The sequence below is a fragment of the Ornithodoros turicata genome, chromosome 3 (genome assembly GCF_037126465.1).
Source record: "Ornithodoros turicata isolate Travis chromosome 3, ASM3712646v1, whole genome shotgun sequence".
NCBI classification, from domain to species: Eukaryota; Metazoa; Arthropoda; class Arachnida; order Ixodida; family Argasidae; genus Ornithodoros; species Ornithodoros turicata.
Window position 1 is genome coordinate 83,138,887 of NC_088203.1, and position 122,902 is coordinate 83,261,788.

A 122,902-nucleotide genomic window follows, 5' to 3' on the forward strand; every position below is an offset into this window, starting at 1 on the left:
TGAGGAATCTCCTCAATGTTCGTGCACGCGGGCCCAGGTCGGTACCGTGTGACCGAAGCACTACCAAAGCTACTGAGAACTTCCCCGAGGATTCTCCTTAAGGTTCGTGCACGCGGACCCAGGACGGTTGCGTGTGCACGAAGCATTACGGAAGCTACTGAGGACACCCTTGAGGAATATCGTCAATGTTCGTGCACGATGGCCCAGGACGGTACCGTGTGACCAAGGCACTACCGAAGCTACTGAGTACACCACTGAGGAATCTCCTCAACGTTCGTGTATGCGGGCCCAGGACTGTACCGTGTGACCGAAACACTACCGAAGCTACTGAGAACACCACTGGCGAATATCCTCAACGTTCGTGTACGCGGTCACGGGACGGTAGCGTGTGCCCGAAGCACAAAGCTACTGAGGACGCCCCTGAGGAATCTCTTCAGCATTCGTGCACGTGGGCCCCGGACGGCACAGTGTGACCGAAGCAATACCGAAGCTACTGAGAACACCACTGAGGAATTTCCTGAACGTTCGTGCACGCGGGCCCAGGACTGTAGCATGTGCCCGAAGCACTACGGAAGCTACTGAGGACACCCCTGAAGAATCTCTTCAACGTATAGAGATAGGAAACAAAGACTAGAGGACGGGCTTGGCTCTCCTCCCACGTGACTCGTCTATCCCCGTGTGTGACCTTCATTACGCAGCCATTCGTATGGCATGTTTGCAGCCGAGTTTCTCCCGCCAAGCTACAGAGAAGCTGCGCAGTTTGCGAACAACGCTGAGATGTCACGTGGCATAACAGTAGGGCGCCGTCCAGTCTCGACCGGCGCCGGTCGTGCACGCGCGAGGAATGGTGGCTGGCGTATACAATGGGCGAGCATTCCTGTGCGTTTCGATGCGTATGTACGGCGCTCCTCGATGCTTGTATATCTAAGGGCTGCTTCAAGCATTACCGTTTTTTTGTCCGGCGCAGCCTCTGGGACGACAACACCAGTGCAAAAAAGACCACTTGGATATGTCAAGGTGAGACTGCACACCACCGCATACGATTGTGTACATGAGGAGGCTTGCACATCGTACTCACAGATGCGTGAGAAGAGCGACCGTCTTCCTTAATCAAAGAAATGTTCCACGATATAAGACAGTAAAGGATCGTTTGCTTCAAAGTTACTTAGTTGTATCCACTTTCTTTGGGACAGCATCCTCCCTCGCGTTTCTCGCAACGCAACGTAGATTGGCCAACGAAAGCGGCTACTTACTTATTTCTCTCCATAAGATAATGCGCGAATATTTACGAGTGAAGTGACACGCCACAGGATTTACTGTACCGGATTTTACATTTCGCACAGCTCATCGGCATCTTCACACTTCTTGGCGAAACAACTGGAAGCAGCCGGTCGCGAAACCGAACGCACACGCAATCGCTGGCTCCGGTTTCGTTTCGCATAATAATAAAACGAGGTAAATGATGAATGGCGAGTTTCGTCGCCAGGGTCGATACTCTACCTCATTACAGAAACAGATAGAAGAAATAACAGAACACAGCCAAATAATGATGCAGGAAATCGTTATTTTTCATTAATGGAATAAAAAGGTATCAGATATATCCACCGCTTTTTTCTTTAAATTTGAGCAGTTTGAACAACGCGCCACGAGAAACGACCACGCCAGATTTAGCGGATTGTGTCAGTCCGTACAGGCAACCCCCTCCATGCCATGCGGATGTCGGCTTCCGTGCTGTCACGCTCCAGGGACGGAGTCCGACCCTCCTGCTTCAACGTTCGTGCACGCGGGCCCAGGACGGTAGCGTGTGCCCGAAACACTACGAAAGCTACTGAGGACACCCCTGAGGAATCTCTTAAACATTCGTGCACGCGGGCCCAGGACGGTACCGTGTGACCGAAGCACTACCGAAGCTACTCAGGACACCACAGGGGAATCTCCTCAACGTTCGGTGCGGACCAAGGCCGGTGCCGTTTGCTCGAAACTTTACCAAAGCTACTGAGGACACCGCTGAGGAATCTCCTCAACGGTCGCAAAAGCGCCGCAAGGACGGTACCGTGTGCTTGAAACTCTACCAAAGCTACTCAGGACACCGCTGAGGAATCTCCTCAACGTTCGCAAAAGCGGGCCAAGTACGGTACCGCGTGCTTGAAACTCTACCAAAGCTACTGAGGACACCGCTAAAGAATCTCTTCAATGTTCGTGCTCCCGGGCCCAGGACGGCGCCACATAACACGCTCCTAGGCAACCGTCATTCAGAGTGGTATCGTTTCCCCTCCCCGTTTCTTGAAAATGGGAGCCGTAAGCCTTCTTTGGGACCCTTTGCACTGATGTTTATTGTTACAGAAAGTCGACCGTCCGGCTGCTTCCTCAAATCGGAAGTGATAGCGGAATCAGTCTGTGCAGTGACCTGCCCTGAGCACCTTAGGGCCGGGTCCCATAGCTTTATGCGAGCAGCAGCAGCAAAGCAGCAGCGGTGCGGCAGCAGCAACACGGAAACATGGCAGCAGAGCAGCTTTCTGCTGCCGCTGCTCTGCTGCTGAGGCGTCCCATAGCTTCGTTTTGAATTAGCGGCAGCAGCGGCTTAGGAAACACAAAACGTGTTGGCAACTGTGGCATTGTTTACATTTCGCACATTCCGAAGGCGTACGCAGCGGCTAAGCCTTTTAGTGCACACACCTAGGAACGCAATCCTAGGTGAAAGGCGTTTGTGTGAGAGATATATTGTGGATTTGGAGCTCATAAGTTAACTTTGAGATGAGTGTGGTGGTGGTCTGAGCCTCGTATTACCTGACTCTTCGTTGATGTGTAGTCAGTTTCATGACATATTCAACGTAGGTTCGTCCTACTGTTGTGCAGAACAGTTCTTGCTGTGTGGTGTGGAGATTCTTCTACGGGATTTTGTCGTATAAATATTGCCTCGTTACAATAGTATTCGATATTTTGATTTACGGTGACTGTCAAATGCGTACGTTGCTCTTAGTGAAATAAAACTGTCTAACGAAAACAAAGGCCCCTTCTGCTAGTACTGACTGCTTTCTGCCTGTTTTCACAAGGAATGGGTTCATTATCTATCTCTATCGAACCTTTTTTTGTTGTCTGAACGTTGTCTATCTCCATATAACCCTTTTCAAGGGTCAGTTTCATTTACAACCACCTAGCAAGGTCTTGGAATACCGACCACAAGAAATTTGTTCGGTTTGGTTTTCACACGGCATGGACGTGAAAGTAATTTGCTTGTACGTTATCAGGTCACGGGATTTGAAGTACTTTCCAGAAAACAAGCGAACATGTAGCTACAACTGGTACGCAACATATGTATCACGTAGGTTCGGTCGAACACTTTATTGAACTTTATGAACTGAATTATGTCCTGAAAGCGCACTTCACGCAGTCCCGATGATTGAACACTCGCTCCAAACTACTGGCAATCACAAGCGTATCCAGGTCTTCAGAATCAAATCACAGAACAACCAGAAACAAACCTTCTGCCGTCACTCACCGCCCTGCTAACCCTAAACACCGTCGAACGAAAACAATACCAACCAGCCTCCTGATTGGCCTTCGAGACCGGCTGCTCAGGCTGCAGAGCAACAGGGCAGCACAGCAACCAAAAATTCGGATACGAGAGCAGCAGGGAATTTCTGCAGCTCGGCAGCGCTGCTGCTCTCGCCCAGTGCTATGGGACCGCTCGTGTCGCTGCAGCTCTGGGGTCGGATTCACAAACGCGATCGTAAGTTACGCTAAGATGCGCTAAGACGTCGTAGCTTCGACGCGCGTACGACGGCGTCGTAAGCGCGATTCACAAAGCTATCGTAGTGGAGAGGGTACCCCCTTTGACGAGGAAGAGGAAGTTGCTCGCTTCCTGTCACGTGCAGCTCGGAGAGAAACAGCCAAAGGGTGCGAGACTATGTTTTCGCTATGGTAACGATGACGAAAATTTGTAATCGCACTAATAGGAGTCGTCCCATTAGAAGAAGACGAATTTGTTCGTCCCCAAATGTTTTGTTACTGCACGTGCTCTCGGTCTTTCGGTAGCCATAATGGATGCCATGCAATCACAGGCGAAACGCGTTCGATGATACAGCAAATATATTCCCAGTATGTTCATCTCGGGAATGGGGTGGGTGAGGGTGTTTTGTAAGCGGTGGGTGTTTTGTAAGCGATATGTGGCACTCCGTTTTGCAGCTTTTATGGCTTCTTTTGCCTTTCTTGCGGACAATTTGGAGGGGTGTCTTAGTGGGGTGTAGGGGATGCTTGAAAAATCACTGCGACCCGATTTTACGAAGCACAAAGTTGAAGCATTTGTTGAAGGTTACCAAGCAAAAAAGTGCCTCAATGTCACTTCGGGGATGGTCTCGAAGGTTCTGTGGCAAAGTGCAATGCGTTGGCGCGTATTACGGAGTCTTTGTTTCCCGTCACCAAATCCACCGCTGCCAAATAACGCCGCCATCTTTCTTCGTAAGACTGCTCGGAAGCTCTCGCAGGATTCCGCCGTAAGCTGCGAAGATTTTGCGACGCGCGCCCTTCGTGAATCTACACTTCGTCGTAACTTTCCCGTACGACGGAGTTACGACAGATTCCGTCGCACGAGCTCTTTGTGAATCCGGCCCCTGCTGCTGCTGCTCAAATCGAGGCTATGGGACCCCGCCTTTATGTGATTATGTCCAGTTCTTAGAGCGGAATATCGATTGAACAAACACATGGAACGTAACGTTTACGTAATGTATTGACTACAACAACAACATTTGATTTTGATGACGATGATTGGGAGCAGGGTTGCGGAATGGGATCACCCATTCCATTCCAATTCCATTCCGAGGAATGAAGATTTGTGATAATTCCATTCCTTTCAATTCATCGGAATGAAAAGGTATGGTCAATTCCCACTCCTATAGAATGGCTTGGCAATCCCATTCCATTCGTTTAATTCCACCAATAAAATAATTAGGACCGGTGACCGTACTAGCTAGCCCAGCAGGGCTATAGAGGAGACTGACATTACCCAGCACGGAAAAAGCAGAAAGAAAAGGTTATTTCGCCCTCCTCCTTTCCTCCTCCTCCTCTTCATTGGCATCATCATTACAGGAGTTTTCCACTAAAGTAACTGGTGCAAGTGATGTGGTGTTGCGGGCCTCATACTAGTGAAGCCAAAATCTCCATTTTATTTGTTCTTAAAACCATACCAAACCATCGCCCTTGACCGTGTGGCACCCAGACCATTACATTCCAATTCCATTCCGGGCTCTGATAAATCTGGAATGATTCCGCAATCATTCCAACCCCGGAGTGGCAACTCCGCAACCCTGATTGGGAGAGTCTCATCGCGACAGACGATATTCTACGCCATTGAGAGAAGGGACAGGACCTCTGACAGAAGGCAAGGAGACAGAAGAGACAGAGACCGCGCCTCTGGTTTTCACTCTACATCACTGCCCGCGGATTACGCTATGCAAGCAGGTCACCTGTCAGCACAGCTCCTCAGTTTCCCCCTCTACCCTAGTACCCGTGGAGTGACCTCATTGGTCCTTCTCTCAAATAGGTGATGTGCTCGTGGTTTCTTCTGTGGCCCCACGCCAGTCTTCGAATACCCCTTTATTGCTGCCTTGTGAGTGGACAGACACTTTGTCACGTGGTTTCCCCAACCTTGCATCTAATAAGACAGCACGTCTCTCCAGCTTCCTCCTTTACCCGTGTGAAGGTCGTGCCCTGCGTGAAAGCTGTAACAAACTGTGCACGTTAGAACTTCTCCTGGCTGCATGTCGCGGGTTTCTGGCTTGTGTCGGCTACGCCTTGGACTTCAGCGTCTTATTCCCGAAAAGGAAGAGCAGGGAAAAAGTGGAAAGGCGGGGCAATGGGGAAAAAATTATCTTTTCTGCTCGTTGGAGGCGCCATCATCACTCCATGAGGAATGTTCACCGCACAGGACGAGGTGCGTGTGTGCACGAAATTTGTGCACGGGGGTGTTGTATGTTAGAAAGGAACACAACGTTTTTCACTTCTGTCACTAAAATGGTGCACAATCACGTAAAACATGCAAGCTATGAAACAAATTATAGTTGCGCTGAATTATTTACGAGTGGTAGCTTCAAGGTTCGGCTATGTCGTCAAGACCTAACGGCAAGAATTTCCACTTTTGCAATCAAACATGGAGTACTTTTCATTGATAGAAAACTTGTGAGGGGCAAAGGGAAAAAGGGTTAAGTGGAAAGTGGCCTGTGACCTGCAAGAGCTCAACATTTTACGGCTCCGTGCTTTTCAACAGAAGTTTTTATTCTCTCTGTAAGAGTGTACACTTTGCTCCTCAATATTTTCTACTTTGCCCTTCGGGCAAAGCGAGAAAATTTGGTTACTTTGCAACATTAAAAAAAATATATATATGTAATAACGAACACCATGGCACACTAATGGTGTTTTGCCAAAATATCAGTCTCTTTTGAGTGTAGAATTTTGCATACCCGTGCGCATTAACATGCAAAAAAAAAATATTGAACATTAATATTACCACTTTGCTCCACCTTCCCCTATATTGAAAGCTTTTTATAAATTCCGTGTTAACCCCCATGAAGCAACTGTGGCTATGAACGGCTGGGGCTACAGACGTGGACAGCAGGAAGGAGTGGGGACAGGGGGGCTAGTATGCGTCCTGGGCCGACTTCAGGGGGAACTGTGCCGACATTCGGCTGGAAAGTCTCCGGAAAACCCAGGGAAAACCTCAGACAGCACAGCCGGTGACAGGATTCGAACCCGTGTCACCTCCCAGTCTCGGCGTGGAAAGCGATCATCTTAACCACTATGCCACGGGAGCTGGTATACAGGAAATACATGTAAATTTTTGCGAACTGAACTCGGGAATTTGCCACGTAAAGGTCACTTTTTTACCCCACCAATGTGAAGAGCATGTTTAATTTACTCAAATTAATGATAACTGACAGGGATATTCAGGAGCTAACCCATCGGAAAAAATCGCCGAACATCATGCTCTACGGAGCTCCCAAAGGATAGCGCGACGAATTTTTCAGCGCAATCGTTGTCACTCCGACGAAAGGAGGTTGAAAACCTAGCCCATACCGGCATCGCAGAAAGAGATAACACAGGCATGGCTTATCGCGTCCGGCTTTCGCTGGGTTCATGCTTTCCCTCTCCCAATTTCGGGAACTGTCACTTTTTCTACTATCACTCTGTGGGCTGGGTCTGGAACCTCCTTCGTCGGACTGACAGCGATTGCGCTCAAAAAGTCGTAGCGCATTATGGTCTGGTGGTCCGAAAAGCATGATGTTCGGCTATTTTTTCCGACAGGATGACTCGTGAATATCACACTCAATTATCATGACGTTGAGTGAATTCGGCACACAGTTCAGTTCGGAGATATTTACATAATTAAACTTATACGATACATGACATTCACATCAGAAAGTGGCAAAAACCTAGTAAGAACAAATGCCGTTGACTGCATGATTCTAGGTAGCATGTTTTTTTTTTTATTATACGTAGTTCAATGACACGTTTTCTGGGACACCCTGTATATTGAATGTACAACCCATGTAAACCCATTGCTGACTGCTATTACACTTCGGCCATCTAAGTCGTGCGACTTCGGCTGTAAAATGACAGCTTGCTGGCTCTTGCGTCGGAAGCGTTCGCAGAAAGAAATTGCGGGCGGTAGCGGGCATACTCAAACGTGATTCTGCTTTGTCTTGCGTTGAATACAACTTATTGTAGCGCACGAGAAACGACAGCGTACGATCGACTCACACGCTCTGGTAATAGTCTGTGCAATGAGCGGTGCTATATGCGAAGTACTCGCGGACGCGGAGAACCTCATACGCTACGCACATATGATACGAAAGTAAGGAACACCAACAGATAAATGTACAAAGTGCCCGCTGGTATTTCTAATGTCTACCGCGTAGGGCTACGCGAAGCCCCTTTGAAGCGTGCTTTGCCTGCAATGATCTAGTGCTACGAAGGGAAATACATGCATGGGACGTCTTGCTTCCTATCCTGTTCTCCTTTGAAAGCACTGGTACGGCGCCATTTTCTTTTCTCTCAAGCATGGCAAATGCCTTCCGTTTCTCTCAAAGGCCTCTCAACATGGCAATGGCAAGAAAGCGATATGGAGTGGATGCATATGCCAAACAACGAATAAGTTTGTAAAGGTAGCGTCCATATCAGGTTACGTATTCTAAAAATAGACACGTATTATTAAGGTCAGTAAGATCTTAAAAAAATAACCTGTCATATTCCTTCTTCTTTTCTCTCTTTCCATTCATGTACATCGGACATCTTCTGTGCACACTGCAAGAACAAGGAAACAAAGGTCATATTACAACCAACGAAACTATTGGAATCCTTTGAAGATGGTCCTGGGACAAAATCAACAAAGAAAATCTGCACTTTGCACCCTGGGGTGCTTTCTGAAAAACATAAGAGCTGCACCCATCTTTTGCTCACAATATCTCACAAGTTCTCACAATATCTGAGTAAAGTAACTAGTGTATTTGTTTAACAAGACACCAAGTGTTCTGGAGCAGCTGGATGCGCAGACGTCTCCATGTTCTTTTTTTTTTTTTTTTAACACACTCCTCTCCGTTTCTCTTTTCTATCGCTGCACCGGTTATTGTTGAGTTATTTCTCCGGTATGATAGGTGTGGCGTTATATAACTTTCTTGGATATGAAGGTGCGGCTTCGAAGCCGCAGCTGCATCAACGGCAATAATTTAATTTCTGAGATACGATTAAGGCTGTAACAGTGATCAGCGTAATAGCCGAACGTTTTCCATGTCAGCTGTATCTGGAAATGCGACACTAGAAGTTGATCGATTGATTTGAAACTTACGGGCGCAAGCACGCGACAGCACAAGTGAGGCGCCAATTGAGACAATGATATAAGAACAACAGAAATAAGAAAGAAAAAAATTCCTACGTCGCATGCAGGTGCTTGCTTTCTTCGCAGGCGTAATGCATGAGTTTGTTTGTCCTACTTAATGCCAGGCAATATTTAAGCCACCTTTACGTTGCGGTCACGAACAATACGCAACCTTTTTCCAGAGTTCCCAACGCGAAGCCGTTGTGTCAAACAGCAAAGTTTTTTTTTCTTCTTTCTTTCTTTCTTTCTGCTTGTTGACGCATGATATATAGAATCCTCCCCCCCAATTCAAATTGATTTCATCTTTTTCACTTCTGCTGCTAATAGAATTCATTACCCGCTTCCATGCGCGGCTTCCCTCTCCACTCCCCGGCCCGGGAATAGAGGGAGGGAGAGCGTCGTCGCGCTCCGCCAACGCCTCTGGTGGCCAACCGCTGCGCATTATGGCGTCGGTGGGTTACGACAATAGCGGCGGTATTGCAGATATTGCGCTGAGCCCGAGTAATTCTGTAAGCTGGGCATGTCTCGTCATGCTTTTTCCGTGCTATGTAGCAAAAAGACTGCGTGACATGATGTAGAATCATGCAGAGCGACGCCAGCAACAGCATAACTTCTGTCGTCTGCAACGGTGCCGGTGTACGAAGCGCACTCTACGGTTGGTGGAATTGTGGAAAAAGCTAATTTAAATGGGTGCTTCCGGTTGAGCGACGGGCCCCAACTTTCGATTTCTAGTAGCTTGCTTACCGCGCGAATAAAAATCTATGTGTCTGTGTGTGTGTTTTAATGTGAACTACATCAGCGCGGACAATGTATTGTGTAGGAGGGAGTAACATATTTCTAATAATAAACTCGAGCTAGTGCAACCATGAAGAAAGTAATGAACAAAGAGTGACAAAACTAGCGAAAGGCAAGCTGCAGATAGAAGGGGAACGAAAAAGAAAAGGTCCGCGAAGTCAACCCTGATTTCCAAGTAGCAGGAATTACATATACGGAATTCGTAACGTTCGTTAATCACGCTAAAAGTAATTACGACAGTAAAGGATAACAAGTATGATGAGAGCTATCAAAAAAGTTACACGGCGCACTGCATTTATAGGAACATAAATTTCACGCAGTGTGCAGCTTAAGTACACACCTATTTAATGAGAAAAAATTAAAAGTTTATTTCGGTTTCCCGAACAGCATATATTAAAGAACACCATGTCATACGAAAATTTACAGCAACCCGAAGAAAAAAAAAACAGTTGGTTTGGCGCAAGCACCAATATTTAGAACTGTATATCATCCCCCACCCCTCACCGGAACGACAACAGCGAGCAAAGCGTCAGGACTCCTGGACTGACGTCATTTCCCCCCTGCTGCTAACAGCGGCAGCAGTAGCGGCTCCTAGCGGCTCCGGGCGACGCTGCCAGTTGCGCTGCGGGAGGACATTGGATTGGCACGAACGATTTTGTGGCGCTCATCCTCTGAAAGCGAGAACTCCGCCGCTGTGTGTTGTGTGTTTGTGGGGAAGCCGCAGCAGCAGCAGTATGGTGGTAGTGAGCATGAAGGTGGCTGCTGCTGTCTGGCGGCTGCCTGTCAGGGTCCGCGGGGCCCGGGGCTCGCTACGCCGGACCTGCTCACGACGCTGACGTTGCACTGACGTGACGCTGTTTACGTCGTGACATGCTGCGCGTGTGCTGAGGGGGTACATGGAAGGTGTCGGGCGAAGGTGAGTGAGGAGATTTTGGTTCCCGGTCTCGGCAGTGCTGCGCAAATTATTTAAGTATTTGCATTTATTTGCAACCGAGAGAGCTAGATAAATGCCGGCCAGAAAGATGGTTTTTTAGACCCGCCGTGGTGCAACACTGTTTCGAGCATTAATTGCAGTGTCGAGTGCAACGAAATATATGCAAAACAATGAAATTCTGTGGCAAAGAGCTTGCAACAGAAGTCGGAGCTAAAAGCGTGTTCTTCAGTAACGTGGGGACCACGGTATGGTGTGAAGTCATGAGGGAGGCAGGGACCACGTGAAATACAGCTAGCACTGCATACTGAATCCTCAGAGTATTGGCTTATTCGAGCACCGTGGAAGACCCTATTAATATTGCAGGCAACCCCCGCTCAGGTCAAAAGGGTCTGTTTGTACATATAAGCCATTAAAAGTTACCTGAGATGTCCCCAGAGATTTTCCCGGCAACCCACCAATATCCTCTCGAAAGATCTTGCAGCCCCCTTTCCCCCGAAATATACCAGTCGGAATGGCAAACAAAGAAGAAGAAAAAAGTCAGAAAAGAAGCGGATATGGGTGGTGTCACCCTCCCCTCCTCCTACGGGACACCTGGGACGGGTGCTCACCAATCTCACCAACCATCCCGTCTAGGTCGCATATGTTCCCCTTTACGTCAGCTCAATGCACGTAGTTACCTCTAAGAAAGAAAAAAAAAAGGAGTAAAATGCACTCTAGAAACAGAACTTCACCACATAGCACGCTGCGCGCCAACCACTGCCGCCACTGATATGGTTATCCCTTCTGATTCGGAGGGGGGGGGGGGGGGCGTATACCTTTTTGTGTCAATTTGGGTATATTATAATTGACACAAAAAGGCGTATCCCCTTCTCTCTCTTCGAATCGGAAGCGATAACCCTATCATTCGTGGCAATGGCTGGCGCACGGCGGGCAATGCGGTGAAGTTCTGTTCTTAGAGTGTGCGGTGTAATTGCAGCTTCTAGTCCCCTAGGCTGCAGTTACTCCCCATATTACTCCCCTAACCCTGAAATTTACTCCCCAGGACTGCAAATAGCCACTGAACTTCGCAAATGGTCACCTCAATGCAACAGTCTATACGTAAATATGTGCTCTTCGTGAATTTGATGGCATAAGGCTGCATAACGTAGCACACTTAGCAGTTTTCCACCCACACAGAGGAAAAAATAGTTCGAGGTTCTTTGTCGCGAAATTGTGCCCTATACACGTCGCAAGGCCTTATATCACTCGACATACCACGCTTGACGGCTTAATTCAAAGTATTTTCGTTCATGCGCATGACACACACACACACACATACATGGGATGATGATGAGGTGGGCGATTCACCGCCGCTGAGGCGCATGAATTATGTACCTGGGACTCTTAAAACAGAGCGTGAAATGCAGTGCCCACTCAGTAACATTCATTTACTCCCGTGCATTTACTCTCGAAAGGGACACATTTTTGTGGCAACGCATTTAGTCCCCAAAACGACTAAAATTATTATTTTCTTATAGTGTGCTAAAAGGAGGCGAGGAGCACAATATGATGCAAGGCTGATAATATCGTGCGAAAGACGACAACTCGCTTTTTTTTTTTTTTTTTGCAAGTAGATCGTACTCTTGCTCAGCACCTAGCGACCGTTGCCGAAAGCATCAGCACCCGTTCAGCAGCCGAGTAACTAGGCCTCATAGGAACGTACTGTGTCTTGGGAGTCTTCTCCTGTTAACTCATAAATCAATTTTCGCAATTGCACGAAGAGTTGAGCACCACGGAGGCGAAAATACCAGAGCTGTCTCTACATCGCTGTTAGCGTGTTAGTGTCCATAGTGTCCGTGCATCGACTACGAGTACTTTTCTATTGCGTCTATCGCGGACTCAATGTTGACTCGAAGCCATTAAACCGCGGTCCGACAAAGTCGATCCCGTAGTATAGACTTTGGACTCATATAGTCCACTACTATTACTGTATATACTATGGACTACTGGACTATATAGCCCACAGTACTACTCCCGTAGTATATAGACTTTCGGTTTGTTTCATATACTGCTTCCTAACAACGCCAGCCTTCTCAAATGAACAGAGAGCAGTCTTTGATTTTTCTTCCGCTAGAATATTCTGCGAGGATGGCGCTCGTGTACCTACACGGGTTAGACGAACGATTTGCGACTGTACACTTAAAGGGGCACTAAAATGAAAAAAACGAATTTACTTCAAATTACGTTACACGCTACGTTAATTTCGTACTTGTTGTCATAATTCAAAACACTGATTCCGGTACGAAGCTACAATCAAAATTGTACCGGACTCATTCTTGCTTCGTCGCTAAGCAGAGAACGTCGCTTCAGCTCGTGAATCGGTGTTTTTAGTCAAACCGACAACCGATGTTGCAGCAATACTGCTAGTTAGTAAACTCGCCACTTAGCCACATGTCAGTTTGTAATTTTCAAGTACGAACTCATTAAGATTCATCATCAAGTTTGATCGTTGCGAAGGAATTTATTAAGTGTAATTTAGCCCAGGAAGGTTTCGAGAGAGCCTTTGTTATCGTTGCACACCATTCTGTAATGGCAAAAAGAAAAAAGACAGCGATAGGGCTAATAAACGATACGCGAATAACCAGTATTAGTACGCGAGCTGCAGACTCTTAAAAATGAACTTCACGACATAGCACGCTCCTATAGCCAACCATCATCTCGAATGACATCGTTCTTCCTCCTGATTTGTTGAAAACGGGAGGCGTACGCCTTTTTTATGACACTTATGCAGTTCATAATTGTCACAAAAATGGCATACGCCTTCAGTTTCCAGCAAATCCGGGGTTGAGAACGATATGCAGTGCTCTCCCCGACGAACTCATGCACCCTCTACGCATCTCCACCCTTCATCCTCTATCCTCTATCCGTCGTTTTTTCTTTGTTTTTTTTTTTGTTTGTTTTTTTGCTATAGTCGTGAGGACGCCCACTTCTGTGTGACCAACAAAGGCGAGCCGGTCCTGCCGTTACCCCCCTCCCCCCCCCCCTCAGTTTTTAGAGTGCATTTGAATATCGCTCAATTGAAAGGCAGCGGGTCAATATAACTGAACGTCCCTAGCAACGACTTTATGACTTTCAGTCTTATGGGTGTAGGGTGTCAACATAAACGAAAAAGAAATAAGATAACGGTAAGGAACGTCAGTAGGAATTCCAGTAGGCTGAGCTCGAAAGTTGAAAACATAAAAGATCGCTAAGATGCAGTGCGTTCCTAAAACAAAGAAAGGACTGTGTTCTGACGAGAGATAAAAATGAGATGAAGAATACATAAAAATACGCGTGGGTAACTTGGATATCTGCCATAAGCATGAAAAAGAAAACAACACGAGACGGGCGATTCTGCACATTATGAAGGCCACCGTATTGTGTGTAATCCACGTAAAAGGTGTTTCATCTCCTGTGCTCGTGGATGCCCTTTAGAGATTTGCGGAATGCACTCGCAGTTACGTGCACAACGCCTACACGAATTCGTAGCACCGGCAAACACTGATGTACTTATACAGTGCCCAGCAAAGGAAAGAATGTCTCAGGCACTTCAAATACAGGACAAAAGACCACTCTCTTATAGCAAAATAATGGGAAGATGACCCACAAAGGAACAAGACACGAAGGCACTGAAGGCACTGTGTGTCTACCTAGAAGAAAGTGGTATATACAGCCGCTACTATAGCAGCCACATATCATATAAACCTGAAAACCACCTAAATGAGATGGAGCTGCAGGCGCCCTTAGGGCAGCCACCCTACTCCAAGTCCTTCCCACTTTTTTTCTTTTATAGCAGTTAATTACTACTACTACTACTACTGATGTTGAGCGGTCGCTCTATTAAGTGGTGACCTGCTAACCTTTTCGGGCGCAATACAGGATGTATATATTTACTTTTATCTCGTACTGTCGTTGCTCTGATGTCCATGACGACGGTCAGTTAATTTCCGTTTTGTGCTATTTTTAGTCGGCAGCAATGATGGGACCCAGAAAAGACGACAATTCTATGTAGTGAAACTAATATGTTGACCGTATATAAGAAGGTAGAAAAGCCAGCAAACCGGTGAAGAGATGCCGAGGGAAGAGCGGCGACACGAAAGCGGCCGATGTTTCGAACAGAGACGGGGGACGTAATATATGCAATAATAATGGACCGCAATAATGTAATAATGTGCTCACCGTACGGCATGCTCTGGACAGGGTTGTGATGGCTACCTTAAGCACCGTAATCCGCACCTTTAAAGCTGCGGGTGCGAAAAAGGGGCATACACATGCTTTACATATATGTAGAAAAGGCTTTGAGAGTGTGTACCACTAATGGCTGTGTGCTCGTGCCCTTTGCTCTTCAAGAATATGCCTCACACGAGCGATATTTCCCAAAGTATTCCAGCGGAAGATGCGGAAAACGTCATAGCTTTCTACTCTCACGTGAACGCGAGAGCTCAACGTCGTGTCTTCATGTGCACTGCTAACTGTGGGGCACGACCTACTAGATTATAACGACCATGTCATGAGCACCCCTTGCAAGCGTTGCATTTGGAAGCTAGCGGTGGCGCTGCTCATCGACCCGGTTATTCCTTCCTCAATTTCTACAGTACTTTGTACTTTAGCTTACCTTAGGATTTTTGTACAAGCGGTGGATATCCCACGGGAGATGCTTCTTTCAAAAGTTGATTATCATCATCATTCTACGCGTTTTCAAAGGAACTGTTGCTGTCGTCTGCTACAGGATCAGGGGTCGGATTCACAAACGCGATCGTAAGTTACGCTAGATGCGCTAAGACGTCGTAGCCTGCGACGCGCGTACGACGGCGTGCGTAAGCGCGATTCACAAAGCTATCGCAGTGGAGAGGGTACCTTTGACGAGAAAGGGGAAATTGTCACATGCAACCAGGAGAGAAACACGCAACGGGTGCGAGACTATGTTTTCACTATGGTAACGATGACGAAAATTTGTAGTCGCACCAATAAGAGTCGTCCCGTTAGAAGACGACGAAGTTGTTCGCCCCCAAATGTTTTGTTACTGCACGTGCTCTCGATTCTTCGGTAGCCATAATGGATGCCATGCAATCACAGGCGAAACGCGTTCGATGACACAGCAAATATATTCCCTGTATGTTCGCCTCGGTGACGGGGTTGGTGAAGGTGTTTTGTAAGCGGTGTGTGGCACACACAGTTTTGCAGCTTTTATGGCTTCTTCTGCCTTTCTTGCAGACAATTTGGAGTGGTGTTGGGGGTTTCTTAGCGGGGTGTAGGGGATGCTTGAAAAATCCCTGCGACCTGATTTGACGGAGCACAAAGTTGAAGCATTTGTTGAAGGTTACCAAGCACAAAAGTGCCTCAATGTCACTTCGGGGATGGTCTCGAAGGTTCTGTGGCAAAGTGCAATGCGTTTGCGCGTATTACGGCGTCTTGGTTTGCCGTCTCCAAATCCACCGCTGCCAAATAACGCCGCCATCTTTCTTCGTAAGACTGCTCGGGAGCGCTCGCAGGATTCCGCCGTAAGCTGCGAAGATTTTGCGACACGCGCCCTTCGTGAATCTACACTTCGTCGTAACTTTCCCGTACGACGGAGATACGACATCATCATTAGTTTTTCTTTCCTTTTTCTTTTTTTTGTTCTCTGCTACGGTCAGGGGGTCGGACTCGCCCAAGGAAGCGTGACCACAAGGGAGCTGCCATCCGTTGGTCATGGAAGACGTTGCCTTCCGTTGGCTGCTTCAATCCACTAAACTTGACGTGCTCGTTTTCCTAAATTCATCAGTTGCTATCTAAATTCGGCGTACTATGTGCGTATCTCATATGTATACTTGTTAAACAAATAAGCAGTGAATATTTTCCCACTACATCACTTGCTTGTGTGCTGTCGTTCGTTCGTCACTTCATTATCACGAAACTCGACAGATCAGAGCATGGAATGGCGGGTGGTTTCGTTTTTGCCATTTCCGGTTCCCGTTGAAGATGACGGTTTACTGTGTGTATTCATCTTTGGATTACTGTTGTCTTCGGAAACACATGCCTGCATTCGTTACGATGGGTAACGATTTATTGATTTCGCTCGCAAAGCGCCACTTCAACACATCATAGGCGGTAAACATCTTCATCCGTGTCGGTGGAAAGCAAAGGGATGGTGGTGTCGCAGGCAATCTCACAGATAAAATATGATTCACGTTTGATATCACAACGTTTACCTTGCGTGATTCCGATAGCACTACTCAATTCTGCACGTATCCAAAAGGTTCGTACGTACTTAACGCAATTACACGGCTTGCCTCGCTTCCTTACGATGGACGTCGTTCCCTCCATCAGCCAGTTTCCCCGTTTGTTATCCCACGTGACTACACAGGACTGGCAACAAACGGAGCCAACGGAGTAGCTCCGCTGTAGTTAGGGGGCAGAAATTCGTCCACAAACACTGTCCACGGCCAACGGATGGCTACGCACGGGCGGTCATGCTCAGGGATAGGAGAATCCCATTGACGGCGCGCCAAGTACGTTCTCTAGAGTCTTCCTATATTAACTCTATGGCTATGGTAGTCGTACGTCCGCTTCTGCGCGTTCAAATTTCCATTGTCCAATCATGATGTAGACCTCGCGGGCCGATGAGTAGCGCCCCTAGCGGATCGTGCGGATGGGCTCCTCATAGGGGTTGCCGTTTACGACATGGTCGTTACAATCTAGTAGGTCGTGCTGTGGGGAATATCCTGCAACACAGCCACAAGATATTCCGTAGCAGACGACAGGAAAAGACGCTGACGGTGTCATCTGCTAAGTGTCGTCTGCTAAGTGCGCAGTACGCCGCTCCCTATATTCCGGTACCGTTTGAACGCTTAATATAACACGAGGCGGAGCTGGGGATCCGTGAGCAGTTTTTGCTTTTTCTTCCACTAGAATCTTCCGGTGGGGACGCGGTGGCAAGATCAGCTTGCCGTGTTTTGGCCTCACTCATGTCGGCAGCGTCACGACTGTAGCCGAGATGAGGTGAGATATGAGATGAGGTGTTGATATGATGACGATCGAAAGTTAAGATGGAGGTCGGTCACTGCCAGGCCTGGTCAGGGGTCTCGTGAGCAAAAAGAGACTCTACCTCATAGTCTATGGGCGAGTCCAGATTCCCGGAGGAAGCAGACTACAGGCTGCGAGTTCTGGGGTATCTTTCCGCGAAAAACCCTCTGGGATGAAGGACATCGCCCAGCGTGCAACTCCTGCAATGCCCAAGGTATTCATCCCGCACCACGTCATAGGCACTGCAATGAAGCAGGATGTGCTCGATGGTTTCGGGTTGCTGGCAGCGTCTGCGATTTGCGTTATCCGCAGAGCAAGTCTCTCTTAAAACAGAACCTCACCACATAACACACTGAAGACCAACCATTGCACAGAATGACACCGTTATCACTCCTGAGTTCTGATTTGTGGAAGGCGCGGGGCGTACGCCTTTTTGTGACAACTATCATTATTAGTTGGCGTGGCTAAGTGGTTTTGGCGGTTCGGTGGCCTGGATTTTCCTCAGACGGCTGTCAGACATATGTCGGCACAGTTCAATCAAAAGTCGGCCCAGGACGCACACTCCCCCAGAGCGTTAGTCGTGATGTTGCCCACCTCTGTGGGACCGACAACGGAGAGCTCTTTCAGCACTACCACCACCTTGTGACAATTAACTGCATAAGTGTCACAAAAAGGCGTACACCTCCCGTTTTTAATCAATCAGGGGGCAGAGCGATGTCATTCGGGATGGTGACTGGCTGGGAGCGTATTGTGCGGTGTCTGTGGATATCACCACCTATACCACTTACAAGAAATGGAGCTACAGGCCACATATGAAGCCACCACATAGCTCCAGCAAACACCCAGTTAAGAGAAGAAGAAGAAGAAATGGTTGCCTGATCAGAGTGTGCAAAGTACCCGGACACTTGAACTGGAATTTCCTGCAACAACCTCGCTGTGCGAAAAACATTTATTACGTTTAACTAATAGGAGGCACGATGACGGAAAGGCGTGTAAGATGGCCAGTATAAATAGCAAAGAAGAAATGCGCAAGTAGGGGCACTAAAGTGCAAACATTTCTCCTAGCCGAATGAAGGATGTGGTTACCTTGACAGCAATACAAAAGGAACGGGATTCATCCGTTGCTTCGCTCGTGATTTATGCGCGAGCGAAACTGCAATTTACGCTTTCCCTCTGATGGCCTTCTCAATGCAGCGCGCCAATGCAGAGCGGCCTGCCATTGGTCTCCTCAAATGATCTCCCGCCATGACTCCCGGCAAATCCGTTCAGGAGACCGGAGGAGGGAGGAGGAGGAGTGTCGTTGGGAGGAACCCAGGAGGTCTGCCTGCCTGATTAGGCGGCATGTTTCTCGGGAAGGGAAAGGTGGTGGAGAGGAGGAGAGGAAAGGGTGAAGTGGAAGACCGAGCGGAATCCGCTCGGGGGGAGGATAGCTGCGTCCATGGGCCGACTTCAGGGGAACTGTGCCGGCATACGCCTATTACACATCTGAGGGAAACCCAGGAAAAACCTCAGACGGCACAGCCGGCCCGCGGATTCGAACCGCGGACCAAGCGCACGCGTTACCGCTGCGCCACCGGAGCTGGAGACCAATGGAGACCACAGGAGACCAATGACAGGTCGCACTGCATTGGCGCGCTTCTTGAGAAAGAGAGGGAGAGGGTAAGCGTAAATCACGAACGACGTAACGGGTGAATCCCGTTCCTTTTGTATTGGTGTCAAGGTAACGGCATCCTTCATTCGGCTAGGAGACCTTTTTGCACTGTAGCGCCGCTTTCGATTTCGATAGATGTATTGACTGATCGCATCGCGCCCATAACAGATGAATCACAACAAATGGCGTCATTCTAAAGTGTATCTATTAGCTCTGTCATGACTTCTTTTGTTGCTTTCTTTATCTCTGCTGTAAGATGCGTTCTTCTTGAAGAAAAAAGTGCTGCACTGGTGTTGCACGGGTACTTAAATACACGCCAGGTGTAGACACAGTTCTGAGCCCGTTGCACTGACGCGACAACACCGGCTCCTAAAGCTTTGAATGAGGAGTGGAGACCTTGTCGTCTGCTACAGAGGGCGGTGTTGTAGCCCGTTTTCTTCCGCTTGTTGGCACTTTGTCTTAGACCTTCCCCTGTTTGTAAACGAATGACGTCATAGTGTTCTACAGCGCCACCGGTTTGGTAGAGTTGAACTACACTCGAAGCTAGATGCGAACAAGGACGCGCCCGAAAGCCACGGTCTCGAGTGGATTACGATAGTCCCTGAAAGGGCGGACGCAACCTTCGGTCCTACTGTCCTACACCGAACTAGTGTCCATTCGTGGAACCCAGTCCTCCCCTTCCGATCTGTGTCGGTTTCAGTCTGTTTACCAACGTCATGATGACGTTTCTCGGGTAGAGGTCCATTCGTAAGCGGGTATTGGGAAATTCTCGTTCCTTATAGCGTCCTCTTTCAACAGCGCGAATGCTCACAATAATGCTCAAATAATTGTTTCCGCACATTAAATGTTCTGCTTTGGACAGACAGGTGATAAATCAAGTACTAGTGATCGCGTTTCCGCAATGTGCAACAATGTTGTTCATCCGGATCACGTCATGCTAGCTTTTGGAGACAATACCAATTTTGCGACAGAGATGGAGATGGAATGGTACGAAAATGCCAAGTGACGAGCGTATACGTATCTGTATAGTTTACCTCTGCGTTAACTGTGCGAAGAAGAAGCATGACAGATATTCAAGACGAAGCGCACATAAATATCGCCCGATGTCGCAAGTAAATACTCCCACCTTGACAACACCGCTGTCCGACAACAGCGGGCCGCAAACGAAGTGCTCTCCGCCATCTTGTCGTCCGCTCCTCTGCACCCTTCCGTTCCAAAACCGAGATGCGTCGTGCAAGGAAATCGAGAACTATAGTGCAGAGCTAGGTCGCAGCACTTCCCCAAACAGAACGGGGACGCGCTAGTGCAGTGGGAGTGCATGGCAAAAGGAATGGTAGAGTGTCGCCACCCTTGTACAAGTTCAGGAGGTGCAGGTAAAGAGAACGCAACTGTAGTTTCATGGCAGGCAAATACAACAACAACAATAAATGATGGAGAAATGATGATGACAAGGGATGTTTCCCCGTGGTAGCCACAGGACCCTACCCCATTCACAGAGGCTAATATGAGAGAATGAATTAATGGTGAGCGCGAAGGCGACGACGGGTCGGAGTTCTGTTTACAGCTCTTCGAGGACGCCAGTAGCTTGCACAAAAAGCAAAACACAGGCAAAATACGTAACAACAGAGGTTTCTGCTTAGTAATACAGATAACAAAAGTAATTGATTTCATCAAATTGTTTTCATCAAATGTATAGTGGAGAAGGAGAAGTTGATAACTGAGTTGATTAAATTGAGTTGATAAATATGATAATAATAAGTTGAAAATTTGTGGCTTTATGTCGCGAGATAACTATGATCCTGAGCGACGCCCCCCCCCCCCCCCCCCCTGTCGGTCTGTAGATAAATTCTGCCCACCTAACAACAACAACAACTTTATTTTTAAGATGGTGAATGGGGAGTCGAACAAGCAAAACTTTAACCAGTGCCGACATCTCAGCTCAAGGCACACCGTATGTAACGTCCCTCGCGGAGTACGGCGTTTAAGCATCTTGTCCCTTGACAACAAAGTTGCTGGCGTAGCCGGCCTGATTCAAATGCGCAACCTTGCGATTATTCGTTTATTTATCTGCCTATTTATTTATTGCCTACGCCTATGAGTAGGCGTAAACGCTATATCCCACTGATCTACCGTCGTGGAGAAGTTGCATGTTGCATAAATATGAATTTATTAATATACTGCATGCAAGTAGGATAGATAACGAACACAGCTAGCTGTGACATATCACGAGCGTCTGCAATAAGAGGAACTCCACCTGGTGGAGGTGGTTTTTGGTTTACCGATTATTGGCCTAGAGCTCATGCCGGCGCCCAAGCAGCACAACATCTTTTTGTCCAATATTGGCCCAGTATTGGGCCGGCATTGCCAGTATTGGTCCAATGTTGGGCGAAGATGTGGTGCTGCTTGGGCGCCCACAACGTAGGAAGATTTGTAAGAGCCTGAAGGGTATGTGCACATTCCAATGTTGCCAAGGCGTCTATAGAATAGAATAGAAATACAAAGAAAAAAATGGAAACGTAGGTCCCACTGGTGCGCCAAGGCCTCTAATCTGACATCATCTGCATTCGCTTAGATGAGTCAAAAGTCACCATTCCAGCAGTGCGCAGCTGTTTCGGAATCGTAGGGACATCAGCGTACGTTGGTGGGCAACTTTTTAGGAAGTGGTGTCAAAAGGTGACATGAAACGTGGTGCCTCCCGTCAAGGTGAGGTGCTTGTAGCGGCCGCTGGACAACGACGAGGATATGCCACGCGCCTGGAGCTCCCGCTTCTCAGTTCCACCGGCGCGGCCATGGAGATAGGCCACCGACATCGCCTCTCCGTGGCATACCATCACCGCCAGTCGGGACTCATGTAGAGGGACACCACCTCCTCTACATTTGGTGACCCGAACTACGAACACGTCAGTTCGGTAAACAATTAGGCCTTTTATCATCCCAAGTTTTGCAACAGCTTCAACGGCATGGTGCTGAGCATCCCATCCTGGAAGCCTTCCTGCCCAACGACACCCTGCGTTCTGGCAACTGCCGACCATTCAACTGCGACTCGTCTCTTTCAGACCGTCTGATCCACACGTACGCCATGACCTGGTCACATTTCCAAAGGCTTCCTCTGCTCGCTAAGACCACAGGTGTACTGCAGACGCCATATTGCAAAGCATGTTCTTCCGGCACACACGCGCTTCACAGATGGAGCCGCCTTCACTCCTGCCCAATCTCGGCACTCTTCACCGCACCCAACGCTTTTCACTGCCGGCCGCGACACTCGAGCCTTGCGCTCACCTGCCGGTCGCGGCAGTCGCGGCAGCCGATGCCACGGCACGCTCCAGCCGGCGTCTCACCACGGCTCGCATAGCCTCGCCTCACTCACTTAACCTGGGACTCCCGAGCTTCAGCTCCCGTGCTGGTCGCGGCACCCCATTACCACGACACCGAGCGCCTCACTCTTTCCCGCTCGTCTCTACCTGACGGATCGTTGTTCCCGCCCTCACCACCTGTGACATGTCGCCAACGTGTGCCGTGCACCTGTTCAACCATGCACGTCTACCACGGTCGCCCTCAACTGCAGCCTTTCCCAGGCGCGTTACCTGGACTCCAGCTCTTGCGATGCGTCCACAACGCATCTGACTGCAGGGGGACCCCTGTAGCGGCCGCTGGACAACGACGAGGATGGCTACGCGCCTGGAGCACCCGCTTCTCAGTTCCACCGGCTCGGCCATGGAGATAGGCCACCGACATCGCCTCTCTGTAGCATACCATCATCGCCGGTCGGGACTCGTGTAGGGGGACACCACCTCCTCGACAGTCCTCACCAATGGAGAGCCTCTGAGCCAAAACTGAGGCTTGTTACATGGTGAGGCTGTCACCCGGACGGCAGGAACCACGTTCTGCCTCCCCTTCTGATGTCCTTACTAAACGCTGCTTAGCCTATACGTGCTCCTCCTGATCTCCTGGCGATTCAGAAACGGCTGCCCAGTGGTATAGTATGACGACGTCCGACTTATAAGCACAGACAGATGACGGAAGATGAGACGCATTGGCAATATGCTGAGGTGACGACGACGTTTGAGGAGACTAGAGATGCAAAACTTTCGGAAATTTTGAACTGTGGAAAAAAAAAAAACGCACGCACACACAAAAAGAACGGTTCTTCGTGTTGTTATCTATCTTTTTTTTTTTTTGAAACATTAAAAAGAAACGAAGTTTTCACTCTAGCACGACTTTGATTGACTAGCCAGCATTAAAGAAGAAATCACGATGTAATATCAATTATAAAGTAGATATCATTTGTTCAGGCCACAAATACGAAATATAACGAATAGTATACGAATTATAATATAAATATACGTTTAGGTCAATGTAATAATCAGCGCGGGGCTTAACTACAATTAGCGACGCTTAAAGTTCCTATCTGGAGATCGGGAGGATTTCCGGTAATTTTGACTTACTGAAATGGAAGAAAGGCGTTCTCAGATATACTAACGTTTCATTCTTCAGTGACTACAATTCATAAACTTTCGATCGGTCACCATATAAGTCAAAGGTGGAATTATTTTTATTTGGTCTAGCCTCAAAAATGCAAAATTAGGGTACAACAAACCAAAAAACTCAAGTCAAAAGAAGCAGTGCAACAGTTGACTACAGCGTCTAAACCTCCGGTGCAGAACTTGCTAGAGAACACTTTTTATTGCGCGTTAAATCAAGACGCCAAAAACGCTTCTCGATACCTCATGATGAGCGCTGGGTCTAAGATGATCAATCGCAGCAGTTACATTATATTAGAACGACTTAGTTGCTTCTTTCCTATTATCTGTCAACGCTCGACCCTCCTATACATGAAATGCACGAAAGCATATCCACGTACACGGAATTCCGTTATGCAGCTCACTATTCGAACGCGTGTTCTCAACCAGCCACGACCACTTGTTCCGCAGTGCAGGGAACGTCGTGTTCTTTGGTTCCACACAGTTTCGAAACGACCCAACGCGCTGAAAGGACATCGCTCTCTCACTGCGGATCCGGGCAGCGCCGAGAACAGCATCGGAGAAGCGCCGTTCCACTTTGACCTTTTCAGGTCCCGGGCCTTCTTTAGCTTCTTTCCTGCAGCCCGGACACCGGTGTGCGCACTGCGACTGCGTTCTCTTTCGCAGGCGACGCTAACAGCACACCTTGGATATTCATAAGCGTGCGATAGGACTGCGTGTGTGGGAGCAACAGGTAGTTTACGAACACGATGAGACGAGCACTTGTGAGGTATCGCCTTTATGCGAGAGAGGAGCGCAGCGCATTGCATGCGGCGACGGTAATTATTGTAGCGTTGGTACGATTTTCGACGCTTCTCGTCGATACTTGCAGAGGCGCACACGCACAGGCGCACATGCAGTGGGAAGATTAGAAGCGAATAATGCGAAGAAAGATACAGAATATTGTAGTGGAAAGGAGGCTTCAGGGACGTTGGGACTGCAGACGGCGTATCAGGTTTTTTTATAGACTTCGGAATCGACGAATGAGGGGACTTCGACGCGACTCCCGCGTTGGCTGCGCTTTCGGGAATCCCTGTGAATTTTCCGGCACCTGTTTGGGGTGTCAAATTTCTCCCGTGCAGATGCAAAATTGAGCCTCCGCTGTCGAGCATTCTGTGAAGAGTAATTTGCAGCATGCTCTTCAAAACTGCCATTTGAAACTGAACTTTCAGATGGCTGCATTTTGCGAGGTGCGGCATTATTAGATGCATCATCATGCCTGGCCTATATTCGTGAACTTTAACGCGAGTTCAGCTGCTGTGTATAGGTCCTGCTCGTAGGGGCGGTGGTAGTGATGGTTTCAGCTCAAAAGGCGAGACAGCATGCAGCGACAGGTACGGGTTACCAGTAAGAGCCGAGCACACTTCGCCTTCTACGCCGAAGACTCCGAAGCCTTGACTTCAAGGTTGTCTGTATATACTATCGACGTGAACTGCATTTGTCTTTAGAGGTATTCACGAAGTGCAGTTCACATGTGTACAAGGTAGCAGCCTTCAAAAATATTGTACGATAAATGATGCAGTTTTATTGTACACCTCGCACATCTGCCATACATGACAACGTCCTTGGTCTCTGCGAACACAGCTGCCTAACTCGAAATACAAGTATAAAAGGTGCTCATGAATGTGGGAAGTGAAAAGTAGAAGACAAAAAATCACTGTTCCACTGGGCAGGCACCCGAGTTCGCAATCGCTGCAAACGCATAATTCCCTTTAAACGTTCGAAAATAAATGAAAACAGCGTGTTCTCTCTGTTTATCATTTTCGTACGATGAAGCAAAGAGTATTACGTTCAACAATTCACATTTCTCACTGCTTTGCGAGAGTTCCAACACGCATGTCGTTACGTTTAAAGTGCTTGCCTGTTTCTAGTCCTGGAAGTATTGTTGTGAACACAACAGAGTTCTGAGGTGTGAGATGTGAGGTACGTGCACATGCTACCTGAGCAAAAATAGCCGTCCCACTGAAGTATAATTACAATGCAGAGTCCTATAGCTGCTGGTGCTGATGTGACTGGCTTTCTGCCTTGAGGGTGCACTCGCGGAATACCTACATGTAATAGCCCTGCAAATTCACACAGGCTTTCTGACGGATTTAGTGCAGTAATGGACGTCGTCGTCATCATCACTTGGTATAACACACTTGCAGTTGACGTTCTCCTATACGCGTCATTTATATCTTTTTTTTTCTTTTTTTCATGCAGCATACCGCATCATATTTCACACCACTTCCAATCATCCGGCTGTGCACGTTGACTGTGCTTTCATATAATATCTTCAGTTGCTGCTTGCCCTTCCAGTATCCTCTTCTTGGTACATCTTAGTAGCTCCGCTGCAGAACTCAAGATACCACATCAGACAAGGCACGTTTAGCGACACTTTACTCTCTGTAATTCATGCATTCGTTATAACAAATGCGCCATAACACATTCACACTGTTCTAAACTGTCTGCCTAAAATTGACAGTACAATAAAAGGGCAAACTAACGAAACAATAATACGCAGCAGTCCGGTGGCGTGTGATATCGTTTTCGTTGCATTTTTTTGTTGTTGTTGGTGGTGGTGTTGTTGTTAACTGCAACGCTGTCTTTCTCAGTTTTATGTAAAGAACAGAGGTAAAAGAAGCGGTGCTTACATGTCCGCGAAGTTCGTACCCCCAATGCCAACTGAACAAACAGATTTGTGTCCAGCAAAGTAGACAAACACACCAAAACCCAGCAGACGCAGCGGAGCAGGGGGGTCGGACTCGCTCAAGGAAGCGTGACCGCAAGGGAGCTGCCATCCGTTGGGCATGGAAGGCGTTGCCTTCCGTTGGCTGCTTCATTCCGCTAAACTTGACGTGCTCGTTTTCCTAAATTCATCACTTGTTATCGAAATTCTGGACACTGTGCGCGTATCTCACATATATCAGTTAAACCAATAAGCAGGTAATATTTTCCGGCTACATCACTTGCTTGTGTGCTGTAATTCATTCGTCACTTTATTATCACGAAATTCGACGGACCAGAGCATGGAATGTCGGGAAGTTTCGGTTTTGCCCCTTCCGGTTCCCGTTGGTTCGCGGAACAGTATGAAGATGACGGTTAACTATGCGTATTCATCTTGGGATTACTGTTGTCTTCGGAAATGCATGCCTACATTCGTTACGGTTTATTGATTTCGCTCGTGAAGCACACAAACGCCGCTTCAACACGTCATAGGCGGTAAACATATGTTCATCCGTGTCGCTGGAAAGCAATGGGTTGGCGGTGTCGCAGACGATCTCACAGATAAGATATGCTTCACGCTTGATCTGACAACGTTTACCTTGCAATACCGATAGCACTATTCAATTCTGCACGCATCCAAAAGGATCGCACGTACTCAACGCAATTACACGGCTTGCCTCGCTTCCTTCGCTGGACGTCGTTCCCTCCATCGGCCCGTTTCGCCGTTTGTTGTCCCACGTGTCTATACAGGGTTGGTAACAAACGGAGCAGTTCCGCTGTTGTTAGGGGGCAGAAATTCGTCCACTAACACTGTCCATGACCAACGGATGGCTGCGCCTGGGCGGTCACACTCGGGGGTAGGAGAATCCCATTGACGGCGCGCCAAATCCGTTCTCTAGAGTCTTCCTATATTAACTCTATGCAGCGGAGAATTCCAACCGGAAGTTCGACTTCCCAGCGTCCCTAGCTGCGGCTTTCCACTTGAACAGCACCTATCGCGGCGTCGACAGCAGTCGACAGCGAGCGGCGGCGCTGCAATCGACGACCATGCACCCTTAACTCGGTACCCTTTATTGTAACTTTTAGCAATGTGTAACCTTTATATAGACGTAGATTTCCAAATATCGTAGAGGTTACACGACCGATACCTCTATTTAGAGGATAAACATGACTTGTAACGAGACACTGGAGGAGCAATAGAGGTTACTTCGGTGTTCAACGGAAATTCAATCGTCGTAATTTGTAAATGTACCCTTTATAGGAACGTTGTAATTTCTAAACGAATTTCTAAACACGGTTGAACGGTTCATCACAGTGTGTACGTGTGTGTCTTACGTCCGTTATTTGCTTAGTCATTTGTCATTCTTGTGTTCTACTTCTCCATGTGCTTCTGATTCACCATAGCCGCGTCGCTGATGTGTCATTCTGACATATCAGAAAGGAATAGAAATGTTTTCGGCGTACTGGAGAGGAAGTTGCAAGAACGTGAGGACTGCAAAGATTATACCTCCTTGAAACTGAATGTCGTTCACCACAGCTGACGTGTTGGTATTGCGACGTCCTCGTGCTCTTGCCTCAACTGTAGTTCCAGGTTTGCCAATTAAATAATACATATGCTCCAGTTGCAATTATTTCTTTCTTTCCTTTGTTGTGCACGTGAATCTGTACATGTAGTGATCATTCACTTTTCGCCGCTGGATGCCCTTAGATGAATTACGGATATTATAGCCATATGTTCCGAATAACAGTATGCGTTCTGCACTGATGAGAGCTCATTTTGAGCACCATTTGTTCTGTAGCGTCTGTGAACAGGCGAGCGTCTTAAGAGACACCCATGCCTGGCGAAATTGTAACTTTTACGTCGGTGTGGCGGTTAGGAGACAGTAACCTCTATTTATAGGTGATCTGTGTAACGTTTATAGAGGGTATTCCCCATAGATTACAAGGTAACTTCTGGAATAGAGGGTAAACATTTTGAAAAATTTTAACTTTTACTAGAAGGTACCAGGTTGAGAGTGTGGGGAGTCCAGGGTTGCGGAGTTGCTATACTCCGGGGTTGGAATGATTCCGGAATCATTCCAGATTTATCAGAGCCTGGAATGGAATTGGAATGGAATGGTGGTGACTTTCCTTTGAATGGAATTAGGCATTTTTTTTTCGCAGGCGGAATGGAATTGGAATGTAATGGTCTGGGTGCCACACGGTCAAGGGCGATGGTTTGGTTTGGTTTTAAGAAAAAAATAAAATGGAGATTTTGGCTTCACTAGTGTGAGGTCCGCAACCCCACATCACTTGCACCAGTTACTTTAGTGGAAAACTCCTGTAATGATGATGCCAATGAAGAGGAGGAGGAGGAGGGCGGTTGGTTGGTTGGTTGGTTGATGGTTGGTAAAATAACAAGGGGAGGTTGAATTCGCGCAAGCGAATTCTGCTACCCCCCAAAAAGAGAGGAAACGGTACGATTGCACCACAGAAGGTGCGAGCGCACCGCAAAAGTTCACGGGGGCGAGCGTCTCGACCGCGACCACGCAGGACCGAGCGCGCCGATCACATCAAGGATCATAGTAATGTCCACGCACCGTCTAGTATAGGGTTTCTAGTCCAGATTTCACAATGAAAGAGCATTGAAGCTTTCACAAGAGCTTTCACAAGAGCATTGAAGGCCGCGTCCCTGTGCTTAGCGTCCCATACGCCTGAGACTTTCTCTATGCTGAAGTCCCTGCTGTCGAGATGGCCAAGGGTCTGCCTCAAGATGCCTCTTTGTGCAGCATGTTTTAGACGATGCATGATGATATGCTCAGTGTTTTCCACTGTCCCGCACAGTAGACAGTTGGGCGAGTCCACCTTGCCCACTTTATGAAGAAACTGGCGACCATAGGGCACATTCAGGCGTATATATAGACGATGCAAGAGAGTTCTATGGTCTGGGCGTTTTTGAAGGTATGGTAAAATTCAGGTCCGGGTCTAGCGTGCGCAGCAGCGACGGACCACTGTCGGCTTGGTGCCATTTTGTCCTGCGGATGTCATCAGTCATAGATTTTAGGGGAGATTTGATGTCCTGCGAGGGCGAAATAACCTTGTCTTTGTGCTTTTTCCGTGAATCTCCTCTATAGCACTGCTGGGCTAGCCAGTACGGTTACTGGTCCTAATTCTTTTATTTGTGGAATTAAAGGAATGGAATGGGGTTGCCATGCCATTCTAGGAGTGGGAATTGACCATACCTTTCATTCCGAAGAATTTAAAGGAATGGAATTACAAATCTTCATTCCTCGGAATGGAATTGGAATGGAATGAGTGATCCCTTTCCGCAACCCTGATGGAGACGCCACAGAGGTAGTAAGGAGTGGTAAGGAGGAAGCGCAGCATAATAATATAATTATTGTTGCAATTACCATTATTTACAATTTTTATCAATTGTTTTCAACAGGATAGAAGAGAACAAAAATATCAGTTCGCAAAATTGTTGAGAGCTGAGACGCAGACGACACGCTTTGCAAAGCATGCCCGCGATCAGGCCGCGTGTGGATGGATGGATGGATAGATGGATCTGCGGTTTTACCGTTTAGAACGGGCGGTAGGTTGCGCTACCTAGCCTAGAACTAGAGTATTACAGTTTGAATATCCATGTATGTGAATGAATCATGTACCATGCAGCGCTTGTGCACGTAGTAATCTGTAGCTGGCGATGGCAGCACCGCCGCAACTTTCGCCACTTGCTCTGACAGCCGTCCCACGGCGCGGCCCCCTGCGTTCTCTGCACTATGCCTCTTATTGTTCACTGTAACGTAAGAGGGCACCAGCTATCGAACAGATACATTTCCGGACATTGCGTATAGCTACCGCCTTTACGGTGCCTTCCAAACCTGCAACAACTGCGTGCAGAAGAAACATCTCACAAGCAGATACGCAGAAAGTGTTTGCGAATGACATTAAACTGGTCGATGCAACACCATTTATAGATAGAGTGCCCGCCGAACACCTCCAACTAATCGCCGCAGAGCACTTGACAGCTTCTTTTTTTTTTTTTTTTTTAAGCTCTGCATCTGTATTGTCTTGGGGAGATTAAATAAGTATATTTTGATTGATTTGATTGATTGATTTCAAAAACAAGTTTTCTATGGCTCACTAGCGTATGCCCATGTGGCTGGCGGTAACTCGTTTCCATATCTACGGCAGTAGAAAACATGTCGTGAGTAGAGTCACGTCGATGATTACGCCACGATTACGTGTGAACGATTACGTCGCGTCGTTTAAGCGGTCAGGTTGTCTTTATCTAAGCGGCGTTCGTTCAGGCGAAACGCTCGTGGATATCATTTCGAACGCTCTTTATAAGAGCACGGCGGCTTTCTGAACGCGCCGTATAACCAGGCCTTATAAATATGCGATATGATAGCACTTGCCGCGATCCGAACAACAGCCAAAAGCTAACCATATCAGATACCACCCACAGATAATCAAGTAACGATACTATATCAAATCCACCACCTTCACTCATGTCGCCCTTATGTGAATAACGCACCCGCCTACTCATCCCCAAAGCGGGGTCGCAACCGCCCACGTCGTCTTATCCGCCTGGGACGTTAAATACAGCGTGCCGGCCGTGTGCTCGAATCTCGTTAGAGAACCCTCGCGCACATTACCGTGATTACGATTATGCTATTAATATTATCAACATCATAACTCACAGTTATGTGATGACGGTTGTATGTTGGTACAATGTAACACGAAAGTTAAAACATTGTCTCGACAGCGCTCAGGCGCTACTCTTTCTGCACAATGTAGTTTCCGACGGGTCTCTGACACCTCTGTGGCATCGCACCAATAAACAATGAACTCCAGCCCTCGACGCAATTTATTGTCCTTTGTTTGAAAAGGGGAAGACACTCAACTGTCACGACACTGTGACGGCGATTAGACAACTTTTTATACTTATTATTTTTTATACCCAGGCGTGCATATGCGCCGAATGTCACAGCCCTCTTCCATCATATAGTAGGCGTCGGGTGACCGACCTTTTTGATGTTCCAGTCGCTTTTTTTTTCTCACACAATTACACAAACGAAAATAAAAATAAAAATAGTAACCCAACCAGATATGTTTATTTCTCATTGTGTTATTGTGACAGAAGTGCAAAATGTATAAACTTATAAAGTGACGGCCTTCTTCTTCATTACCTTTTTTTTTTTTTTCGTTGTGTGTGTGTGGGGGGGGGGGGGGTATATATATATATTTATTAGACGAGAGGGGGAAAAACGGGGGAAACGGGGGGGGGGGCGTTGCGGGTGTATTACTGTTGTACCGTTGCAACCGCAGGATAAGTCATCCTAACGCAGATCTAGCTATCTTAGGGCCTGTATCTCTGGCGCAGTTCCCGCAAGTCCCTATAGGACCCCTCCGTTTGAAATACCTGTACAAATAACGAATCATTGATTAAGTGGAAAAATTCGATAAGAAAATGAGGTGACAGAAACAAAAAGGAGTCACAACAGCATCATATGTGCAGCGGTCGGCCCCCAACAACGACAAAGTAATGATGATGTAGCGGGATGTTTCGCCGCTGAGGCTGCACCCTATCCCATTGCTTGAGGGGGAGAAGATGGTGAATGATGATGAATGTTCAGAGTTCACTCATGAGCCCTGTTGCTACTAAGAAGGTCACGAGGGCTTGAATAGCTCGTAGCTGATGGGCTGGGATCGCCGGAGGCCCAAGCAGTTGAGGAAGGGCAAGTGAGGGTGTGGCTTCAAGTTGGCGCTGGAGGACGCGTCGCTCAGTGGAATACTGGTGACAAACGACGAGAATGTGATGGACGGTACTTGGAGTACACTCTTAAAAATGAACTTCACCACATAGCACGCTCCTAGCCAACCATCATCCCGAATGACAACGTTCTCGCACCTGATTTGTTGAAAACGTTGTCATTCGGGATGATGGTTGGCTAGGAGCGTGCTATGTGGTGAAGTTCATTTTTAAGAAAGTAGTACAGCAAGGGCTGTGTTACTGTACCCCAGCCCCCAGCGTGTTATGGTGAAGCTCTGTTTTGAATGATTCCAACACTATGTCAAATGCGAGTACGGTCCTTAATAACTTCGCTAACAGTTTTTATTTCTAACAATATTTCTAATAACTAATCTGATTCACATTTCCCTTACAAACGTGCGGTGGGGGGGGGGGGCAGCAAGCTAACGTAAGTCGATGAGGTTAGGGAACAAACCTTCACTCTACAAACTGAACCTCCCCGCATAGCACGCTGTGCGCCAACCATTGCCACGAATGATAGGGTTATCGCTTCTGATTCGTTGAGAGACAGGGGCGTAAGCCTTTTTGTGTCAATTTGGATATATGATAATTGACATAAAAAGGCATAAGCCCCCCTCTCTCTTCGTTAGCCCACAGCGTGCTATGCAGTCAAGTCTTGTTTTTAGAGTGTTCGGACCTTGTCAACGCCTTACGGTTGTGTGACCGTGTGTGTGATTTCTCGGTTTTCTTTTTCTTTTTTCTTTCCTTCCTTCTCTTCTTCTTCTTCTTTTTTTTTTTTTTTTTGAATAGCAAGCCGATCTCTGTCTGGCTGACCTTTCCTTTTTTTCGTTAATAAATCTTGAATAATCTTGAAATCTTGAATAATGCCTCACCTCTACTCCTAGGAATTTGCCTGTTTTGTATTTCTTCCCTGTTCTACGTCTAGTTTTCCACTTTAAAAACCTAAAGAAGTGTAACTTACGTGTCCGACGCGGGTACACTCTTAAAAATGAGTTTCACCACATAGCACGCTCCTAGCCAACCATCATCCCGAATGACAACGTTCTTGTCCCTGATTTGTTGAAAACGGGAGGTGGAGCCTACTTTGTAGCCATTATGCTCGTGCATAGCACGCTCCATAGCACGCTACCAGCTCCGGTGGCGCAGCGGTAACGCGTGCGCTTGGAGACTGGGAGGTCCGCGGTTCGAATCCGCGCGCCGGCTGTGCCGTCTGGGGTTTTTCCTGGGTTTCCCTCAGATGTGTAATAGGCGTATGCCGGCACAGTTCCCCTGAAGTCGGCCCATGGACGCAGCTATCCTCCCCCCGAGCGGATTCCGCTCGGTCTTCCACTTCACCCTTTCCTCTCCTCCTCTCCACCACCTTTCCCTTCCCGAGAAACATGCCGCCTATTCAGGCAGGCAGACCTCTCGGGTTCCTCCCAACGACACTCCTCCTCCCTCCTCCTCCTCCATAGCACGCTCCGAGCCTATAGAAGGGGGGGGGGGGGAGTACGCTTTTTTGTGGCAATTTTCATATATCCGAACTGCCACAAAAAGGCCTGCACTCTTAAAAATGAACTTCACCGCATAGCACGCTCCTATCCAACCATAACCTCGAATGATATCGTTGTCTGATCTGCTGAAAACGGGAGGCGTACGCCTTTTGTGACAATTATGACGTGTCACAAAAAAGGCGTACGCCTTGCGAAGCACGAGAAAAAAAAACAAGAAAAAAAAAACACAATAACTTTTTTTTTAACGAATGACAAGCGGGGAGTTTCATTGCCAGGAGCGATACTGACCCCATAGCTGGCGGTAATGCCGTGAAATGGGATAGTTAGTCGCCTCACAGTAAGGGAGGACCGAAGTCCTACGGTGTCCAAAACCTTTAGAAGTGCTTTTAGGGCAGAGCTTAAAAAAGAAAAGAAAGAAAGGCGATCGCAAATCGTCGAATTTTGAAGGGTCTCCTTCAAACACATCTTTGACACTTTATCATCCATAATCAATAATCAATCTGCCTCCGAGATTGTGAGCATCTATGCTCACAAGTTCGGAGGTTTCTGTCATAGTGATGGAACTGTTTGCCGTAGTCGGCCACGCTCAGGGGGAGATCGTGCGTCCTTGGCCGACTTCACAGGGAACTGTGCCGACATTTGTCTTAAAGCATGTGAGGAAAACCCAGGGAATAAAACACCCGGACAGCATAGCATAGCATCCAATCGTTATTTTCAGTTTATTTCTTATACCTGACCCTTATTTACTTGATGCCACCGTTTTGGGGTGCGGCCAGAACTAATCCTCGAGTTGGAGTTGGTCACGTGACAGAGTTGTACCACGTGACCATGGGGGTAGGGTAACCCTCGGGTAGGTTGTGAACGGGCGCGAGTACGATTCTCAACATGGCGACAGGTTGCAGAGTTGCAGAGTTGCAGATGCCACGTAACGATAACGACGTCAAACTTGATTTCAAGGACGTCCTCCTCAGACCAAAGCGGAGCACGTTGAAAAAGCAGGGCTGAGGTAACGGGTCCCTGTTATCGCTGCAGCGGCTAGACTGCATGCATTGTCCTTAGTCGTGACAGTATAAATATCTCTACCAAGTGTTCAATGTATCGCATCTGATGAAGGATGGACTCCGTCCGAAAGCTTGTTTTTCAGTAAAATAAATGTTTCAATCTCTTCAAATACTTATTTTACATTCCAGCACCTTTGAGATACTGAAAGCGTCTGAGGAAAACCCAGGAAAAACCCCAGACAGCACAGCCGGCACCGGGGTTTGAACCCGGGTACCTCCCAGTCTCGACGTGACATGGCCAGCACGCTAACCACTGAGTCACGGAAGCTGGTGCACGTTTGTTGCAATATCCATCGCCGAATGTTGTGACGCAAATTAGCTGAAGCCAATACAGCCAGTACTTTTTGACGAGTAACTTTTCTGTCTATAATCTTTGTGGCTTTGAGACCCTGTATTTTGAACGATGGGACTTCGCGGCTTACCAGTCGCGTCTTCCTATGGACACAGCTTTCTGGTAGATAATGACGCTCTGTCGTTTTAATTTGTATTTCATATTCGTATTAAGCCGTGGGCGTAACCATTTCACATAACATAAGCATACCCCCAGTTACTACATACTGTAAAATGAGCCATTTTTTGCAAAATATCATAGTATCGATGACAGGGAAATACTCGCATTTGCAATTTCCAAGAAACAAGATCCACCAATCTGAAGTGTCCAATTGATTGCAGCATTCTGACTTTTCGAACACACCTGGACACCATTTTTAACTGCATAGTTTCGACCGTACACTCATCATTTCAATCGCACGCGGTTAACATTCTAAAAACAGATGGTGGCCGTGGTGGTGAATGGGCTCGCCGTTGTCGGCCTCACAGAGGTGGGCAACGTCACGACTGACGCCCTGGGGGAATGTGCGTCATGGGCCGACTTCTGAGGTAACTGTGCCGACATATGTCTGAAGGAGTCTGACGAAAACCTAGGAAAAACCCCAGACAGAACAGCCGGTACCGGGATTCGAACCCGGGTACCTCACAGTCTCGACGTGACATGAACAGAACTAAACAGAGTGTGTGTGGGGGGGGGGGAGGTAATGGCAGGATCGGCTCGCAGTTGTTGGCCACACAGAAGTGGGCGTCGTCACGACTATAGCAAAAAAAGAAAAAGAAAAGAAAGACGGATGGAGGATTGAGGATGAAGGGTGGAGATGCGTAGAGGGTGCATGAGTTCGTCGGGGAGAGCAAAGTGTTAGAGGGGTCGTTGAGCAAGACCCGCCTTCTGCAGAAAGAGAATAAGGTTTCTTGCTTTAGCGGAACGTTCGGCAGAAGAACCAACGGGGTAGAGGATGTCCGCTAGCGTGCCCGAGCTGGACTAAGGGAGATGGGCTTCGCGCGCAGAATGGTATGCTCGGCAGTCTCGCCGGATGTGCTCGAATGTTTCAGGTTGTTGACAGTGGCCACAGCAGGCGTCACCCCTAGAGCCGATCTCGAATAGTTGAGAGTTGGTGAACGCAGATCCAGTGCGGAGCCTATGGAGCATGGTCTGGATGCCTCGAGGAATGTTTTTCATGGGAAGAAGGGGGGGCGATGATGGTGCATGATGTCCCGTATCCCAGGGTGGCGCAGTTCAACAAGTTGCTGAACGGCCATTTGCCTGTCAGTTGGTCTATCAGCGGGGGGGGGGGGGGTCGAGGTAGCTTGCCGTTGTTGGCCGCACTCAAGTGGGCATCGTCACGACTATAGCCAAAAAAAAGGAAAAGAAGGTGGGAGAAAGGGGAGTTGAGGACTTCAAAGTGATGTAGAAGCAGGATGACCGGTACTGATGGTATCAGCACTTCACCACATAGCACGCTCTTAGCCAATCACCATCCCGAACGACGACGTGCTGCCCCCTGATTGGTTAAAAAAGGGATGCGTACGCCTTTTTGGAACAGATATACAGTTCCAAAAAAGGCGTACGCCCCGCTCTTTCCATAAACCGGGAGTGATAAAAGCCTCATTCTGTGCAGTGGTTGGCCTTCACCATCTGGTGAAATTCTGTTTTCACTACGTCGAGACTGGGAGGTACCCGGGTTCGAATCCCAGTGCCGGCTGTGCTGTCAGCACCATCTGTTTCACCACCATCTGTTTTCACGCACCCTCTACGCATCTCCACCCTTCAACCTCCATCCGTTTATTTATTTACTTATTTATTTATTTATTTTTGCTATACTCATGACGACACCCATGGCCAACAGCGGCGAGCCGATTCTGTCATCAACCCCTCCCTCCCTCCCCGTTTTTAGAGTGATTGTTCCATTCCTGCACGTTGGTATACCGGAGATGCCTGCGACTCCAGCACCGATGTCACTGTCTCGGGCTTGGAATTTTGCGTAGGCCTGTATGAGCCAGCCGCCATGTATGGGTACGTACATGTAGATCACACTGCCGCGACAGTCAGCTTTCAGAAGAGCTCCGCGGTACATCAGCAACCGACACGTCGTGCGAAATTAACTGGCGGCGAAAGATTCTACAAACGTGCCTCCATCCCAATTCGCCGAATTATGGAGCTTTACCAGATCGTAAGCACTCTGCAAAGCCGATACAACAAAGGAAGCTGTCAAATCAATGATCAGCAACGTGATGCCGTTCACTTCACAGGGGGGGCGTACGCTTTTTTGAGGAAATTGTCATATATCCAAATTGCCACAAAAAGGCGTACGCCCCCCCCCCCTCCACTCTCTTCGAATCAGAAGCGATAACTTTATCATTCGTGGCAATGGTTGGCGTACCGCGTGCTATGCGGTGAAGTTCTCTTTTTAGAGTGTACCATCATCCCGAATGACAACGTTCTCTCCCTTGATTTGAAATGTGAACTGCATAACGCCACAAAAAAAGGGGGGTAATGCCGTTGTTGGCCACACAGAAGTGGGCATAATGATAATGCCACAAAAATGGCGTACGCCCCCCTTTTTAGCAAATCAGGGGAAAGAACGATGTCACTATAGGGATGATGGTTGGCTATACACTCTTAAAAATGAACTTCCCCGCATAGCACGCTCCTAGCAAACCATCATCTCGAATGATATCGTTCCCTGCCTTGATTTGTTGAAAACGAGAGGCGTACGCCTTTTCTGTGACACTTATGCTGTTCATAATTGTCACAGAAAAGGCGTACGCCTCGCGTTTTCAACAAATCACAGCAGATAACGATATCATTTGAGATGGTGGTTGGCTAGGAGCGTGCTATGCGGGAAAGTTCATTTTTAAGAGTGTAGGAGCGGCTATGTGGTGAAGTTCATTCAGGTGGTCGAAATTATCCGCAGTCCTACCCTGCTGCACGTGCAGCATTTCCCCACAATAGGCTGACTACTCCAATTGCCTATTGTACCAGCCGGTACTAAAACTCGTCGTTAAGACCGCGAATTAACCACTTTTACCATTAACCAAATTAACCACGACAGCGAATTAGCCAATTAACCACTTTAATGCTTACAGTTAGTGCTGGTAATTACTGCCACATGAAGAGCAGCATGGAATGCCGTTCTTGGGGAGGTCGTATCGGGCCGAAAGAAGTGCTCAACTCAGGGCATGGCACGTGTAGAGAAAGGCTTCCCTATCCCTCCATTGCGTAATGTGCGCTCAAGGTGATGCAAGAGCACGGAGAGGATCGTGTTGTCACTTGGTAACACTGGACAGGTATCGATCAGCACCGACGCAGTGAAGAAGGAACACAAACAGAACTCTCTGTGCTCGCTCGAGATGCACACTCATCTGGGCACGAGCAGTCGTACCGAGACGATATACTTTTCTGTACGGTCGCGTTGTGTTGTACGTCGCCTAGCTGTAACGCACAATGACGTTATCATATTGGTTAAAGTGTCCCAGCATGTATAGTGTCGTCGTTACGGAGCACTTGTTCTTGAGCATCGGAGGGTTTATGTTATGTTTGCCTGTTTATTTAAATAGTCTGATTAAAAGGCAGCAGTACTGGCGTTCGCACCCACAGCTTCCCGTCAACACAGAGAACTAAGCCGAGTCAATGTAATGCAATATGATGTTTTGTTTTTTTAACTACACTCTACACCATTTCTGTGGCATTATGCAGTTGATAATTGCTGCAAAAATGGCGTACGCCCCCGTTTTCATCAAATCAAGGGAGAGAACGTTGTTGTAGGGCAAGAACGGAGGCGACTCGGCTCTACAACGAAGATAGTTTCAATAAATTGTTCTAGAGAATTGTTCATGAAAACGAAACCCCGGCACGCGGGCCGAGGCGTTGACGAGGATGTCACTGAGACTGGATGCAGCGGTGTGTGCTACATTGTCATTCGGGATTTGGTTGGCTACGCTCAAAGACTGAGCCTCACGGCTAGCCAACCATCGTCCCGAAGGACAACGTTCTCTCCCTTGATTTGATGAAAACGGGAGGCGTACGCCGTTTTTGTGGCAATTATGATACTGCATAATGCCACAAAAATGGCGTACGCCCCCAGTTTTGAGCAAATCGGGGGGGGGGGGGGCAAGTGATGTCACTCGGGCTAGGAGCATGCTATGTGGTGAAGCTCATTTCTAAGAGTGTGTTCTCTCCTCAAATCTGAAGAGATAACACCTAATGGAAAGCGAAAGTGGGAGGTGCACGCCTTTTTGTGACACATGTACAGTTGTGTAAAATTGTCACCGGTGGGCCTACGCCCCCTCTCTCCTCAAATCGGAAGCGATTTGTCGCAATCGTTGGCGTACGGCGTGTTATGCGGTGAACTCTGTCTTAAGAGTATGGAGCAGAACGTCACCCGATCGGCATACAAACAGCTAGGTACGGAACGGATAGAACAGGTAGATAAGGACGCCCCCAACTTCACTGCTAAAACAGAACTTCACCACGTATACTCTGAGGGCCATCTATTTCACAGAATGACACCGTTATCACTCCCAGTTTGCGGAAACGCAGGGCGTACTCCTTTGTACTCCTCGTGACACCTAACATAACTGTAATAGTATCACAAAGAGGCGTACGTCAATTGTACGCAATAATATCACGGAATAAGAAGATACCATTCGGGATGATGACTGACTATAGGAGTACCGTCCCGTGCACGGTATAAATACAACTTCACCGCATAGCACGTTGTGGAGTTGTATTTTAATAGTATACGTTACATGCCTTTTTGCGCCCCTTCCTGTTTGGTGCCAAAACGACATCCGGTTCCATAGCAGACACGCTCTGCGCCAACCAGTGTGCTGACTGATACCGTTATCACTTCTGATTTGAGGAGAGAGAGGGTCGTATACGCCTTTTTACGACATTTTAAATTGTCACGAGGAGGCGTACGCCTCCCATTTTCAACAAATCAGGAAAGTGAAAGATATCATTCTGCATGTCGGTTGGTTCCGAGCGTCCTTAGTGGCGGAACCGCAGGAAGTCTTCGTGGCACCGGAAGTTGTGGCGGGGGCTTATTTATATGTTTACCCGAGAATGTCATGTATAGCTTCTTATGCAATATGAATAACGGAGGAGGAGGAAATAGACGCTTGATCACAGAAAACTGCTCACACCCATCGAGGACCTGCTGTTCCACGACGAAAACCCAATGCAAAACATAATTCGGTGCACGCAAATGAGGAGCTAAATGGACATTCAGCCTATCTCCTTCCTACAGTCTTAAAAATGATCTTCACCGCATAGCACGCTCCTAGCCAACCATCATCTCGAATGATATTGTTATCTGCCCTGATTTGTTGAAAACGGGAGGCGTACGTCTTTTTCTGACAATTACGAACAACATAAGTGTCACAAAAAAGGCGAACGCCTCCCGTTTTCAGCAAATCAGGGCAGATAACGATATCATTTGGGATGATGATTGGCTAGGAGCGTGCTATGCGGTGAAGTTCATTTTTAAGAGTGTATCCCTGCGTATACTGTCACTTTAACGCATGTAACGGATATGGAGAAATGTCAGGTGCCGAACTCCATTGTGCACGTCGCGAAAATGTCATCGAGTCTCCTTTCAACTAGCCTCAGCACGCATGGCACGTGCAGCGAGGGGAAGTGACGAGATGATGAAAAAAAAAGAATACTTTGAACCTGGGCGACGAAACCGCTGTGAGGACAGCTAAAATGCGTCTGTCTCCATAAAAAGACAAGAGCTCCGTTTCAACTGTTGCTCGGTCGGCGACGCGAGGATGGAAGACGGGAGGGTCGTCGATGACGTCAGCAAGGTCGACGGAACGTTGCCATGGGGATGCTGGGTAGAAAGACGCGCTCTGCTCGCATGAATTCGGAAGGCTTACAGATTCCGTCAGATGAGAGCTAGACGGCGCCAAGTTACATTACCACCGAAGAAGCAGACAGGAACTTTTGCACATTACGTGTGCGGTATTTTCAATGCGCGTCCCACAGATGGGTTAACCGCTGGTGGTAATAGTAGCCAATCAGTCTTAGAAAAAAGAGTGGAGCAGTTACACCTTCTAGGGAGTAATAGTTGTCGCATATGTTGCGCCTAAAAGGATGCAAAGTTCTACCTGCTACCTACGAATGATAGAGTTACCGCTTCATAATAATAATATTTTCTTTTATGAATTTAGTTTTTGGAATTGTACAGCGATCAGCACATCGATTACGTGTTTGTTACTTATATATGTGTTGCTATACTGTGTTACTGTGTCATACGTTTGTTTTGCTGTTGCTGCTGTATGGGACCAGTGGCCTTGTCAAGTCACATAAAGTGACTTTTGTCGCCCGTTCTAGCCACTATGGCGGTTAAACAAACAAGTGAAATGAAATGAAATAATAGTTTGTTTGAACCTACTGAAACTTCTACAAAATGAGAATGATGAACAAATTTGGTTAATTGGCTTCATTGGAATTTGGCTTAATTAAAAATTTTGCTTTTTGAAAAAATTGGAAAAGGAAAAAAGATACACACACAGATTATTACCCGAAAACAGGGGAAAAAAGGAGGCGTGAATAGGTTGGCTGAACGGCTGCTGCAGTGCATTTACGAAGAGCTTCACCGCACGTAACACGTTTCTAGTCAACCATCATCCTGGACGACACCGTTTCTTTTCCCTTTGTTGAAAACGGGAGACGTACGCCTTTTCGGGACACTTATGCATGGCATAGTCACGTAATTATCAGGACTCATAACAGTGTCATTCTGTGCAATTGTGTGCATCCGGCGTGTTACGTGGTGAAGTTCTGTGTTAAGAGTGTGGCGCATGTGTTGGATTTGGGCCAGGAATAAGACTGCTAGCAAAAAGGAAACGACCTAGTACGGCTGATTACGTAATATCATTGTTTGCAACGTCTAAAAAATGACAATACTAATAATAGTGTCAATAGAGAGAGAGAGAGAGAGAAAGAAAGAATGACTATCAAACACCCATCCCAGTATAAAGAATCCCGGCATTCATCATCAAGAAGCAAATTTAGCAATTATACTCATAGCGGACACTTGTGAAGTGGAATAGATGAACATGACCCGGAAAGAGAGAGAGAGAGACAACAACAACAACAAAAAAAAAAAAAAAAAAAAGAGGGTGTGGGGTGAGGTAGGTTGGATGAAAGGCTGCACCAATGCATTTTTGCGAGGAACTTGAGGAACTTGGTGCATGGTGTTGTGAGCCATATGTGAGTGTATGAGAAGGAGGCTTGGCCATGCACGCGAAGACGGCGACGAAGAAGGCGCTGTCGTCCGCTCAGACAACCTTTGGACGTGGAGGTCGCGGATGATCAATAGGTGATTTCCGGGTACGCGCTGCCTTCTCTCGCCTTTCGGGAATTTTCTCGGAAGCGCCCAGCCGAATAATGTCAGAGGGAACATCCTCAAAAATCAATGCTTCCCATATCCACAACATATTTAGGCTAGAACAACATCCGGTACCGCTTTTAAAGTGGTATTTTTGTATCGCCTCTTATCTGTTTGAACAGCGCTCTCTCTCTGGAAGTGGCCTCACTTTCAAACATTGTTCTTCTCTTTCGGCTTTCGGGAACGTGGGAGGAGCGTGCAGTAAGGAATGAATTCGCTGTGCTCACTGCGTACTGTATCGCGAAGGAAATGTATATTGTAAAAAAAAAAAGCGTTGGAGTACCCTGGTGTAACGGGGTACAGCTTGATGTTAACAGGGTACATTCGGCTTCGTAAAATGTAAGAGAACTGAGAACTGTTTATTGTGAATGTTCAACGAACGAGTCTTTCGTTTCGCTTCTTGGGAGTACTACACTCTTAAAAATGAACTTCACCACATAGCACGCTCCTAGCCAACCATCACCCCGAATGACAACGTTCTTGCCCTAGATTTGTTGAAAACGGGAGGAGGAGCCTATTTTGTGCCATTATGCACGGCATAAAATAGACTCCTCCTCCCGTTTTCAACAAATCAGGGGCGAGAACGTTGTCATTCGGGATGGTGGTTGGCTAGGAGCGTGCTATGTGGTGAAGTTCATTTTTAAGAGTGTACCCTCTGAACCGCTTCAAGACCCTTCTACTGGGAAAGAACATTGTCGGCACAATAAAGCAACACAATTTGTAGTAAGAAGGCGATTAAATGAGGTACCATATATCGTTTGCAGTACTGATCCTGGAACGATTTTTTTTCTTCTAATCTTTAATGTTATCAAATCCTACTGCACTTTACATGTACGCTTCTTGTCGTACATATCGGAAGTTATCGCAAAGCAAGTTGCTGACTCTGTTGGGCAAAATAAGGGCAATCGGTAAGTTAAGAATATTGGACATAGTGGGCTGAAACGTTAAAAAAAAAAAAAAGATTTTTCTCGCTTGTTTCTTGACTCATCTAATCAGTGAACAACACACATACACCACATATTCATACCTGACCAAATTGTTGACACCGCGGGAAGTACTTTTTTTTTTTTTTCTATAGTGGTTAACTGATTCATTCATCTATTCCTCAAAAGTGCATAGAAACGCTACTAGTAGAACACATCTGTACCACACTTGCAGATGACACCTCACATATGTCCTTGTGAATAGTCGCCCAGAACTGTCTGTTGCTAAGGGCTTTGCGCCCTTCCCTTTTGTTTTCACGCAAGTGGCAGTCATCCACAGAAGAAAGAAAAAAAAAGAAAGAAAGAAAGGAAAAAAGCTGTCCCTATTCTCGAATAACACATAACCCGCGGATTGGGAGGCGATATCATGAGATAACAATGGGATGCGATATCAGGTATGCCTCAGAGGGGGGAAAAAAAGCTCGCCGGCTCCGACATACCTCAATACACGTGTGCAAGATTTTAACAAACCTTTGGGAGTAGCCCGTCTCGAGCGACCTGGGACTAACATCTCCATTTTTTTTCTTTTACCAATCAATCAGTCAATCAAACGTTTATTTCTAAACGGTTATCAATTGTACCTGAAGATACAAACACTTAACCGAAAGACGAATATTCGAACAAAGTGATGACGGTGACCATAATTGCGGGAAAAAAATTGGGAAGGTGAGTCAGGACTAAGTTCGGGACTGGGGGGGGGGATATGTTTATTAAGAAAAAAAGAAAGGAAAGGTTAGCCAGGCAAAGAGCCGGCTTGCTATTCCGAAAAAAAAAGGGGGAAGGGGCAAACGAAAAAGAAAAGGAGGGAAAAAGAAAAAGGGGGATCGAAACAGAGGAAAGAAAGAAAAACAAAAAGCAACAGAAAGAAAGGAAAGGGAAAGAAAACAAGAAACAGAACGAAAGGGAAGGAAAAGAAAAGAAACAAAAAGAAAGGAAAGGGAAAGAAAAGAGAAACACAAAGAAAGAAAAGAGAAACAGAAAGAAAGAAGAGAGAAACAGGAAGAAAGAAAAGAGAAACAAAAAGAAAGAAGAGAAGAAACACTAGCACAACGTTACAGGCAGTTCACTAGTCCTGAGACTCGGAGAAAACCGAGGAGAGCGGGACTGGCTACTCCAGCACACCTGCGTAGAACAAAAAAGGGGAACAAAGTGGTCAACCGCGTACCTCCTTTACCGACGCGAGTGCTTCTTTTTCGGAATATGCAAGAAACAAACTGTGCCTCTGTATACAAATTACAGAGCAGATTGGCCATGCACAGCAGGTAGAGGAATCGTTGAGGACACTGTAAACGGTGCGAAGAAACGGTGAACTGGCCTGCACTTTGCACTGAAGAAAGTGTAATAACCCAGCACAAGACCGAGAAGCATTTAAAGCAGCCTTGGGAAAAGTTACTTGAGAAAGTAACTGAGTCAGAGGAACTTCAGGAAGAACAAAAGGAGGTCAGTGAACTTCACAGCATAGCACGCTCCTAACCAACCATCATCTGAAGTGACATCGTTCTCCCCCTGATTTGTTGAAAACAGGAGGCGTACGCCTTTTTTGTGACAATTAAGCGGAACATAATTTATTTATTTATTTATTTATTTATTTACATACGTTGAGGACCCCCAAGGGGGTAAAGTCAGTAAATTGTAACAGAAAAGGCGTACGCCCCCTGTTTAGAACAAACCAGGGGAGAGAACGATGTCATTCGAGATAATGGTTGGTTAGGAGGCGAAGTTGCTGCCATTCCGTTTAATGCATCAAGTTTGCCGTGTGGCTACACGCTTAGAAATGAACTTCACCGCATACCACGCTCCTAGCCAACCATAATCTCGAGTGATACCGTTATCTGCTCGGATTTGTTGAACACGGGAGGCGTACGCCTTTTTTTGTGACAATTATGAACCGCGTAAGTGTCACAAAAAAGGCGTACGCCCCCTATTTTCAACAAATCAGGGCAGATAACGATATCATTCGAGATTATGGTTGGCTAGGAGCGTGCCATGAGGTGAAGTTCATTTTTAAGAGTGTAGGGTATTAGCCTGCCCAACTTTATTCTAAAGCATCGCTACGAATTCTAAACTGGAGCTCAACTGGGGCACTAGATGGGACAAGGGCTTCTTCCATATTGCGCTTAGGAGCGCTGACAACAGCACTGTTTTCTTGCCGTCCATGTGTGCTATCCTAGCAGTGCGATGTCACAACGCCGGGTAGGTTGGTGTCGTGGGCCAGCTGTCACGCGCTTATTTCTGTTGTTCCTGAGTACGGTGATAGTTGCACCCTTTTCACATCTCGGGTCTTTCGGAGCCACGAGCATGCGCCAACGGGTAGGGAAAGAGTCAGTCCTGACTGGATCGGGACTAACCTATCCCTATTTTTCTTTCATATCCAATCCAATTCAATCTAATCCAAAGAAAATGCGAGCGCGCTTTCCCAAATTATTGAGAAAAACTTGCGATTCTGAAAGTAACTAGCTAGCGTAACTAGTTCCTGAAAGAGGTAACTATAGTTGCATATGAAAGTTACTTTCTTTGGAGGAGTAATTACTTACTGTTACTATAGTTACTTTTCCAGTATCCAGTTACTTCTAACTGGGTTACTTTCCAAGACTGATTTCAAGTGGAGGTCATGTCGGACAGCGAGAGTATTACATCTTCACTATGTATATGGCTCATGTAGTATTTTACAGTTTTTATACTTGAAAGGAACAGTTCGTTTCTTTTCTTTTCTTTGTCTGAGGCTTTCCCTGAGTTTTCCGAATACTTTCCAGACGAATGTCGGCACAGCTCCCCCTGAAGTCGGCCCAGGACGCATACTAACCACCCTGTCACCCCACTCCTTCCTGCTGTCCTCTCTCCATCTGTCCACATCTGTACGCCGCTCATAGTCACAGTTGCTTCGCGGCGCTAACACGAAAGTTAAAAAAAAACTTTGTTTTCTTTCACATTTTATATCACCTTGTAAACGGGGGTTACGAGTCGCCCATCGTTTTGCACACGTTTCTTCCAGTTAATTCAACCTGTTAGACTCGGGAACTTTGGAAGGAGCTGCTTCGTGCATATCGTGTTTGTGTTAATTTTGTATCAACGAGACAATTCAGTGAAGGCGTCGATTAGTGACGTATTTGTGACACTATATGAACCTGAGCAAATGGTGGCACGGTGTCGCCGAGTGATCCGCCTGCTGGTGTGGCAGCATATGCAGAGTGATTGTAACAGATTAAGCAGGCGGGTGATAAGACACCGGAGGTGTGATATAGCTCTGCTTCGAGAGTGTACCCGTGTGTCCTCGCGAAGCGAAGTGCGCCGCACCGGAAAGCGTGCTCCTCCGCAACGTTAATCGTGATGAGGGGAAGCCTAACCACACAGGGTGTACCCCGCGAATCTTCCGTGCATCAGGGCACTGACGGTTGGATATTACGTTTATTCTTTGCACCGCTTATCGGTCGGTCGCATCTTATAGGACGAAAAAGAATGGCACCGGATGTGATGATAAGAAACAGTGCATGACCAGCAAATTATTCTTTTGTTATAGATAGTAATAATAATAATAATAGTAGTAATGTTTATTCTTACCAACGATTTGGCAGGAGGGACAGGCAAAGGGCTGCGACACCGTAACCTGTCGGGCCTTGACCCCGTCAAAGTTCACATGTTTATTGGGTATGTTTATTGAAGTTTATTGAAGTAGGGAATTAAAATGACTAAATACAAAGCTTAGGGATGAAATTATGGGTGTCATTAGCACAGGCTAGTATTGACTCCCACAGCTCATCCTCAATAACATTAATTCACAGTCAGATAGAAAGACACTGAGACATGCAACGAATGATTATGTTCAGTTATTAATACATCAACAAAGACATTACAAATGGAAAATTTAGCACACTTCAATTTGTCCCGAACAATAGCATACATTAAGATAACGGTTAACTAATTGACTTTAATATGGCACTAAAGTATGAGACAAATGAAACAGTAATAAACACAATGAAATAGAGAAATGTACATAATGAAATACACACAGATCTCAGTCCACGTAAAATAACATTATTAACCGGTGCGAAAGTGATTATTGCCAACCAATCTTACTTCGCACGCAGAAACCATTTACAATTTTTGGCATGGCATATATGGGAGAGAATGATAAAAGGCGGAGCTTTCGGGAGCAGCAAACAAGAACGAACTATTGGGAAGGCCTACAATGCGGAACATGCTGTCATTGGCCTCCTCAAGCGACTTGTCGCGGGAGATTGTTTGAGGTGGCCAATCCGAGGCCTCTCTGCAGAGGGAGAGGGAACGTGTAAATCACGAACGAAGGCAACCGGTGAATGTCGTTCCTTTTGTGTTGGGGTTAAGGTAACGACATCCTTCATTCCGCGCGGAGGAATTTTTCCACTTTAGAGCCCCTTTAGGAAGAGAAGTGCGTGGTCAGGCACAAGTCAGGTACATGAAAAAGAAGAAGCTCCGTCGCCGAATAGCATGGCAGAAGATATCGTCGCACATTTTTCTCTTTATTTTCGATACGCGTTCGCCATAACATCGTAGAACTCTTGTGTCGCGCATGAAGTGTATACTACCGTGTTATCAGGACAGAAAGTTCAACGTACGCTATGCGCAAACAAACGGAGCGTGTGAATGGAGACATATAACGTGCGTGGATAATCAATTACTGGGAAAGTGATCTTTATGCAGCTTTTATTCGAATATCCTGCCCCTCACACAACGGGCACAGTATATAGATACGTACTTCAGAGAACCAATTTGGATGAGAACAGTTCAGAAGACAGTGATTGACTGGTTCTTTCATTTCATGTTCCTTATTGTCTCTTCCGTTATACGTTCCGAGAAGCTGACTTTACAGGCTTCGTTTCAGACAAACATCAACACAATGATGTGGAGTAAAGGACAAGGTCTACCCTTTCTCGCTTCTAGGACAGGCGAAGGGCATTTCTCCAGAAATTCTCTCCTCCTCCACGAACATCTGAGTAGCTGGAATCGAGTCATCAGTAACGCCCCAGAAAGAGGAGTTTCCGTGAAATGCTTTTTTTTTCTCTCTCTCTCCCCCCTGTAGTCGTTCGATCGAAACGCTTGGCTCAGTAGCGCCACACACACGCGACAGGGAAGTCCAGACAAACTGGCACGTAGGATTCTACGGGACCATCGAAGTTCCAGCAGCGGTCTTTTAAAACCGCGCTGATGATTGCCCCTCGGGGTAACATAGTTGCTTCTGCATTGCGACGAGTCAAGATAACCGTTCGCTTGTATCTCAGGTAAGCCTCATTGACATGCATAGCGACGAAATGGAATAGGAGCAATTCTCTGTTGACTGTGACTCTCAAAAGTTATCTTTGGATGGAGGAGAGGGGCTTCATGCTATATAGCTGCTTATACCCTACACTCTTAAAAATTAATTTCACCGCATAGCACGCTCCTACCCAACTATTATCTCGAATGACATCGCTCTTTCCTCTGATTTGTTGAAAACAGGAGGCGTACACTCTTTTTGGGACACTTATGCAGTTCATAATTGTCACAAGAATGGCGTACGGCTCCGGTTTCCAGCAAATCAGGAGAGAAAACGATGTCATTCGAGATGATGGTTGGTGAGGAGGTGAAGTTACTGCCATTCCGTTTAATGCATTAAATTTGCCGTTTGGCCAGGGTATTACTCTGTCACGTGTTTAATGTTTTATAGCGGACACCGTACGTCGATGAGAAGTTACGGGTATTGTGATTCGTCAGATTCTTTCAAAGAGAATTTCGCAGTGTAGTGTCGTGTCAGTAAAGGTCAACTCTACATCTTAACCCACACCTCCTTGACTCTCAGACCGGACCGCACTCTTACAACAGAAGTTCATCGCATAACACGCTAACATTACCATGAATGATAGGGTTATCATTCTGATTCAAAGAGAGAGGGAGCATTTATATGATGATCATCATATATCCAAATTGACAACAACACTAAAAGAAGGCGTACGCCCCCCCCCCTTCCTTATGCGGTGAAGTTCCCCCTACGGGGTCTTGCGCAAAGGACCCTCTAGCGTACACTCTTAGAAATGAGCTTCACCGCATAGCACGCTCCTAGCCAGCCATCATCTCGAATGATATCGTTGTGAGGCCTGATTTATGGAAAACGGGAGGCATACGCCTTTTTGCTTTGATTACCGGACCCCTTATCATATCCATCATCATCTCTCATCACGTACACTCTTAAAAATGAACTTCACCACATAGCACGGTCCTAGCCAACCATCATCTCGAATGACAACGTTCTCGCCCTAGATTTGTTGAAAACGGGAGGCGGAGCCTATTTTGTGCTCATTATGCACGGCACAGAATAGGCTCCGCCTCCAGTTTTCAACAAATCAGGGGCGAGAACGTTGTCATTCGGGATGATGGTTGGCTAGGAGCGTGCTATGCGGTGAAGTTCATTTTTAAGAGTGTACAAGTGGCACTGGGGCAGCGCCCAGCCTGCTGGCCGACATCAGCCCCATCTCATCATCGTATCTCTATTTGTGTGTGTGTGTGTGTGTGTGTGACAATTATGAACAGCATAACTGTCACAAAAAAAGGCGTATGCCTCCCGTTATCAACAAATCAGGGCAGAGAACGATATCGTTCGAGATGAAGGTTGGCTAGGAGCGTGCTATGCGGTGAAGTTCATTTCTAAGAGTGTACCTTCCATCCACAGTGCATACTTCGGTCTCAGTCATCCCGTACATACCACACCTTCACCCCTCCATCCTTTTCTTTCTTCTGTATTTGGCTATAGTCGTCGTGACGATGCCCACAAGCGTGCGGCCAGCAACGGCAAGTCTATCTCGACATTACCCCCCCCCCCCTTTTCCCTTTTAAGAGTGCACGTGAACAGCGTCACGACTGTAGCCGAGACATCGTTTGTTAGTTTATCGTTTATTACCTAATTCTTTTTATTTATTTCTTATTTCTTAATTTTATTTATTTATTTATTATTCCTTTCTTTAATTCTTTTCTTTTTATTTTTTATTATTTTCTTAGTTTTATTTATTTAATTATTTCTGGAATAGCAAGCCGACGTCTCGTTTGGCTGACCTTTCCCCCGTTTTTTTTTTTTTTTTTCCTTTTCGCCTAATAAATATATCCCCGCCCCCCAGGGGAAGGAACGATGTCAAACGGGATGATGGTGGGCTAGGAGCGTGCTATGTGGTGACGTTCACTTTTAAGGGTGAGGGTTGCCACCTGTCCGGATCTCACCCGGACAGTCCCTAAATTTTCGTTTTGTGTCCGTTGTACAGGTGAGAGTGTGATCCGGACGCGAAATATTCGGAAACAGGGCGGGCAAGAAGCACATGTGATGATAGCTCACGTCAATATCCGGTCGTAAAACTTACACAAAAATATAAAGAGAACACAAGAAAACCACATGCAAACCGACATGTACAAGACAAGATAAGATGTATTTAAAGGACAATACGAAACACTGCAGCGAGAACGTGCTTAAGATGCAGTGCGGTAATTTGGAACATACGGCTTCAAAAAGTGCTTCATTTAAGCTGCCGTATATAATAATAATAATAAATATATAAGATACGGTATATTACCGAAATTAGATATGGTAACGATACCAGAAACGGGAACGCATACCACGGTACTCCGGCCATGACCCGAAACAGAAACAGAAACGAAAATGATAGTCCGGTATTGAATTCGGAGTAACGGCTATCCCTGTTGTGCAATGACAGGAGTGACTTTTCATTTCATTTTGTATTTTTTATTTTCTCTATTCACGGTAATATATGATCTCAATACCACACAAGAGCAATGGAAGCGATATATGGGATCTTCAAAAATGCATCCGTGGCTTACTCGACACAGTTCGCATAACCCATGACGTCAACACATGTGACCTACACAACAGATTCCACGACATACTAGATAGAGAAAGCCTGCTTACTCGTCGACGTGACGTAACAACTGAGAACCAGCCAATCAGGATAATGTTTTCAACACAGGCAGCCATGGAGATGAACCGCCGTCGTCTGCTAGTAGTACTGATTTAACTACTGAATACTAAATGGGAAAACTTTAAAAGATAGCGCAAAGCGGTCCCGTCGTGTCTTTCTCAAGACTGATTTTCTGGAAAGCGTCTTGCGCTTTTTGTCTACAGATTCAGGTCTACAGGTTCCAAGTTAGCTGCAATCATTAGTGAGTTCTTGAATTCGAAGAACGGCGAATCGCGGGAGCAGACGAATTCTGACTTCATATGTCCACGTAGCGAATGAGGGAGAGGAGGAATTAAGCAGAGCTTCTGTGTCTATGTAGATGGGTAGAAATCCAGCGAACCGGTAGAGATGTAGGAAGGGAGTTGCCTCAGGACAGAAGCCGCCGATATTTCGAACAGAGACTGTTCTTCTTCTGGGCACCGTCCTCATCATTGGCATGGTATTTAAAGGGTTAGGTGTGACGTGTTTAAAGGTTCATGCGAATTGTGGGTCAACAGCCCGGAGGGAAGAAAGGTCCGTAAAGGTCCTGTGTCTATGTGGCGTTTACATAGCACGTGGAGCCTGCTTTCTTTTTCTTTTTTTTTCACCGTGGCTGTGGCAGCATTCTTTACTAGTCTACATATGTCAGGCGCTTTCAGACATAGTATGTCGGCACAGTTCCCTTAGAACAGCGTTTCCCAAACTTTTGGCGGTGACGGACCCCCGGAAGCGATGAGAACCAATTCACGCCCCCCCCCCCTCCCACACACACACACAAATATACCGGGATACGCGCTGTGTACACTGCATTGCAGACCGCGTTTAATATGCGCGGCAGGGTATAACAAGGAACGAAATTACATTTGTGCAAGCATAAACATGGTCAAATGACTGTCTAGACAGAAGCGAAGTTGACTTCCGACGCCGCGTTCAGTGTGAAGGATGGTGCTGCTTGCTGGATGCTACAAGGGCACTGATGTCAGGTTCGATTGAAGACAGCAATTTTGGAAGTTCTGGGTGTTTGGAAATCGGGCAGCATGTACGAGCGCGTGTTTGTGGGGACGAAAATCCTCACTGAAATGTGAGAGACGGTCGCGGACCCCCACGGACACTCTCGCGGACCCCCAGGGGTCCGCGGACCACACTTTGGGAAACACTGCCTTAGAAGTCGGGCCTGGACGCACATTCCCCATGGCGTCAGTCGTGACGTTGCCCACATCACCACCACCACCTTTACTAGTGAGAGCGTCTGCTATGCATGCGACATTGGAAGTATAGGTCTGGGCACGCTCAGCTTGGGTTATGGAACACGAAGTTTGAGCACGACATTCCACGGGATGAAGACATGTTTCTGTAGGTTAAAAAAAGAAAAAAAAACGTGAGACGTACGCCACCGATGCGGAATTACTTGTGTGGCGTGTACGCGTGATACCGTATACCTGCTCTTAGGCAAAATGGTATGCTGATAGAGGTGAAAAGGGTGCCCTCCAGCATCCAATCGTTCCATTACCAGAAACAGTACCAGAAGTGTAACAGAAACGAGAGCGAGAGAGAAATACATGATGACTTCCGCTCATTGAGCAGAATGCTACCCCATTGCTATTGGGGGAAAACGAAACGAAATTGAAAGGCTAGTACCAGAAACAGATAACGTAAACGAAAATATTGCGGTAACGAAAATGGCAACGGTAACGAAATATGCCCGTTGCCCTTCTCTGCTCGAAATAGCGTACAAATATACATTTACGAACGAATACTGAGTAAAATACAGTATCTTCAGTATGGTACTCAACATACGTACAAATCTCCATGAAATTGCAGAGTGAACTTCACCATGACCTGCCAAGCATTTATACGAAAGCAAACCGTCTGTCTCTTGGAGGCAGCAAAGTTGAACAAAAAAAATACATAAATTACTCTAAGTGATAGAGACACTCTGCATGCTAATGTGTTGCGCCGTGTGAGCACATTGCATATGTGTCGATCAAAAATTTTGCTCTCAAAATAATTTGCTTTCTCCGTTAACACTGCGAATCTACGGACTACCTATACAGTTTATGTACTTAAAAAAATGGGTGTGTTACTTTGAGCAAGGGCAGGGTAACGCTGTTTACCACCGACACATTCCAGAAACGGCGTAATGCATATCCCCGCAGTTCGGTAATTGCAGCAGAAATAGGTGGCAACCCTAATCCTCCTGCGTGTCCCAAGCAACGCGGGTCGAAGCCCGTGCGCCAATCCGCATTGGTCTAACACTATCCTCTCCCTGTCACTTGTAATCTCGGAATATTGCTAAATCCAGCAGCGATAAATTGTCGCGCGTCTGGCTCCTGGTTCTATGCTCGAAAAAAGAGAAGCAGGCACGAGCCAAGGACGAGTCTGACGCGTGCCAGGTGTTTAGAGAGGGGGGGACTTCTCCGGCCATAACGGATCGGCTGCCCTGTCGGCATCTGCCGTCTGCCACCTGCCCAGTCCCCTTCACGGGGAGAGACGCAGGCCGAAACACCGTTAAAAAGAACTTTGCACCCGCTTACTTTCGTTCACCTTAGTCTTTTTTACATTGACCTGCCGTTTTGTTTTCGTGATGCAGTCGAAAATAGCGCGAGCAGCCTTGCACGGGATTTTGTGCAAGATGCGTTTGGCACTGTCAGCCGGGAAGAATGCGGCGGTGCAAAATATGTGGGCTGTCGCCATTTGCGCGTTATGAGAAGTGCTTAAAGGGACACCGAAGCGCAAAAATTTATCATCCAGGAATGAAAGATTCCGTTACGTTGACACCAACGCCAACTGAACGAGATTACGATTTCCTTCTTCCCAGACTTGTACGTAACGCGTTACCAGTAATTGCGTTACTTGTAATCAATTACTTTTTGGAGTAATTTTTCGAGTAATCAATTACATTCTTGAACAAGTAATTTTTCAAGTAATTCGATTACAATATTGAGTAATCAATTACCGAATAATCAATTACTTTTGAAGTAGAGTCTGACTCAAAATAACAATTTTCTGTGACAACTACTGTACTTTACTGTAGTAAGCGGAAAAAATATTATTGCTACTTCTCACGTGCGAGTCTTCCGCGCTATTTCAGCCGTCCCAATCACTTGGGAGTTTTTTTTTTTTTTTTTTGCGAAGTACACAGGGGCGGAAATTTTTGCATGAATTGAAAGTAACGGCCCGAGTAACGCGTTACTTTTATACTCGTTACTCAATTACATTTCTAGTCGACTAACTTGTAACGGTAATCAATTACTTTTTTTTTAATTATCATTCGTTTCCTGCATCAGTCTGTACGTGACCATTGGCTAGTAAAAGGAAAGATATTGAAGACAGATGATACGCCCCTGTTTATCACAGAGAATTTAACTCAGTCAAACCGAGAGTTACTGTTCCTGAGCAAAAGATGGGCTAGAGAAAATTGTTTCAAATACGTCTGGCACAAAAATGGCAAAATTCTTATTCGTAAGATGGATGGCGCACCGGTAACCATGATCACAAAGCCGGAAGACCTTGCAAGGCTGATGTGAGTTGAACGTGTTACTTTGTACACTTTAGGCATAGGATCAATGGAATCTACACTAGGCTATGTGAATGCAAGTGAACTATCCTCTCACGTTGTTGAGAATTTCTCGTCTCCCATCTCTATCTTGCACCTAAATATGCAGTCAGCGCGAGCGAAGGAGGATGAGTTCTGTGCTTTTATTAATACTTTTAACTTCGAATTTACTGTGATTATGATGACTGAGACTTGGTACTGTAGCGATGTTGACGTCATGCATATTGATAAATACAACCCCATCTTCTTGAATCGAATATCAAAACGAGGTGGCGGTGTTTGCCTATTTCTGAAGGAAGGGATTGCATACGACGTCATTAGTGATTTCACTCGATGTTCAGATAACTACGAATCAGTTTGCTTGAGGTGTGAAAGAATTTTGTTTGCGGTAATTTATAGGCCCCCAAGTGGAAACTTGGGCGACTTTTTTAATTTTTTAGATGCATTGCTCCGTTTCACAAACGAATACAATTATATTTTGGTCCTCGGAGGCGACCTAAATATAGACATGCTATCAAGAACGACTCAGCAGCTTGAGCTATCAGCTATGCTTGAATCACACTTTGTCTATAATGCTGTATCCACGCCAACTCGTGTTACCGATACCAGCGCGACGCTCATCGACCTATTCATAACTAACTTCTCACAGGACAGCCTAGTCGCCGGCACCCTCGATGCCGCAATCAGCGATCATCTACCTACGTTTCTTGTCGCCGATAGGTACCTTAGGGTAAGGGCAGCCCCATCCATGATAACGTATCAAGATATCTCGCAAAGAACCCTCCAATGCTTTCGCAACGAGATTCTTTTGATGAACTGGGGCGAGGTACTGTCGGAAAGTTTGCCTGATGAAGCGTACGACCGCTTTATTTCAAAATTCTGCCTCTTATACAAAAAACATTTTCCATATAAGGCTGTGAAAAAACCAAAACGGGCACGCAAAGACTGGATGAACTTGAAACTGATGAACACTGAAATACTTGGTATGATAAAACAAAAAAATAAGTTGTATCATGTATTTCTAAAGACCCGTGATCCAAGTGCACTTAAAACCTTCAAGAAATTTAGGAATAATCTGAACAAAACGGTCAAGAATGTCAAACGTGATTACTATGCTCGTATCTTCAGTGACACTGTAGATCCTAAGCAAATCTGGAAAAAAATAAACTCAATCGTGTCTCCCTCAAGGCAGGCAAATAGGACCATCGAGATGAGTATTGACGGTCATACACTTAGAGGAAAATCATTGGCCGAAAATTTCAACAAATATTTCGTATCACTCGACCGACGTTCAAATAACGCTGAGGCTCTAAACTATATACCCCATTCACTGTGTCCCTCTATATTCCTTACTCCCACCGACGAAATTGAAGTACTTGCAACGTTTGGAGGGCTGAAAAAAAGTAAAAGTGAAGACATTGACGGATTAAAGATGCATCCCGTCCTTTATGTCATTGATCTCCTCGCGCCGTATCTCGTACATATCTATAATCTAGTTATATCTACGGGGATATTTCCACGACGGCTAAAGGCTGCGAAAGTTACAGTACTGCATAAGGGCGGTGACAAAAATAGATATGATAACTACCGACCCATTTCAATATTGCCAGTATTTTCTAAAGCTATAGAAAAAATTATTTTTAAAAGGCTTTCTTGTTTTTTTAGTATGCACTCTATTATTACGGACTTGCAGTTTGGTTTTAGGTCGGGCCAATCCACGGAGACAGCCCTATTATACCAGAAAGAAATTATATTAAAAAACTTTGAGTTAAAAAAACTAACGCTGGGCATTTTCGTAGACTTTTCCAAGGCATTCGACAGAATTAACCATGAAACGTTGATACAAAAATTATCGTATAGTGGAGTGAGTGGTGTTCCACTGGAACTAATAAAAAGCTACCTGACAGACCGGTCCCAGCAGGTGTCTATTGACAAAGAACTCGCTTCACCTCAGTATATTCTCCAGGGTGTGCCTCAGGGTAGCATTTTGGGGCCACTATTATTTAACATTTTCATCAATGACATAGTTCACATCGACGATACTACACAATACGTGCTCTACGCGGACGACACCAGCCTGTTCTTGACCGGAACAAACGTTGATACCCTAATAGCGCAAGGAAACAGTGTCTTAAGCAAGCTCCATAACTGGTCGTCTACAAACTGCCTGGAAATCAACAGCTCTAAAACTAAGGCCATCCTATTTCGTCCTAAATATGCGATACACCATCCACCGCTCCCGTTGTGTTTAGGAAATACAGAAATAAAATTAACGTCGGTGGTAAAAACACTGGGTGTCTTCTTCCACGAGCACATGTTGTGGAACTATCAATGTGAAAGCGTACGTGTCAAATTATGTAGAGCCTTGGGGATACTGAGAAAATGCAACTTCTTCCCCACGCAGCAAAAGCTTATGTTGTACAACGCACTATTTGATTCACATTTACGCTATTGCTATTTAGTTTGGGGAAACGGCGGCAAGACAACCACTCGGAAGCTAATTACACTACAGAAAAACGCCTTGCGCGCTGTCGGTGGTCTCCAGTATACAGATCATTGTTCTCACCTCTTTCACAAATTCGAGGTTCCGACTCTTCCGTCGCTTTATGACTATCTGATTTTAGTCTCTGCAAGATCTCAGTCGCGTAAAAAAACAAGTACCCTCGCTGGCTGTGCTAGATTAAGGAGAAATAATATAACCCGGGCCACTCGGCATCCCGAGTATTGGTATGTTCCGCGGCCACGAACAAATTATGGGTTCCAGTCACTCGAGTATTCACTCCCGAGTACATTAAACAGGTATGGTCTTACTGAAGAACTTATACATAGCCTAAAAAGAAATGACATCTACATCATGACAAATTAAACTGTTTTATCGGCTATTATATATTGTTGTCTAATATTGTAAAATATTGTATATTATATATATATTGTAGTCAGCAGTATGTTCATATTCCTAGGTTGGTGGGGACGTCCACCTTATTTTCAGTAATATATATCCTTGTAATGTTTTGTATGTGTTTCCTTGTTTCCTTTTCTCTACCGCTTATGCTGCTGGTATGTGGGGCTTGTCAAGCTGTTTCTAGCAGCTTTTTCCCCACAAACCAATGTATGTATTTCACATATTTGTACAAATAAAGCTCTCTCTCTCTCTCTCTCTCTCTCTTTTGGAGTAACGGGCACAAGTGTGCTTCTTCCTTTCGTTCTAAAGATGGCCGACCATGCGGGGGCAGGCTCTCATTGGTTTCCTCGCACGATTTGTCCAATCATCGCGTGAGATCGCTTGAGGTGACCAATCCGAGGCCTGTCCGCATTGTCGCGCTTCTGTAAGAAGGAGAGGGAGAGGGAAAACGTAAATTGCTGTTTCTTTCGCTCATAAATCACGAACTCCGCAAGGTATGAATTCCGTTCTTTTTGTGTTGATATCAAACTAACAGCACCTTTCATTCTACGAGGAGAAATTTTTGCACTTTCGGGTGCCCCCAATAAGAAATAATGGAAAGGAAAGTGTAAGGACGTAAGCTCCACCAACATGTTACGCCGGCTACTCCATAGCACATCCAAGGCTGCTTTTTCTATGACATGACATAACATCGTCCGGAATCGATACACCACGCTTCAGAATAATTTAAAAGTACAAAAGCGCAACCGCTGTAATTTCATTACGCGTCCTTTCCGCCTAAGGAGAATGAGGGAAGACAACAAAACATGGGAGTCGATGCATTGGCACTGAATCCCAATGTAGAGTTGGAGCCAAAGTAAATCCCAATGTCCGAACTGAATGTCAACTAAATCATAACGTAGAGTTTACAGGTAGAGTTCTTTAAACGAGCCAACCAACCCACATTGTTCACGTGACCCACGTGTTCAACCCACGTGTTCAAAGTGACGACTGGAGAACACTGGTGCGCATGGAACAACAACAACAACTTAAGCGCAGAAGAATTCCCCAAAAAGCAGCAGAATAAATGTGATAACCTGACAGTAAAACATTGCTTCCGCGAGAAAGCATAATGACAATGTTCATATACTCTTCTCGGTATTTTTACCGCATGCCACCATAACCACCACCACCACTTAATCTATTTCTACATATCGCTTGGAGTTGAGTGAAGCTCTAGCAGTAATACGCGTACATTATGTGAGAAGCCCTTCAAGCCGCCGTAGCGGTGGCTAACCTTACCCTCCTATTTTTTTTATATATGATAAACCTATCCCCCTCTTCAAGGCAAGTTTCATTGCGAAATCAAGGGCATTGTTCCACTGAGCAATCATACGTGGAAATAAAAATAATATATCAATACGTACACGAAGAGGAGGAATGATTAGAGGTTGCATTGTTTGCAATGAAGAAGCCTCTACATTTGATTCTGAGCTATTGAACACAGTACTTCCGTCTTTGAAGAGGATCTCTCAGACAAGGTGGAGTAAAATTAACAGAACGCAGAGCAGAACTCACCGCAACTTCACCGCATAGCACGCCCCTAGCGAGCATCACTCCGAATGATGCCTTTTTCTCTTCTGGGTTGTCGAGAATGAGAGGCGCGCGCCTTGTTTAGACAATTTCCATTGCGCATTGTATTTGTCAAAAAAGAAAACAGGCGTACAACTCCTATTTTCAACGAGTCGGGACACAGAACGATGTCATTCGGGTTGGTGCTTCGGGCTCCGGTTGGTCTTTTTGCGGTGATATTCTGTTTTAACAGCGTCGAAAAAAAAAAAAAGTCCGGGATCTCAGTATGGTCTAAATAACGTTACGGCATACAACTGCATCAAATAGAACATGACTTTGCGAACTTGGGCTCCACTTGTCATTTCTTACGTCAGTTTAGAAAACGTCAAGATTTTGCTCAGACTTCACTTTATCCTGCGAAACTCGCTCACCGGAGTGCATGATCCTATAACTCCGCAACTATTTACAGTAAGTAGTTGCAGCTGGCAGACGGTCGAAATCGCTCGACACACGTTATTTATTTACGTTGCAAGCTCAGACGTCCGATAATGCATCGACAAAAAATCGGTCGCGCGACACAAAACGGACAAAGCAGGCGCACATCTGTCGCTTTGACGAAAGCCATCTCCCTCCTCTTCCCTCATTGCACCCTATCGGTACCGCCACTCACTCTTCCTGCCTCCTCTCTTTCTCCAACCATACCCCCTCCCCCTCCCTCCACCTTCCGCGTGTTCTTTTTTTTTTTTTTTTTCCTCGAGCGTCCGGGGGAACGCGTGCGTGCCACGTGCGGCGCGTGCCTTTAAAAGACGCGAAAAGGAGGGGACACCGGTGCATGACCTTGGAAGCTCTTTGTACGCCGCCAAAGAGGGCAGGCAACCCAAAGAAGAGCCAGGTGGTGTCTCTGCGGCTTCTCACCTTGGCGCCTCGTCGTCTGTGCGTGTGCGCACCACAACGCCTGCACTTGCGCAACGGGAGCGCGTGCACCGTAATAAGGACGAGGGTTGAAAGACACGGGTATAGAAAGGGCAACCGAGTTTGGTGCGCTTTTCTGACGAAGCGCTCTGTTGAGCGGTTGAGAGGCGTAAAGCGTACGGGTTGGGTTCGCTGTGGAAAAAGTCTTCCATTTCAGATGTTTCCGAGATTATTTCGAAGGACGTCGCAGGTGTCCCTCGATTGTATTCAATTTGCATATGCTTTCAAAACGGAACTTCACTGCATAGCACGCTCTGAGCCAACCACCATCCTGAATGGCATCGTTCTGTCCTGATTGGTTGAAAACAGGAGGCGTACGCCTTCTTGTGACACTTATGCAGTTATGTTAAGTGTCAGAAAAAGGCGAATGTCCCGCGCTTTCCACAAATCGAGAGTAATAACGGCATCATTCTGTGCAATGACTGGCCTTCACCGTGCTATGCGGCGAAGCTCAGCTTTAAGAGTGCAGGTGTTGCTCCATTGTTGCCATCCAGCTTCTTCTGCGCGGAGGATCGCAAATTTGCCTCGTAATGTATGCCATTACGTGTATACACAAAAGGTGAGCTGCATTTCATCGCTTCTGGAGCAGGCAATCCAGTAACAGACAATCGAGACCCTTAAAACAGGGCTTCACCATATAACACGCTGAGTGCGATTCACTGCACAGAACGATACCGTTGCCACTCCTGATCTGCACTCTTAAAAATGAGTTTCACCACATAGCACGCTCCTAGCCAACCATCATCCCGAATGAGAACGCTCTCGCCCCTGATTTGTTGAAAAAAAACGGGAGGCGTAGCCTATTTTGTCCCATTATACACGTGCATAATGTACACAAAATAGGCTCCGCCTCCCGTTTGCAACAAATCAGGGGCGAGAACGTTGTCATTCGGGATGATGGTTGGCTAGGAGCGTGCTATGTGGTGAAACTCGTTTTTAAGAACGTGTGGAAAGCTACACTCTTAAAAATGAACTTCACCGCATAGCACGCTCCTAGCCAACCATCATTTCGAATAATATAGTTATCTGCCCTGATTTGTTGAAAACGGGAGGCGTATGCCTTTTTTGTGACAATTATGAACCGCATAAGTGTCACAAAAAGACGCACGCCTACCGTTTTCAACAAATCAGGGCAGATAACGATATCATTCGAAATGATGGTCGGCCAGGAGCCTGCTAAGCGGTGAAGTTCGTTTCTAAGAGTGTATGCAAAAGCCCCCATTACATGCACACCCTACAAAAAAGCCCCCTGCACACCTTAAAACATACTTCACCGCACAACAGGCTCAGGGCTAACCAATGCACATTGCAGTGTCCTGAGGCCAGCTCCCTGGGGTCAGCACAATTCCTTTGTGAAGTCGGCCCACGATGCATGATCCCCACACCGTGACGCCATACCAGACTGGCCAATAGCTCAGTGATAACAAAAACACTACCACCACAAGAAGTATTCAAATATGACAATCATTAAAAACAGCATGAATCGAACCAAGCACCTCTTGATTGTGCGCTAACCACTGCACTACACTGGCACGGCTTACGTACCCCCTATGTACTTGCTAATTGGTAGCGCAATTGCCAAGCCGTGTCGGCGTACCGTAATTATTAACGCACTTGACCAGCAGTCAAGAGGTACTCCCGGTACCTCGCTTTTTCGACGACCGACATATTTCAATATATGTCATGATCTTAGGCACCTAGAGGCTTGTGCTTTGCTTGTGGGGTTCCAGCGTCGTAACAGTTACTTCCCATCGTGGCCACCAATCTCTTTGTTTTTAGAGCGCAAGCCGATCACAAAACTAAGCACAGCAAAAAATCTGCGCAGCAGCGCCACTAAATCCAGCGGCCAGCCTGCAGTAACGCATAGATCACTTCCACAAAGACGGGAGAGAAGGTAGCGATCCCCGGTGGTTCGCCATTAGAGCAAGGAGTGACATAAAGAAGCAGCGAAGATATCGATGGCCCCCAGTCAGTCAACTAGCCCCGGGGCTGCTATTTTGGGAGCTGCCTGCGTATAGCCCCGATAGCTGTACCGCGAGCGTTTCCACTGTGTCGTTGCTGCGCGCGTCGCGAGCTATATTTGTACCGCTACGCGCGCTATACTTAGCCCGCCGGTTGCGGCTTTTGTGACACATATATATATGTCTGTCTCTATACGTATATACGTATGTACTCCTGAATGCGACGGCGTTGGAAATGTGATGCTGGAATCATGCAAATGGGGCCCTCTCATTTAACGAATGCGCACGTGGAGCAGGCGGAAAAAGGAGGTAAAAAATTATGCACTGATCACTCTACTTTGTTGAAGAGAAGAACTGTTGCGATTTGATGCACTGCACTCATAAGCCACCGGGCAAGCGTCATCCCGAATGAGATCGTTCCCTCCCCGTCTTTGTTGAAAACGGGAGACGTACGCCTCGTTGTGACACGTGTGCGGTTGTGTTAACTGTCACAGAGGGGCGTACACTCTCAGAAAAAAAGGGTGGAGCACTTATACCTTTCAGGAGGTAATTTTTGTCGCATATGTTGTGCCTAAAAGGTTGCAAAGTTCTACCTGCTACCTCACTCTCTGCAACGAATGATACGGTTACCACTTCTGATTCGGAAAGCGAGGGGGGGGGGGGGCGAACGCCTTTTTGTAGCAATTTGGATATATGACAATTTCTTTTACCACCCTTTTACGCCCTTGATCAGACGCTATGGTGATCTAGGTGCAACTATAGAAGTTGCAACCTTTTCACACCCTTTTTTCTTAGAGTGTACGCCCCAAGTTTTACAGCAAGGGATGTAACAGAAGCGCAGGAAATCGGCACCGCGAATACCGAAACTGAACTAGCTTTGACGTCACTGTGCTGGGGCAGCCGCGGGTGAGGTCACGTGCCTCCGACTACTAATGGGAATGGCCGTAGCGTTCGCACCTGTGACGTCAGAGCTTGGCACGCGCGCCGTATTCAAGGATCTGTTATGCATCTCGCCAAGGAGGACACGTAAAAAAATAATTCTTTTTGCCTCGATACCCTATACTGTTAAAACATGGTGGTGATGGTAGTAGTAGTGCTTGTGAAAGAGCTCGCCGTTGTCGGCCTCACAGAGGTGGGCAACGTCACGACTATGCGTCCTGGACCGACTTCTAAGGGAAATGTGCCGGCATATATCGGACAGCGTCTGAGGAAAATCCGGGAAAAACCCCAGTCGGCACAGCCGGCACGGGGATTCGAACCCGTGTACCTCCCAGTCTCGACGTGACATGGCCAGCACGCTAACCACTCAGCCTTGACGTGAGTCACTTGAGCAGTGACTTCACAGCATAGCACGCTGAACTCCGACCACCGTGCACGGAAAGATGCGGTTATCACTCCTGCTTTGTGGAAAACGCGGGACGTACGCCTTTTTGTGACAACTAAGATAACTGCGTAAGTGTCACAAGGTGGTGGTGGTGGTGATGGCGAGAGGGTAAGTGTCACAAAAAAGCGTACTTCTCCAGCTTACAACAAATCAATGGAGAGAACGGCAAGCTGTTTGCAGCATTACCGCCACCACCTCTGAGTGTGCTGCGGTAATGCGGATATGATGTAGTATATAATAAACCACATCTATCAAAGTGAAAGAACCCCCTTTAATGCTCACAGAATATCCATCTATATCTTCAGATTACTTCAGATTATGTGGTTGGCCCTGAGCGTGTTATGTGGTGAAGTTTCGTTTTCGGAGTACAGGATAACATGCACACGCTTTGTGGAAGCAATTACCGGGGGCAGACGTGCACCATGTGCGGGTTCGTCCTTCGAGAGGAATCCCGGAACAGATGGTCTGCTACTGGTACAAAGTGACAGGCTTCAGAATACGTTAAGGAATCCATGGGTGGCAGTCTCAACCATTATCAAAGTGCTTCGTGTGTAGTGTCTGACTTTCTCGGGTTAAACCCGATTCTCCCTGAATTTCAATGACGTATCACGTAGACTATTTCCTCGCAATCTGTACGCATGAGTGATATAAATATTATTTGAGTGCAACAATAAACTATGCGAAGCACATTTGATGTTACAAATGGTTCTTTTGTGACTATAAATGTAGCACAATCAAAAAACCAACATTCAAGTTTCCTAAGTTTAATACATACAAGCTTTCGCGTGGGGGACCACGCTTCATGGTAAGTAAGCTGTTGGTTTTTTTTACTGTGCTACATTTCATTTCGGACTTGACTACCCTTGTTCACTGACATTCTGCTAGTGACTATAAATGGCGAGGAAAGCATATATCCCATTCATATGCACTTTTAACCAGGGTGTCGAACCGCAAAAAATACGGGTTCGGTTCGGGTTCGGATTCGCGTTGCTTTGATCTCGTTCCGGTTCAGTTCCGGTTCCGCCACGCCAAAAATCGAGCCGGTTCGCAAACCGGTTCGCAGCCCCGAACCGGTTCGCGAACTGGTTGAACGCTTCCTTCTTATATGTTCCATAAAACTGCTTTTATGACGAAATGCGTGACTAATAGCTTACTTCTGTTGTCTGCATTGACGTTTTAGCGGTCAGGTACTCCCTTTAGCGAGAGAAAGGAGAAATGGATGAACGCTTATTGCAAATAGAGTCCACGCTGATGAAGCGGTGTAGTCCTGCTACTTTCTGTTCCCAAAATCTCTTTTTTCACACGCACAGTGCCAGCAAGTTACACTTAAAGGAGGCCTAATAAGATGGACAGCGTTACATAGACGACGGTACTTGCCGGCACACTGCATTCGCACAGCGTGAATCGATCTGAAACCGTACTGTAGTATGTGGAAAATAAGCCTGCCAGCCTTACTCTGTCCGAGTTCAGAGCAGTGTACTAGTTAATCCACAACACAAGGGCAATGTGTCACGACACAATTGCACTACCAATAAGCAGAACTGCATTTACTTTTCAAACCACGACCAATCGAACAGGCACCGTTCTGCGTACGCTCCTTCTCCAGTTCTCATGTATCTGACATGTTTAATTTCTACTGCTCACGTGTAAAGGGAAATGTTGGGCGCTTACTTAGTCACATATTCGTCCTATAGAGCTACATAACTGGCCTACTCCATTCCTGTTTCATTCGTCCGCGTGGCGCCTCGTCTCTGAAGAGTAGACGCCGCAGCGCGTGCGTGGGGCGCTCGCCGCGGCGCTAACAAGGACAACTGTGCTTCAACGTGTTAAAGGGGCACAAAACAGGTCGACGAACATTCTCCAATTATTATGCCCAATGAAGGAACGTAGCTGACGATATCCAAACATGAAATTCTTTTGCTTCTAGCAAGCGTCTTTAACACGAAACAATGCCATTCAATGAGCATAATCCGCGCGAGCCTCTCCTTACCCTTGGAACCGGGTCACGTCACTCTATTCCAGCGTATAGCAACACCGAATTCTAGGCGCTGGAGGTGGGGGAGATTTCGCTCTCCTAGCCGATGACGGACCCCACTGAGACAAACTACGGCTCGCGAGGGAACCGGTTACGGGAACATCGCGGTGACCTCGCGGAGCAATACAGCACAGAAAACATAGTGCGCACGTGCAATAGAATATTGAGGGTTTTTGGTACAATTTGAACTGGCTACCTCGCATTGGACAAGTGGGAATAAGTTTAGAGTTGGCCTCACTTCTCGATATTACAACAAAATTAATATGTAAGCGTCCCGCATTCTAAGTGGCTGATGATGCGCGACGTCAAAATGACGTGTCGCTATTGTCGTCAGGACATCGCAGGGCGGGGCATGAGGGCGAAAGAGTGCAGTGAATATTCAGTCGGTTTGAAGCCATTATTTACATTTTTGCGACAACATGTTTTTGAAAACGTTCACCGTCGGCAACGCATCACAATGTATTTACAAAAAGTGAGCCTCGTATACCTGTTTATTTCCCCTCTAAAAAGACGCTGAAAGTATACTTACTATACGTCCTCGTTTGACTACTATAGGTGAAAATTTCCGAAATCCATGATACCGAGGCGTGATGATGATACCAATGTGCCTTCGTTCGGGGATTGAGAGGAACTCTTATGCTGACTTCTTTTATGTCCGAACCGTTTTGTTGCGAACCGGTTACAGCTATTATTTTTTACGGTTCTGGTCCGGTTGTGGTTCAGCAGTGTCATAAAAATTTCGGTTCGGGTTCGGTTCTGGCAAAAATAACGGTTCGGGTACGGTTTTCGGTTCGACACCCTGCTTTTAACTGCGGGCCGTTGCTGGACAGAAACAAAAAAAAAATATTGATACCACCCGAATGTGTCAATGGCACTCGATTTCATCCCGAATTAGATATTTAAAAATAGCACCCGATCCGCTCTTTGAATCCAGGAAAGGCATTTAAACCGAAGAGTCCGACTCTATTCATGTAGATATCCTGAATGACAACTTCACAACTTCGCCAGCTCTTGCTGTGGGGTACATTCTGATGTAGGACATAGGCGGTCCAACATATGGTACGTGGGATGCGTTTAATTGAGAGACAGGGGCGCGGTGAATGACCAGAATCGATTTTATTCCTCGTCGTATGTGTATCGGAGCACATTATGCACGCGATTCGGGTCGCGCTCTGATGAATCGCACGCTCTTGAACCACGCACTCTTAAAACATAGCTTCGCCACATAGCATGCTGAAGGCCAACCACTGTACAGAGTGATACCTCTATCGCTCTTGATTTGTGGGAAGGCAGGGCGTACGCCTTTTTGTGACAATTAACATTTCTGCATAAGTTCACAAAAAGGCGTACACCTCCCGTTTTCAACACATCAGGGGAGAGAACGATGACATTCGGGATGATGGTTGGCTAGGAGCGTGCTATGTGGTGAAGTTCATTTTTAAGAGTGATGGAGGCCATCACAGCGCGAAATGATACCGTTGTCAAGTCTGATTTGTGCAAAGCGCGGAGCGTACGCCTTTTTGTGCAATTTACGTTTTCCTCAGACGCTGTAAGACATGTGTCGGCACGGTTCCCTTAGAAGTCGGCCCAGGATGCACATTCCCCCAGAGCGTTAGTCGTGACGTTGTCAACCTCTGTGAGGCCGACAACGACGAGTTCTTTCAGCACTACCACCACCACCACCTTGCGCAATTTACACAGCTTTCAGTGTCCTAAAAAGGCGTACGCCTCCCGATTTCAACAAATCAGAGGAGAGAAGATATCATTCGGGACGATGGTTGGCTCAAAACTTGTTACGCGGTGAAGTTCTTGCTTGGAGAGTACGGAACCCCCCGCGGTCTTGGCGTTAGGTCCAGTCAAATTTCGCAGCCATGGTGTCATTTTCTTCCTAGTTGACAACTGACCTATTGCAAAGCACACGCGAAATACTGGCGCAGATTGACTGCTATGCGATGGAATACATGACCAGAGCAGACTCCGGATGTTGAGAGTATGCTGGAATTTCCTCTCTGGGAAAAGGCGAAAACGTCATTCCCTACACCACCAATCAGAGCACGGCATTGAGAAAGGGGATACCGCGGCGGTGCGCGCGTCTGGACGGCGCCTTTCTCCTCTGAGCGAGGCCCTCTCACTCCTCCTTTTAGAGAGTGATGTCACGCTGATCTCGTTGTCGCCGGAGCTTCCGCTGCTGCTGAAGCAGCGCTGATCTTTAAAATTCGTTTATGTAATATTTAACCACTTTCCGGACGACAAAATTAGCCAGGTAGATTGTCGGCTGATGCTGAACATAGTGGTATCCGTTTCACAGATGGGTTTCTGGACGCGACCATCCCTGTAACGAGCGATCTGCTAATCACGCGTGGCTGGGAGATTGGTCTGTCCTGGGACGACTTCATGTGGAACGCTAGCCAGTGTGATAGGCGGTTATACTCTATAGACACACGCGATGTCTGAATATATAGCCTTGCTTGGAAAACTTTTCTTCATGAGGACTTTCATTCATTCATTTGCTGGAACGCCTAGCCTGAGGTGGCATGCGCACCTTTTGCGTGCAGACATACTTAGTTCAAGAGCTCACGATACATCCGCACACAGTATTCATGTCTCTAGTAGCAGCATAGAACAGTTCATCAAAGAAGCATACCTTCGTTTCGAACACAACATGAATGCTCCGCTAGCAACTGCAGCTCTTGCGAAACGACTTCGTAAGAAAACGCGAACAATTCCGTGGAAGCTTGCGTATATCCTAACGCTTACCAAAGAAGCAACACATTCAAACAATGTACACAAACTGAGACTCGCCAAATCCGTCCAGAACAGGAATGCATCACCGGAGAGAATGCAACTTTGTTTGCGAGCGTTGCTATATTTGAAAATGACTCATCGAGGACTATACACGAATGCATTGTGTATGAACCGGCGGCCCTTCTGCGGGTCAGTTGCAGCGGCCGCCGAGGCTATTTTTACCGCTACGCTGGCTATACTTAGCCTCCCCTGTTACATCAGCATTCTGCTCAGCTCGGGCCCACGTGGAGGACAAAACGCGCGGTTTCCGATTGTATAGGTTCGCGCGCACAAGGTGTGCCATAACCGGAGTCTACAAATAGACACTGGAATCAGCGATGCTCTAAAGGTCCCTACGAGAGCAATATAGCTCCGTACACAGCAGAAATACACGCCTTTCAGTAACGCTCTGTACCGTGTCCCTGATTGATCGTGAGACCTGCTTCAAAGCGAAGCTCAACATCGTCAGGGGTCGTCAAATACAGCAACATACATGGACGATCTATCGTCTGAGGACACTTGTTGACAGTTTCTCGACAGGTGTCCCCGCGTTGGACAGCGACGTCGCAACGATGATCCACAAGAAATCGACTTTCCGCAAGACTTTCCGGTAGCTAAGACTGGCCGGTGCGGGTGAGGTTACATCCGCGGATCCGCACTATACATCCTGGGTCGCGGATAGAAATACATATAACGTCTTAAAATACGCGCGGGTAAAGTGCGGTTAAAACTGCCCAGCTCTGCGGTGCGTTTATGTTACATATCGGGTAGGCACGCGGATGCGGGTATAGAGTTTATTCACTGGCGTCATCCCTCCAGAGGACACTAGCTTCGAAAAAGCGAAATCGCCGCCATGATGTAGGGCCACACTCTAAGAAAAAAAGGGTGTGAAAAGGTGATAACTTCTATAGTTACCACCTATAGGTCAACATAGCTTCTGATGAAGGGTGTAAAAGGGTGCTAAAAGCAATTATCACATACCCAAATTGCTGCAAAAGGGCGTACGCCCCCCTCGCTCACCCAATCAGAAGCACACTATCATTCGTAGGTATAACAGGTAGAACTTCGCAACCTTTTAGGCACAACAAGTGCGACAACTATTACCTCTTAAGTGTAACTGCCCCACCCTTTTTTCGAAGAGTGGCATCGAAGCTTGGTTCCGATTTTCTTTCGCTGCCATACGCTTTTTAGGGGTTTGTCAACGTTGAAAGCATGGAAATTACTTCAAGATGGTACAAATAATATTCACACGAAACTCGACCCTCCTCCCCCCCCCCCACACACATTCCCATTTTTTTTTTCTTTATCACACCACATCACATCACAATATTCACACGGTACAATAATTTTGAAAAACTAAAATGTACGGTGAATGCCATGTGCGTGAAGGCCTGGACAGTCCGGACGGACCTACATTATGGCGGCAAATCTGCTAGCAACCGTGGCGCTCTACCGAGGATACGTCATGCGGTATACCCTACACTCTTAAAAATGAACTTCACCGCATAGCACGCTCCTAGCCAACCATAATCTCGAATGATATCGTTATCTGCCTTGATTTGTTGAAAACGGGAGGCGTATGCCTTTTTTGTGACACTTATGCTGTTGTCACAGAAAAGGCGTACGCCTCCCGTTTTCAACCAATCAGGGCAGATAACGATATCATTCGAGATGGTGGTTGGCTAGGAGCGTGCTATGCGGTGAAGTTCATTTTTAAGAGTGTATGCTGTCAGTGTTATCCGCGCTCGTCTCTACTTATGACCAAGGTTCCGCGTTTTCGGCATTTATTCCAGGGGAGATTCGGCGGGTGTTTTTCTACTTTTATGTGTTTTGTCAAATTCGAACATTTTCGGCATTTTAAAACGTTCGCGTCAAATAGATGCCGAAAAATAGGCAGCTATGACTCATGGAAGCAGGGCGGCTCCAACCCCATAGACCCAGGAATAAAAGTGTTACAAGGGAAGGTCATTCCCTGTGCTAAAGGCTGGCGCCTCCACTGCGCTCTAAAAGAATAGGGCGTGAAAAGGTAGTAACTTCTATAGTAACCACCTAGGTCAACATAGCGTCTGATAAAAGGTGTAAAAGGGGTGTAAAAGCAATTATCATATATTCAAATTGCTACGAAAAGGCGCGCCCCCCTCGCTAACCGGATCAGAAGCGGTAACCGTACACTGTTAAAACAGAACTTCACCACATAGCACGTTCCTAGCCAACCATCATACCGAATGATATCATTCTGTGTCATGATTTGTTCAAAACAGGGGGGAGGCGCCTATCTGGGACAAGATAATCTGTCCCAGATAGGCGCCTCCTCCCATTTTCAACAAATCAATGCACAGAATGATATCATTCGGTGTGATGGTTGGCTAGGAGCGTGCAATGTGGTGAAGTTCTGTTTTAACAGTGTATCATTCGTGGCAGAGGGTGAGGTAGCAGGTAGAACTTTGCAACCTTTTAGGCACCACATATGCGACAACTATTACCTCCTATAAGGTGCAACTACTCCACCCTTTTTTCTAAGAGTGTGGGCGGTTTTCCCCGCGTTCCACCATACACTCTAAAAATAGAACTTCACCGCATAGCACGCTGTGCGCCAACCATTGCCGCGAATGATAGGGTTATCGCTTTCGATTTGAGGAGAGAGAGGTAGGCGTACGCCTTTTTGTGACAATTACCATATATCCGAATTGTCACAAAAAGGCGTACGCCCCTCTCTCTCCTCGAATCAGAGGCGATAACCCTATCATTCGTGGCAATGGTTGGCTCACAGCGTGCTATGCAGTGAAGCTCTGTTTTTAGAGTGCAGGTAACAAGGTGAAGGGAAAACAAAAATCTGATGCCCCGGAGGAAAAAATGCAATTTGGGCACCGGCGTTTTCGGCATGTAGCACCACATGCATCAGTATAATTCGGAGTTTTTCGGAATGTGCCGCACTTCAAAGAAAATATTCGGCGGGTGGTCTTAGTGATTTTTAGGCAAACGCCGGAAACGCAGAACCCTCCTTATGACTAGGCAATCTAATTCCGGAAACTAACGAAACTGATATTGAATATGGTGCTGGATAGCAATACTGTAATGGCTGCACTTTTCAAGGAAGGGTTTTCCTCTCACTCGAGTGTCCGAGTCGTGACATATACCCATAGATGGATGGTGGATCTGGCTCTCCAAGTCCAGCTGTGATTCGTACTGAACCAGATCTGGGAACCTGTAGACGGATTCGGTTGACCCTTGCCCGGACCTGGCTTACCGGTTTCGGGTTTACAGTTGCCCGCCGCATAGCATAGTTTCGGAATCCCTGGACAGGTGCATGATACATAGCGTGTCGACGAAGCCCCCAAAGTGGCGTCAGCAGCGCCTCCTCATTGGCTTTCTTGGGTAACGTGACCCTTACGGGGCTTCCAGAAAGTTAAAGCTGGTCCCCTGTTCACACGTCACCTGCGCACCACGCCTTTCTCTTGTCTCCGTTCTCCGCTTCATTCCTCCGTGGTAGCCATCAATACATGCAGGTCATTTTAAGACAAACCATGTGGACAAGACATTGCATTACCAAGCGAGCCTTGCGGTGATAGGCTCCAGAAAGTGGAAGGTTATGGGTAAGGTAGTGCTTACAAAAAAAGTTTGCTACTGTCTATAGACATTCTATAAATAAGACACCTACGAACCTCTGGTCTGTCTATAGAGATCCTATATACGATGTTAACACATTTGAATAGACAACGAACTGATAATTGGCACACCACATTCTATAGAACGTCTATTTATTTCACCAATGGACAGTCTATACACGCGTATTTTAGCCTCTTTATACATAGTAGGCACGCAGCCCGTATTAAAAATCGCAAGAATTTCTGAGAAAAAAATACTTAGCTACTGTCTATACAATTTCTATAGAACATGATGGAGGTCCTATAACTACTTGCAAAAGAATTACTACTTAAACCACAGGTTTTGAGTACAAATCAGAATTTTTCCTTCTGACATACATTTGTATCTTTTTTTGTCAACCTCTGCCACCACACAGTTCATTTTCTCCCGCCCCTTTTCTTTGTTGGTTTCCCGGACTTCCACTGACGGACAATGGGTTTGAAATCGAAAAACAAACAAACAAACAAAAAATAAAAGGATACCAGGGCTCCGAAGTTGAAAAAGCACAGAAGTGACGCTTTCTCCCTAAGTAAGAACAGAAAGTGTTTGTTTTGAGAGCTTCCGCGAATCCGACAGACTTGCTCGCCTTTAAGTAAAATCCAACGGTGGCGTGTCTAAGATTAAATCAATTACACACACAAATAACGGTGAAGTGAGGAGTAGCTTGGAGTATTAATTCACCATCACTATAATATCTGTGTTTCTTACTTATTTTGGTTTGAGACACTCACTAGGTCCATAGAAAATCAAGCATACGCAGTGCCACACAAACGCGGGTTTCCCTCTCTTACTCGCAATAAACGGTCCATGTATAGACATTGTGTATTTCTATGTACTTCCTACAGACACATGTATATACACAACTTATCGAGAAGTTGTGTATATACATGTGTCTGTAGAAAGTGTATAGAATGTTTATACAACTCGTGTATAGAAAGTAGAAAGCAGCACTGGTTAGAAAAATCATAGCTTGTCAATAGGACTTCTATACAGCTTCTTTAGATTTAGTGGAGAGAAAGTAGCAGTACTAGATACAGTCTATAAAATGAAGTTAGGAATTCTATAGACAGAAGCCAACTTTTGTAAGGGATATGCGTCATGGGCGCTCCCAGGATTTTTTCCTTTTTTCAGGGAAGGGCAAGGAGTGTCTAAGAGGGAGGGGGATATGTTTATTAGAAAAGAAAAAGGAGGAAAAATAAATGTTAGCCAGGCGAAGAACCAGCAAAGGCGGGGAGGGGGGCAAGTGTGCAACCAAGAGACACTAGACAACAGAATGACAACAATCGAAACCTCTGATATTCAGATGATCCGGTGGGTAAGATACGGACTATTATGACGAATGAGTTGAAATCATGGACGATGTATATGTGCGAGTAGAGAGTGCACAATACCCTACGACATTTTTCCCTCTGCATAGGATAGATGATAGAGTTGGGAAAAACCACGTGCCTCTAACGAGGTCTCTACTTCGCAGTAACACAATTCCTGAATTTCGGAAGCAGAGATATAGGTCACCGAACAGAAACGGCGTTAACGAGATGTCCGTATAGCCTTTCGAGATTCGAGATCGACTGCCCCACTGAAACGAACACAATTCACGCCATTTAGCAGATGAGGAAAAATGGGCGCAGCAGGTTTCTGAAACAGCAGCCGGTGCATTCCAAGGATGACATAAACCGAACGCCACCTGCCTCTTTTTATCGGGGCATTGCAACCTGCACGCTCTTGGTGGCAGCTGCACAACGCATGATCCGGGCTCCCCCAACGGACGAACTTCACAACTCAAGGCCGTTCGTACCTGTCGTCAGTAGCACTTAGGATTGATTCCATCAGCGATGTTCCAGATTGGCCTACTTATTGCTTGTCTCGACCTGGCAATCGCGGCACACAATGAATAGCGCGTATCTATCAGCGGCACACGTATAGCACAAACTGTAACAATTTAGATTGAGATGAAATACTGTAATCATACCATCGGTCCTACACTCCACACAGGAATGACGACATATATACTATTAGTCTGAGTTTTGTAATAATTTGAACTCCTGAACCCTCAACTGTTCAGCGGCTGCCAAATGTGGAAGGTTCGATGTGTCAAAAAAAGAAGAAGAAAAAAAAAACACACTTTAATACGTGTCTTTCTCCATTGTTTCTCCCTTGTCTTTCTCGAATGTACCGGTCTTATCTTCACACCGTGTTCCCCGGCACATTCCCCCAGGGCGAAAGTCGTGACGTTGCCCACCTACGTGAGCCCTATCACTATCACTATCACCACCACCTCAAACCATAAGCACGTTCCTTTTTTGACGCTTCAGTTTCAGTATATAGCGCTTTTCAAATGCGATGTCATATCGACTGTGCGGGCTTATGCTTGTCGTGTTTCGAGGTTAAATAACCAAAACACTCATTTGAGAGGTTTGCTATCGCGTCCCATTGCCAGCCTTTCGGACTGTACAGTGGAAACCTTACCGAGTACAACCTCCAACCACGGAAGGATGGAGAACATGCTGGAGGCCCCTTGTGGTCAACAGTTCTCGTGAGGTACCGCGTTTCACATTAAAACACGATATCACACTCATCCTTCGTCTGTTAAGGCAGTTAAGTGCGTCTTCGTCTTTCACTGTTGACCAGTAATCAGGCGTTCAGCCGGAACCGACAAAGTTGAAGCTAAATAGATCTGTAATGTTTTTAGCTCGCAGTCTTACACTCTTAACAACGAACTTCACCACATAGCACGCCGAAGGCTAACCATTGTAGAGAGTGATACCTCTATCACTTTTGATTTGTGGAAAGCGCGGGCCGTACGCCTTTTTGTGACAAATAACATTCCTGCGTATGTGCCACAGAAAGGCGTACGCCTCCCGTTTTCAGCAAATCAGGGGAGAGAGCGATTGCATTCGGGATAATAGTTGGCTAGGAGCGTGCTATGTGGTGAAGTTCATTTGTAAGAGTGTGGGACAGGACTATCACCGCACCACACGTTCCTAGCCATCGCTCTAAAAACGGAGCTACATCACATAACACGCTCCTGGCCAACCATCATCCCGAATGCCAACGTTCTCTCCTCTGATTTGATGAAAACGGTGGGCGTACGCCATTTTTGTGGCAATCATGAACTGCGTAATGTCACAGAAATGGCGAATGCTCCGCGTTTTTGGCTATAGGAGCGTGCTATGTGGTGAAGTTCATTTTAAAGGCTGTATCATTCGCGGCAATCGCTGGGGCACAGCGTGCTATGCGGTGAAGTTCCGTTCTTAGAGTGTGTAACTGTGAGTCCTAAAGTAACAGTTAAAAAAAAAAGCTTGCTCACGAGAGAAGCTCTACTCACTGCGCGACCTGTCACGACTGCCGAACATTTCAAGACCAATCCCTTACTCTTCAGGAATATCTCAGGCACGGCACCCCACCTGCGCGCACTCACGCACTCCAAGCAAGCACGTCACGTACACGCACGTGCTCTGATTTACTGCGTGACGTCATTCGGCGAATGTACACAAAAACCCTATAGCGTTCTTAGCGCGAAGTGCACGTGCAAACGCAATGACGCGCCAGAATATACGAGCGTGACGTCACAGGTGACATCAGGAGAAGAGATGTCTACGTGAAGCCACGTGGCCGGGGCTCCGAGTCTCATCAGCAGACACGATCGGCGTGCGTTGCCGCCAAGACGATGATCCGAGACTTTGTGCCGGTTCCCTGTGACCCCCCATGGACACGTAAGTCAGTGGAATTTTCAACCGGTGACGCCATGTCCGTTACTTTTAGTCGCTTTTAAGCGCGTCAGAAATTAGGGCAACGTGCGACTCGCGCAGGTCGCATCTGTCAAGTCTATTTCGTTGATGAACAGTATAGGTCGTCCCTCGTCACTGACTGTCGTATAGAATATCGAACGTTCTTTATATCTAGAGCTGTGTACCGAATCATTTACTGTTCGGACCGGACACAGATCCAAAACGTTTCTCAATCTGACAGGTGTCGCAATGGGCATCCACAACGAGCTGTCATCAAGGGCGTCCCCCATCGGGGATACTGTCCCTCTTCTTCCGTACTCCGGCGGTATCAACGTCAGAAGAGGCGCAATTTAAGTACTGCAAAACCCTCTAATTTCACCTAATCCGAAATTTTCGCGAATCGAGTTCAGGGATATATTCACGACCGCTAAATTTCGCGAGCTCCTCAAACTCTTCGAGCTCCTCCTTCTCTGCTTTTGAAATTTTCGCGTGCCCCTAAAGTTCGCGAATTTTCTCGATTCGCGAAATAAACGGGTTTTACAGTATTAGGGGATCCGCAGAGAGATGTCAAAAATGAAGTCGCCTCCTCAATGGTGCGTGCACAATGGATATAAAACAATGAAGCTTTCTATGTTCATCGCGGCACAAGCTTTCATACAGCGGTCTATGTCCGTGAAGGTGCATAATGAGAGTTCCTTTAACGCAGCTTTGCAACTTGCAGGTGCACGTGCTGCATCTCGTGCGAAATGGACTGTCAAAAGGTGTGGCTACTTTCTGAATTGCGTTATGTTTGCGTGGCAGGACAATTTTTCTTCGAATGGGCCCTGTCACAAATCCATCGCGAGAGGGTGTGGGTTGACATTGAACAGTGCGGATTTGTGTGTGTTGGAGTAAAATATATTGATAAAAGAATAGTAATGAGTGCAATAACAGCACAATACTGGCACTCTAAACCGAACTTTGCGGGACTGCGCGTCAACCCGTCTGTTCATGGCCCGTTGGGTCTTCGGGAATAACGGGAAGTAAAGATAAAGAACACCCCGGGGTGTCGGCAATATACGGGACGCAACACAGGGCATTAAACCAACCAGTTTCCCGCTAAGGCCTATACGGAGCCGGACCTGCGAACCGGAGTTCTATTCAAGTCACCTGCCTGACTGGAACCAGAACCCTCTCTATGACTCATCAACCGGAATGCCGAGAAAAAATATGGCTTTACGAAGCCGTAGTTCTGCACCTACCACATCTAACGACACAAAAGCCGTTCCACGACCAGCCAGCAGAACTTGTCTCCCAACGTTCATGCAGGACCACAAGGTCCCCCCCCCCCTCGTCATAACTACCCCACCCCAGTAAAAGAAGATAAAAAAGAAAGAAAGAAAGAAAGAAAGAAAAGGTGGCGTGATGTTAGCAGGCACCACCAGGCAGATGGCACGCGCCAACCCGTGGTTGCCAATTGCGGTCCCTTCAATAGAGCCCCCATTCGGCAAAACCTGAAAGGGCGAGCTGTACCCCTCACCAAATATTCGCCGGGTGTTCAGCCCATGGGGCGCGTGCGATGCCCCGATATCGTTTTCGTGCACGGACGCCTGGTAGTCTGGTCACGAGACTTAAAAGAGACACCTGGCGGTCAAAATGTGCTCGGTATATATATTCGTCGCTTGTCGGGTGGAGAGTAGCTAGCGGTGGAGACGGTGCATAAATTCCCGAAAAAATCGGGAGGCGCCAGAAAAATAAGTATTGTTTCTTGTGGATTGGAAGAACTGTTTATTAGGCCAAATGTAAGTAAATGAAAAAAAAAAAAAGTGCGTCGACAGCGATATCTGGAAGCGCCATCGATGTAATGCGTAGCATACGCGGCAGAGGCATTTCTGGCTATCAGTATAGCTTGACTCGCTTACCTGCATACGCAGTTCAATTCACAGCACATCGTTATATAGGATCGTTATATACGTTCTTTTTTCATTTGGCAACAGAACAACGTTGTTAATGGTACATTTAAAAGGTATGCGAGTTAGAGATGGATGCGTTCATAAGTAGTAGCATACGAGTTTTGCTCGGTCTTTCATTTCAAAGTCCTTGTCTTGTTTGCGTCAAAGTCTTGTCATGCTTTTATTCCTCAAACCAACATATTTTAAACCGTGGATGAGTAGCAATAGCTAGAATCAACCTTTTTTCACATGGCAGTGACTGGAACATATTATGTGCGCCGTACTGCACATACGGGAACCGATTATTTAAGCGGGCACTAAAATGCAAAAACAAGTTCACTTCAAATTACGTTCCACGCTACGTTAATTTCGTACATGTTATCATAATTGAAAACTTTGATTCCGTTACGGAGCTATAATCGAAATTATACCTGGCTCTTTCTTGCTTCGGCGCTAAGCAGTGAACGTTGTTTCAGCTCGAGCATCGGTGTTTTTAGTCCATGCTGCGCGTGCACGCGCGTGCCACGCCATGGAGCAGTCCCGGCGGGAAACATAGTGCGCGTTGCGAAGCGAACTGGCGTCGCTCTCCGAAGGACGTGAAGATAAATGTTGTCAGTGGAACATTCGCGAGAACTGTTGTGAGCTACAATTCAGTGAATCGGTGTTCAAAAATGCAGTAGTGCGCATCATGCCGCGCATGCACGGAACACTACGATCGGACCCGTTCCAAATCTACACCGCCACCATAGGTATGCGCGCGCTTCTCCTGCTGTCTCATTGGATGCCGCCAATCTTCGCCTCCTGGGGATACCATTCGTTGACGCCAAAGACTGCTCTGTTTTCATTGCATTTTTCTTCTAAACGGTCGCGCTGTGTGAACTAATTTTGCTTGTATTACACGAATTGAAACACGGACTTTCATTTGAGAGCAAATCGTTTTTTGCATTTTAGTGCCCCTTCAAATCCGGACCGGGCTGTTTTGTTGTTGTTCTCGTAAATAGATAACACGTAACGATGTAGTAACGAGACAGAACACGTGGAAACGCTGTGCGAGTGCAAAACCAGAATCTGGAATCTCATCGCATTCGTTCTGTGACAGCCCCTCGGTGAATATCTACCTGCGGTGTCCGTTCCATTCCACGATTAAAGAGACGGTTCACCGCTGCACATGGATCGATTTTCATACTGCAAGCATCTTTCGAAAGGTCGATCGTAGGCACATGAATGGTATCCTCGTCCCAGAAGCTCTTGACGGTCCTTTCAAGACGACCGCGCCCAGGCAGAGAGTCCTCCTGCAATAGACGTCTCCCTGTTTGTAAACAAATGACGTCATAGCGTTCGACAGCGCCACCAATTTGGTAGAGTTGAACTACGCTCGAAGCTAGAGGCGAACAAGGTCGCGCACGAAAGCCACGGTCTTGAGGGGATTACGATGGGCCCTGAAAAGGACGCAACCCTCTGTCCTGCTTTTCTTCCAATAGGAGTGCCCATTCGTGGAACCCAGCCCTCCCCTTCCGATTTGTTCCGGTTTCAGTCTGTCCACCAACGTCATGATGACCTTTTTCTCAGGTAGAGGTCTATAGACGATTTCAGAAATTGCATGGATGGCCCACCAGAGAGCGCCGTGTTGCGAAAGCCCCGCTGCACCTTGGGATTTAGTGTTCATGAGTCAGAGAGAGAGAAGAAGAGCGCAAACGGTTTCGGTTTTCTTTCTCCTTCACCTCCCGCACCTTCAAGCAACAGGCAGACGAGCACGAATGCAAACCATTTCCCACAACGCATTGCGCGATGCGCGTGACTTGCGCGACGGAGGGCCCCCGTGCGGAGCACAAGGGCAATATCTGAAATCGCCTATTGACGGTCTAGTTCGGTACGTACAATGCCTCCGCGACGCTTCGCGCAGACATGGCCCTGAGAAGTGGCGCTCCCGCAGTTGGGTCTATGCCATTGCCTCCTGCTCACACGTTACGCCGCCACAAGCTTCTGGCGAACAGCATTTACTCGGGGCACCGTGCGCTAGAGCTTTCTGTCGACGGCAGCGGCCCCTCGAGGGGAAATGTGGCGTAATGCCCTGGTACCAGCCAGCAGCGTCTAGCAGTGCTGTGCTAGTTTTGCCGTTCGAAAAGAGCGATTAATTTGAAGCTGCCTACATAGAAAGTCGAAGGAGAAGATAAAATGGAAACTAATTCTACGTGGTAATCTACCACGACAACCAAGTTAGTGTGAAAGAGAGGCAACTCGCCGTAAAGTTTTCGTCCTTCTCGCTCTATCGTCCCGCCGGTCACGTATCTGAGAGAGCGCTTTCACGGCTCCATCCAACTTCCTGCTCAATCCGTTGTTTCTAACCTATTTCGTGCACTTAGTATATTTGTCAGTGACCAGTTGAGCATCACCAGGCTCTGAGCATCACGATGCGGACTTATAGCACAGCAGCTTGCGTGAAACAATTGCGAGATACAATGACCAATGAATATAGTGGAGCTTGGCTTAAAATAAAGTCTGCTATGTGTCAGACAGTATTTATTACACGTGGGACGGATCCAAAATTTTTCGAATTGGAATCCAAGAATCTTACGAATCTCGAATCTTTCGAATCCTTTCTTTAAAAAGAGTTTAAAAAGCCAAGAAAAAAAAACACACACTTCTTAGTGAAAAGTGTTTTGAAGTAGAATATGATACATTTGTTTAACGAAAAACAAATTAAATAATGTATCAGTTTCAGGAGAAAATATATACCCATATAGTTCTTCCTAAACGTAATTTATTTAACACGTTGTTCATCGACTGCAAGAAATGCATCAATTCTCGAGTCTGAATTATTTCCATAAAACTAAGCAACAATCGCAAGCAAAACCAGGTTACTTTTAAACTTGTAATGTAACTGTTCCTGCCTGAACTCTTTCAGTCCAGAGCAATGTAAACAAATAAACAAGAAAACACCTGTCGGCCAATGAGGCTCTTGGCGGACTCCGGAGGCGCCAGTTTGAAAAAGAAACAAACAAACGCGGTTGATGGATTCGAAAGATTCGATTCGCCATTTTGGGCACTGGGATTCGGATTTGCGAATCTCGAACACAGGGGAATATTTATGGGAATTATAACATTATGGAAAGTATTTGACCTCCCCGAGCTGCGTTTCGCAAACGGTCATCATTTTATGTAGGCGCATTCTGTCCCTGTGATGCTATTATCGTTGCCAAATCTTGCGGTCTCGGTTTACAAGTTGTTCTTTGTTCCTTCCTATTCGTCAAAAGAAGAAAAAAATGAGGCTCTTGGCGGACTCCGGAGGCGCCAGTTTGAAAAAGAAACAAACAAACGCGGTTGATGGATTCGAAAGATTCGATTCGCCATTTTGGGCACTGGGATTCGGATTTGCGAATCTCGAATCCCTACCTAGGATTCGAGGATTCGCGGATTCGGTTGGCACATCTCTAGTATTTATCCCTTTTACTCGGACCCTAATTTTGCGGCGTGTCGGCAGAGACTGGCTTTTGGAAGCTTGGTCTTCCTTCAATATACAGTGTGCATGCGAACACAGGGGAATATTTATGGGAATTATAACATTATGGAAAGTATTTGACCTCCCCGAGCTGCGTTTCGCAAACGGTCATCATTTTATGTAGGCGCATTCTGTCCCTGTGATGCTATTATCGTTGCCAAATCTTGCGGTCTCGGTTTACAAGTTGTTCTTTGTTCCTTCCTATTCGTCAAAAGAAGAAAAAAAAAAGAATAAATAAAAGTAATCATGCGTTTGTCGAACAGCAAATATCTATTTCTCCTTAACTCTTGTCGATTTTTGTTTTATTTTTTAGCATAGCTTATGTCGTGTTTTTCTTTTGCATGATATTGCTGGCTGCTTCTATGTTACAGTTTGCGACAATGTGTCTGATGCTATGTACGCCTATACGAAGGCCGCTGTGGCCGTTCTTTAGCACTAATAAAATGTTATTATTACCATTACATATCCGTCTTTAAAAAAAGTCTTATTTATATCCTGAAACAATCTTGATTCACTGATTGATTTTTATTATTATGACCGTGTGTCAAATGCAGGCACAAATGGCTAAAAGGGCATCCCCTGCCTTGAGCAACGTCTGTGTGAGATATGTGTAGAATGATGCAAGATTGGGAACAAGTTGACTAAGAAACTTACCATCACAGTGCATCGTCACGTTAACGGATTATGCAAGAGAAAGTTTTTTCCCGCTATCTTCATAATGTATATTCCAATTTGTTGTTGACTGTATTATTCATGTAAATTCTTCAGTGCGAGATTTCCATCCTCATAGCGCAGGTACTGGACGTAGCTGGCCTCCGATTTGTAGTCAATAATTGGTAGTCCCTTCCGGATAAATATGCTTCTTAACTTCACGTAAATACTACTCGCTTGTCTGTGCTGCACACTGTGTCACACATGATGTTCCACGTGCAAAAAGCTTCCCCCTCGCATACATTTTACGTGTTTCGTATTTCAGAACAGATGCCCTATGTGCAAACCACTTCCACACAAGTAGTCTCACGGGTTAATGAGGCCAAAGCCCCAAAGCCGACATATAAAATTTGGGAAACCACCCGTACGCACCAAAGCTACATACGCGAAGGCGCCGATACGGCGTCAGTACCAGACCGTTACGCACGAAATCGCCACGGGTGTCACTGTCGATCAAGCGAGCGAAGCGCCCTCCAGCTAGTGCACGGTGCCCATACTCACTTGACCTACGAGAGGCGTTTTCGACAGTGGCAGGAATGCTGGAATAACTGATTATATTACCATTACAAGCACATCATTTCACTACTTCGAAGGAGAGAAGACCTGCTATAGCGAGGAAGCAGTCAGATAATACATAACGGAAATGACATGTAAGAACAGGTGCTCATTAACGACTGATTGATTGATTATGAAAAAGATAAAAAGAAACGACTCTCACGAGCTAGCGTAACAACTCAATCTAGAACAAACTCTTTTCTTCAACTATGTTATTCTTGCGTGTGCGTTCAAAACAATACCTGAGAAGTCAGCTGGAAAAATAATATAACACCGGCATGTTAAGCAATACGCGGATTGTCTAGCAAGTTGAGCAGGTCGCGTCGTTTTCACAGCACCTTCGTTTAGCCAAAATTGCGTTTAGTATTATCACTTGCGAAGCCATATTATTATTATTATTATTATTATTTATTCGGAAGCTAAAACCTACTTTGACCCCAGGGGCCGACAAAATTCCTGCAGTATTCGTTAAAGCCTACGGTGACCTCCTTGCACCCGTCCTCCTTCATGTATTCAACCTGTCTCTACGAGACTCTGTGTTCCCCACCTGCTGGAAAACTTCGGTTGTCGTACCAGTCCACAAGTCTGGCGATCCTTTAAATGTGTCAAACTATCGTCCTGTCAGTCTACTGTGCGCGTTTTCAAAGGTGTTTGAGCAGGTAATCTATGATCGCACGTTTTCTTTTCTCAAGTCGCAGATATGTGAACAACAACATGGTTTTATGCCAGGCAGATCCACTGTCACCAATCTTGTATCGTTTATGTCCGTCGTGGCTCCTTGTGTCTCAGAACGAGGACAAGTAGATTCAATTTATTTCGACATTTCAAAGGCATTTGACATGATGGACCATACTATTTTACTTCACAAACTTCATATGACTGGTCTCGGAAACGCCCTCATTGCTTTCTTCCTTTCGTTTCTGAGTAACAGATGCTGTGTCGTAAAGGTGCACGGTGCCTTTTCTTCTCCTTACTTTCCCCCTTCAGGTGTTCCTCAAGGCTCAATTCTGGGGCCGCTCCTTTTCAATGTATTTATTAATGATTTAGCTGGGCATATTCGTCATTCTAACGTTCTTCAGTACGCCGATGACGTGAAGATATTCAAAGTTATCCACGACCCAAATGACGTTCACAAGCTACAAACTGACGTTTATTCTGTAATTGAATGGTGCTCTAAAAATGGGATGACTATTAATCCATTGAAGACGAAACATGTGACTTACTCCAGAAAAACTAACATAATATGCAATACATACATGTGTTCCGATGCCATCAAGCGTGTCGATGTACTGAAGGATTTGGGGGTCATTTTCGACTCCCAGCTGCGTTTTCATGATCATGTCTCTTACGTTCGGTCTTCAGCTCTCAAAATTCTTGGCTTGCTCACATATACATGCAAAATCTTTTCCACACACTCTGTATTTCTTCACCTGTATCGTTCCTTAATTTTACCGCGACTGGAATACGCGTCTCCAGTGTGGAACTCTCTTTCCTGCACTGACTCGTCACGGATTGAATCTGTCCAGAAGAAATTTCTACACATTGTACATAGCGTATTCTTAAGAAAAAGCCATCACTTTAGAATGTATGTGTATACTGAGATAATGTCATTTCTTAACCTCCAACCACTCTCAACGCGACGCCGTTTTCATGATATTATGCTCTGTTATAAGATCTTGCACAGTTTTCTCGATACACCATCTCTATTACATCAGCTTCATATCGCCGTACCTGTCAATGTAACCCGACACACGAATATATTGTACTTATCCCACCATATGCCTGCAAATCCGATCGTACGTATTCAACTAATGACAAACGTAATTCACCCCTCTGTTGATATCTTTACCTCGCATTCAAACGTTTTTAAAACTCTCCTCTTGCGTTCACTCACTAATACATGAAGTTGTACAGTTTTTTTTTTTTTGTATTATGTACTGTATATATCCATGTCTGTATTGTATGTATCACTGTGAATATCTTCCCTTTACGCTCCTCTTCCTTAATTTTTTTATGTTATGTTTCGCCTAATCTGTATATGTATGTATGTATATATTTGTAAATACTGCATTATGTGCGTGCGCCAACACCAAGGCTTCGGCTGTTCTTGGGCACATTAATAAAGGTATTATTATTATTATTATTATTATTATTATTATTAACTGGCGCGCGTATACTCCGGATCCCTCATCGCTTTGCAGTCGTTGCGTCGCTTGAGGCTTCTCGCGTTTCGACACTTGACGCCAGATTGAAGGACGTGCGCAGATCCCAATTTGACGCTAGTATCACTCTAAAAGAAAAATTGGTTGCATTGTAAGACTTGTTAGGAGACGGAAGTGATGTATCCAACAGAACTATACACTCTCAAAGCGTTAATTGTTTAGCTCAATTAGTCCAAAATTAATTGTCGCAGCTTCGCTAACGGTATTACTGGAAACGCGGTGCAAAATAATGCTTAGAATAACTTGCAACTTGAGATGGCGCTTCTCAAAGTTGTGCGCTACGCTAGCTCACTGCAACAGAAATTAGATTGTAAAGGGAAAATATGAAATTCACTGAAACACACACGCAAGCCCGATGCGCTACAGCATATGTTATAGTGCCCGCAGCACACTTCAGCGATAACAGCGATACTGTCGCTATAAAAAAAATCTATGAGTTATATAAGCCCTATGCTCTGTTATCGACTAAAGAAATTAGGCGTGTCCCCTGTCTCGTGCGAATTTGCGTGCGTACAACTGGGGCATGAATTTGTCATTACAAACTTCCTCGTAATGCCTCTCTTATCCCCTTACTGTACACCCTTAAAAAGATGTGGTGGTGGTCATGAAACTGCTTGCCGCATTCGGCCACGCTCAGGCGGGCAACGTCACGACTACCTCAGAGGGGAGGGGTCGTGCGTCCTTGGCCGACTTCGCAGGGATCACACGCAGAGATCACACACAGGCGCTCGGATTCGAACCCGGGTCACCTCCCAGCGTCTCGGCGAGAACTTCACCGCGTAACACCCTCCTATAGCCGACCATCATTCTCTGCCCTGACTTGATGAAAACAGGCGGCGTACGCCTTCTTGTGACACTTATGCAGCTACGGTTAATTGCCACAAAAGGGTGTACGCCCCGCACTTTCCACAAATCAGGTGTGACAACGGCGTTATTCTGCGCAATGGTTGGCTTCAACGTGCTATGTGGTGAGGTTCCGTTTTAAGAGTGTAGACGCTGGACTTTTTTTTTTTTTTTCGAAAGCCGTGAACGAGAAGCGTGTGTGGAACGATATAAATTCGACTTCTCCCCGTCAATTATGTTTTCCTTTATAGAAAATTTCTGAGTTGCTCGTTGTCTCTATTCTCTATATACTGCTCATTATCCGTTCCGTTTACAGTAAGTTACGTTGTGCTCGTGAGCCACCTTTCGTTATGAATTAGTATTCATCACGATTCATTAGCGTTCCTATAGCGACGTCTTTACATCGTTATTGCACTGCACGGGCAGTCCAGGAACTCTGACGGTGCTACCAAAAAGGTCTTTGCACACAAAGCAGTTTCGGTAGGAATTTCGATTGTGATATACTAGCTCGCATGTTGTGTAACTCACTTGGCAAAACATAATTGCCTAACCAACACGTGTAACGTCTTTCGTCTGTGGCCGATGTGCACGTGTGCAAACATTTGCGCAGGAACGAATCCAATCCAATCTCTTATAATTCTTTTTTCTTTTTTTGGCCAGAATTTTTTACGTCTTGCAGCCTGTCGTGAATTGTGTGGCTTTAACATGTTCGAGTGTATGAAACATAGAGGTGTACTCAGGGCATTAGTATTAGGTCGTTTAATCAAAAATGAAATAAGTGTTGTTTACCGTGCTGGTTCTTTCGCAGCGCGGCTGGAAGGTGGATTCCCGAGATTTCCGGTCTGCTGTGTCCACCGATTCAACGTTCGATTCACCTTCTTTCTGTGCTGTTGTCCATGCGGTGCCTCTCTAGAGAAAAAACGAACTGTATACACATGACGCTCATTTGTAAATACTGCGGCTTTGCCGAACCGAAGCGCGCGACGTCTATTCTCTTGTAATTTTGTTTTGTTATTTGCTGGTTTCTTCTACTTGTGAACAAAGACGGAATTTGAAACACTCAGGTAATATGCCACGATGCCGACAGATCGCCCAAGGACTGGTTGCCTGGTCTTCCTGGGAATGATAGGACATGTCCGGTCCCTTATTTCTTAAAGGTTAACTCCTTTTAGAAATATTATTTGAAGGAGTTAGCCTTCTAATGGGTGAGAAAGTCGGGATGCTGCGTGGGAAAAGATGGTCTTTAGGACTTTTTTTTTTTTTTCGGGGATATTGTTTCCTACAACCATTCTTCGCTGTTTGCGAAGGCAACGCCGATAGCTACTGGTTCGGTGTGGGACTTACACCCGTCCCGATACAGCTGTATATACTTGCATCCGTAAGTACAACTATATCTCGCGCATAAAGAACATGTTTTGCGAGGCTGCTAACAACACCTATAGACCTTCCTGCCCACAATTAATCAATCGCACTAGTTTGCGCGTATGATTGTCTGCGTGCACCTATCGCAGATAACATCCGCATATAATAATGGCTGGAGTTTCGCCAGTTCCACAGAAATGGAGCAAGTGAAGTGGGTCCCCGGGGAACCTCTCCGTATATGCGCAACAACAGCTGCCAAGCACCATCAGGGGTCGCGACATTTAGCCGAATTTTCCGACGAAATGCCTGGATGCAAAAATCCCGGACCTGCTAAAATCCCGGGGGCAAACCTCTTCCCTCCGCCGGCTCCTCCTCCTCTCCCAATTCCCGGGGCTCGATCGCAATGCCCTCTCTCCACGCCGCCGTTCTCACCACCTGTCTCCGGAGGCAGACACAATACGTTCTCCCCTCTCTCTCTCTCTCGATCTGTAGATCTGCGTTTCATTGGGCTTGGGAATACATGCCTTTGTGGGGGAAAGAGATGTAATAGTTTCGCAGATGCATCGTTTGAACTTGGTGGTCTTCCAGCGATTCGAAACTTTCATGATAGGCAAGCCTGAGCGAAACTTTGCAGTGAAGCTTCCTGTTTCTTAGTAAGCATCCCAAATTTTGCGGAAGGCACGTACTCTGCACTTTTTTTTTCCCTGACATAGCAAGTAACTCTGCAAAGTTCAGGAAAAAAATCGATGTCTCGAAATAAACGCGCGATTTCTTTCCGCATCAGTTCAATGTCGTCATATGAAGTCGTGAGTGAGCTATCCAAGACACGCGAAGAAAAAAGCAAGAACAACAAGAGTACCTGTAAAAATACATAAGCACATATCGGAGACGCTCTCATGCAGTCGGTGGTTCAGGCCAAACATACAACACGGCGTAATTGCCGAGATCGAAAAATAATTCTTCCGCGTTAAGCTGTGACGTCAGAGGAGCGAGAGCCTCGGCCATCCCCATTGGTTCCCGAAAGGCCGTGGCCTTGGTCCAGGCTGCCTAACTGACGAGGATTCAGATTCGTGGAGTTGGAATTGAAAAAGAAAAATATGGACATGATGATGATGATAGAGATTCATGATCCTTGATTCCCGCATACGTACATATGGAATTAGTGTATGAAATTACATTATACATGAAGAGGTCCCGTAGTTAGAAGCTAGTGCGGGGACCTCAAACTATCAACAAATATCAAGAAACTAATCGCTGATCACACAAATGACTACATGCTGATTTTAATATCTACCGCAATAACCTTATATCACTTTCCGAACTTACAACATGCAGGAACTCGAAATTTCCGTACTTCAACCAAGATACACACAAGCAAGACCTGTCTCGCTCGCAACAAGTAATGACGATGCTTCGCGTGACCGAAACCGAAACCGCCAATGGCGGCAGACGACACCTCGTGTATTACTCGTCTGCACCAGGCGCCGTGAATCCGAACAGCCGTGTCTTGTCGCTCCTCGGAGACGTTGGTACCAGGCTTCGCTGACGCATGGTACATGTCCGCACTCAATTTGTGAATCTCCCTCCCTCCTTGTGTGACACGTGCCGCGGTTTAGGTAGCAGACGACAGCCTGCACCGGAAGCGATTTTTCTCTGGCCACGTGACTCCCGGTCATAGTGGCCAGACGTGCAGCGGATCTGTGTTTTGCACCGAAGGTGAAACTTGACACCTCGACGGAAGACAAAATAGGGACGGCTGAAAAGGAAGAAAGCTGGGCGTACAGTTGAGAGCCTGACAATCTGGTTCCAACACGGACAACGACGAGCAGGCTTATACAAGATAATAACTAAAAAAAAGCTAATTTGTGAAAGAGGGCGGGGGTACTTTGGGATACCTCAGGTGAAATGCATGCACGTGTAAGTGGCATAGCGCCACAACCAAATCACACGAATTGACCTCTTTCTCGACCTCCCTGTCCCTATGAAAAAAAAATGAATGAATGAACGAAAATATATTGGCAGTCACTTAAGAAATGAATACAATTAACACCCGAAAAGTATTTGAATTCGATACTAAGTGCTGACTTTTGAAGGTATTTATAACATATCAAGTTACTCCCCAAAATATTAAAGATAGAGTAACTTGTGTAGAGCATTTAAGCTGCGTACAAGCCTGACGTCGAGTAGAGAGCGAAGAAGAAGACGAAACTAGTTTTAAGGTAACATTTATTTATCCACCAACGATTTTCACGCCTGTGTCAACAATTAGTGGACATTGTGCGACAAAAACATCGCCAGAAGCCTCCTGAATCGTATTCCAACATCTGATTGGCTGAGGACACGTGCGCGGCGCGCGCTGATCTCTATGTGCCAATGTACAAGGCTGAATATACCCCGCAAGCTCCCTTGTTCCCCCACCAGCTATTCTACCGTTTTCCTTTTTTTTTAACTCGCGGTACCACTATTTTTTTTTCAGCAGGTATTTACCGACTCTCTTTCTCTCTCTTTTTTCTGTCTCCAAACACTGAACCATTCCGAAAGACCCTCTCAGGGTACCTTCGTCGCAGCGAACACCCATGATGATCAATGAGCATTTCTCTATTATTCTGGTTCGAGTTCTTATTTTTTCCTTCACCTATATGAGGATGAAGAAAATGCAAAGGGCGACTGTCTAGAAATAAAATAAGCAGAAGCGCGCAGCACCGGGTGCGGAGGGTCTTGCCTGCTCAAACACCAGCTGTTAGCGGGGGGGCAGGTAACTGAAAGCTGTGCAGGGGGTCAAGATGGGGTCGACAAAAGACGAAAAGAGGGGGGCATTGGGGTCAACCTGGCTGGCTGCCGATGGTGAGGGCCACGGGGGCATTTGAGGAGGAGGGTAAAGACGCATCGCCTGCACAGTAGCTGCTCGGAGTAAGATATAGTGTGAGAGGAGGTTTCTCACCCTAGGCAGCTCTCGCTGGCGACGAGATATGCATGTGCCTTGGGTAACACGGTAACACCCAGGTGACAGGCGCAGATGTGCGGGACACCAAACTAACGTTTAAAGAAAAGTATGATACTTAGTAAATACTGGCGACGAACATCAATACAAGAAAGTAATCGTGGAAATGGTGAAAATTTCGCAGACGAACTGTGAGATATCTCACACCGTAGGACCACTATGTGTAATTTTAAGGAACGAGTGTGTAATGACAGCAGAATACGAAAGCGCCCTCCCGTGGCGACCTGCATAACGAATTTTTCGTATGCAGAAACAGACATACTAGAACCTCCACCATGGCGTCAGCATCTCTTTCCCCCGAGTTATCCAGAAGACACGTTTGTTCAGAAGTCGCAGGGATATAAAAGCCTGTGCATACTTATTAACGCTTTGTTGCACTGTACCTGCTTAACAATACAAGCGCGAACGACATCATGAAATAAACGTACCGCATCAACAAATGTACTTAGAAAATTAAATTAAACGATGTCAGCACCTGCACTTACGGGAAACAAAGAAGTAAAATCTCAGAGCAATTACAGCTTCTAGTTCCCTACATTGCAATTACTCCCAATTTTAGTTCGCTTGCTCCGAGATTTACTCCCCAGCTCTGCAAATATAGTAGAGTGATGATACGGGGTAGTTGGTTATAGTCGATATACATACTTGTTGATGCACTGTCCTCCTGTCCTATCTTCTACCTTGTCCGTGCGTTCTTGGCTGCATCAACAAGTATGTATATCGACTGCAAATATAGTCCACATAGTCCCGAAAGGAACTACTAGTTGCGACAACACATCTACTCCCCAATGGGAGTAAAATTATTCCTTCGCTTCTTAGAGTGTGGAGAGAGTGTGAACACTCGTATCTCGCAGTTACTTCTAGAACACTGTATCGCAGTAGTGCATTCCAGTTGCTGAATAAGGCGTGTTTCTCTTCACGCTTCTAACACCTACACTGACTCACTCACAACCGACACAAGAAGACCTCATTTTGTTCGAACGTATGCGTGTGCAGCTATTTATAAATTACGAGCGACATAAAACGTGGAACAAGAAACACGCCGCGTTAAAACAAGCTCCCGCTGGTCTTGATTACCAACGCAACGACCCTCCAGTATGTTTTTGTTCCTCCTAACGAATCCCTCCGCCATGAGTCATCCCATTTAGGAGAGGCCCCTCTCCACTTAATTCTCCATAATTTCCCACGGCATCTCCCGCTATGAGGCCGATTAGAGCTGCACTGGGGGACTCCCGTACGTACACTTACAGGACAGCTAAATTCCCCACCGCGTACAACGAGTGAGCTATTTCACATCGCTTATACCGTCCGTCAACAACGAGTACATCGTCCGTGGCCGCATAATACGCACAAATGAAGACTGTCCGATTACGGACACAATGGCTGCATTTGTCCTCGTCCAGATCACCTCCTCTTTGGATGCAGTTCTCGGTCTGGATTGGGGGAGCAAAATTTTATCTCCAACGGTGCGGGAAACATCAGAGATATAGTACACAGCGGGCTCCGGAATTAACCCCATGAAAACGGCCAGCAATGGCATGTCACGGGCGATTGGCTTGTGTCTCGTTATCGTGAACATTTTCCGACCTACTAAACCCCGCTAGTGATTAAAGGAATCAAGAAGTGGTGGGAGGGCAAGACAGGTCGTAGGACGTACGTGACCAGCCAAGCAGCACAGTGTACTGAAAGTGCGAGTGCATAGGGGTGGAAGAGCATAGATCAACGTTGTTTTCTTCCTGGCAGTGATGGGGAGGACCATGTGCTACGTACGTTACTTTACTACTTTAAGTACACTTTAAATTGCGTACTTCGTACTGTTCTCTTTAGTGATGATGATGGTGATGATGATTGCCGTAGTCATAGCCACGCTCATAGCTCAGCTGATTGCCTGTGTGCATGCAAATGCAAATTATGCCACCTGACTCAGTTCGTAAGAGTAAGCCGTTAGTTACCAGGCTCCATAGCACACGCTAAAAGTGCTTGCTAAAGTTTCGCTCGAAATGAAAACATAGCTACCAAAAAGTGAAACGCAAGAGTGATACAAACTAAATTGGCAATGCACGTGGTGTTAAAGTAGTACGTTGTAAGTAATTTACTTGAAGTATACGTTTGCGGTGCGATACCTTGTACTGTAATTAAGGTAATCATGAACTCTCGCAACTCAGTCAAGTACGGTCAATGCAAGTGATAAAAAGATAGAAACACCGAAACTACTGTTTATTATCGTACAAGCTTCCATGCAGTGGACTGCATTACACCAGGTGCTATCAGGTACTAATGATATCAGGTACTTGGTACAACTAGCGAGGTCGCGGATACAGTGCGGATGCCGATAGCAGCAACCTTATCCGAGCTCACCTCCAAAGACAGTTGCATGTCACGTGCTTATAGACACTGTTGAATGAGGTAGCGTATCCTGGGATACATGCGCACGAACCCATATATGCAGGCTGCGCTCAAGGCGTCTGCGAGAAATAAGGGCATATCGATACAATATCGGAAGAACGCGGAGGAGAAGAATGTCACGTGGTAAGCAGTATGAAAAAAAAAAAGAGAAAAAGACATATACGACAGTATGCGTACAAACAACTAATTTGTCACTGGCACGTGAAGAACGACAAAATGTGATCTTAGAAAAGCGAGCGACAGCTTCCTTAATCGACCACCAACGGACTAGGCGTTTGCAAGTTACTTCGTATTTCGTGTTTTGTCTTGTGTCTTCCCTCAAACACAAGGAAATGTCACCTCATTCGAACTGCCTATACGAACCGTTCTTGCCAAATTTCCTTCAGTAGCGGGCAAGCGTCGCAACAGGGAAAGACATCGACTGACACACGACTCCGCTAAGACAAAAAACATCAACGCTTCGGAACTGACAGGAGCACAACAAACAACCCAAGGAAAAAGAAAAGTGCTCCCCGAGCGCGCTATCTCTCGAATGCCCCGAAGGGACGCCGGCTGCCGTCGTCCTCCGCTACCTGCACTGCATCCCCTCCCCAGAGCCCCCGTGCCGCACGCGTGGCCGGCACCAGCCAGGGGAGCAGCTGTTCCTTCCATAGCTCATTCCAAATGCTAAGAAAGAGAGAGAGCTCGCGAAAAGAACCGCCAGAACAGATGCGCAAAAACGATGTGGGGATGAAGGGAGGGGGGGAAGCTCCCAGATGGTATAGGAAGGTCCCGGCTGCCGAGCGCTCAGACTGGCAGTTGCTCTTGGGTCGTGCTTGTGCCATGGTGGTGTTTTTAGTGCAGCCACGGTCCGTGAGACCCGTCGCGTCAGTTGCCAGAACTGTGTGTGTGGATTATTTCGCGAATGTGCCAACGTCGGAATTGCCACCGCAGAGGTCAGTTGACAACAACGTTATCTTGCCCAATACTTGACGAGGAACGTGGAAAACGTGCGAGGTTCGGCAACCATACATTTTTTTCCTGCTCCTGTGCTCGGTGTGTCTTTGCCCATCCTCATAACGCGACGATGTTACCGTTTCACATGGAGGTGTGCGTTCTCTGCGAACGGTTGCGGGGCAGTATGGTTTGCAGTCCTGGAAAGACAGAAATACGTGCATAACCTCGTGTCGCTATCCCACCCCGTGCCAAACTGAAACTACATAACCATTATGAAGTTTTTATTTGTTCATTCAAAAATAATAACTGAGTAATAATAACACTGGAACTAATCAAGTATTGCGAACTGCCGTCTCGCTTAACGCAATTTGTGCGTGGTGCATTATGCGCTTGTCCGAGCATTCAGTACGCGATTACGTCATTGAAGCAGGGGCTGGAAATCTCCGGGGGAAGTCTTGTATGGCATCGGCGAACTATGTCTGCACATTCTCAATGTTTGAAGTCGTACGACAGCTTAGAAACTTTTTAATTGGTCGAGAAGACGTCTCGTCCGCTTTACTAAATCCATCATTGATTAGGGACGCAGAAAATGATGGAACGACCTTGGACGTCACTTTCGGATAACACATTTCTAACTTGACAGTGCCCTCCACAGCTATATGTGTCGCACACCCAGCAGCGCTTTCAGCGGGATATTCATCATTGGGGTTGTTGGAACTCTGTGGGATCGTAGGGAGGTTGTAACTTTCCTGTATGTTCATATAAAATGTATTGTTAAAGAGCAGCGGGTAGAAGGTTGCAAGATGTGTTTTATGGCAGCGAATAACACCGTTCTCAGGAGCTTGAATGCGCGAGAGCTGAGGATGACGATGACGATAGTGATTCTGCTTCACAAGATTCATATACGATTTTCTTTTTTTTGGGGGGGGGAGGGGGGTTGTAAGTTTTTTGAGCAGAGGCGGAGCCCCCCTCCCCCTGCTTAGATCCGCCACTGTCTTTGGGTGGTAGATATAGGGGTGGCACGCTGCCGGTGTGCGATCCAAGGCATACACTCAAGATCCCTAAATGAAGGACTTGACTACCACGTAGTGTGTAGACATTAACAAAAGACTAATCAGCAGGTGCAGACATTCCACGCAGGGAAGGTGTATGCGAGCGCGAGATGATTCAGGCTGGAGACTCGAGCTTCACCACTGAACATTAGCGTTTTATATTATGAAGGAAGACATCATTCGATTCTGCATGCACGCATTAAAAGAAAACATGCACACACTGACTCAATAGCGGGCGCACATACAGACAGGAGAGTTTCCGTTGTAAATAGCAGACGATCATGAGAGGCGGGAAATAAAACGCGCAAGCGCAGAACGTCGTGCGCAAAGAAAGCGATGGCGATCGCACTGGCTTGAAGAATATAAATAAAAAAAGAAGGAAGCGAAAATGGATACTGAGTAAACATATAGGCACAAATAAATGTTACGTTTTGGCACTGAGTGTGATTTTAGCTGGCTGCAGATTCATTACGCTATCATGAGCAGTTAGCAACTCGCACTTGAAACCGAAACAACTATATCCTGACATTCACGGTAGTTCACGGTGATGTTGCGCGAGGAAGTTGGCTCTTCTGAGCAAAACGTTGTTCCTCTTTCCAGGTTAACGAGAACCCTTTCAACCCCGAAACGCTGCGTCACCTGCAACAAGATGGTTTATTTCACGGGCATACGCTGCAAGCAGTGCGGGTAAGGATAATAAACATTGTATTTGCTGAGTGTGCACGAGACGGCGCGTTCTAGTTGCGCTTTCCTCAGCGGCTTTGCGCGTACTTAGAAAGCTGCTGCGGCAAACATGATCTCATAATGCAGTTGGTGTGCAGGAACATATCTCACGAATCCTGTGCCAACCATACTCCACACTGGTGCACTGCAACGACGGTTCCTGTGCGCCGAAACAGCCATCAATTGTCTTTGGAAAGCGGTTAGTACCCTGGCTTTCTCCTTCCTCACTGGTTTTACGGTAGTGGCACATCCTCAACGTCAACGTGCCCTCAGTTATATTACTGTAAATGCATATATCTGCTATGGTAGTTCCCTCATACTGTTAATATATTAAGTTCCGTGGGAGTTTCCTTCAAGTATTCTCTCTCGCTTATATAAACATTGAAGTAACGCTTTCACCGAGCAAGTGTATATAACATGTCATCTTGAATGAACCCTTTCTATTCCACAACTTGGTTTTAAACTTTGAGTGAACAAAATATTGTAACGAGATATGCCTGCTATAGAATTTTTGTCCAGCTGTGCCCAGGGGTGGACCTAGAGGTGGGGTCAGGATGTCCTGACCTGCTCCTCACTTTTTCGCATAGTGTTTAGTTTACTTAGATCGTGTATCTACCATGCTGGCCAAGGCTGGACCCCCTCTCAGTAAAATCCTGGATCCGCCCCTGGCTGTGCCTGCACAGCTTTTCTTCTGCACCCCCACACGTCATCAGTGAAACAAATTGAATTAAAAAATCATCGTCAAAGCAGGTGAAAACCATAGTCTGATGCACACACTTCACTCAGATTTACCAGCTAGACACTAGATTTGGAAGGCAACCCTAAAAGAGTGCCATTGGTTCCTGCATTTTGGCTAGAAGTCACATTGATTTCCGTCCTATGTTTTTCTATCGCATATATAGACGAACAAGAAGACGACCAGAAATGGCGCTACTCGAGCCTGGGCCACGAAGTTGTGACTGTGAGTCCATACCTCGACCAGCACTTTGTGTTCAGTCCCGTGGGTATCCAGCCACCGTCCTCGCCCTCCCCATACCTGCAACCTCCTCCCACGCCCACCCCTTGCACCCAGTATTCCGGGAAACCCCCCAAGTCCCCTACATCCCCAACCTTTGCTGTGACTGGGTTGCTCAAGGTGGTTCATTGGCTTTCCCAAAAACGGAAAAACCGTGACCCCATCAGCAAGGCCAACACTGCGGACAAACCTGCCAAGTCTCGCTTTGGGCTACACCATGAAAAGGCAGAAGAAAAATTTGTGCGCAAGAAGCTCAAGTCCATCATGAAAAGCACTGCAAAGGCTCCATGCCACGTAAGTTTTCTGGCTAAAAATTACATTTCCTGTATGCTCACATGACTGACGTTCCCCAGAATACTTGCTCTTACTTGCACTAGAATATTCCACGGGAATATCGCTTGTCTGAATACGCGGTTCTGGAAAAAAATTTTGTTGGTAATGGCTCTCTTGTAAAGTACTCGCACCATCTATTCCAGTGTGCGCGTTTGTATGTTGGATTCAACACAACCATTGCCACCCTGTGGTAGATCACCTGCTACCTCCAACATACCCTAATGAGCGTGTGAATATTTCTAGATTCCCAGTCAGACGCCTCTCTGCACGTGTCCTCACCGAAGAGTTCCACTCGGAAGTAGCCGAGGCATTTTGTCTCCAAACGGAAGCCTGTCTTCAAGCGGCTATGTGTCGTCTTCGGCTTCGTCCGCAGTTCAGACGCCCTCAGACCCAGAGCTGGATGCAAGGCGAGGAACCCACGAAGGCTGCAGGCTCCACCCGCACGGAAGGCTTAGCAGACAGCACATGGCCATCAGTGAACACGGCCGGTCTGGGAGGCAGTGGATGGCTACCAAAGCACGGACACTTAGCATCGAGACCAAACCCACCGAAGTGGAAAAGTTGTGTGCAACGTGGCCTCCTCCTGGAAGACCTACCAGTGGTTCAGGTGAGCCTTTCCCTCTTCTGGTAGGCAGGGTGTGGCCCTGTAGGTAGGGTTTCTGGGTGGTGGGGCCCTGTGTTATTTTCCTACAGCGATAGATATAAAGTGGACATATAAAGGGGGGATATTCTGGAGTCAGCGAAAGAGTGTCTGAAGCATCCAGGAAAGCGCTTCCACCTGTGCCTCACAGAGGGCGCCTCAGGCTCACGTTGGGATAAGCCTGCACTGCAGTGCTTCCTCCCATGCCCCACAGAAGGCGCCACAGTCTCACGTTGTAATGTCCGAGGTAGACCCGACAGCTGTCGCTGTAGGTGAAATGGCGCGAAGTATTCGCGTTAATTCTGACATATTTCAATGTAGGGAGAATATTTACCACCAAGAAATGTAACAAGCCATAGAATTATATCTCAATGCTTCCTTGCAGATAGCTTTATTGAGGAGCCTGAGTCCAGCTACGAGGATGGGGATGCTCAAGACAAATCAAAGTGAGTTCTGAGGCACCGTGTCGTGAAGTACCTGAAAATTTAAATCAGGGGGCAACCTCCTGATGCTGATAGTGGCTTCTTGTACTGCAGAAACCCGTGCAGAGACATCAAGGAAACGCTGGGAGAATGGTGCATTCCGTATAGTGACCTCGAGTTCCAGGAGAAGTTACGGCATGGCAGGCAAAGCGCTATCTACAGGTGGGTGACCACTCCACTATTCAACATTTACATTCTGCCTGAGACCACGTATCAATTGCTATAACACTATCAATGTACTTGACACTTCACTGTCGCTCTTCGTAATTAGGGGCCGGTGGCACGGTGAAGTACTCATCTACACTTTCAACCAGTCACGAGAAGAGGAAGTATCTGAATTCTGGGAGGATGTCAGCAAGCTCAGCCTGATCAGGCACGAAAACATCGCCCTTTTTATGGGTGCGTGCGTGGAGCCGCCGCATCTGGCTATCATCACAAGGTATGTCAGCGTGACATTTCTGCAATGGCGTGTCCTAAGATAATGACTCGCTGCGCAGTATGAAGAAGGGCCCCTCCCTGTTTGAGCACATACACATAAAGAGGCATCATCTGTCCTCTCACACCAAGGTCAATGTGGCAAGACAGATAGCGCAGGTAAAGACTACAGGTGTCTCAACTCGTGGAACCACATCACACCGAACGAGAAAAATGTAAATTCCTACGTCACTTCCAACAGGGCATGGGATATCTTCACGCAAAGGGCATCGTGCACAAGAACCTCACTTCCAAAAACGTCATCCTGGAGAGTCGTGTTAAGGTGTGCATCATGGACCAGGGCATGGCCGAGATGGGACGGGACGTGGCCCACTGCGGCTGTCTCTCCAGGGGCCACCTCACCTACTTTAGCCCAGAACTGATGTGCCAGCTACGTATTGAACCTCCATGTGTGTTTTCTGCACAAGGCCCCTCACAAGAGTCGGACGTCTACGCCTTTGGGTAAGCTCTCTTACAATGCTGAAAAAATTTCGCTTCGTTAAACGTTTTCTTTTTTTTCTTTCTTTTTTTGCTGTACACATAGTGAGCAGGCGTCGGTTTCCTTACACACGATGAAAAACTGTCCCGAAATGTAACACGTTATACAACAGGCATTCGGGCCGGGACTTCTAAAGACATTCGATGCTTGTATCCTCAGTATCAAGTGCACGCGCCGGTTATGATAAATGTGTTTTTGTAGCTCACATCTTCACAATTCGCGGCATACATCTTTTCAAGTTTTGTCAATTTCGGGAGAGTGAAATATTAGATACAACGAAAGAAATCACTATCTCCGCAAATTTCGTTACATCAGGGTTCGGCTGTATATACGCGTATAAAAAATGCGTTAAACTAAGTAGCCCTGGGGTGCGTCTGAATAGTCTGAGATGTGCCATGGCATACTGCACAACGTAAGTGCCGTCATAATGGTGTGTCATCCAAATTCTCTACTGGTGCACGTGTGCGTCAAAGAAGGCACACTTTGGGAAGTTTCGGAGGAGGACACACTCTTCGAAAAATTTAGCAGACGACAGTTTTGCGGCGGCTGTTTTGTTTGAACAAACGGCGGCACACCATGAAGGCGAAATGGCGCGAAACAATTACGCTTGTAAGTTTAGTGTCTCACGTGAGATACGCATTAGCACTAAAAACAATTCACAATTAAAATTCACAATCAAACTAACAAAACAATTAAACAGTATATAAACAATTAAACTAAACAATAAAAACAAAATACCAAAACAATTAAATTAACAAACCAATTAGACAGTTTGTTAAACAATTAAATTACCAATAAAAACACCATAACTTTATCTGTGTCCATGATGAACTAAGGTAAAGTTTCGTCGTCTGCTGTTACGGCCGATTCCACTCGCGTGCGCCTCATGTTATGTGCCCTTTGGAGTCTCTTTATTGAACATACGTTGCAGACGAACAGCAGTAGATGGCATGTGTAGCGGTGCTCAGTGTGTTCGTTCAAATCCTTTGGCTCCAAGGCAAACATATGACGCACACTGTCATGGCATGTGTGACACATCACTATTTGGACGCACCCATGGTGTGAAAAATGTATCTACTGAGAACTCCGTACTCAACGAAAGCTATGACACATTGCAGAACTGTGCTCTACGAACTGATTGCGGAGAAGTTTCCCTTCCGTGGCCAGCACCCCCATTGCGTCATTTGGCAGATTGCATCGGGGCAGCAGCAGTCCCTGAATGACTTGCAGTGCAGTAGCAGCTTAAAGGTATGTGTTGCAGTCACGATGCTTCAGGGATTTCCACACTTAAGATTTATGATGAAGGTGATTTAATGTCGGATGAGGGCATTTGTGGTTTTGACATACGGAGGCATTCACCTTCGGCTTGGAACATTAGTCCGCTCTTCCAGGAATGTTCATGTTTATGTGAGCAGTCATGTAATCACGTGTCACAGTATTTGGGCTGGAATCTGTATTGCGCTTCAAGCAAGAGGTTACTCCAGAACAGTGATGCTGAGTAAAAAGCCTTTCAACGGAAATGACGAGGAGGAATGTTGATCACGACAAACACTATAAGTGTGATGTTTCCACGTAATAATAATAATAATAATAATAATAATAATAATAATAATTTATTTGGTCGCAAAGTTGACCGGGGACAGCGACAAAAAGTCACAATGTGACTTGACATAAGAAAATACCTCTAGATTCGATAAAAAGGGCGCGTGTTGCCTCTTGTGAAATGCTGAAAGTACGCACAAGTTTAGTTCACCAGACCCTCGTATTTGGATCACGATGCATTACAATGTCCTCACATTGGCTGAGAAACACTTGGCCTCTTGTTAACTTCACATCCTAAACCAAGAAACTAAAACTAGTATTTATTTTGCACTAGTTGTGAATGTGACAGGTGCCCCGAAATGGCAGAGTGTATTTCCCTTAAAGAAACTTCATGCATGTCCACATTTTGTCGGGTGCATGTAATCACAAGCTGTTCCTTCTTGCCCACAGACATTAGTTCATGAGTGTTGGTTCAAGGCACCTGAAGCGCGGCCCACATTCTCCTCCATCGGCCGGCAGTTGCAAGAAAATGTACGTTGACATGTTTTGTTGTTACCGTTTCCATTTTGGTTATTTTAAATATTTCCATTTCTGGTGCCAGCTTTTCAATTTCGTGATTCAAACATTTGCGTTTCTTATACCAGCCTTTAAATGTTTTTTCATTACTGCTTCTAATGAAACGACTCTTATTGACCTGTGAGTGAACTCCCCTTCTGCCTAACTGGTACTTTAGAGTACATCACATGTGCACACCACACAAGTAATTCCTCTTCTAAAATCACACATTTTCCGAGATTTGAAAGAACACATGTAGATATGCATCTGCATCCTGCTGTATCTCATGAGTCCTAGATCTTTTTTGTATGCATAAGTGTCAGAGCGATGTGGAATGGATGACAGGTGCATCCCATGTTGTGTTTCCTGTGCTCTCACATGCATGCAGGACCTTTTTATAGTGAAGTCGGTCGGATTAATAATAAACTTCACCATATCAGTAGTTCATGGTTGGGGTTTCAAGATTTGGAACTGCAGGTTTACTTCATACATCCATCTCTTGACTTTATGCCAGTTCATTATGTATAGAGAGTCTACTGAAATACAGGGAATAGGGCCTTCAAGAAAAGTCGATCAGTCATGGAGTGGCATAAGATTAATGGCCAATACCAGAATTCAGTACGAGCTGATCGATTTTGTTTGTTTCAAGTAACGGAAGAATGTGGTACATACTTAGAGCCCTGTGTTTTAGGGTTAAACCCGGTAAAACCTGTTTTTACACCCTGATTGGCATCATCATCAGTGAGGGTAAAACCAAAAAAAACCCCAAAAACAGGAATTGCTGAAGATTCAATTAGGCTACACATACAACACAGTCGCTGGGCATCTCGTGTTCATACGAAATGCGAGTTTTCTTTTTTTCACCCCAAATCCTGTTTTTTTGACCAATTTCACCCGTATAGCTTCCAGTATAAAACCCAATTTTTACCTCCCCGATTTTGAAAAATATAAAACCCGGAAACATAGGACCCTATACATACTGCATTTCCGTTTCATTTTGTTACTGTTGCCAGGTCCAGTTCCGGTATTGAAACATGGCGACACATGACAAGAACGAAAGCGGTTGCATTTCGTCATGTAGCAATGACTTCTTTGCCTCATTCGCATGAAGTCATTCACATGAGTGACCTCTTTGACTTCCATGCATTGATCAATTTTTGTTTCTCTCTGCACAGGTCACACTTCACAGAAGACACAGTTCTTCAGAACCAGATCGTCTCCACCACTCTGGCCTTCCCGTCGGTAGAACAAGCATCTGTTCGTAGACGCCTTTTCTGCAATAATGTTCAAGCTCTGCATGGGGTATTTTGCCACACTGGGGTGCAAGAACTGACTGAACCAAAGAGCCCGGTGACCAAGATTTCCCCTTCAGACCAAGACTGTTGTGTGTGCGTGTGCGAGAGACACACCCTATGCTGGCACTACAGAACTATCAATGTTGCACATTCCATTGTTTCCAGCTGCATGCGCTGGTGTTTTTGAAGTACCTGAAGAGATGGACATCAGCATGTTTCCGTATTTGTGCATTACTTTTGACGGGTCTTCAGCTCAAAGGAGCTGAGCTTTCTGCACGTGCTGTACACTTGTTGGTAGTGGGCTTGTCCTGATGTTAAAGCCAGCAAAGATCGCAAGAGATACCTTCATCATTCTTTCCAGTTTATGTGTTACGAGAAATTGGCACAGTGTTGTCAACAGGAGCCAGTCGGCTCGACAGTTAATTTGGACGGTAACCTCTCGTTCCGCAGTGCCACAACACAACGGGAAACTCCGTTCTTTTTTGTCCCCCCCACTTCCTAGTCAACGCGTATACTTGTGTCTGTGTCGCATCCCAACGGTCCCCAGTAGCTGTGAGACAACACAAACTTTAAGTAACAGCTGTTTTAAGCTGTTTGTCTGCCTTAAGCGCTCTGAAGAAGGGAGGGAGAGATGAGCGTAGATACACTGTGTATCAACATTGTGAATATTATACTAATCCCTTTTGGTCTGCCCTGCCCCCTCTTCAGTAGTGTTAATGTAGGCATTTCTATTGCCATATGTATGTGTGTGTGTGCGTGTGTGTACACTGAGCAAACTACCGTGAAAGCAATGCAACAATGACTGTCATCTACCTTACATTTGTAAAGCCATACTTTTTGCAGGTTGGCACAGTCGGATCGTGTGCCAACCTGCTTACGTGTCGTTTGGTCTGTCTCATTTCACTGTTTTCTACGCAGCTACATTAGATGCATTTTTGAATACTCAAAATTGTCATACTATACATATAGCCTGAATACAGTCTGCACGTTGTTTTTGACTACACACGACGAATTACTGCATCTCCCTGGCCCCAGGCAATTACTGTGTGTTGCATTTATAAAGATCTGTCTGTCACATATAAATTTAATCGCAGGATTAATATTGACATTGGATCCCACCTTTGATTTTTTTTTTTTATAACATGCACAGTGTGCAGATGAGTGCTGTATTAGTGGTTACTTTCACAATTCGTGTTCCACTGCAGAAAGCCTTTCACCGTACAGGCCGTTTGGAACTATACAACTTTTGTATACCATAAAACTGGATCCCTTTTTTATGTTCAGGCTTGAGTCACGCTGCATGTAACATATCCATGTATTCATACGAGCGACATTCTCCACAATAGTGTAGTGGAAGATGTGCAGAACACCACAGCTTGCTGCTGCCATGTGATTGTGAGCACTCAGCGTCATGTTTTTTCATGCTCTGCTGACCATGCTGACGACACCATTTGCCCCAGTCGTCTGCTAGGGAATATCTTGTGGCTGAGTGACAGGATATTCCGTAGCAGACGACCGGCCCAAAGGCGTCGTCTGCTATCTGAGCAGAGTATACAATATTCCGTGAGGGTGTCGTTTGTGTGAACATGTGGTACTTGTGTGGTTCCTAACACAGTTTTCACAGCCAGTTTCCTACTGCAGCTTCTTAAATCAGTAATTCTGTGGCCTTTAGCTTAGAGCTTACTTTAAAGACTATCAAAGGAGATGTATACTTGGGGAAAGAGCAGAAAGGAGTAGCACAATTATACAGGTAATTTGTGTTGCATAGAACCACAGTCTTTGTATGGCCATGGCAAATTGTAAACTGCTGTACCTGTCTACAGTGCGATCAAATTATGCAAGTATGCAGACAGCATCTTGTGGGCACGACTTGTGCATACAGCCCATTCTGCCTGCTGCAGCTTTTGTCAGAGGCTACAACCAGCGATGGCTGCTCCCTAAACGTACTGCACTGAGAAATACCGAGACATCGACTGTGCCCGCAGCAGATGCAAGAAAAATGGGAAAGCACCACGGGCGAATAATGCTGCGGATATTTTACTATGGGTAGAATAGCTTTTATAATCTCTGTGTCATCATTCCTTGTAAATAAAGACATGCTCTACATGCTGACCTGCGTTCTGGCTCGTTATTAGTTTGCGGACGCTCGAAGTTACTCTCGACGGCGCACATATCCGTCTGCCATCTCTCTCGCAGGGATGGGTACCATGTACAGATGTGAATTTCTGGACTGTAAACGAGGAGTGTCCTTTGCCGTCGGGTACTGTACTACAAATATAACACGAGCCAAATATCTAACCCTAAATTTTATATTGAAACTACCTGTTCAATAAGGACAGTACTTTTGAACAAGAAAACATTGGGGCTGTATGAATATAGTAAATTTAACATAGAAACAAATATGAAGAAAATAATTATATGCCTGAATCCAATGCGAAGCAAGTAGTTATGTTTAATGAATTAAGCGCACCAGCAAGCAACACAGTAAACAACATAAACACTTGACGTTTCGGGTCCCATACGGGTCCCATCATCAGAAGTGAACCGTCCTGTCCGCTACTGCTTATTTATGTACTAGTGGGGCGTAACAGTCTGGGAGAGGGCCAGGGTGCTTGATGATAGGTCGAGATGCTTCCGTACCCCCCACTTGGTTTCCTGTGCAAGAATGGATGGACTATCAAGGTTTACCACGTGTCCTACTTTGCACGCGTTTTCACTTAGTTCAGTCCTGTTTAGGGCAGACTTGTCGATATCTTTCTTGTGGTCTTTCATCCGAGTCTTCGTTTTTCTTCCCGTCTCCCCGATATAGACTGCCGGGCAATCTTGACAAGATGTCTTGTCAAGATTGCGGAGTTCACGTATATCGGTTGGATTAACCGGCTCAGAGACTAAACCGGTTCGGAACCGGTTCGAGGTTCTAATATGCTACAAAATTAGAGGTAGCCACTAAAAATGATACCAGATCTCCTTGTTACATTTTCTTAATGCATTTATTTCTGTTTTTTTGATCAACAGGACTCCCCCTTTCACTCCTTCCCTGAGCAATGTGCCCCCAATCTAGGCAGGCAGACTGCTCAAATCCCCACATCACCCACGACCACACACCAACCTGAACCGGTATGCTGAACCGATAACCGATAAGTTTTTAGATTGGTTCAGCTCCAAGATGGCATTAGTAATTACGGTTCAGTTCCAGCTAAAAATTCTGGTTAATTCCGGTTTTCGGCTTCGGTTTGGTTCGATGCTCTGGTTTGTAGACCAGAGTCGAACAATAGGTTTCTTGGAAAAAGGAACGAGTTCTTCAAGAAGTTACGGTAGCTCAAAAGGGACGAGTTACGTTAAAGGTTAGCAAAAGGAGTTGCTTAGTTACAGTAACAAGTTTCTTGTAACAAGTTACCCCCAACTGCATTTGTGGTATTCGTTAGTACTTTGAAACATAGACCTAATTTTCCATGGGGCACGCAGCAAGCAAAGTACTAACTCGACCGTGTCAACGTATAGAGGTGTCAACATGTTGAGCATGGAAAAAGATGGGTAGGAGGTGAAACATCCCTATGCATTAAGCGCAGGCGAGCGACCAGAGAATATCCATTTAGAAGAGTGAGAAAAAGTTGCTGGCAGCATGTGACACTATGTCACACTGCACGTTATTTTTTAGGGTGCTTCGGTGTTGCACTTTCGTATGGAAACCCATGGGAAGACTGCACCCTTAGCGAGGTGTATGGCAGCCTCCACTGTGTTTTACGGAGGTAAACTTGCTGAGAAATGTGAAGGACATTTGGCTGTGAAACAAATATCATGAAAGAAAATGTGTTGATTGCATAGAGCAGGGATTCTTGAAGTTTGTGATGTTAATGGAACCCCCCCTCACCAATACATTTTTTTTACATAGAGTGGAACCCTCCCCGTCTCCAACCTGCGAACATGCTCTCAGAGGACAGCATTCTACAAATTACTTCATGAAACAATGAACAAAACAGACTGCTCTGCATACATTCATAAAACCAATCGCTAAGACCTCACTGCAAACAGAATGTTACAAGTTATTCTCAAGAAGCATGGTTTCGCACTTAATGTACGCTTCACAGTAGACACACTAAAACCCACATATAACGACGCAGCATGTTACGATATACGTTGTAGAACGATCGTTTTTACTTTTTGCATGATACGTTGGCTATTGAAGAAGTTACTGATGACATCATGAAGGCTGTGGAACCCTTTGGGAAACATCACAAAACCCCTAGGCACTGAAAACTAATGATATCTTTTTCACTTCTGTTTCTGCCTCTGTTGCTGGCCCATGTTCGTTTCTGTTTCAGTTTTCTGTTTACTGTATACTATTTACTTATATGCTCCAGCTTGATAGTTCCTTTTAGCTTTACTTCCTCAGTTAATTTTACTTTGCTTCGTTCAGCTTTCTTTAATAAATTTATCTAGATGATACAGTGTACATTGAAATATCGTAATAATTCGGGTCCTGCAGTACGCAAATGATTACCGTAAATTATTATTATTTTTTTCTGTTCCAGTTATTTTGAGTGTGCGATAACCGTTTCTGTTACTGTCACCTACTATTTTTCCGGTAGAATGCCGTTTCCATCGCCGTTTACGTTACCTTTCCATGGAACCCAGTTTGGGAACCTTTGACATAGTGCATCTCGTTTAGCGCAGTCCATGAGAAACTACCCAGTTCTACCAGCGTGATTGAGCAGACGACGGGACAAGCCGGAGCATCCCGCAAAACTGCCAACAAGCAACGGCACCACATGACATCCAGCTATATGAGATTTCCAGCTACGAGCTGGTACTTGTTTTATTGACATCCTCTGGTCGTGAGGGACAGTGAAGTTTCACGCCCTGTGCTTTTTTCTCCGGGATACGAGGCGATCCACGTTGAAAAACACATAATGCATTTAAATGGTACCACACTTTATATTCCACGATTCTTCTTCTTTGGCACTCGTTTAACAGCATTACGAGAGTAGAAAATGCAGCAGATGGTGAGCACTCTAGGACAAGGAATGTCAGATGATGACTAGGAATGTCAAGAGATCAATGCTCACAGACAATCAACTCTCCTTCCTGACAGAGCGCCGTCGGATGTTCTCCGCCTTTGGCAACAGGGGCTCCTCCTCCTCCTTGACATCATCTGAAGCTAAATAAAAATAAAAGCATTTTTGTGTCTGGTATGTACGCATAATAACAAATATTAGTACCATCACATGATAACACTCTGCAGTTCTGCGAACTGAAAGCGAAGAAAACAGTGGGAGGGATACGTTTCCTTCAAACCGCTTCGCTCAGTGTTGCGTGACAGCATCTTGCTATGAACAGGACTTGTGTGCCCACATTAGGGCTTAAGGAGGAAGTGACAGTATCAGGAAACGGCCTACCACCTACATGCAAACAACCTAAACATCAAGCATCAGAAAGATTGCTAACATTTCTTCACATCCTTTTTTGGCCTTGGCCATCCCCTGATGTATGTGGGTATGCTTCATCATCACGTATGGCGAGCAGTGGTGAAAAACACATTTTTTTTCTAGCACATAAGTGACCATGTGCATGCATGCACCCACACGAGCTATTTATAGCTTTTTCATCTCATTTGATAGGTGATGACAGAGGGTCGCACAGCGTGCTACCGTAAGCCATGCCCTGCTGCAAAATTGATGTTTTTGGAGAACAGACAGTCCAAGCTTAATCTTCTTGCAACTTGCAAAGGCATAATTGAATAAAACAAAATAGACTGCACATTAGTATGCAATACTGTATAAGTGGTTAAATTCGCGGGGTCAATAATTCGCGGATTTGCGAGGAGCCAGGGTCAGGCAATGATTGGCGGAACCTTAAATTTGTGGTACCGCGGTGCGTCCACCCTGCAGGCGGCATCTTTGGGGTTTCCCACCTTGAACTTTTGGGAATAAGCTAACAAGAGGTGCCACATCGGGGCAATGACCACTTTCAATCCTCTTAAGCCCTTTCTTCAGAGGGCTACGTTGTGGGGTCCTTATACTCGGCTGGTACCTGGGTAATTGCCGAATTGCCTTGTCTCCCGTCATTCTTGTGCTTGCATCGCCACAGTGAACATCGTGACAGCTTCGTACTTTTAGACTGATTACCGCTATATGTCCTTGCTCCGGTACTAAAAGCCAACATCGCTGCATCCTCCTCCTCCAACCAGCTAGCACGTGCACAGACTGTCCAACACTGCCGTCCTTTTTACGGTAGGCGACAAGCAAACTTTTTTGGCTAATGAACATGTGTCTCACACACGACCTACTAGATTATAGCGACCATGTCATAGGCATAGGCGTAGCGGTTCCCAACGCCCCCATTTGGAAGCTATCGGTGGCGCTACTCATCGGCCCAGTTATTGCTTCCTCAACTTCTACAATTATTTCTATTTGTACTTCAGCTTACCTTAGTATTTTTGTACAAGCAGTGGATGTACCACCGTAGATGTTTCATTCTAAAGTTGGTTATCATCATCATTCTACGCATTTTTCGTAGGAGTTGTTGCTGTCATCTGCTACGGTAGTCGTACGTCCGGTTCTGCTTGTTCAAAATTAAAATTTCTATTGTCCAATCATAATGTAGATATCGTAGGCCGATGAGTAGCGCCCCTAGCAGACTGTGCGGATGGGCTCCTCATAGGGGTTGCCGATTATGACATGGTCGTTATAATCTAGTAGATCGTGGTCTCACAAAGTCGTCGACCAGCACAAGCAGAAGCGTAAACGTGGCAAGCAAAACGTTTACAGTCCTGAAGCCAGTTCCAAGACCGCAAGATACGCTGTAGAAAATCACAACCAAGCAGCAGCTGCCAAGTTTTCGCACAAGTTAGGCAGAGCAATCAACGAAAGTTAGTGATTCGTCAACATTTATGATTGCCGATCTGCGTCGCGGCGTCCTGAAACCAACACACACAAGTTGGATGGTCGAGGCCTAGAAGGAACTAGAATGACGGGACGCCAACGTCCTCATAGAATTCGTGAAAGCTGAACCGCTATCCCCTTTCACAACGAAGCAGAACTGAACACTTTATGAGTATTGTGTGTATGTAAGTATGCAGTAAACTGCTACATAAGAAGCCTCAGCGTCCTGGGCCTAATTTCTTTGTCACATTTTTCTGTCATTGCTTCAAATATTTTGCGGGACTTTAAATTCGCAAAAGAAAGGGCGTTCGCAAATTTCATGAAAAATGGTTCCTTGCAAAAATTACTTCTTATACAGTATGTCACAAAAATGTTACTAAACTAACTGTGGTGGTGCAAAGTGTGCATCAAGTGCACGTAGGAGAAAGAGAAAATCGACAGTGGTGGCCTCAAGACCAGCATCTGTGAAAGGTCACCTTACTGCAAGCGGAGCTTGAGGAGGGTGCAATAAGAATAAGGGGCATCGTCTGGCTGCCTGGAGTCACATGTTTGTCCTCCAGCCACCCTAATATCCGCCCAAGTATCCCTCTAGCTGGGTTCTAGCAATTAAGTTTTTGTTATCTAGAAGTCGCAACAACCACCATCCCCCCTGTAAGAGTTGTACTATTTAGAAACCTCGCGAATATTGTGCATTTCCAACTCAGTGGAATAGCCACCAGACAGAGACTCGGGGAAAGCACGTTGGACGGGGCACACCTGACACCCCTGGGGGTCTTCGCGACCAGATGCTCGCTGGCAATGAATCAGTAGAGTGGGCCAAGGAAGGTCCACTGTCCAAAGTTGCATGGTGCATGGGTTGACAGCTTGGTCCGTTACCCATAAATACCGAGTAGTGGGCGGACAATTAGGAGGTGCCAGGTTCGGTCTAAATTCAAACTAGGCCAACCATGAGTTGGAGATGTTTGGACCGGGCTCCAGGGATTGGTGTTTGCTGGCGGGGGTTGGGTCCCAAATGTCACCCTTTTATCCGGAGGACACACGAAAATCTGTGTGTGGAAGCAGCAATGATTTGATGAAGACGAGGCGAAAGCCCCATGACTTCAGTCGCTGTAGTATTGTCGTGTATATAGTTATGTAAATAACTATGTAAATAAAGCCCAGTTGTTGTTCGAGAATACCGCCTGTTGGACGTCTCTTGGGAATATCTCCGATCTGTGAGCACATCAACGGACCACCTTCCAGCAACAACAGAAAAAAACTTTACTCCCCTGTACAAGCATCAACAGTGACAAACATGTCCATCCCGTTCAACATAAACTTTCACAACAGTGCCCTGACTCGAGTACATACCAACGAGTCAGCAATGGTCGACAAGCGACCCAGTGCTTAACGTTCCTGTGCCTGTATCAGCAGTAGTAAAGTGCCTGTATCAGCAGCTGAATTTGCACTTTGGCAAGTTCATTTTCAGGTTCTACCCCCAAGCGACGAAGTTGCAAATTGTGGGTAAAAACTGGCTTTAACCGTGTCCAACCCTGAAACACAAGGCTCTATTTATACTTTGGTGTCCTCATCATATAATCTGAATCTTATCCATAGGATCATCTGCATATCAGAGGTTTGTGACTGTCGTCATTCCATTGTCGAGAGCCTATAGGTTGCATGCTTTGCCTCCCCCTGTAAGCCTTTTGCCCTCCCCCAGATAAAATCCTGGAAACGCCCATGCAGCAGCATGGTGTTTGCATTGATGGGGGTGCTGGGGGCAAAGGCATGCATGACAACACATTTGCATTAACCTTATAAGGGCAGAATAAGGTGGTCAACCATGTATCATCCATGCAGAAGTCCTGCATCCATGCAGAAGGGGGCAGAGGAATCCCTAGCAAGCACAGAAGAACTATGTGTGGAAGACATGATGTTGACCTTTTGAGCCCTGCTGCATGTGTGTTCTCTGAGATGCAGCTGGGGAAGCGACAGTTCGGGCTGTGAATCCCGGTGGGACTCTGCTGAGAAATCCCACAAGCTTTAGGATTGCTGGTGTTAATTACCCAAACATGAAGCTGTATAGTAAACTCTCATTAACTCAAACACCCACCATCCAGACCAGTTAGTTTGCCTTAAGCAGTAGTATTTTGACTTATCAAACAACTGCCAAATTCTCATAAAAATTGGCCCCTAAACTGCTGGCACTTAACAAAATCTTCGACTTTGGATAACGTGCTCTTTGGTATACGGAAGTCCGCGGCAATCTCTCGTTTTGATTTTGTGCCGGCTTCAACCGCTGCTATCAGCTCGCGCTTTTTTGCAAGCGTGAGAGTCTTCAACCTGCGTTGCCTCAGGGTCGACAATGACATATTGCACAAAACTTAACAGCGCGCGCACAGTACACACAGTTCTTGACTTTCACTTCACCGCGTCCTCATCTAGCGTCTTTGGCGCCGAACAGCCTAGCCCGCGCTAGTTTTGGAATCACGCAAACCTCGATCCCGTCGATGCTCGATCAGGCGGACTTGGCCGGATTGAAGAACTTGGCCGATCATGGCGATCCATAGTCGAGAAAGGTGGTGTTTACCGATCCGAAGTGAAATTCGACTTAAACAGATAAAAAATGTCGCCTGGGATGAAACATTTGTTTGGCTTAGCCGTGACTTCGACTTCAACGATTTCGACTAAAGCGGGTATTATTTACATTACGGGAATACAGGCCGTGCGCGGGTTATCGTGGGCATTCGACTTAAGCCTAATTTCTTAACCGGCGTTTGACTTAATGAGATTTTACTGTATGTAGAGCCTGGGGTTTTCGGGAAATATTTTTTTCTAGATTCAGGGGGTAAAAATCGGGTAAATGAACTTGTGCTCTAAATTCATGTGAATTCGGGTGAAAAAACTTCCAGTATTCTAAATTCGCGGAGAAATCGAGCTCAGTTACTCAAACTAACTGTTCTGGTTTGGTACAAATGGTGATGTAATTGCATTTGCTGCCAAACAAGTGTGTTAGTGTGCATTCCTACAGATGTCTTAGTGAGGGCAATTTGCCGAGTAAAAAATCGGGTTTCACCCTAAAGAGGCAACCTTCAATTCGGGGTGCAAATTCGGGGAAAAATCGGGTTAAACCCTTCAGGTGTTGCTGTTTTTGTGATAAACATTCCTACAGAATGGGATCTGCACTTACTTCCCAGAAGATCCACTGGAGGTTCAAGCAGGCTTTTTCGCTGTTCCCTCAGGTAATTCCTGTTGGCACAAAATGAATACATCAGTACAGTGCTGAAGAGCTGAACTGTCCTATGGATCTTACATTCTTATAACACAGTTCGATGTGCTATCCTCTAACTTAATGCCCTATGACCTCAAGTGCATGTGCACAGTACTATTCGTTTGTTTACAAGAAGTCATTTGCTATAGTAAATACCTGAAGCTTTTAAACATCAGCATAGAAAGTATATTTCCCACAAAAGCATATGCCACACAATGGGCAGAAAACACTCGTAATGCTGCTAACCTATGTAGTCGGGCAACCAGGTAGGAGACAGCTGCACATATCATGACAACTATAGTCATCAGTGCAGGGTTCTGAAAAGAAGAAAAAAAAATGTTAAGTGCAATTAGAGATAATTGGAACTGTCAGTAGTATACCCAGAGGGCAGGGGAACGTAAAGAAACTGAACCACTGCTAGAACACAGCACCTTTCTTTATTTATATACAGGGTGTCCACACCAGTAAGGCACAGAATATTAAAATACTGTGAAATATCATTTTTTCAATTACAATAAAGGGCGATACATTTTGGGTGCAGTGAGCAAGCCACATTATGACTGCGATGGAACAAATGCGGTTGCTCCTTCTCTCCATCGCATTTATGGTTAATTCGCGTGGTCATTTCCTGGCAGATTTTTTTGCCAGATTCAGAGCAACTGCGTTCGCTTGGCCAAAACATAGAAATCTCGCGTGTTCTTGTGGCACTTTCCAAGCGCCAGGAATTTTTCAGTTAGCCCTTTGTCCGCCTGACCTCGAAGTGACCAGGTAGCGGATTGCACCACCATATCCAGAGTCGTGCAGAGTCGTGCAGATTCGTGCCGCGAGGTTGGCGAGGACCCTCATTGGCCCACAATTTGAAGTTCATGTGGGTTAGCAGACGACGGAATCCGAAGCCGAGCGACCGCGATGCCCGTAGCGTGATCAAAGTGACTAAAATCGCTAGATTCCAGGCAGTCATTTTCGGTTGGCAGCGGTTACGCGATCCTGCGTGGGTGCCGACATCTCAATTTCCAAGCTCTGGGCCATGTTGTTATGAAATGACCACCCCAATTTGACATTAAAGAAAAGGAAGAGGCACGCATTTTGTCGAGTGACAAAAATGATTTCCAAATGTGCCGTTTCTTCGGGATCCACTTCCTCGAGCTATACTGGCTCGATCCTTTTCTGAAAACAGAAATGATGTCAGTGCACCAAAGGGTGAGCATGCTGTCATTGTGGTGAACTTCTATCTCTCACAACTAAAAAGTTCATTAGTCAATTACTGAGGACACTGCCTCAGGAGGTTGCTAGTACAACCACCACATGGGCCACTTGACCCAGAACATACTGTCATTGAAACAAAAGTTATTTTCCTGTTTTATAAAATTCTGTCCACAGTTCACAAGGATATCCGGGATAGGCTATGAAGTGGTGGTTCTCAACCGGGGTTCCGCGGACACGATGATGTCGAGGTCCAGAGAGTGAAACTTGAGTGCGTATCCGACTGCACCCGACATCTTATCGTCGGCGTCAAGATCGGCATCGAGATCGCCGGACATTGCAGATGATGGTCATGGTAGAGAGTAGAGCCAGCAATTATCATCATCATCGTCGTCATCACCGGTTGGCTCAACCGACAATACAACTTCAAACTTATTAATCGAGTAATATAATGTTAAATACATAATTTGCTATGTGTACGACATCCATCTCGTCTAAGCCACTCCTACACAGTTGTGTCCACCACTACATAATAGAAAGTTCCTCGAAGCCTTGCAGGCATAGTGACGGTAAGTTGAGAACCACTGCTCTAAAGCATATGAAGCTGCTATTGGATGCATTCCATGATAGTCTCTGTAAACTCAAAATTCAGCGAATTCTCAGTTCGAGGATGCTGCTCGACTTCCCTCCCTCCTTCTTCCCCTGCACCTGTCCAACGACTTCTTACGTATACAGGGTGCCCCACGAGAGGATGTCACTCAATTCCTAACAATAGATTTTATTTTAAAAAAGTAGGGGTGTGCGAATATTCGAGTTCTCGAATTCGAATCGAATATCAACCGCTCGAACCATTCGATTCGCGAGTCGAATATTCAATATTCGATTTTTCGAATATTCTACTATTCCACGAATATCAATGACACAACCCGAAAGTGGGCTTCACCTGATGCTTCCGTGCATGAGGTGAAGCCTGCTTTACGAAATTGCCCTTGCTGCAGGACCAACACAGGCCGGACGGTGTTTAGTTTAAGATAACGTTATCCAAACTTAGTTTTGTAGACATCGTCAGTGGAAGGGATGGCACCCCTCCCACATACAGTTTAGCGGTGCCAACGGGCACCGCGGGGCAGCGGGGTGATGTTTGTGAGGTTGCCTTTAAAAAGTTAGGACTCTTGAGTAATGACTACAGCCCACAAACAAGAAGAGTGTTTTAAAGATGTCTTTGATATCTAAAATTTCAGCTGTGCAACTTCCTCAGGTGAGAGCACAGAAACTAAAGGGTGTTCATAGCAAAGCTGAGGCAGGATGCCAATTCGTTTGTTTCACAAATGGCCTGTGGTTGTCTGAAACAATTACAGCCTCATCCGTATAACATGCTACTGCATGACATAAAATTTTGAAATGAAAAAACCACTGCAGTACTCCAGTAAGTGTAGGCTCACCTGAAAAGCAGGAAGTACTCTGATGTAAAATTAAAGAGTAGGGGCTTTAAACAGAAGAATTGCGTGTCTCTCTTGTGACAGTTAATACTAGAAAAATTACACTAAAGCCACGGGCCACAAAATGGAAACTTTTAGTGCGAAAGTCACATATTGTAAATTTTGCACGAATATTCGATATTCGGAATTTTCCCCCCATTCGATTTGATATTCGATTCGACTTAAAATATTCGGATTCGCACATCTCTAAAAAGAATTATAAAACTACTTGGAATACACACACACAGACTTTTGCCACAGATTGAGGCCGTTTGCATTCGTGCTACGCATTAATTAAGCTAATTTGCATAATTGAATTTTAAAAATTGTACAGCAAAGGCAGAATTTTTCTTCCTAAATTCAGAAGCCTATGACCGCAACACATTGTTCTAATCAAAATCGTGTGTTCTCCACAAGATTTCCACAAAAATTTTACAGCTGAAAATCTGTTGCTTCGCAAAGTATGCTTGGTGAAATTTGTGCTTGCAGAACTCTTTGTTCCGCCTTTATCTCGGCGAAGTGGAAAGAGCGACGCAGTTTCATTCCGATCAAGGGCCGTGTCGCGCAATCCGTCATTATCTGTGGCTGGCGACCGACGATAGACACGTTGATACGGATGAAAGGTGTGATCGTAGTGTGGTTTGTTCTCTTCTTGCATAGGAGGGAGGATATTTGAACGGAGCCAACAGTTCCGCAAACGTAATTATCAGCGAGCGTGCTTTGCCCAGCGAGTCATTTTCGGCTGTCAAATTTTTGTCGTAATCTTGCGAAAACCCCTGCGATTTTGATTGGAATAGTGTGTTACAGTCATAAGCTTCCGAATTCAGTAAGAAAAATGCTGCCTTTGCTTGGTGAGTTTTGAAGTTTGCAAACTGCCTCAATCTGTATGTATGTATTCCAAGTAGTTTCATACTTTTCTGAAGTAAAACCTATTTTAAAGAATTGAGTTACATCCTCTCGTCGGACACCCTGTATCTTCCCAAGCAGAATCAACTCACCAGAAGGAGTGGTTTCTCTCTCAGTGCAACATCGAAGACGACTATCAAGACTCCTATGACAAAGCCAACAGCTGCACCGACCCAAGGAATGTGCTTCTCGGCTAGGATGACAAAATATAAACTTTATTCATTATTATTAACTTATTAACTATAACTTATTTATTCATTATATAAACTTTGTTCATGCACACACGAAGATACGGTCCAGTTAGGCGAGTACATGTCGTGAGAGAGGGATAGTGTACCTTTGGTTTGTTTGTCACAGTCCCTCCTACACTTCCGCACTTGCTCGATCACTTTTGGTTCCTCTCCACTCAGCTGGAGTGCTTTCTACAAAAAGAGAGAAAAAGCCTGTACGTTTGCCAGCGTTTCCAGTACCCATATTGATAGCTCTTTGCCTCTCAGTCATAGTTCATTTCAATGCCTGCAGAAAATGCAAACTGCAAATTAATCAAGTGTTACTTGTGGACACTAAACATGAGCTGAGAAATACACAAAAAACAGTACATGAACCGAAAACCCTGCCGCGAATTAGCCAAAGGACTTTGGCAAAGAATCTTCTCAACTCAACTGAACAATGACTTCTGCACCTACAAGCTGAACTGGAAGCGGAATGAATATTGACAATTCTTGGTAAATTAACATTCTGCTCCGAATGCATGCTCTAAGACTCGCAGTGCATTAACCATTCTGATGACACCATGGAAATCTGTGATTTACTGCTTAAGTGCTTAATTTTGAGAATTTTAAGAGCACACAAAAATTTTGATTAGGAATTAGCACTTCAATAGGTCCATTCTTTTCAAAAGAAAAGTGCTGCGTCAGTTCTTTAATACATGCGAGGGCTATGGCAAAAAGAATGCAAGTGGGTTGTACTCCTTGAACTAGTTCGGGAGGTGCACACAAAAGAGAATGAACCTAATAAATATGCTGCAACCACAAGCTTTGTTTTCACAGCTAGTTGCACACCAATTGCTAGTTACCAGCAAGCCTTCGCAGTTGCAGCACAAACACGCACAATCCCGCTTTTATCAAATGTGATAAGGACAATCTTTGGCTTATCACAATGTAAGCCAATCAAGTCACAAATTTTAGGGCCCGGAAGTTACACAATTTAGCAGCTACGAAATTTGCAAAAAATAGGAACAGTGAATTTAAAAGACTTTACAGTAGATCCATGCTTGCTCTCCTGTGCAAGCTAGAATTCCCTGTTGCCCCTGCAGCAGCAACAGCAAAAAATGTTATAGAATTCATTGTAGCACACTATAAATTCATTCACTTATTTGTTTTTAATTGGTTGCCCACAAACAGCGCAAATCCTACTTGTACGGTGCAACAAAAATGCATAAAAAAACATAAATAAGGAAGTAGTGTAACTGTGTGCCATCACTGTTGAGAACACATGTGTTTTCATGTGGACGTAGGACAACACCAAAAAGCTACAGAACGTGAAACTGTCTGCAACAGAATGTGTTTACTACGAGTTTTCTTGGAGTTGTTCTCTTGCTCTTTGTGATCACTGAGCAGCACGATACAAACTACAATACTATACTTTTTGAGCACTTTAATGTACTTTGTCTAGCTCTTTCTACTTTACTCCCTGTTGGTGAAACTCCTCAATCATCATCATTAAAATAAAGTTGCTGTTGTTGTACTCCATTTCAAGAACATTTTGCAGATTACCACTTTGTACTGTACCGTACTACCGCACATTACTCGACATACAGGATTTTGTAACGATTTTGTGAGGTCTATCCCATTTTAGAAAGTGCACCTCTGGTCTCATATCATGGCATGCTGGGAAATACGTTGTTATGTGGCATGCTGGGAAATACGTTGTTATGTGGCATGCTGGGAAATACACACACGTTTTTTTTTTGCGTGTGTGTGTGTTTCTTCCGGCATGCTGGTCATCCCCGTCTCATCCCGACATGCCGAGAAATCTGTGGGAATGCGGTATGTCGAGTACCACTAATCCCATGTTGTGGTACTTTGACCATCAGTGGGTTATTCATACATCCAGAAGAACATGAATGAATCCAGATGTGAATATATACACATTAGTAAACATGCTTTAAATACTTATCATGAAATACAACATCAAGTAGTCTAAATGCACACAGTTTTTTTTGTGTTTTACTGCTCAATTCTTTGTCAACTTTCACATTAACTGAGGCATTAGTTGCTCTTTCCTTTTCTCTCCAAGCACTTACCCTGAATGATTCAATTGCGTCTTCAAAGTGTTGTGTGTGATACTCCACCTCTGCCTTTCTGTACCATCCCTAAAAAGCAATATAGAAAAACCCTGAAGTTTACCATATTTTGAACCATTGTGGTATATTGCACTGTGCTGGTTGTTCTCTTCAAACACAAAACTTCAAATTTTCAAAATCAGTTGTTTCCAATCATGGATTAGTAACAAATGTCCACGAGCTTTTGATTACCTCTATAGAGTGTAAGCTTTTTTTCTACACAAGTCAGTACGATACAATGAATGGACAGAAAGCAGGCTCTGAAGAGAACTGGCTCAATTTCCGATAAGAATCTGTCATGTATGTTGAAGTAACTGTCAGAGCTGTTCCGATGGGGTGCAGGAGGGGCACCCTTTGCCACAGTGGGCACCGGGAGGCAGGTTCCGGAAGCTAGGTTGGATAATAAAACGAGAATCAAGATAATTCTGAGCCTCGGAACTGCATATGAACTCTTTTTCTTTTTTGTTTGCAGATCGTCTAGTGTGTGTGTGTGTGGGGGGGGGGGGGGCATAATAGTGTCCCCAGCGGAAGCTCGCCTCGGGACTGCTATGGTAACTGTGTTTATACTGCATGCTGGTTATGGATCTGAATTGCATTTTGCTAAGTAGTCAAGTCATTGCTTGGAGCTTGAAGGGTAGAGGGGTGTTAATTGCAGGGGGGTCAAAATGCAGTCAATCAGTAGTTTCTTCCGTGTAAGCTCATAAGAAATCGCCAACTGGCTATGGGAAAACCTAGCAATCACCAAGTCAATGTGTGTTGTGCACGGTGAGAGTGCCAGGTCAGTCAAGAGCTGAAGCTACAGCTAACATGACGAAAGCTATTTACGAGCTAAAACGTGCCTGGCATACAATCTCTTCCTGTGCGCGGTATGTTGGCACAATCCAGGCATATGGTACAATCAACGATATTTGAATGCATACATACCTTTGCCCATTTTGGATTCAGTCGAATTGTTTCATTCGCATCCACATAAGCCAAGTAAAACTGATCCATCTTTAGGAATGCCAGTGAGCGGTTGCTGTACAATTGGGAGTTGTTGGGGTCCCGCTTAATAGCGTGTGTGTAGTGAAAAATTGCTTCCGCATATTTCTCAGCCTTCATGCAGTCATTTCCTTGCTGCTTAAGTTGTTCTGCCTGCGAAAGATAAGAGAAAATAACCCAAGTGACCCCCGAGCGAGCGATTGAAGCGCTTCTTGAAGAAGCTGCCAAGACTACTTCCACTGCTTTACTTGAAAACACATCCCTCGTATCAGCTGGTACTGTATTGTCGTCAGGGCCGAATCACTTTCCAACAAGTGAGCATGAGGAAAGATGTATGAGGGAGGCCCTAAATATTAAATACCTTTGCATGACTTAATTTTTGCACAAGAATTGAGAAGGGCAAACACCTTCCAGGCAGTTCCTTTTTGCTTTATTACATTTCGCATTCATTCATGCACTGTTAACGCTCACAGAACACCGGCGCGCGATTCTTACCAAGTCACATCACAGATTGAACTTTTGTATAAAAATGCTCATGCAAATTTGTCAGAACTAACCAGGAAAGCTCACAATGTAACAATAGACAGTTAATATTAGCTACAAATTATTTTGCATGAGATAAACGATTGCGTACCGTGCCTTCCGCCATGGATGGATGGATGGATAGTAGGGGGTAGGGGCACCCCTGGCGGGCCTCTTTGTAACGAGGGTCCAGCAAACAGCGAACTGTGCGGACATGCCAATAAGTTTCCTGTATTTCAATTTCAATGCCCTTTCAATTGTCAATGTTTCTTTTCATTTGCGTCCCTGTCTTTCTGTGGTTCATATTTGGCTTCCGGTTCATGTGGTGGCGCTGGCCTCTTCTCCGTTGACTCTGCTTGGTACTTCGCGTATGTGTAGGTTACAGCTGCCTTTGTTGCCCGGTACTATTTCGTAGTTTGTTGTCGTTGAGCTGGGTCCTGTTTGTACTGGGGTATTCTCCTTGCTGCGATCCTGTTTCTGTCGTTCCTCTCTGTTCAGTGTCATCCACCGTCTCAAACGGCGTTTCGTTGCTGTCACCTCTGCGTTTTCTCCGCTGGTCGCATAGAAGCCGAGTGCTTCTTCTATAGGGCATGTCCGTTTACCTCCCAGGGCGACGCAGTCCAGTACAACATGCAGTATGTTCTCCACAAGTCCTTCCTTGCATAGCTGGCAGTGAGCATCGATGGGCTCAAACTTGCTCCTCCACTCCCTTGTGCGCAGCACTCCACACCTTGCCTCAAACAGTCTACCGCTTTCCTGGGAGTTATCGTAGAGCCCAATGACATTTGCTATACGTGTCTTCTCCGTCCTATAGATTTCCAATGCGTTTTTTTTCTCCATGTTTGTTCTCCATGTATCTGTTTCTGTTGCCGCAACTTGTTCTCGAATTTCTTTGTCCGACAGTCCTGGTGATGTCCTTTCTAGGAGCATAACAGGTATATTGTACTTGGCTTCTAATTTACGCGTTCTAAGATTCCACCGAGTAGAAATTCCCGCAAACAACGTCATTTTGTATATTATTCTTGGCCATCTGTGCTCTTCCATGTTCATCAGCCTGTTTTCGAATGTCGCTTTGCTACTTGCTTCCCTTGCTTCAAATGTGGAGAGGCCAAGGTCTCCTATTACAGCTTCATTGGGTGTTGATCTGTGTCCTTTCAGTGCCATTCTTCCAATTTCCCGTTGTTTCCGTTCAAGAAATTCTCTGGTACTAGCAGATATGCACAGTACTGCATTAGCATACGTTATTGTGGGCACCACGACGGTTTTCCAAACTTCCCGTACCACCAGTGTGTAGTTAAAGCTCCATTGTGCCGTCCTATTCAGATATCCAATTGCTCTTTGTACTCTTCCTCTTAGCTTTTGTTCATACTGTTGGAATCCATGCTGTGCAGCCTCTATATCAACACCGAGATAGGTATATGATTCCTGATATGGTACAACTGAGCCCTGAATTGTGAATTCCGCTTCTCCCTTTTGGTCTCCGATACTCAGTATGGCTGATTTACTGGTGTTGAATTGCAGACCCCTTGCTTCCGCAAATTCTCCGCAGATATCAAGCATTTCCTGTAGCTCTTTCTTTTCCTCTGACAGCAGTACAAGGTCATCCGCGTACAGCAGCCCAGGAATTGTCACCATCTGTTGCAACCCATTCCAAACCCATGTTTCCAAACACCCAATGTTGCCTGCCGGTGACAGTCGTTGCAGTCGTTGCGTGATGATGCTGATACAGATTCAGCAGCACCAGAGGCAACAGCACCGCACCCGCACCAACTGATCTCTTCAACCTGCGGGGGGGGGGGGGTGAAAGAGGGGGTGAGAGATGATGGTGGCACAGGAAAGGAAGAGGGTGTGAACACCCTCTGGATCTGGGATTATGGTAGTCCAAGAGTACTACCCACCACAGAAAACATGCGAGCATCCCTCAGTAGTCTTCATTGGGATGCTGCCTGACGGTAACCGCCAGGATTATTGGCGACGGCGATGTTACCCTCTCTCCAACCTGCGGGCCGCGTATGGCTCTTCCTTTTTAATGTGTGAGCATTAGGAGTGTCAAAATGGAAAAAGCAGTATATATGTGTGTGCGTGTGCGTGTTAGAGCCCTGCGCGGGCCCGGGCCCCCGACCCGGCCCACGGGCCGAACCGGGCTTGTTAATATTGGCTGTCTGCTCAGGGCCGGGCCGAGCCCGGGCCGACAAAATACGCTAGCACCGCGGGCCGGACCGGGCTCGGGCCGACAAATATGTTTCCGAGAGTCAGGCCCGGCCGGGCCACGCAGCTAATTCCATACAATGGAGATGCATTAGTTCATATCACCATGCGCTTGCGTCATTCCTGTGCATATTTTGCAAAGACAAGCAAGGGATACTGCATTAGGCATATGATTCGACTCTCTAGAACATTCTGAAAGCCATGGCAAAAGGGCAAGGGTGCAGGCCAGCTGGTACATGGTGAAAAAACGTGAACGTGTCGTGTCGTCCCTCCTCTGTCCTTTTCTCGGGTTCCAAATTTTTTTTCATTCTGAAAGCCACTTTACATTGCTCCTCACTCCTCACGTATTTCACAATCACTTGGCAAAGCTTGGTGAGAGGGGTATGGACTGGGAGAAGGAGTTTGTCGACAGCATCCTCTACCTCCGCAAAATCTTGACAGTGTAACGATAACACCCATGCCCGCGTACGTTCTGGATTTAATTTGGTCTGGTGCGGTTATGGTGTTAAACCGCCATCACTTGTACGTTTGTCTTCTCTCCTTATAAATTTACTGATAAATTTGTTTGATAATCGCCAGAAACGCGTACGTCGCGGCTGGAAATACTATGCCGGGATCTACTCGCCGGGTCCCCGGGCCGGGCCGGACTCTATTTGCTTAGACTCCGGGCCGGGCCGGGCTCTAGTCACTAGGTCACCGGGCCGGGCCGGGTCGGGCCGCATAAAAATATGAAGGGTCGGGCAGGGCCATTTTTCGATGCGCCAGGGCCGGGTCGGGCCCGGAAAAGTCGTCCCGTGCAGGGCTCTAGTGTGTGTGTCCGTGTATGAGATGGTGAAGCGTCATCGAGGCAGCGGTATAAGTGGACATAAAGGGGATATAAGTGGATAAATGTAATTGGAGGTAGATGATTTGAAATTGAAGCAGTCGAACGTATGACAGAGAAAGAAGTAAGAGTAATTGAATGTAATTAGAGGCAATCAAAGCAAGAAAGTTGAGTTTAAAGGTAATGAATGTAATATATATCTAATTAAAAGAGAAAGATTAAATTAAATTAAAGATTACGCAA

At 46.1% G+C, this 122,902-nt stretch overlaps 2 protein-coding genes across 9 annotated transcripts; one reads left to right on the plus strand and one right to left on the minus strand.

Annotated features, from left to right (window-relative positions):
- The first annotated feature begins 10,292 nt into the window (after window positions 1-10,292).
- LOC135388703 (kinase suppressor of Ras 2-like) lies at window positions 10,293-104,175 on the plus strand. Of its 6 annotated transcripts, none has more exons than XM_064618432.1 (13): window positions 10,293-10,577; window positions 95,106-95,192; window positions 95,327-95,427; window positions 96,131-96,537; window positions 96,820-97,183; window positions 97,602-97,662; window positions 97,753-97,860; window positions 97,970-98,137; window positions 98,196-98,292; window positions 98,375-98,634; window positions 99,790-99,919; window positions 100,664-100,744; window positions 101,944-104,175. In XM_064618432.1, exons 1-13 carry the CDS (start codon window positions 10,558-10,560, stop codon window positions 102,031-102,033), a joined length of 1,974 nt encoding a protein of 657 aa, XP_064474502.1. In that variant the 5' UTR covers window positions 10,293-10,557; the 3' UTR covers window positions 102,034-104,175. The 6 variants fall into 6 exon arrangements, with proteins under 6 accessions (XP_064474502.1, XP_064474500.1, XP_064474503.1 ...); XM_064618430.1 differs by lacking the exon at window positions 10,293-10,577 and adding an exon at window positions 48,638-48,772; XM_064618433.1 differs by lacking the exon at window positions 10,293-10,577 and adding an exon at window positions 75,905-75,972.
- A 2,669-nt stretch (window positions 104,176-106,844) lies between these two features.
- Window positions 106,845-121,324, minus strand: LOC135388705 (uncharacterized). Of its 3 annotated transcripts, none has more exons than XM_064618438.1 (10): window positions 121,285-121,324; window positions 119,741-119,751; window positions 119,050-119,259; window positions 118,087-118,155; window positions 116,119-116,203; window positions 115,874-115,974; window positions 112,441-112,511; window positions 112,114-112,172; window positions 107,134-107,221; window positions 106,845-107,075 (listed from the first exon to the last, which is right to left on the minus strand). In XM_064618438.1, exons 1-9 carry the CDS (start codon window positions 121,286-121,288, stop codon window positions 107,136-107,138), a joined length of 696 nt encoding a protein of 231 aa, XP_064474508.1. In that variant the 5' UTR covers window positions 121,289-121,324; the 3' UTR covers window positions 106,845-107,075; window positions 107,134-107,135. The 3 variants fall into 3 exon arrangements, with proteins under 3 accessions (XP_064474508.1, XP_064474507.1, XP_064474506.1); XM_064618437.1 differs by having other exon boundaries at window positions 107,130-107,221; XM_064618436.1 differs by having other exon boundaries at window positions 106,845-107,221.
- Between the last annotated feature and the right edge of the window lie 1,578 nt (window positions 121,325-122,902).

Excerpts from the sequence above, each read along its gene's own strand:
- LOC135388703 (XM_064618429.1), top strand. The coding sequence starts at position 93,340 with ATGGTGGTGTTTTTAGTGCAGCCACGGTCCGTGAGACCCGTCGCGTCA. Across the intron at positions 93,453-95,105 it reads TCGGAATTGCCACCGCAGAG|GTTAACGAGAACCCTTTCAA; the intron begins GTCAGTTGACAA and ends TCCTCTTTCCAG. Across the intron at positions 96,538-96,819 it reads CTGCAAAGGCTCCATGCCAC|ATTCCCAGTCAGACGCCTCT; the intron begins GTAAGTTTTCTG and ends GAATATTTCTAG.
- LOC135388705 (XM_064618438.1), bottom strand. Across the intron at positions 118,156-119,049 it reads TGAATCCAAAATGGGCAAAG|GGATGGTACAGAAAGGCAGA; the intron begins GTATGTATGCAT and ends ATTGCTTTTTAG. Across the intron at positions 112,512-115,873 it reads GAGAGAAACCACTCCTTCTG|AACCCTGCACTGATGACTAT; the intron begins GTGAGTTGATTC and ends TCTTCTTTTCAG.